Source organism: Pan paniscus, chromosome 6 (assembly GCF_029289425.2).
Source record: "Pan paniscus chromosome 6, NHGRI_mPanPan1-v2.0_pri, whole genome shotgun sequence".
Taxonomy (NCBI): Eukaryota; Metazoa; Chordata; class Mammalia; order Primates; family Hominidae; genus Pan; species Pan paniscus.
The window spans coordinates 115,650,321-115,776,233 of record NC_073255.2 but is presented as its reverse complement, the minus strand read 5'-3'; the positions used below and the strand labels follow the sequence as shown (position 1 = coordinate 115,776,233).

The 125,913-nt window shown below is 42.0% G+C and overlaps 1 protein-coding gene and 1 pseudogene across 3 annotated transcripts; both read left to right on the top strand.

Annotated features, from left to right (window-relative positions):
- The first annotated feature begins 4,403 nt into the window (after positions 1–4,403).
- Positions 4,404–79,026, top strand: ASNS (asparagine synthetase (glutamine-hydrolyzing)). Of its 3 annotated transcripts, XM_003809684.6 has the most exons (13): positions 55,116–58,841; positions 61,380–61,415; positions 62,014–62,285; positions 66,700–66,937; positions 71,755–71,940; positions 72,198–72,299; positions 72,749–72,876; positions 74,345–74,471; positions 75,702–75,808; positions 76,491–76,591; positions 77,789–77,870; positions 77,960–78,115; positions 78,685–79,026. In XM_003809684.6, the coding sequence occupies exons 3-13, from the start codon at positions 62,037–62,039 to the stop codon at positions 78,892–78,894; spliced, it is 1,686 nt and encodes a 561-aa protein (XP_003809732.2). In that variant the 5' UTR covers positions 55,116–58,841; positions 61,380–61,415; positions 62,014–62,036; the 3' UTR covers positions 78,895–79,026. The 3 variants fall into 3 exon arrangements, with proteins under 3 accessions (XP_054970704.1, XP_003809732.2, XP_008960224.2); XM_055114729.2 differs by lacking the exons at positions 55,116–58,841; positions 61,380–61,415 and adding an exon at positions 4,404–4,542; XM_008961976.5 differs by lacking the exon at positions 61,380–61,415.
- Positions 30,413–33,528, top strand: LOC129398181 (small ribosomal subunit protein eS1-like; annotated as a pseudogene).
- Positions 79,027–125,913: the final 46,887 nt, after the last annotated feature.

Genomic DNA, 125,913 nt, shown 5'->3' with positions numbered 1-125,913 from the left:
GGTGCCTCATGTCTCCTCCCATCTCTCTCTGTCTTTCTGTCTCTGTCTCTCTCTCTCTTTGTCTTTGCCTTATAGCTGCCCTGGGGACTAGACTCTGCCTTAGGCATCCCTCTGACTCTTGTTTACTTTTACACTGAGGCTGCTTTAAGTTGCACATTGATCTGAAGCCTTGGGCTTCTGTTCCTATTCCTTGCTTTTGTTGGAAGGGCCATGCAGCTTCTTGACAAATTGCAAAGGTGCCCACGAGTTTTCAAGTCCCCAAGAACCAAACCAGATGACAAACAAGATGCAGCCCACAGCTGGAGAGACAGATTTCATGTCCACACAGAGACTCCAAGATGCTGAACTGAAATCCACCCCGAAACCTGCTTTCTCTCTCATTTAAGTTCAATGTGAACTGGGGGCTTGCAGGGCAGGGCTGGTGACCATTCACAGGGCAAAGATGCTTTGAAATGGCAACTGAGAATGGTGTGGTTGTTGACAGATGGCACGTCAGAGCATAGATTAACATGGAAAGAGAAACTCACCCCTTGGGGGCAGTGTGTGAGGCTGGCAGCCACACAGAGGGCTTTTCCTGCGAGCTCTTGCATAGATGCAAACAGCCAGGAGGTTTTGCTTTCTGAGCCTTAGTGGAACCATGTTCCTCCCTGCACATTGCCGCTCTGCAGCAAATGTTTATTCCTGTTGCATTGATTAAAAGTACTTACCAGGCCGGGCGCGGTGGCTCACGCCTGTAATCCCAGCACTTTGGGAGGCTGAGGCAGGCAGATCACAAGGTCAGGAGATTGAGACCATCCTGGCTAACACGGTGAAACCCCGTCTGTACTAAAAATACAAAAAATTAGCCGGGCATGGTGGCAGGCACCTGTAGTCCCAGCTACTTGGGAGGCTGAGGAAGGAGAATGGCATGAACCCAGGAGGCGGGGCTTGCAGTGAGCCGAGATTGTGCCACTGCACTCCAGCCTGCATGACAGAGCAAGACTCCGTCTCAAAAAAACAAAGTGCTTACCGAAGGGGTTTGAGGGCAGTGGTGACAGTGTGAGTTATGGCTCTGCCGGCTGCCAGTGGAGCCAGCCGCTCTGCACAGCCGTGCAAGTGTGTTTTGAAAAGTGGCTCAGCCGGCCAGGAGTGACTGGCTGTAAATATTGCTGCCACAACATCTTGTAGCCTGATTGGGGCCGTGTTTGCAGAACCCCTAAACCACTACACTTGTTCAGGCTTAAAAATAAGCTTACTTTTGTTTGTTTGTTTTGTTTTATGAGATGGAGTCTTGTTCTGTCAACAGGTTGGAATGTAGTGGCATGATCTCGGCCCACTGCAACCTCTGCCTTCTGCGTTCAAGTGATTCTCCTGACTCAGGCTCCCAAGAAGCTGGGACTACAGGCGTGTGCCATCATGGCCAGCTAATTTTTGAATTTTTAGTACAGACGGGGCTTCACCATGTTGGCCAGGATGGTGCGATCTCTTGACCTCGTGATCTGCCCACCTTGGCTTCCCAAAGTGCTAGGATTACAGGCGTGAGCCACCGTGCCTGGTCAAACATAAACTTACTTTCTTACCTCTTCTGCTGAACTCTATTTGCTTCTTTTCTCAACTTCTGCTGAACTCTATTTTGCTTCTTTTTCCTGGATAAAGCTCTTCTTTATCCAGAAGAGCTTTTAGCAACAAAGTTACCCAATGCCCTTCCCTAGTCTCTCCTTGCAACTGGCTCTCGGGGGGTGGGGGGGGGTTGGGGGCGTGGGGGGGATGGGGGGTGAGGGGGGGTGGGTAGGAGGAAATCCTTGACAGAACCAATTTACATGACTGTTTGGAGGACTCTCGCTAGCCCCAGGAGGTGTTTGCATTTTTAAATTGGTTAGTAGTGTCAGAATGTTTCATGAGTAAGAGCACAGCCTCTAAGTTGGATACCATGAATTTAAATCTCAACATGGCCATTTTGTATATAACCAGAGGATGGATTTGGGGACCCAATGGATCTACCATGACATGAACTTGCACCAACATTCACCTGACCTCCAAAATGCCTATTCTGTCTGGTAGACCCTAGTCTCGCCCTAGTGCCAGTTCAGAGCCTGTGTCCAGTGATCCTGCACAGGTCCCATTAGTTCCTTTTCTCCTGTTCAGTCATCCAGGTAAAAGGCTGTGTATTCCCTTGGGGGCAGGCTGGGAGAAAGATTGACAGTATAAATTTTTGGCAGTGGAGCAGAGTCCTTTCTGGAGGGGACCTGGCTTCCCATTCAGACAAGGGACTCTGGGTCTGTGAACTGGCTTATGTCTGGGAATTGACTGGGGACTGTGACTCTGTTTTTATGATTCAGATTAGACTTCTGCTCACCTGACCTAGAACTCTTCTGCAAACACAGATCCAGTAAAAATGTGGCAGGCTTCTTATCTATTTCACTTCTGGGAATGCCACGATCAGCTGGCACCATAGGTCTCTGCGAGTCAGGCTATTCTGGTTGCAGCTTTGACTCTGCTGTCTTTTATGGTAACTGCATCCACCTTGCCTTTGGGGATTGAGTGCTCTGATCACTTGGCCCCAGCCCCTGTAGTGTGCCTATGTCACTTACCCTCTTTATACCTCAGTTTCCTCCTCTATAAAATGGGCATCCTCATTGCACCCACCCCAGGGCTGCTGTGGGGTATAGATGGATTAGCATATGGAAAGTAATAGAAGAGGGTCTCATAGCCCATGTGTCGTTATCAGAATTATTTCGTGACTGGGGAGAGCTGGAGGAGAGAGGAAGGTGCTGAGCAGACCCATGTGTTCTCCCACCAGTGTTTCCTGAGCACCTATTATGTGCTGCCCACTGTGAGAGCTGTTAGGGTTGAAATAGGGAGCACAGCAGGGTAGGGGCTGCCATCAGGAGCTTAATGGGGAGACCATTGTGCAACATGTTTCCAGCGCTTGGGGTGGAGAAGTTCAGGGAGTACAGGGACCTAGGATCCTGGGCAGAATCATGGAAAGGACACAGCCTCCCCAGCCTCTCCTGCCTCCTCTGCCTCCCTGGCCTCCTCTGCTTCCCTGGCCTCTCCTCCTTCCTGGCTTCCCCTTCCACCCCGGCCTCCCCAGTCTCCCTTGTCTCTCCTGCTTTTGAGGTGGGCCAGGAGCTGCTGGTGCTCACTTAGCCTGTCCTGGACTCTGGGTGTAGCACTTCGATGTCCAGAAAATACCCCCGGGTTCAGCTCATCACACAGCCAAGGCAGGAGCTCCACACTGACACTAAGGGTGCATCCTGGGCTCATTCATCAGGGCATGCCCCCAAAATATTTCTCCACATCTCCTCCCTTTGCCCACCTGCATTGTCTCTGTGCCTCAGCCCCAGCTGGGGGCCTGCAAGGATCCCCTATATCCTCTGCCCCTGCACGGCTGGGTCCCAGGCCATCTGTCCGCCCACCACACTTCTCTCACCTTGCCAACCACGCTCCAGCCCCACAGTCCTCTTTCTGCTTCTTTCCCAGCCTCTGGGCTTTTGCACACGCTGTTCCCTCTGCCTGAACACCCTCCACTGGGCTGAGAACAACTCTCTGAGACCTCTCTCAGCTGTTGCTTCCTTTGGAACAGCCGCTGCTGCTGTCACTCTCCCAGCTCCAAGACCTGCTGAGCCTCCTGTCTTTTTTAGTTCCCATGCCCCCAGCACTTCTCCTTGGCCTCCTTTGGCCCAATTGACAATGTCCATTCTCAATGCCTTCTCACCCAGCGCTGAGCCCCACTGGGTGAAGGCAACGCCTGTCATGTGCACCACAATATCCCCTCCCCCATCACCACGACTGGTCCACAGTGATGCTCAAAAAAGATCTGTTGGTAGGCAATGCGAAGGTGCATTCATGTCATCCTGAAGGCGGAATTCTCCACGAGTTTTGAGCAGCCTCGGTTTTCCCACCACCTCCAAATCATGCAAGACACAGGGTAAGAGCAAAGACAAGGTGGCTGTGGCCGATGTCCACCCTCTCGGGGCGTCCCTTCTCTTCTCTCCTCCTTGAGCAGGGAGACCATCGGGGTGCAACCTGGTTGGGGCGGGGAGGAGGTGCAGGGCCTGGCCAGAGCGGGCCTGGCCACGGGCAAGGGACAGCGACCTCCTGGGCCAGGACAGGTGAGAGCGGCGCAGGCCCGGGCCCGGCGTGGCGGAGGTGCGCGTGAGCGGCCAGCAGAGGGCGGCAGAGAGCCAGGAGCGGCCCGCAGAGGAGCCCGCGCCGGCCCCGGTGCCCAGCTCCGCGCCGCGCGGACCCACCGAGCCCGCGCTCAGACGCCCCAGCTCCGCCGAGAGGCCGCTTGCGCCGGGTCCTTCTTCTTCCCCAAGTTCAGACAGAGCCCCCGGGGCCATGGCCAGCCCTTCCGGCAGCTCCAAAGCCACTGGCAAGCCCCGAGGCAGGGACGGCCGGCCCAGGAGGGAGGAGGACGACGTCCCTCCCGAAGAGAAGAGGCTGCGGCTGTTGCTGGAGGCGGGAAGCGCGCAGCCCCAGGACTGCGAGGACGGCGAGGACGCGCCGCGACCGGGCAGGGAGGAGACCGGCACCCAGACAGGTGGCGACGGCAGAGGAGTAAGTGACACGGGCGCGGGGGTCCGGGGGTGCCGGGAGCGCGGGGGTGCTGGGGACGCGGGGTAGGGGCGGCGGGAGGCTCCGTGGCCTGCCCCAGGTTGAAGTTGGGAGGGCGGCCTTCATTCTGAACACATTTAGGCAGCACGGGCAGCCCTCCTCGCCGTGGGCTGCATCAGAGCCCCCCTGCCCAGTCTTGGGGTTGCTCCCGGATGCTGTCTGGGAGGCTTGCTCATGGTGACATCCTCATCTCCCCGTGCACGTTACTGCATTCAGAGCTTGGGTCACCTGGACACTGAACTCAGGTGAATTTTCTCTGAGATCCCGGGAGAAGGAGGACAGTTCTCTGGAAGGTTTTCCAGGGCCGATCACGGAAAGGATGAGAAGGGAGAGGTCCTGGTCGGGGACACAATTACGGTGGCAGTGTAACACCAGGAAACTTTATTGCGTGAAGTCCCTCTCACTCCCTCTACCTCCTTCTTTTACGTGGACTCTGCCAAAGACCAGGATACCAGAATGCACTGCAGTGACCAAACGTAGTGGGACCTTGGGAACGCGAGTCTGGAGCCAGGCGGCTGGGGTTTGCATCCTGGTTCTGCCCCTCCTTAGCTGGCTGACATGGCACAAGCCACTTACCCTCTCTGAGCCTTACTGTCTTCAGTGGCAAATGGATCTGTCAACAGGCCCCATTGTCTGGGGTTGTTACTGCTGAGATTAAGGGATGCTCGTCCATAGAAAGACTTAGCGTTGTGCCTGGCACATAGTGTATGGTGGATAAATCGGACTTAGGACTAAAACTCATGCCTTGGTGTGTTTTTGCAGTGATGTTTTGTTCTGGGGTGCATCACAAGAGACACGGTTCTTGGCTGGGCATGGTGGCTCAAGCCAATAATCCCAGCACTTTGAGAGGCCGAAGGGGGAGGATCGCTTGAGCCCAGGAGTTTAAGACCAGCCTGGGCAACATGGTGAAGCCTCATATCTACCAAAAAAAAAAAAAAAAAAAAAAAAAAAGCCAGGTATGGTGGTGTGTGCCTGTAGTCCCAAGTACTTGGGAGGCTGAGGTGGGAGGATTGCTAGAGCCTGGAAGGTTGGGCTGCAGTGAGCTGTGATCATGCCACTGCACTCCAGCCTGGGTGATAAAGTGAGACTCTGTTTCAAGGAAAAGAGAGAGAGACAGACAGACAGACCCACAAGAGTCTTAAGCCAGAATCTTCATGTTAAAATGCCTTCTGGAGGCTAAAAGGATGATATGTTGATAATGAAATATGTAAAAGGCAGAAACCCCACTGACTTGTTTGGTCCACAGAGGGAAATGGGAATCGCATGACCTGAAGGATGATGGAGGAACTGAACAGAAACCATCCTTGTTTCCTGAATCTGAACGTGGCACCCTCTTTTCACGGTGTCTGTATCTGCTCAGTCCGGCGGCCCCTCGAAAAGAGGGAATCTTGATTTTCAAACTTAAAATTTGGCCCAAAGCCCACTGCTGCCCACAATGCCCGCCAGACACATTCCTCTTCCGTTTTAGTTTCTATGGGAATGCTCTCTTTGAAGAACCCATGAAGCAGTGTCAGGCTGGTGTGAGGATCAGCAGTGATTTCTTTGAGGAGGAGAGCCCGTTTCTTCACTCACAGGCCATGTCTGAGTGGATCAAGAAGAACAGAGTGCCCTTTTATGAGATTTTGTCTGCGTAGACCATTAGCTTTGTAAAAATGTCAAAACCATCCTCGTTCTTTAATAGCAGATTATTTTGGACTTTTCTCTGCAAGAAGCAGCATGGGCATTCAGATGCTTTTAAGGATAAAATGTTCTTTCTCATCACCAGGCCTGGTGCTCTGGATGGCTGAGGTTTTAATGTGACTGGATGTCCCTTGGAGTGGCTCCCAGGCTGTGCTCTTGTGGTTGGGTGGCAAGGGGTTGCCTTATTCGGTGGTGGCTAGAGGAGATTTTAGCAGATAAATCGGGACCCCAGGAGCCCCTGAGTGCCAAGTCCTGCTGCAGGGCATGTGTTTATGGTGGGGAGGCGGGGGGGTGGAGGGTCGGGCACATTGATTTCCTGCCAATATCAGAAATTTCACGGGCTTCTTGTGTATCCATAAACACCCATCCCATTGAGAAGGCCTAGAAAACCTGGCCCTCCCCAAGCCTTTATTGACCGCTTGTGAATGATCCCAGTGTGTGTCTGACCAACAGCTCTTCCTGGAGGGAGAGAAGTCTCTCATAGGTATTTGGTTATCAACCTCAACCATTTGCTGAGCCTTCCCCAAGACCAGGCACCTCGGCAGAGATTTCTGGGTTGTCAGGCAGAACCGAGCATTCAAGGGTGATAACTCACTGGAGTCCCTGAAATCCCTGATGAACGCACCAGGTAAAAGCATCCGGGGTTGAAACCAGATCAAGAAGGTTATTGTCAGCCTGCGGCTCCTGTAGAGGTGCATCTACTTTGCAGGTATTTTCCTTCTTGCTGAGGAGAAACCTGGGTTTCTTAGCTTTGGCACAGTCACAACACTTGGGGTCAGACCATTCATGGTGGTGGTCGTGGGGCCGTCCCATGTATTGTAGGATGGTTAGCAGCATCTCTGGTCTCCATCCTCTAGGTACGATTCTACCCTCCCAGCTATGGCTACCCCAGATGTCTCCAGACGGTTTCAAATGCCATGGAGCAAGGGAGTGGTACGTGAGCAAAACCACCCCAGTTGAGAGCCATTGGTCTACACTTGTGGAAATGTTTGAGGGTGAGAGTGTCGAGCTTGGGTCCCTGCTGTACCCTTTATGAGCAATGCGGTCTTGGAAAATTAATACTACTCCAGGGGCCTCAGTTTTCTCATCTATAAAATGGAGATAAATGAGATACACTTCCATAGGAAGGTTATATGGGATTTACTGAGATAATAAGACAGTACATGGAAAATGCTGGGCATAGAATTTATTTATTTTTATGTTTTTTAAAGATGGAGTCTTACTCTGTTGCCCAGGCTGGAGTGCAGTGGCATGATCTCTGCTCACTGCAATCTCCACCTCCTGGGCTCAAGTGATTCTCCTGCCTCAGCCTCCCGAGTAGCTGGGATTACAGGTGCCCACCACCACACCTGGCTAATTTTTGTATTTTTAGTAGAGATGGGGTTTCACCATGTTGTCCAGGCTGGTCTCAAACTCCTGACCTAAGGTGATCCGCCTGCCTCGGCCTCCCAAGGTGCTGAGATCACAGGTGTGAGCCACCACGCTGGGCTGGGCATAGCATTGTAACACAGACAAAGCACAAAATACTTGGGCAATATCTTTTTACATTTGGCTTGTCTAGACTCCATCCTCCATCCCCTCATGCACTGGTGTGGTGCAGACCAGAATATCACCCACCTAGACTGCAGAGTGGATTTGGGTGGCATCTTGGCTTTCTGCACAAGACTTGCCTGTTCCCCACCACATCCCCCTGGTTCTCAGGGTCCAGGATTCCAGGAAGCAGAGATGTGGGCAGGCAGGGTAGGTGGCCCACCCAGTTCACTCCCACGCTGGGGACCTGCAGAGCTGGCTGTCCGAGACAGGGTGTTTGGACCAACATCTGGGTTTCTGGATTTCCATTTGAGCATAGCTGGACTACACAGGCTGAAGCTTTCTCTGCCGAGATATAGATATTTCCCTGGTGACGATCTTTCAAGCTGACATGAAGACATGGCCGCCCACTGGAACGTGGTGTGTCTGCCGTGGCGCTCTTGTAATTTGTGAGGCAGGCTCCTGAGGAATGCAGTGCGTAAGTGGGAAATGGTGGGAAGTTCTCGCATCCCCCCCGGCCGAAAGTGCTGCCTGCACAGGTTGGTGGACGGTCCTTTGAGCAGGAAGAAGACATGAAGCACATTCCTGTTAGCTACGACAGAGAGGGGCAGGGTACACACTGGACATTTCAAGCCCCTCCAGAGAAGCAAGTCTTACTGTGCTAGGAGTACTCGTGGAGTGCGGGCTGTGTTGCCCTGGGCTTTAATTATTTCAGGAACATTTAACTGCAGTGTTGGCAGGCCAGATCTTGATATGTGTTTCTCAGTTGGAAAGACTTTGGACCATAGGGAAATGTCTTCTCAATTCTTTTAATTGCATTAAGGTTGTCATTTTTCTTCTTGTGGCCTCTGGAATGTGACACAGAACTCAAGGGACAGAAAGGAGATGAGTTGGAGGCTGGGACAGGGGTCCCTGCCAGGGATGCTGGTGACTCACATGACGGTGTTGATGTGTGGAGTCCGGTGCCTGGTTTGGGGAATGTTCGTGGGATATGTTCCAAAGGACTGACGGACCTATCAGGTACTGGAGGTGAATGGTCAAGTCTGATCTCAGGGCTGACAGTGTCAGGCAAGGACAGGAAGTTGATGTTGGACTCATTGGCTGAGGTTGCTTGGGACCCAGGGGGCAACGTGTGCCAGGACAGATGGGTCTGGGGCTAGGAAGGCAGGTTTGGGCTGGAGACTTGGGCTTGGGAGGCATCCCAGGTAGACAGTGGTTGAGGCTGTGGAAATGACTGTGATTGCCTGGGATGAGAGTGGAGACGGACAAGATGGGGGTTTTGCTCTAAGCCTGGGGAACCCACCTCCCAGGTTCAAAGGATTGTCCTCCCTCAGCCTCCCAAGTAGCTGGGAATGCAGGTGCGCGCCACCATGCGTGACTAACTTTTGTATTTTTAGTGGAGTTGAGGTTTGGCCAGGCTGCTTTAAACTCCTGACCTCAAGTGATCGGCCCACCTTGGCTTCCCAAAGTGCTGGGATTACAGGCATGAGCCACCATGCCTGACCATTTTTAAATACTAATTTTTATGAAATATTTTCAAACACATTTTACTGTACGTTGGAAAAGTCAATCATGATTTGAAAACTTTATCAAAATCCAATCAAATGTCAATTAACCATTTAATTGTGGATGAGTAAGGAGACTATTTTGACCAAAACATGTTAGAACAATTACCACTTATAGAAATAATCTATGTTTTAATGTTTTAGTTGAATTAAACAATCTTTTATATTCTGTCCAGGTGCAGTGGCTCACACCTGTAATCCCAGTACTTTGGCAGGTTGAGGCTGGCAGATCACCTAAGGTCAGGAGTTTGAGACCAGCCTAGCCAACATGGCGGAACTGTCTCTACTAAAAATACAGAAATTAGCCAGGTGTGATGGCACACACCTGTAATCCCAGCTGCTTGGGAGGCTGAGGCAGGAGAATCATTTGAACCTGGGAGACAGAGGTTGCAGTCAGCTGAGATCGCACCACTGCACTTCAGCCAGCCTGGGTGACAGAGCGAGACTCTGTTTCAAAAATAAATAAATAAAATAGAATTCTGAATTTTATTTTTAATAATTATTTTGTAAAAAGAATGTCTTGTTTTTTGGAGTTGTTGAATTTATTGAATTGACAAAAATTATGTACAAGAGGGTACAACATGATGTGATTGAAGTATGTATACATTACAAAATGGCTAAATCAAGCTAAATAACATCACCTCCCAGACTTATTTTTTTATGGTGAGAACACTTAAAAAATCTACTCTCTTAGTGATTTCCAAGTGTATGATATGTTGTTATTAACTGTAGGTACCATGTTGTCCCATGGATATCCTGAACTTATTCTTCCTCTCTAAAAATGACATTCTGTGTCCTTTGGCATCTGCCCACTTCCCCACCCTGGCAACCATCATTCTACTCTGCTTCTGTGAATTCAACTTTTTTCTTTTCTTTTTCATCCTTTTTTTTTTTGAGACAATCTCATTCTATTGCCCAGGCTGTAGTGCAGGGGTGTGATCTTGGCTCACTGCAGCCTTGACTTCCCAAGCTCAATCAATCCTCCCACCTCTGCCTCCTGAGTATCTGGAAGTACAGGCATGCACCACCACGCTCCACTAATTTTTGTATTTTTTTGTAGAAATGGGGTCTTGCTATGTTATGCAGGCTGGTCTCGAACTCCTGGGCTCAAGCAATCTGCCGGCCTCAGCCTCCCAAAGTGCTGGGATTACAGGCATGAGCCACCATGCCTAGCTGAGTTCAACTTTTTTAGATTTCACATATAAGTGAGATCATGTGGTATTTGTCGTTTTGTGCCTGGCTTATTTCACTTAACATAATATCCTCCAGGCTCATCCATGTTGTCTTAAATGGCAGGATTTCCTTCTTTTTGAAGGCTGAATAGTATTCCATTGTGTACATACACTACATTGTTGCTGGAAGTGTAATGGAGGCCAGTTGGGGGAGGAGGGGGAAAAGATTCACTCTAAGTCTAGATGCTCCAGCACCCACCCAGGATGTGTGCAAGGAAGTGCAGGATGCTCCTGGTCTTGCAAACTGTGGTTTGTGGGACTCCAAAGCCCCTATCCTTCCACAGTGCTTTCTGTCTTGTTATCACATTTCCTTGGAGGAGAGCCCAGCCTTGGTGGAGAGGCCTGCTCTGGCTTTGTCCCTCAGCATGAGATGGCAAAGGATGGTGCTGCTGGGAGACCCTCACGTCTGCACACTGGGGGCTGCTTGCCTTCTCCATTCCTCCTTCAAGTATCTGAGCAGCTCCTGTGTGCCAGCTGCTGGTCTACAAGATGGATCGGTCCTTGGAGATCACGCTGTAGCAGAGGAGGCAGGCTGTAGCCCACACGCCACAACCAGCCCCCTGCCTGTTCACACAAATAAAGTTTTATTGGAATACAGCCACACCCATTTCAGTGCATATTGTCTGTGGCTGCTTTCCTGCTACAATGGAGAGTTGAATAGTTGGGACAGAGACCTATGGCCTGCAAAGCTGAACTATTTACCATCTGGCTCTCAAGAAAAGGGAAAAAAAAAGCTTATCTTTGTACCCCAACAGTCTTAGATTAAGAGTACTTTGTACCACCCTGACGTCCCAGGCGGCCATGAGTTCAGCCACTCCTGAAATGTACACAAGTCTGGGCTAGGGTTGCAGCAGGTGAGTCCCAATTTTGCAGGTCTTTGGCATCAGGGGCACAACCCAGGATTTTGAGTGGGGTTTCCTCACCACTGTGGCTGGGCACAGGGCTAGTGTGCTTTCTGATTTTTGTATGGGGAAGAGAAAGGAGGGAGGAAATGGCAACTTGTTGCCCTGTTCTAACATTTTCCTAAGATGGGTCTCCAGGCAAGGGCTTGGGATCTCACCTTGCACAGCTTACAAAACCCAGTGAGGCTGGCTGTCTTGGCGCTGCCACTCTGAGGGATGGAGCCCCCAAATTACTAGGAAGGGAGATAAAAGAATGGTTTCTGCAAGCACAAGAAGTGGCGTTATTGAAATTAACATTTCCCCCAAGTTTTATAATGTCTAGGCATGCATATTTAAGTGTCTGTCTCAAAAGCTCTTGCTAATAACAAGATGTTGCATTTAATTTCCTTTTTTTGTTCTCTGAGCAACATGCAGCTTCCTGCACAGCCCTCCTTGCAGGCAACTGCACTGAGGTGACAGTCCTCCTGACTGCCAGCACAGATCCCCAGGGCCTCTGAGAGCCCTGTATTCTGGGGGCAGCCTTTCCCCCTTCTATTTGGCCCCAGCTGGAAGGGGGCAGGTTACCCACAGCGCAGCACAGGGCTCCTGCCTTAGCTTAGCTTAGCTCCTGCCTAAGCACAGGGCTCCTGCCTTAGCTTCTCTAGGGAGTCTGGCTCCCTCTGACCCTCTAGACCTCACCAGCTGAGGATCAGAGCCCCGGGGCAGGAGCCCTGTGCTCTGATAGAGCCAGACTATGTTTCCAAAAAAAAAAAATTTATGTAGAAAACAAAAAACAAAACATCCTCTTGATTTGCTTTTCTTGATCTTGCTTCTCAGAGGTAACACTGGGAAGGGTTGGGGTGTACCTCTCCACACCTTTTTCTTTGATTTCTTTTTATTTTTTATTCTACGTTCTGAGATACATGTGCAGAATGTGCAGGTTTGTTACATAGGTATACATGTGCCATGGTGGTTTGCTGCACCTATCAACCCGTCATCTAGGTTTTAAGCCCCGCATGCATTAGGTATTTGTCCTAACGCTCTCCCACCCCTTGTCCCCCACCCCCGACGGGACCCGGTGTGTGATGTTCCCCTCCCTGTGTCCATGTGTTCTCATTTTTCAACTCCCACTTATGAGTGAGAACCCGCAGAGTTTGGTTTTCTGTTCCTGTCCACACCTTTTTCCTCTGTGCACACAAGCACATGTATTTGCATATAAGTGTTTATTGTAACCTTTTTTAAAAAGTAAAAATGGAATAATGCTATATTTATTCTTTGGAAAGCCTGCTTTTCAGGCAGCATGTCTTTGACATTGTCTCACGTTGGAACCTGGGTACCACCTTCTTCTCCCAGCAGTTATTCTGACGTGTGGATGCACCACGCTTCATTTAACCAGCCCTGCACCGATACGTCTTTGGATGGTTTCCACCTTTTCCCAGTCACAGATGGTGTTCTGATGGATTTCCTTACACACATCACTTGGTGCTCTGTGCCTGCATTTCTGTGAGATGTTCCTGGAGGTGGGCTCTCTAGGTCAGAGGGGGATCTGTGCTTAATTTGCATCCTGTGCAAAATTCCCTCCAGTCATCCGGCTCCCCAAGGGCTCACATGGTACTGTCCTCTGTAGACATCATCTTCTGCAGATGATGGCACGACTGCCTCTCTTTCTTTTACTCACACCAGTCTGCACCCTGGTGTCCTGGGGGGTCCAGCCCCTACCTGCTTGTCTGCCCCCACCCCACAGTCCCCCCAGCCCCTGCTAACAGGGACTCTGGCTTCTGAGCTCTGGCAGACTGCCTCACTCTGGAGAAGTTTGCTTTCTCAAACATTCCTGGCAATGTTACTGCAAATCTCGAGGCCTGCATTTGTCTTCTTCAGGTCTCAGTTTCCTCAAAAGTAAAATGGGGTTAATGTGATGCTACTGTCTGCATCCTAGAGCTGCCATGAGGGTTCAGTGAGATCACTGTTGAGAGCACGTTCACAGCGCCGGCCTTGTGCGCAGTCAGCACGTGTAGGGCAGGGCTGTTGCTGATACGTGGTTGACTGTCATTGCTAGACTGTGGCTTTACCGGGGGCATTGTCTTTAGTGCCAAGCCCAGAGCCACCCCTAGTACCTGCTGTGTTTATAGAGTGATTGAGTGTCAGGGTCAGAGACTAGGGCAATGGCAGCAGAAACAGAGGAAAGAAGTGGGGCTTCTAATAGGTCCTGAGCCAGTGGCCCTTGAGATGAAGACTTCTTGCCAAGGTCTGGGGCTGTGCTGTGTGTTCTAGGCCCGAGACTGGAAGCTAGGCCTGGCTGCAGCCCCGGCTGAGCTGGGGAAGTGCAGGTCAGCATCCTGCTTCATTAGGACACCTCCAAGCCCAGCTTAGACCTGGATGCCAGGTGACCCTCTGTTTACTCTGAGCCCAGACAGAGGACAGGGAAGTGTGCAAGTGTGGGAACCCTCATCACAGCCCTTGACTCTGTAAGGCATATGGGTTTGTGCACGTGTGTGAGCACGGCCATGGCTTCTCTGTGAGTTTCAAGCTCGAGGTTGTGTTTATGCAGGGTTAGGCTTGCCAGGTAAAATACAGGAAGTCCAATTAAACCTGAATTTCTCATTAACCTTTTTTTTTTTTTTTTTTTTTTTTGGTGCAAATATATCACATGCAATATTTGGGACCTGCTTACCCTAAAAAATGATTTGTTGTTTATCTGAAATTCAAGTTTAACTGGCATCCTGTCTTTTCACTTGCTACGTATGAGAGTTCCGTGTGGGGGTTATGAGTGTGCATTTGTGAGTTCCCATGTGAAGGACTCTCCAAGTGTCTGTAGGTGCCAGGATGGAGATGGACAGAGAAGATCCTCTCGGGCCGCTTTAGTGGCACCTAGAGACTGTGGGGTAGGACACTTCAGCCCCAGGGGCCTAGGCAGCACTGTCCAGCACCTGTGTGCTCCTGTCTTCTTCATGGGGTCTGACTTCCCTGCCATCTCTCTCCAAATACGGTGGCAGGAGCTATCCCATCCGCCCCCATCTGGAGCTCGGCTGCCCAGCCAGACAAGATGGCAAACAGTGTGCAGATGGCTGCAAAGCTTTCCCCAGCTCCTTCTGCAAGGGGACTGCAGATGAAATGGAAGCCCTCATCCTCACCGCCTCCCTCTTCCAGAAAACCCAGGCAACAGCCACCTCTGAATGCTGCTTGAGAAGCTTCTCCCTCCTGGTGATTAAACCACCCCAAATAAATAAAGCACTGCATTTCCACCATAGGCTTGTTCACATGCACGCAGCCTATTGTCTTGGATCCGCCTGTGTGCCTGATCCATCATGAGGGGTTCTCCTCTGAGGTGCTTGCAAAGAGCTGCTTGCAAAGAGTTGCTTAATTTTCATCTGAAAGACTCTCTGTAGAAACCAGGCCCAGCTTTGGAAGAAAGCCTTTTCTCCCCCTTTAGCAAATTCTGTGTCATTCTTTTTTTTTTCTTTCTTTTTTGAGACGGAGTTTCACTTTTGCTGCCCAGGCTGGAGTGCAATGGTGCAATCTCGGTTCACTGCAGTCTCTGCCTCCCAGGTTCAAGCGATTCTCCTGCCTCAGCCTCCTGAGTAGCTGGGACTACAGGCACCCACAACCATACCTGGCTAACTTTTTTGTATTTTTAGTAGAGAGGGAGTTTCACCATGTTGGCCAGGCTGTTCTGGAACTCCTGACCTCAGGTGATCCAACTCAGCCTCCCAAAGTGCTGGGATTACAGGTGTGAGCCACCATGCCTGGCTGGAATTCTGTGTCATTCTGGATACTTATCATGACTTCAAGCATCTAGGACTCTGTCCTGGGTATCCTGAGCCTGAGGGTTTATGTGTGTCCAGCTGGCTTGGAGGTTGTCTACAGGCAGGTTGAACTTGGCCTCTGAGTCCATGCAGCCTCACATGGGAAATACCACCAAGGAGCCTCATCGTGTGCTTTTAGGAGATAGTTTCTATTTAGTCATTGCTGAATCTGTTACAGACAGGGTCTCGATTTCTTGTAAGTCCTGTATGAGGTCGGTGCTGTGATTATCCACATGTTCACTTGTTCTCTCTGGCCTCTTTCAGGCTCTTGAACTTCCTTTGCTCTTTTCCTGCTACAGGGCCTTTGCATATCCTGCTCTTTCTTCCTGGAAAGATTTTCCCTCTCCCTGCCTCTTCACCTGGTCACGGTCTCATCTGACAGTGGAGTCACTACATCCTCAGGGACGCCTGGCCACACTGACTCAGTCACAGCAACCCCCTGTTACCTGCTTTCATGACACCAGGTGCCTCTCTGTGGTAGACACTAGCTCAGCTACGGCTTCCTGTTTCTGTGCGTGTCATCCTTCCCCTTCAAGACTGTGGTCACCGTGAGGGCCAGGGCCATGCCTGTTTCTGATTCTCATTTGTGTCTCTGGTGTTTAGTATATGCTTACCTAGAATTTGATTAATGAATGACGGCATACCCATTTTACAGATGAGAAAGTTGAGGCTCAGGAACATTGTGTAACTTGCTCGGTATTAGATAGTGATGGTTTGAAGCGATCTGGCTGGTCGCTGGGTGCACACTCTTAACCACTTCACTATGGTTCTTCTCTCATGGTAGCTCTCCAACAGCAGGAGTGACAGACAATTTTAGGACAGGTGTAACCAGAATCCCAAGGGTTATCCTAGAAGGTGGTGTCAGGAACATGCTTGCCTATGGGCCTTCTTACTGTATTGCATAAAATACTCAGTTTTTCTGACTCGCCTTTAGTAAAGACCTTAGCAATATTTGAAGCACAGTTGTCTGTAGGAAAGGGTGGGTGTTTATACTTTTTTAAAACGGAGTCTATATCATATTTATCTTGTGGTCTGCCATGCCCCCCGCTCTTCTTCAGCTTCAGTTATGCAAAATTCACACTTCTTCTCTTGAGTGCCTCTCTCTTACCTGTTCAGTTTCTTTTCTGTGTTCGAGATTGCTTAGAATTTTTCCCCATTACTACAGCCTGCTTCCCACCTGTATCCCCCAGCCAGCTTGTTCTGGATTTTGTCAACAACATTTCCAGCGTTTAGTGAGGGCTGGACTGAAGGAAAGCCTTGGAAAAGGCTGTGTGATGAAAGGTGAAGATACCTAATGTGCAGGCAGACATCAGGGTTAATTCAAAGGCTGGAAGAAGGGCTCACCTGGAGGACTGGAAATGTCTTTGAGCTGAAGGTCATGTGCAGGTGGAACAAAGAGGGTGAGCCTTTTGGGGTGAACTGCAAGTATTTGATAAGATCCCTGTCCCCATGATTGGGGAAGTCTTGATAAGCATCCTCGATGTGATGGAGGGATCAAAGAACCCATGGCTCTACCTGTCCAGCATGGCAGCAACATGACACAGCCAAGTTATTGATTATTGGTTGCCCAGCTGTCATCACTCAACATCTTCTGTTAGTTATAGCTGTAATTTGCACTAGTTGTCAATGCCAGTTTTGACTTTCCTAGTCAATAAAGTGTTCCGAGAGTGGCGACTAAGGCTGAGCACTACCCATAATCATGAGTATTACAGAGGCAAGCCCCCTTGCCCACCCACCTGCAGGTGATGACACACCCTAGGAAATCACTCAGTTCTTTGGAGGACCCTGAATAAATGCTCAAGTCCATCTGTTCATCTGTCCGTCCATCTATCCACCATTCCATCCATCCATCCATCCATCCATCCATCCATACATACATACATACATGCATACATCCATCCACCCACCTACCCATCTATCCACCCACCCACCCACCCATCTAGCCATCCAACCCACTCTCTTATGCACCCAGCTATCATCCACCTACCCACCCACCAACCCATCTATCCATCCACTCACCCATGCATCTATCCACCCATTCACTCATCTACCCATCTATCCACCCACCCGTGCATCCATTTATCTATCCCTCCACCCCCTCACCCACTCATCCATTTCTCCACCCACTCAGCCATCCCTTCACCGACTCAACCATCCATTCATTCATCCACCTGCCCACCCACCCATCTTTCCATCCACCCATCTATCCATCTGCCCACCCATGTATCCATCCACTGCTTGTCCTTCTGTTCATTTATTCCACAAAGACTCATTAACCACCTACTAGATTCTGGGGAGGTATCTGCTCTAGTAATTGAGAACATGGTTTCTGAAATCTGATTCCCTGGGCTCAAATTGAGCTGCCTCCTAGCTAGCTGCTTGGGTAAGTTATAGAAACTGTGCTTTGATTTTCTTATCTGAAAATTGGCTTTAATAGCTTATACTCTTGCAGATATAGTGAAGATTAAATAAGATGTCACATTAAAAGTGCATCATCGACACTTAATAGAGATTAGGTTTTACCATTCATTATTATTCTTGGCAGATGCTGCAGATAACGTGGAGAGCATACGAAAGGCACATGTTTTAACCAATAGTGACGTACAAGTGCTAAGTTCTGCAGTAGGGGAAGGGCAGAAAGCCATGGAGAGGGCCTGGCCCAATCCTGGAGCCTCAGAAAAAAGTTCCCCGTTGAATTGCTGTTTTAGCTGAGACTTCTGGGATGGGTAGTAGTTGGAGATCCCAGACAGGAGGTGACCGAGTTAGCAAGGGAAAAATTGGGTCCTGGCACCCATGGCAGAGTTGAGTGATCCAGTCTTTCTGTCTCCACTGGCTGGAAGTCCACCAGATCTGGGAATGTCCAGTTGGGGGAGGGGGCTGACAATGATCATGACCTTCACCTGTCCTCACATGTCCTCTGTGTATCTGCAAAGCCTCTGCCTCAGTCTCCTCTTCTGGAAAGTGGAATTGGAAACCACATCTGCTTCTCTCCCAGGACTGCTAGGAAGACAAGATTAGATGGCAGGTGAGAGCTCTTTGAAAATGAAAACATTCTGCTATTTGAATGCAAAGTGTTCTTCTTTGCCTGTGATGTTTCCTAATCTGTGAAATCATACTGGACCTCGAAGCTGTCTATTAAAAAAAAATATAGCAAATTGGCTGGGCAGGGTGGCTCATGCCTGTAGTCCTAGCACTTTGAGAGGCTTAGGGGGTTGGATCACTTGAGGCCAGGAGTTCGATACCAGCCTGGCCAATACGTGAAACCCCATCTCTACTAAAAATACAAAAATTAGCCAGGTGTGGTGGCGTCTGCCTGTAGTCCCAGCTACTCAGGAGGCTGAGGCACAAGAATCATTTGAGCTCAGGAGGCAGAGGTTGCAGTGAGCCGAGATGGCACCACTGCACTCCAGCCTGGGCGACAGAGCGAGGCTCTGTCTGAAAACAGAAAAAAAAAAAAAAAGCAAAGTTAACACTTCCTCCATCTCTCCCCTAGGGGAGGCAATTTGTCAAAGATTGTTGTTGGATTTTACACACAGGGAAATCCAAGGAATGTGTGGAAACCAGACCAGGACTCTCGTCTCCCTGTTTACAGGGTCTTAAATGGGGGAGCCACTTTGGGTTCTTTCCACAAGATTGCTTTGTAAAAAAAACAAGAAGCAAACAAACAAAAAACTCAAAAAAACAGCCCTGACCTAAATATTCACAAGGGACCTTAGGCAATATCTGCAAACAAAAGTGAGTGATGAGTGGAATCTGTCATCTTTACAACTAAGACAGCTCCAGAGTTGAAGCAAGTGGAAATATCTCTAGAGACAGAGACTTGGGCGGGTTTGCCAGTTACAAGCTAGGAGAACCTGGGCAGGTTTACCTCTCTGAGCTTCTGTGACCTTGTAAAATAGGCTGCATTGCGCTAAACTTGCAGGAGGAATCCCAGCTTCCTCCTGTGCACAAGGCTGGTTTCTTCCCATCCTTTTCCTTGTTCTGCCTCTCTCCTCTCTCCAAGAGATGAATGCATTTGGACCCAGTAGGGGCCTATGTTTGCAAAAGCTCTCAGGTGATTCTAATGCAGCCAGCCTGGCTCTGAGAGTGAGTTCTTGGACACTTCTGGAGGCACATTTACTAGTGAGGAAGGTCACTATGTGCTGAAGGCATGACTCATCTTCCATTCCTTTCTTCCATGAAGCAAGGTGCATGGGTCGACTGAGCTGGGAGAGTCCACGGTGTCAGCCTCCCCCACGCTTCCCTCCCTCCTTATTCCTTGTGTGCTGTACTTTCTTGATTTCCTGTACTCTGCACCAAGCCAGGAGATGGTAAGATCTCAAAAAAATCATTTTTTTGGGAAATGGGATCAAGAGGGTTTTTGTTTGCTTGTTTGTTTGTTTGAGACAGGGTCTGTTGCCCAGGCTGGAGTGCAGTGGCGTGACCTTGGCTCACTGCAGCCTTGACCTTCTGGGCTCAGGTGATCCTCCCACCTCAGCCTCCTGAGTAGCTGGGACTGCAGGTGCACACCACCATGCCTGACTAATTTGTCTATTTTTTGTAGAGATGAGGTTTCACCATGTTGCCTAGGCTGGTCTCAAACTCCTGGGCTCAAGCAGTCCTCCATCCATCTCGGCCTCCCAAAGTGCTGAGATTACAGGCATGAGCTGCTGTGCCTGGCCAAGGTTTTTTTTTATTATTATTATTATGAAAACTTTTCAATAAACATAAAAGTAGAGAGACTAGTTTAATGAGCTATCATATACCTATCACACAGATTGAAAAACTATTAACATTTGCAATATTTACTCCATTTGTTTTTCTGAAGTATTTACAAAATAGTTTACAGTAGTTATGTAATTGCATCCTGATATTCACCCCTACGTAATTTACTTTCCCTCTAAAAACATGAGGGCATTTTTTATATGATCATTGTCATACCTAATCAAATTACCAGTAATTCCTTAATATCCTCTAAGATCAAGTTTACATTCAGATGTCTTGTCCTCAAAATGTCAATTGTGATTATTTTTTTCTTTGAGCAAAGATAATAAGATCTCAAGATTTAATGACAGAGATTCCATGTTAGCCCTGATGTCTAAGTTCTGTGGTCCATTGTGGCTTTACTTGAAAGTCTAAGGCTAGGCATGGTGGCTCACAGCTGTAATCCCAGCACTTTGGGAGGCCAAGGTAGGTGGATCATGAGGTCAAGAGATCAAGACCATCCTGACCAAGATGGTGAAACCCTGTCTCTATTAAAAATACAAAAATTAGCCAGGTGTGGTGGCGGGTGCCTATAGTCCCAGCTACTCGGGAGGCTGAGGCAGGAGAATCACTTGAACCCGGGAGGCGGAAGTTGCAGTGAGCTGAGATTGCACCACTGGACGCCAGCCTGGGTGGCAAGAATGAGACTCTGGAAAAAAAAAAAAAGTCTTTCACTGTGGTCTCATAATAAAAGGACACTCCATTTCCCATCTGGCCCCTGCTCCTTAATGTTAGCCCCCTCCTGTGGGGAGGAGGGGGTGCCTTTCAGTGCAGGTTCAAACATTCCCAGGGCTGGCTCTCATCCCAATAAAGCCCATCGTCATGAATGAATGCTTCCCTTGCAGGTTATTCTAAGTATTGTAAATAGTGCACGTGGAGTGTCCTCATGATGCCTGGGATGTAGTGAATATTTATAGGTTTCTTTTAGTGCCTTTTTTTTTAGTGTTTTCTATAGTTCCATGTTTCTACAACCCTTAGGAACATCAGAATCATGTGTGTGGGGGTGCTTATTAAATAAACCAGTTCCTAGAGCTCACTCCCAGTGACTGCCAGTCTGATGATTAGGGGCTCAGCTAGGACCTAGGTTTGCAAAAGCTCCCAGCTGATCTCATGCAGCCAGCCTGGCTCTGGCTCTGGCTCTGGGAGCTGGGTTGGGAACTAGTCTTTGGTGCTATTCTGCTGAAACTTCAAGTTGGGCTCTTTGACTCCGTCTTGTATTGTCATCACTTGTATTCAGGTCTGTTCTTCCCCTGGATTGTAAACTCCTTGATGTCTGGGTCATCTCAGCTCATGAGCTGAGCTTTCAGTGGGTGCTCAGTGGAACAGGTGCTGAATGGAGTCAGGCTGTAGGGAGGCCAGCGTGTGTTGGTAAGTGAGAGACAAAAATCATTTTAAAAAGAATCTTTTTGCCCTTCAGTTGTGTTTGCCATGAGTTAATGTGATTTACTCTAGTGGAAGCCAGTGCAGCTTAAGTGGAGGTCTTGCCCTGAAATGGAGCCAGGTTATGGATCAGCAGAGCTGCCAAAAGCGTTTTGGGGGAAATGTTTCTGTGTCACCCTCAGTTGATTGAACTCAAGTTTTCACTCCCGTTTGACACCACGTGGGGGCCATTCTGACTTCTGCGGAGTGGGTATGATCAGATCTTCTGTAAAAGTGTAAGTGAGGGGGCTGGGCACGGTGGCTCACACCTGTAATCTTAGCACTTGGGAGGCTGAGGTGGGTGGATCACTTGAGGCCGAGAGTTTGAGACAAGCCTGGACGACATGATGAAACCTCATCTCTACTAAAAATACAAAAATTAGCCAGGCATGATGGTGCATGCCTGTAATGCCAGCTACTCAGGAGGCCGAGGCAGGAGAATCACTTGAACCTGGGAGGTGGAGGTTGCAGTGAGCTGAGGTTGCACCACTGCACAGCATTCCAGCCTGGGTGACAGAGCGAGACTCTGTCTCAAAAAAAAAAAAAAGTGTATGTGAGGAAACTGGAATTGAGTTTGGGGATGTTGGGGGATGGAGGTACTTCATTTACTGAACAACAAAAACCATAGGATACCAATGCTGGAGGAAGAAGCATCATCCTCAGTTTCTACTAACTCAACCACGCATGAGATGGGGACTTGGTGTCCGAGAGAAAAGCTTCTTTTTAGGTCTTCAACCTTGATCAAACCATTTCTGAATTCCTCACACACATATAATCAGGTGCTATGAGTGGTACTGATTGGATAATCTTTCTGTCGTTTCCTGTGCTAGGAAGGAAAATACATGTACAGCCAACTTCCTTGAGGGTTCGTTCTTTTGCATCAGGGTGTCTCAAACTGCTGCCCTTAAAACACCTGTAAGAGAATCATCCAGGCGGCTTGCTCGCTCTGCATGCAGGCCCTTTAGAATGAGAGTCAGAATCCCCGGGGCTGGAGCCACAAAATGAAATGACATTTCAACGAGTTTGTCATCATGTAAGAGAGAATAGGTGAGTATTTGGATACCTATAATACAAAGTAGATTCAAAAAGAATGACTTGATTATTTTAAATGTTGTGTTTTAAAAAATTTAATACAGAAAAGGCTGGGCGCGGTGACTCATGCCTGTAATCTTAGCACTTTGGGAGGCCAAGGCGGGTGGATCATTTGAGGTCAGGAGTTCAAGACCAGCCTGGCCAACAATATGAAACCCCATCTCTACTAAAAATATAAAAATTAGCCAGGCAGTAGTGGTGCGTGCCTGTAATCCCAGCTACGGGGGAGGCTGAGGCAGGAGAATTGCTTAAGCCTGGGAGGCAGAGATTTGGTGAGCTGAGATCGTACCACTGCACTCCAATGTGGGTGACGATTGTTTAACCACCACCAAAATGGGTTCTGAGTCCAACTATTAATATGAAGATGACATCCATTGTGGTCTTGTACATTTTGTTGCCTTTCCGGGGTGAAGGACATTGGTGACCATTTGTTTCCTCTGGAGCGGTCGATTGGTCATGAACTTCCTGGTCCAGGTAGTTACTGTGTCATTCATGATGGTGGTTGATCCTCAGGTAGTTAGGGAGGAAAATAAACAAGAAGTTATATATTTAAAATCACGTTTCAATTTTAGACCTGATTAATTGACTTAATAAAGGGCATTAGCACTTCTACTTCCTACAGTCCCTCCCTTTACCTCTGGAAACTAGTTATTTCTAGGTTGTTTTATGTTGTTAAGGTTGACCACCTTCTCTTTCTGTTCTGCAATCATAGTCCTATCACCAGCCTTTTGTCATGGTCATTCAATTCACAAGTTGCTTATTTTTTAATTTCTTGGCTGACTAAATTTTATTATGAAGACTTTTTTTTAAAGAGCTCAGAAATACTGTATTCTTTAAGTTCTTCAGCATGTGATAGTGTCTTTTGCCTATTTTAATTGGGCAATAATTTAGCTGGCTATAAAATTCTTGGATTATACTCTGTTTCCCTTAGAAATTATAGGCACCCATCCACTGACATTTCATTGTGCTTTCTTTTTCTTTTTTTTTTTTTGAGATGGAGTCTTGCTCTGTCACCCAGGCTTGAGTGCAGTGGTGCGATCTTGGCTCACTGCAAGCTCTGCCTCCCAGGTTCACACCATTCTCCTTCCTCAGCCTCCCGAGTAGCTGGGACTACAGGCGCCCGCCTCCATGCCTGGCTAACTTTTTTGTATTTTTAGTAGAGACGGGGTTTCACCGTGTTAGCCAGGATGGTCTCGATCTCCTGACCTCGTGATCCACCGGCCTTGGGCTCCCAAAGTGCCGGGATTACAGGTGTGAGCCACTGTATGAGCCCAGCCTCATTGTGCTTTGTACTAACCCCCTTTCCCTGGCCTCTTCCAGCTTGTCTTCTTCTCTCCCAGTAGTTTCTTCATGAAGAGGCCATGTGCTATATTCCATGAGATATTTCACACTCAAAGAAGACTTCTTTTATACTCTTTTGATAATTTGTCTGGGAATCACTGTCTTGATTTATAAGGGAGTTTGTAATAAATACAGTAAAAGAGAAACACAACATATTTTGAGACATCAGAGAAGGGAGACACCAATTCATTAATATTTGGGGTTAGCAGGGAAGGCTTAGTTAAGAGGTAACATCTGAACTAAGCCTTGAAATAAGGGAAGGATTTGGCCACGCAGTAATGGCGAGAGAGTAGAAGCAAGACATGATGGTTAGTGTTATGTATCAATTTGACTGGGTTGTGGGGTGCCCAGATATTTGGTTACACATTATTCTGGGTGTGTCTCTGAGGTATTCTGGATGAGGATAACCCTTAATTGGTAGACTGAATAAAGCAGATTGTCCTCCCCAATGTGGGTGAGCCTCATCCAATCCACTGAAGGCCTGAACAACACAAAAAGGTAGAGTCACAGAGAATTTGCTCTTTTTACCTGATTATATTTGAGCTGGGACATCAATCTTCTCCTGACTTTAGATGTGGACTCGAGTTGGAACTATATCATTGGCTGTCCTGGGTCTCCAGCTTGCTGGCTGCAGACTCCAGGACTCCTTAGCCTCCATAACCATGTGAGCCATCTCTTACAACAAATCTATCTGTCTCTCTCTATGTGTATAGCTCTACCTCTATCTCTCTGCTCTTTCTCTGGAGAACCTAGAATAATACACAAGGTTATATTAGAGAAGAGGATGACCCAAGGAAAAGCATGGAGGCAGAAAACTGCAAAGAGGGTTTGGGAAGACTGGGGTCCTGATGGGGAGTTTGGATTTCACTGTGTGTAGCATGGAGAATCCTTGAAAATATTGAAGAGGTGAAAATTGTATTTGTGGAAGAACACCAGGAGTATGTGAAAAGAAAACCACTCACTCCATTTTAGCTCCACTGAAGGGGGCATCAATGGGATGCACTGGGGACATGGGTTGGAGGGTAGTTGAGGCCATATCTGGAGGATCTTTACTTCTAGGCTGAGTCTGAAGTTATCTTTCTGGGGAGTGGGAGATTACAAATCTTTGAGCTCCACTCAAGAGATGGTTTTGCTAACAATGGCAGGGCGACGGTGGTGGTGGTGGCGGTGGTGGTGGGAAACTGGTAGCATGAATTCTAATTGGGCTTCTGTTATTCTAGCAGAGAAAATTGGGGAATGGACTTTCAGTAGAATAATACAGATCTGGGAATCAACTGCATGGAGGAGGTAGTTATAGGTGATGAGATGTCTCAGGGACAAAGTTTGGTAGAAGGAGAAAAGATGCTAGGCTAGTACAAAAATAATTGCTGTTTTTGCCATTACTTTTAATGGCAAAATCCGCAATTACTTTTGCACCAACCTAAGAGGATGCAAACTTCGGAGCCATCTGCATCAGAGGGATTGATGAAGATCAACAAAGTTTAGGAACACAGGAAAGGAGCGGGGAGGGTAATGACTTGAGGGCATAGCAGGGATAATCAAGGTTTTTCTTGTTAGCATGTGGAGACTTAAGCATGATTATATGTTAAACACCTGGCACATACACGGTGCAAAATATTTATGAGTGAAATGACAAGTGAAGGTGGTGAGTCATGGGAGTTCCAAGGGAACGGATGATAAAGGCAGGTCTCAAATGAGGCACAAGTGGAGAAGGTAGCTTGGAAAAGGAGAAGGATGCTTCTCCTTATAACATGGGAAAGGCAGAGGAAGGGGGTCAAGATACAGTGATCTAGGGGTGAGATGGAAGTGAGTTGAGAGAACTCAACTCTGGGCTCTGAAACCCCTAGGGATGGGTTTTGGAGGCTTTGAGATATGGAAGAGGTTTAAAGTCAATTGCTATAGCAAATATGGTTTGGAATTTATTTGTGATACTTAAAAATATTGCTGAACAGAAGTGAAGTCTACCCTAGAGTTGGATGGTGAGATTATTTAGTGGAACTACCAGATCCATGTTGTGATTCTTTCCAGTATCATTCAGCAGCCCTTGGGCAGTTGCGAGCCAAGTCATCAATGGGGTATGGAGATTTTCCAGGTGGGTGTGGTTGAAGAAAGGGAAGAACGAGTTTAGGAGCACATTACAAGAAGAAGGTGACTGTAAGGTCCAGGCTGAGCAGGAAGGTAAAGCAAGAAGGAAACATGAGGTTGTGAAGAGAAGTTTAGAGGGATGAGGAGGCAGGAGAGGTGAACAGTTGCATGATGTAGCTAGAGTGGCGATATTAGATCTTGGGGCCAGAGAGCTTTACAATGATTATGAAGATCAAAGGGCATTAGAATCAAGCTATAAAGAGCCACTGTTTGATGTTGGGATGTGAGGGTGCTGCAGGTGGATGTCTGGACATTGATGGTGAGAACATGGTCACCCTGGCCCTGCTGGGTCTTTGCTAAAGAGACTGTGCTCTGTTCTTGGGGCCGTTTTCATCACCTGATTAGAGCAGTGGTCCCCAAATGGTGTTCTTTGGACCGTCTGTATAAAATGTTCATAGGTTAAGGATAAAATGGAAAAACAGAGAAAATGTCACAGAAATGTGCCTATTGTTGAAAGACCACCAGCTGTCCTTTTTGGAGGATTGTTCTTTATTCTAAAAATGTATATATTCTATTCTATTAAAACATTTTTGTATTTGCGTTTTTTTCTCTTTTATGAAATGCCATGGGGTAGAAATTTGTAATGTATCCAATTCTCCTGTCTTCATGCATTGCCCTGTGGTGGGGGAGGGGATGTGGCTAGTACTGGCCAAGAGGCTGGGGGCAGAGGTGCAATGTTAGACTTCTAGCCTGGAGCATTTAATTCTTAGTACGAGACTCTCTAGCATTCTTCTCCCTCTGTTCCCTGCTTGGTGATACTTGAGGTATTGCAACCCCCATTAACCTTAGTCTTAGGGCAAGTTTGATGGGAAACAGAGCACCCCACACCTCCCTGCAGATGTAGCATGAGTGAGAAAAACAACTTCTGATGTTTGAAGTTACCAAGATTTAGGAGTTGTTTGTTATTGCAGCAAAACCTCACCTATTCTGACCAATCATGGTGGAATTTCTGTGTGTGTGTGTGTGTGTGTGTGTGTGTGTGTGTGTGTGAAACTGGTAGTTTAAAAAAGTTCCTTCTTACCCAAAAGAAAAAAAGATAGCAACCTTATGTTTGTTCTCAAATTAAAAAAATATTTTTACTCATTTATAAAATAGAAAAATCCGAGAATCTGTAGCTTAGAGAACTACAGTGTGGGATGTCTATAAAGACCAGGTTATTTTATCAGCTCCTAACACCCCTTAATAGAAGCTTAGCCAAGACTTGCACTATTTCAGTCTCTCCCATTCCACATTCCATGGACTCTTGAAGAGACATTGATTAAACGATGCAGCCATGAACCACCCTAACTCAATCCTAGTGGCAGAACCCCCCTTTTACTGCAGAATGAGCTTCTTGCTACAGTGATACTGCAACCCCTTAGATATATCCTGTACTAATTATATTAAAACACGACCAATGCTTTTGCTTTGTTGTCCCCCAAATTAAACACATTAATCATGAGAACCCAGAGAATTGGATTTAGTGTAACTGATTCCAAACTGTCAGTAAGAACATAATTAAGTTATATTTTTCTCCAATTCAAATAAAAGAAAATTGACAATAAAATGCTGATCAATATGTGTAGCTCAGGAGGTAGAGCCTGCTTTGAGATGCAGAAGTGTTTGTTTTTTTTAGATCTATATTCTTGAGTAAAGAAAAAATCCATCTCTCTTTCCTAGAGGGGAAGACTTTCAGAGCTGGGCTTGGCAACAACCTGACTATCAGAGGCTGAATTAAACAAATATGTACCTCCCTGGAGTGAATGGTGTGTTTCTCCTGTTCGGGGAACCGTGCTTTTATGGTGGAGTTTGCGTTCTGTCTTGGTCTCCGGATGTGTGTATCTGTGGGTGGATGTCTGCATGTAAATGGCAGTGTATACCTGTGTAGGTGTGTACAAAATTCCCATGTGAATCTCAGCTTTGTGGGGATCTCCGGTTCTTGAGCCCAGTAGATGCCATTTGAAGAAAAAATCACTTGAAAATGAGACAGAAAGAATGGAAACTAAATCCTAGCTCTAAAGGCACCAGGCTGATTAAAAAAAAAAAAACTCTGGATCTTCTTTGTTTTGGACTCTACCTACCTCTAAATGACATTTCTGTTTCCTATGAGATGATTAGAATGAAAAAGATCCTGAGCACGAAAGAGCAGATACTATGCGATAGTGTGTATGTCAGGGTGTCAGCTGTGACACTGCTGACATTTTGGCTCAGCAATTTCTCTGTTCTATGTGTGGGGGTTCCCTGTGCATTTTAGGATGTTGAGCGTCATCCCTGGATCCCTGGACTCACTGGATGCAGTAACACAACTCCCCCCAAGTAGACACAACCCCCAGTGTCTCCAGATATTGCCTAATGTCCCCAGGGGGCAAAATAGCCCCATCTGAGAACTGCTGCTTTCATAAAGTACAATGTCAGATGAAATAGGTGGAGGCTGTTTGTAGTCAGGGGTTAGTAGAGATGGAAGAGACCCCAGGAATATCCTGGAAGGGTCTGTAATATTTTGTTTCTTGAATTGGGTGTCAGTAATATGGAGATGTTCAGGTTTTTTTTGTTGTTGTTGTTGTTGTTGTTTTGAGGCAGAATCTTTCTCTGTCACCCAGGCTGGAGCACAGTGGCACCGTCATGGCTCACTGCAGCCTCTGCCTCCTGGGCTCCAGCAGTCCTCCCACCTCAGCCCTCCCGAGTAGCTGGGACTACAGGCATGTGCCACCACTGTTGCCAAATTTTTTATTTATTTATTTTTTGTAGAGAGGAGTGTCTCACTATGTTGCCCAGGCTGGTCTCAAGCTCCTGGGCTCAAGCAATCTGCTCATCTCGGCCTCCCAAAGTGCTGGGATGACAGGCATGAGCCACTGCGTCTGGCCAGTATGTTCAGTTTGTAAGAAAAGTACTGTGTTGACCTCTTCTATGTGCACATTTCTTTAAGTAATAATTCAATAAAGCATTTAGAAAAATTGGTCATAATAGGAGTGATTTGTAGAGTGATTGGCATGAAAGCTGATCACCTTAATTTGAACTACTCTGAAATGAGCACCAGGGGCCACCAAGAGGACCCTTTCAAGGTGTCATAGCCAAGGAGAGGAGTGCGTTGTGTACATCTCTGCATAAAGGATTTGCTGGTTACATGGAAGGATGAAGCCTCCTTCTGAGGACAGAGGCAGCAAAGCAAGTGGAAGCCCAAAGCATTGAGCTTTCCAAATGGACTTTGCTAAAATCTTGTGGATGACTCATGCTCTTAACATACACCCATGTACATATTGTCCATATACACATTAATTCTGTAACAAGGCCCACACTTAAGGGTTTTTTTTTTTTTCTTTTGAGACAGTCTTGCTTTATTGCCCAGGCTAGAGTACAGTGGCATAATAGTGACTCACTGCAACCTCCGCCTCCTGGGTTCAAGCAATGCTTGTGCCTCAGCCACCTGAGTAGCTGGGACTACAGGTGCACAACACCATGTCTGGCTAATTTTTGTATTTTTAGTAGAGACAGGGTTTCACCATGTTGGCCAGGCTGGTCTCAAACTCCTGGCCTCAAGTGATCTGCCCACCTCAGCCTCCTAAAGTGTTGGGATTACAGGTGTGAGCCACTGCGCCTGGGCCCACAGGTTTGAGTTGAGATAGAGAAACTCTGGCAGGACTGAGGAATTGGGCCACAGTCTCTGGGAAATATGCACAATTTCTGGAATCTTCTATAATTCCAGAGTTCCCACTTTCTGTCTCCTGTTTATTCAACAAACTTGTATGGAACCACAGTGTGTCTAGAACTTGCCAGGTGTGGAGGATAAAAAGATGACTGAGATCGGGCATGGTGGCTCATGCCTGTAATGCCAGCACTTTGGGAGGCCAAGGCAGGCGGATCACTTGAGGGCAGGAGTTTGAGCACAGCCTGGCCAACATGATGAAACGTCTCTACTAAAAATACAAAAATTAGCCAGGCATGGTGGCATGCACATGTACGTAGTCCCATCTACTTGGGAAGCTGAGGCAGGAGAATCGCTTGAACCCAGGAGGCAGATGTTGCAGTGAGCTGAGATCACATCGCTGCATTCCAGCCTGGGAGACAGAGCGAGATTCCATGTCAAAAAAAAAAGATGACTGAGATACAGACTCCCTCAGAGTTGACTCTAACACAAATTAGGTAAGAGCCCAAGGTCTGGCTGGGCCAGCACCTTGATCGGCCTCATCCTGCAGCGTCTACTAGAATGAAGAACACTTTTTTCTTTACCCATGAAAATGTTTTGTGCTTCATACCCACAAGTGCAATTTGTGTTAATTCTGCAAAATTTGCCATATAACTGTGCCTGTATTCTTAGCATTTTTCCTTTGAGAGATTTCTCAGCATATCATCTTTGGACTATGTGGAATTGGAAATTTACTTAGAGTCAACAACAAGTACAAGAAAGTCAGTTCTTAAGAGTTAGGTTTTCAAAGACAGTGGATAAAATAAAAAATCGAGTACAGTCAAGATTATACGTGCAAATCCCCTCATCATTCATAAAGTTTAGCAGTCAGTCTTACCGTGGCTCACCAGGTCCAATCCATACTTCTTCCTCCACGATTGGAGCAGAGGGTGATTTTTTTTCTGAGCAACTGATGAAGTCATTTAGAGACCATTTGCAGTAGGAGCCATGTGTACTAGAGACCAATCAATGTGCCCTCATGGCAGCATTTCTGCCTCTCTCCCTCTTTGTTCTTGCCAAGTACCCACAGTTCATTTTCCATAGATTGAAAGAGCCCAAGTTGGGCCTATATCTAGGAGTACAATTGCTGGGTCATTTGGCAACTCTATGTAGAATTGTTTGGGAAGTTGTTAAACTGTTTCTCACAGTGGCTACACCATTTTAATTCCTACCAGCAGTGTATGAAGGTTCTAATTTCTCTGCATCCTCACCAAAACTTGTTATTTTCTGTTTTGTTTTTTTTTTTTTTTTTTTTTTTTGAGACAAAGTCTTGCTCTGTCGCCCAGGCTGGAGTGCAATGGCACAATCTCAGCTCACTGCAACCTCTGCCTCCAGATTCAAGTTAATCTCCTGCCTCAGCCTCCCGAGTAGCTGGGATTATAGGCATCTGCCACCATCCCTGGCTAATTTTTGTATTTTTTTAGTACAGACAGGGTTTCACCATGTTGGCCAGGCTGGTCTCACACTCCTGGCCTCAGGTGATCCACCTGCCTCGGTCTCCCAAAGTGCTGGGATTACGGGCTTGAGCCACCGCACCAGGCCAATTTTCTCTATCTTCAATTCTAGCCATGCTTATGGGTATGAAGTGGTATCTCATTGTGGTTTTGATTTCTGTTTCCCTGATGATGAATTTCATTGAGCATCTTTTCATGTGCTTATTGGCCACTTGTATGTCTTCCTTGGAGATGCGCAATATTTTCATATTCAAAAATGAAAGCACAGGTCCACACAAAATTTTGTACATGAATAATTACAGTAGCATCACTCCTAAATAACCCAAAGAGTGAATTAATCCAAATGCCCATCACCAGATGAAGAGATACACCTATTGTTGTCTACCCACATGGTGGAATATTATTTGATCACAAAAAGGAGGAAAGTACATACGCTACAGCGTGGATGAACCTTCAAAACAGATGAAAGATCACATTCTACATGGAAAACATTTCCACATTCAGATGGAAATCTATGGAAATAGGAAGTCGATTAGTGGTTGCTTAGGGCTGGTAGGGGCATGGGAGGATGGGGTTGTTAGCTAAAGCGTATGAGGTTTCTTTTTGAGGTCATGAAATGTTCTAAAATTGACTGGTAATGTTTGTGTATATCTCTGAATATATTAAAAACCATTGAAATGTAAAAAATGCAAAGAAAAAACAGCCCAAGTTGCAATTTTATTCAACACTTGATTGGCTTTAAAAATAGATTCCAGGCTGGGCATGGTGGCTCACATCTGAAATCCCAGTGCTTTGGGAGGCTGTGGTGGGAGGATTTCTTGAGGCCAGGAGTTCCAGGCCAGCCTTGGCAACATGGCAAGACCCTGTCTGTACAAAAAAAGAAAAAATAAATAACAGCTGGGTGCAGTGGCTCACATCTGTAATCCCAGCACTTTGGGAGGCTGAGGTGGGCAGATCACCTGACATCAGGAGTTCAAGAGCAGCTTGGCCAACATTGTGAAATCCCGTCTCTACCAAAAATATAAAATTTAGCCTTTTGGTACTCCAAGCAGCACCATGGCAGTTGTTAAGAACAAGTGCCTTATGAAAGGTGGCAAAAAGGGAGTTAAGAAGAAAGTAGTTGGTCCATTCTCTAAGAAAGATCAGTATGATGTGAAAGCACCTCCTATGTTCAATATAAGAAATATTGGAAAGACTTGGTCGCCAGGACCCAAGGAACCCAAATTGCATCTGATGGTCTCAAGGGTCTTGTGTTTGAAGTGAGTCTTGCTGATTTGCAGAATGATGAAGTTGCATTTAGAAAATTCAAGCTGATTACTGAAGATGTTCAGGACAAAAACTGCCTGACTAACTTCTATGGCATGGATCTTACCTGTGACAAAATATGTTCCATGGTTGAAAAATGTTCAACAATGATTGAAGCTCATGTTGATGTCAAGACTACCGATGGTTACTTCTTTCATCTGTTTTGTGTTGGTTTTACTAAAAAACACAACAATCAGATACTGAAGACCTCTTATGCTCAGCACCATCAGTCTGCCAAATCCAGAAGAAGATGATGGAAATCATGACCTGAGAGATGCAGACAAATGACTTGAAAGAAGTGGTCAATAAATTGATTCCAGACAACATTGGAAAAGATATAGAAAAGGCTTGCCAATTTATCCTCTCCATGATGTCTTCATTAGAAAAGTAAAAATGCTGGAGAACCCTGGATTTGAAAGGCATGGAGCTTCGTGGTGAAGGCAGTAGTTCTGAAAAACCCACTAGGAACGAGACACATGCTAAAGTTGAATGAGCTGATGGATATGAACCACCAGTCCAAGAATCTGTTTAAAGTTCAGACTTAAAACAGTAGCAAATAAGAAGTCCTATTTGTGAAAAACAAACAAGAAACAACAATGAAAGAGCAAAATTAGCCTGGTGTGGTGGTGCATGCCTGTAATCCTAGCTACTCAGGAGGCTGAGGCATGAGAATCACTTGAACCCGGGAGACAGAGGTTGCAGTGAGCCAAGATTGCACCATTGCACTCCAGCCTGGGTAACAGAGTGAGACTCTCTCCAAAAAGAAGAAAAAAAAAACTATCCGCGCTTGGTGGCATGCGCCTGTAGTCTCAGCTACTCTGAAGGCTGAGATGGGAGGATGGATTGAGGCCAGGAGTAATTTGAGGCTGCAGTGAACTATGATTGTGACACTGCACTCCAGCCTGGACTGCAATGACAGCTGAAAATGACAGGATTTCATTCTTTTTTTATGGCTGAATACTATTCTATTGTGCGTATATTCCCATTTTCTTTATCCATTCATCCATTGATTGACACTTAGATTGATTCCATATCTTGGCTATTGTAAATAGTGCTGCAGTAAATATGGGGGTACAGATATCCCGTTGATACACTGATACGTTTTTTTGGATATATACCCAGGAGTGGGATTGCTGCATCATATGGTAGATCTGTTCTTAGTTTTTTGAGAAATCTCTGTACTTTTTTTCATAATGGCTGTACTAATTTACATTCCCACCAACAATATACAATAATTTTCTTTTCTTCACATGCTTGCCAGCATTTGTTGTGCTTTGTCTCTTTAATACCCATTCTAACAAGTGTGTGATGATATCTCATTGTGGTTTTGATTTGCATTTCCGTGATGATTAGTGATGTTGAATATTTTTTCATAAACTTGGTGATTTGTATATTTTCTTTTGAGAAATGTCTGTTTATTTTTTGATAGTTTCTTTTGCTGTGCAGAAGCTCTTTCATTTAATTAGATCCCATTTGTCAATTTTTGCTTTTGTGGCAATTGCGTTTGGCATCTTCACCATGAACTCTTTGCCCATCACTATGTACCGGATGGTATTGCCTAGGTTGTCTTCAGCGTTTTTATAGTTATGGGTTTTACATTTAAGTCTGTAGGCCATCTTGAGTTAATTTTTGTGTATGGTGTAAGGGAGGGGTGTTGTCTTTTCACTCTGTTGATTGTTTTCTTTGATATGCAGAAGGTATTTAGTTTAATATAATCCCATTTGTCTGTTTTTGTTGCTTGTACTTTTAAATGTTAGCGATACAATCTTTGTTCTCAAGCGTTTCTCCTGTGTTTATTTCTAGTAGTTTTATAGTTGTGGCTGTTACATTTAAGTCTTTAATTGATTTTGAGTTTATTTTTGTAAGTGATGAGAGATAAGGGTCTAGTTTTATTCTTCTCTGTTTGGATATCTAGTTTTCCTGGCACCATTTAATGAAGAGGGTGTCCTTTATTCAATGTATGTTCTTGACAGCTTTCTTGAAAATCAGTTAGCTGTAAATATGTGGATTCATTTCTGGATTCTTTAGTCTGTTTCCTTTGTTTTTGTGTCTGTTTTAATACCAATACACGCTGTTTTGGTTACTATAGCTTTGCAGTATATATATATATATATGTGTATATATATATATACACACACATATATACATATATATACACACACATATACATATATACGTATATATACACATATATATATGTATATGTGTATATATATATATATGTGTTTTTTTTTTCTTTTTGAGATGGAGTCTTGCTCTGTCGCCGAGGCTGGAGTGCAGTGGCGTGATCTCTGCTCACTGCAAGCTCTTCCTCCCGGTTTCATGCCATTCTCCTGCCTCAGCCTCCCGAGTAGCTGCTGGGACTACAGATGCCCGCCACCACGCCTGGCTAATTTTTTGTTTTTTTTTTTTAGTAGAGACAGGGTTTCACCGTGTTAGCCAGGATGGTCTCGATCTCCTGACCTTGTGATCCACCAGCCTTGGCCTCCCAAAGTGCTGGGATATAGGCTTGAGCCACCTCGCCCGGCCTCTTTGCAGTATATTTTTAAATCAGGTAGTGTGAGGCTTCTAGCTTTGTTCTTTTTGCTCAGTATTGCTCTGGCTATTTGGGGTCTTCTGTGGTTCCATATGAATTTCAGGGTTTTTTTTTCCTGTTTCTGTGAAGAATATAATTGATAGGGATTATACTGAATCTCTAGATTGCTTCGGGTAGTATGGTCATTTTAACAGTATTAGTTATTCCAACCCACGAGCATAAGATGCCTTTCCATTTGTTTGTGTCCTTCTCAATTTATTTTATCAGTGTTTTGTGGTTTTCATTGTAGAGGTTTTTTGGTTTTTTTTTTTTCCTCATCCTCGGTTAAGTTTATTCCTAGGTATTTTATTTTTGTAGCTATTGTAAATAGAATTTCTTCCTTGATTTCTATTTTAGCTAGTTTGTTACTGGTATATAGAAACATTACTGATTTTTGTATGTTGATTTTGTGTCCTGAAGCTTTACTGAATTATACATCTGTTTTTAAAAATGTTTTTTATTTTTTATTTTTTATTTTTTGAGAGAGTCTCACTCTGTTTTCTAGGCTGGAGTGCAGTAGTGCAATCTTGGCTCACTGCAACCTCCACCTCTCGGGTTCAAGCGATTCTCCTGCTTCAGCCTCCCAAGTAGCTGGGATTACAGGCACCTACCACCATGCCTGGCTAATTGTATTTTTGGTAGAGACAGGGTTTCACCATGTTGGCCACGCTGGTCTCAAACTCCCAACCTCAGGTGATCCGTCCACCTTGGCCTCCCAAAGTGCTGGGATTACAGGCATGAGCTACCATGCCCAGCCTAATTTATTTTAAGAGTTTTTTGGTAGAGTCTTTAGGTTTTTCTGTTTACAGGTATAAGATTATGTCATTTGCAAAGTGAGACAATTTGACTTCCTTTTGTCCATTTGGATGCCTTTTATTTCTTTATCTTGTCTGATCACTCTGGCTTGGATGTCCCATACTGTGTTGAATAAGAGTGGTGAAAGTGGACATCCTTGTCTTGTTCCAGTTCTTAGAGGAAAGGCTTTTCAATTTTTTCCCAGTAGTAGGATGTTAGCTGTAGATTTGTCATATATGCCTTTTCTTAGGTTGAAGTGTTCCTTGTATGCATAATTTGTTGAGAGTTTTCATCATGAAGGAATGGTAAGTTTTACTGAGTGATTTTTCTGCATCTGCTGAGATGATCAGATAGTTTTTGCCTTTCATCTTGTTGATGTGATGTATCACATGTATTGATTTGTGTGTGTTGAGCCATCTTTGCATTCCTGGGATAAATTCCACTTGATCATGGTATATTATCTTTTTCATTCATCATTAGATTTGGCTAGGTAATATTATGCTGAGAATTTTACCATCTATGTTCATTAGGAATATTGGCCTGCAGTTTTCTCCTTTTGTTGCGTCCTTGTCTTGATTGGATATCAGGGTAATGCTGGCCTTATACAATGAGTTAGGAAGAATTCCTTCCTCTTCAATTTTTGGGAATAGTTTGAGAAGAATTGGTGTTTGTTTTTCTTTATAAATTGGGTAGAAATCAGCATAAAAGCCTAGTCTAGGGCTTTTCTCTTTTGGGAGACTTTTTGTTACTGAGTCAAACCTGCTATTCATTTTGGGTCAGTTCAGGTTTTCTGTTTCTTCCTAGTTCAATCTTGGTAGGCTGTGTATGTCTGGGAATTTATCCCTTTCCTCTAGGTTTTCCAATTTGTTAGCATATGGTTGTTCATAATAGCCTCTAATGATCCTTTTTATTTCTTTGGTAACAGTTGTAATGTCTCCTTTTTCATTTCTGATTGTATTTATTTGGGTCTCTCTTTTTTTTTTTTGCTTAGCCTCACTAGTGGTTTATCAATTTTGTTTAACTTTTCAAAAAACCAACTTTTATCTTGTTGATTCTTTGCATTTCTTTTTTGTCTCTGTTGCATTTGGTTCTGCTATGTTATTTATATTTTTTCTTTCTACTAATTGTGTGTTTGATTTGTTCTTGCTTTTTGAGTTCCTTGAGGTGCATCATTAGGTCGTTTATTTGAAATCTTTCTACTTTTTTGGTGTAGGCATTTATTGCTATAAACTTTCCTCCTAGTACTGCTTTTGCTGTATCCCATAGGTTTTGCATGATGTGTTTCCATTTTCTGTTTAAAAAAATTTTTGATGTCCATCTTAATTTCTTCATTGACCCAATGATTATTCAATAGCATGTTTAAGGTCCATGTATTTGTACAGTTTCCAAATTTCTTCTTCTTATTGATTTCAAGTTTTATTCCATTGTGGTCTGAGAAGATACTTGATATGATTTTAATTTTTAAAATTTTATTGAGCCTTGTTCTGTGTCCTAACATATGGTCTATCCTGGAGAATGTTCCATGTGTTGATGAGATAATTGTATATTCTGCTGCTGCTGGATGAAATATTCTGAAAATATCTGTTAGGTCCATTTGGTCTAAAGTGCAGCTTAAATCAATGTTTCTTTGTTGATTTTATGTCTAGATGAACTTTCCAATGCTGAGAGTAGGATATTGAAGTTCTCAACTATCATTGTATTGGACTGTATCTCTCCATGTAGATTTAATAATATTTGCTCTATGTCTCTGGATGCGCTTGTGTTGGTTGCATGCATATTTGGAATTGTTATACTTTGTTGCTGAATTGATCCCTTTATTACCATATAATGACCTTCTTTGTCCTTTTTACAGTTTTTGACTTAAAGTCTGTTTTATCTGATGTAAGTTTAGCTACTCCTGATTATTTTTGATTTCTGTTTGTGTGGTATATCTTTTTCCATCCCTTCACTTTCAGTCTGTGTGTGTCTTTACAAGTGAAGTGAGTTTCTTGTAGACATTGTTGGGTCATTTTTTATCCATTAAGCCTGTCTCTATCTTTTAGGTAGGTAATTTAACCCATATTCGAAGTTATTATTGATAGGTGAGGACTTATTCTTGTCATTTTGTTCATTGTTTTCTGGTTATTTTGTATAGCCTTTTGATATGGTTTGGCTGTATCCCCACTCAGATCTCATCTTGAATTCCCATGTGTTGTGGGAGGGACCCAGTGGGAAGTAGTTGAATCATGGAGGCAGGTATCTCCCATGCTATTCTTTTAATAGTGAATAAGTCTCATGAGATCTGATGGTTTTAAAAGGAGGAGTTTCCCTGCTCAAGCTCTCTCTTTGCCTGCTGCCATCCCTGTAAGATGTGACTTGCCTCTCCTTGACTTCCGCAATGATTTTGAAGCCTCCCCAGCAATGTAGAACTGTAAGTCCATTAAACCTCTTTCTTTTGTAAATTTCCCAGTCTTGAATGTGTCTTTATAGGTTGTGTGAAAATGGACTAATACAGTAAATTAGTACCAGAAGTGGGGTGTTGCTAAAAGATACCTGAATATGTGGAAGTGACTTTGGAACTGGGAAACAGGCAGAGGCTGGAACAGTTTGGAGGGCTCAGAAGGAGACAGGAAAATGTGGGAAAATTTGGAAGAGATTTCCTAGAGACTTGCCCAAAATGCTGATGGTTATATGGACAATAAAGTCTAGGCTTAGGTTGTCTCAGATGGAAATGAGGAACTTGTTAGGAACTGGCACAATGGTGACTCCTGTTACGTTTTAGCAAAGAGACTGGTGGCTTTTTGCCCCTGCTGTAGAGATTTGTGGAATTTTGAACTTGAGAGATTTAGGGTATCTGATAGGGTATTTGAACTTGAGATTTAGGGTATCTGATAGAAGAAATTTCTAAGCAGCAAAGCATTCAAGAGATGACTTGGGTGCTGTTAAAGGCCTTCAGTTTTATAAGGGAAGCAGAGCATGAAAGTTTGGAAAATCTGCAGCCTGACAATGCAATAGAAAAGAAAATCCCATTTTCTCAAGAAAAATTCGATCTGGCTGCAGAAGTTTCTTTAAGTAACGAGGAGTCAAATGTGAATCCCCAAGACAATGGGGAAAATGTCTCCAGGGCATGTCACAGGTCTTCATGGCAGCCCCTCCCATCAAAGGTCCAGAGGCCTAGGAAGAAAAGATGGTTTTGTGGGCTGGACCCAGGGACCCCTGTTGTGAGCAGCCTAGGGTGCCTGAGTCCTAGCCACTCCAGCTGCAGCTAAAAGGAGCCAAGGTACAACGTGGGCTGTGGCTTCAGAGGGTGCAAGCCCCAAGCCTTAGCAGCTTCCACATAGTGTTGAGCCTGTGGGTGCACAGAAGTCAAAAATTGAGGTTTGGGAACTGCTGCCTAGATTTCAGAAGGTGTATGGAAATGCCTAGATATCCAGGCAGGAGTTTGCTGCAGGGGCAGGGCACTCATGGAGAACCTCTACTAGGGCAGTGCAGAAGGGAAATGTGGGGTTGGAGCCCCCACATAGAGTCCCTACTGCAGCGCCACCTAGTGGAGCTGTGAGAAGAGGGCCACCATCCTCCAGACCCCAGAATGGTGGATTCACTGACAGCTTGCACTGTGTGCTTGGAAAAGCTGCAGACACTCAATGCCAACCCGTGAAAGGAGCCAGGAGGGGGTTTAAACCATACAAAGCCACAGGAGTGGAGCCCACCTCTTACATCAGCATGACCTGCATGTGAGACATGGAGTCAAAGGAGATAATTTTGGAGCTTTGAGATTTGACTGCCCCACTGGATTTTGGGCTTGCATGGGTCCTGTAGCCCCTTTGTTTTGACAATTTTCTGCCATTTGGAATGACTGTGTTTACCCAATGCCTATACCCCCATTGTATCTAGGAAGTAACTAACTTGTTTTTGATTTTACATGCTCATAGGCAGAAGGGATTTGCCTTGTCTCACATGAGACTTTGGACTGTGGACTTTTGAGTTAATGCTGAACTTAGTTAAGACTTTGGGGGACTGTTGGGAAGGAATGATTGGTTTTGAAATGTGAGGATATGAGATTTGGGAAGGGCCAGGGGCAGAATGATATGGTTTGGTTGTGTCCCCACCCAAGTCTCATCTTGAATTCCCACATGTTGTGGGAGGGACCTGGTGGGAAGTAATTGATTCATGGGGGCAGGTCTTTCCCATGCTGTTCTCATGATAGTGAATACGTCTCACAAGGTGTGATGGTTTTGAAAAGGGTAGTTTCTCTGTAGAAGCTCTATCTTTGATTGCTGCCATCCATGTGAGACATGACTTGCTTCTTCTTGCCTTCCAACGTGATTCTTAGGCTTCCTCAGCTATGTGGAAGTGTAAGTCCATTAAACCTCTTTCTTTTGTAAATTGCCCAGTCTCAGTCAGGTATGTCTTTATCAACAGTGTGAAAACAGACTAATACACCTTTGTTCCTTTTTTCTCTCATTATTTATGGTTGCAGTTTGGTGGTTTTCTTTAGTGGTGATGTTTGAATCCTTTCTTCTTTGTGTGTCTGAACTACCAGTGAGTTTTATACTTTCATGTATTTTCATGATGGTAGATATTGTTCTTTTGCTTCCCAATGTAGGACTCCCTTAAACATTTCTTGTAGGAGCACAACAAACAAGACACAAACAAACAGTCTTTTGCTTATCTGGGAAATACTTTTTTATTATTACTATTTTTTTTTTAGCAATGAAGTCTCACTCTGCCACCCAGGCTGGAGTACAGTGTCATGATCATAGCTCACTGCAGCCTTGAACTCCTGGGATCAAATGGTCCTCCTGCCTCAGCCTTCTGAGTCTCTGGAATTGCAGATGTGAGCTACTGTGCCAGGCTCCTTCATTTGTGAAGGATAGCTTTGCTGGGTATAGTATTTTTGGCTTACATTTTTTAATTTTTATTTTACTTGTAGTATGCATCCCCTTTTCTCCTAGCCTGTAAGGTTTCTGCTGAGAAATCCCCTGTTAGCCTGATGGAGATTCTCTTATAAGTGACTTGATGCCTTTCTCTTGCTGTTTTTAGCATTTTCTCTTTGTCTTTTGACAATTTTACAATAATGTGCCTTGGAGAAGACCTTTTTGAGTTGTATTTATTTGGTAATCTTTGAGCTTCCTGCATTTGGAAGCATTCAGGAAGTTTTCAGTTATTATTTCATTAAATAGGTTTTCTATGCCTTTACCCATCTCATCTCCATCCAGAACTCCCAGAATTTCAGTTTTTGGTCACATATGTGTCCCATATGTCATGTAGTCTTGCTTCATTCTTTTTTCTTTCTTTTTGTCTGACTGGATTATTTTAAAAGACTAGTCTTCAGGTTCAGAAATTCTTTGTTTTGCTTGATCTAGTCTATTGTTAAAGCTGTCAATTATCTTTTGTATTTATTTCAATGATTTATTCTCTTCCAGGATTTGTGTTTGGTTCTTTGTTATGCTGTCTATCTCTGTTGAATTTGTCATTCAGATTCTGAATTGTTTTCCTGTTTTTTTTTTTTTTTGTATTCATTATCTGTGTTCTCTTGTATCTCCCTGAGTTTCTTTAATAACATTATTCTGAATTTTTTTCAGGCATTTCATAGATTTTCTTTTCATTGGATCTGTTGCTGGAGAATTATTGTGCTTCTTTGGAGATGTTATGTTTCCTTTTTCATATTTCTTGCATCCTTATGTGACTATCTGTGCCTCTGACATAACAGTCATTTCTTCCAATTTTATGGATTGGCTTTTATATGGGAAAGACCTTTTCTTATAGCTGTATCTACAGTGTTCATTGGATATCACACTTTGGCTTTGATTCTGGGTGGGTACAGTGGTATAGTCTGCATATGATTCCTTCAGCTGTAATTGGCATGAGTGGTGCCTGTGAGTCATTCAGTGGCTTAGACTGCAGTGTTTTTTTTTTTGTGGTTGTTGAGATGGAGTCTAGCTCTGTCACCAGGCTGGAGTGCAGTGGCACAATCTCAGCTCACTGCAACCTCTGCCTCCCGGGTTCAAGCAATTCTCCTGCCTCAGCCTCCTGAGTAGCTGGGACTATAGGCAAGTACAACCATGCGCAGCTAATTTTTGTATTTTTAGTAGAGATGGGGTTTCACTATCTTGGCCAGGCTGCTCTCGAACTCCTGACCTTGTGATCTACCCGTCTCGGCCTCTCAAAGTGCTGGGATTACAGGCAGAAGCCACCACACTTGGCCAGACTGTAGTTGTTATTGGAGGCTGTGGTGAGGCTTTGCTGAGGATGGGGATGCCAGGAAGTCTTGTCCTTCAGCATCAGTGGTAGTGGTGGTGGACCAGGTGTGTCAATACTAGGGACCGTGGGCAGCGTTTGTGGGCACTGATGATAGCCTGTCTGCGTGGGCCAATCCCTGGGCCTCCAGGTGGCTCCTTTGGTTGCTGGCAGTGGCAGCACTGGGCCAGGTGGGCAGGTGCACCACTGGGCTCCTGGGTGGTGTGCGTGGCAGGCTGATCTCTAGTTCTCCAGGTGACGTATGCAGGTTCTGGTGGTGGGTAGGCAGGCGTTTCCTCAGGCCTCTCAGTAGTAAGTGTGAGCACTAGCTCTGGAGGCAGGTGAGTCAATCTCCAGGCCCCCAGTTGGTACATTGAGGCACCAGCATATTCCTATGCATTTCTAGATAAAAGTATTTTTCAGAAAACCTGAGCATATGTCCTATTAATACAACTTACCCTCATCAGCTCTGCATGAGAAGAAGGGGGAATTCCCTCAGTAGAACAGTCAGAATGGAATCACAGACTTGTTTTTAGCCAGTCACTGGTACGGTGGGGTAGGCTAAAATGATAAGCTCAGAATCTAAACCTTAGACTAGGGAATGGCAAACTTTTTCCATAAAGAGGCAAACGGTAATATTTTAGGCTTTTGGTCTAGATAACCTCTGTTGTAGTGACACAGTGGTGCCATCGTAGCCTAAAAGCGTATGTAGACAATGGATAAATCAATGGACCTGGTTTTATTCCAGTAAAACTTAATTTATACAGTCAGAGGGCCAGATTTGGCCCTTGGTCTATAGTTGGCCAACCCTGTTTAGAGCAGTCAAAATTTATTCCCTGGGGCTGGGCCAACTTTTTCTTAAAAAAAAAAAAAAAGAAAGCAACCCACTGTCAGAATAAAATAAGGTTTCTATTTAAAAAGAAGAAGATGCTGGGTGTGGTGGCTCATGCCTATAATCCTAGCACTTTGGAAGGGTGAAGCAGGAGGACTGCTTGAGGCCAGGAGTTTGAAACCAACTTGGGCAATATAGTGAGACCCTCTCTCTGCAAAGAATAAAAAAATTAGCCAGGCATGGTGGCACATGTCTGTAGTCTTAGCTACATAGGAGGCTGAAGGGTAAGATCACTTGAGCCCAAGATTTTGAGGTTACAGTGAGCTCTGACTGTACCATTTGTACTCTAGCCTAGGCAAAGAGGGAGAACCCAAAAACAAACGAACAAAAAAAAGGTTGGTTGGGGCGGGTTGGAGAAGAAAGTATTTCTGAATTTCTGGGTAGGTTACTGGTAGTGTCAGGCCAAACTAGCTCTACAGTCATATTCATTATAAATAAAGGCAACTAGAAGATCTCCATCTAGCTATTAAAAATTGGTTAAAATCTACAGAGATAAAGGACGGTGACCCTTGTATCAGTTAGTTGTTGTCACAAAATGCTGCATAACAAGTCACTCCAAATCTCAGTGGCTTAATACAACAATCGTTTATTTTCATGGATCTATGGGTCAGCTGAGGATTGGTCAATCTAGCATGAGCATGTCTGGGAAGCTCGACTTTGCTCTTGGTGTCTCTTATCTTCTGCTGGAAGCAGCAGTCTGGCCTGGGCTTGTTCTCATGGTGATAGCAGGAGTGAGCGAGCACAAATGAATGCACACTTTCCAAGTTTTTGGTCATACAGATTAATATTCCAGTGGCCAAAGCGAGACACAATTCAAAACCCAACATTAGGGACTGGAGAAATATACTCCGATTCTTCAGTGGGAGGAACTGCAGAGACAAATAACAGAGTCTTGGATACAGGGAGGACATGGATCCATTAATGTACCTTAATCAATCGCAACCCTCTAACCACCAATACAATTAAATAAGTATTTGTTGAATGCACTTGTGCCTGAATGCTTCTGGCTGCAGCCCAGGCAATGGGGGCCTGACTGGGGAGGGACCATAGCAGGGACTCAATGTCCTGCAGGTCTGCATGTAATTGTGCACGGCCGACTCCACATTGGTCATGGATGACTTGCGTCCTCAAGGGGCAACGATTGGCTGATTATATTTCTGAACAATTTTGACAAAGTTGTTTTCAAGAGCCCAGGAAGCAAATCAGTTATAGATTTGAATTTTGCAGGGGGTCAGAATTGTTGAATATATATATAGTCTTTTACATGCTGATAATTATTTCCACATCACAAAGAAGGCCGGCTATTAGGAGGCTGCTGTTCAATTCCTTTGCCCCGTGAACTCATGAGCTGTGTCTATGTGGGGGGCACTCAGTTGTTAGAGCTGTTTTCCTTCATAATAACATCAGCCAACGTTCTAAATAAATTCAGGAAATTAAATAGTCTTCCCCAGACAGGTACTTTGCCCTTCTAAAGTGAATTACACATTCTAAAATAAAACATAGTCACATTAAAAAACCAAAAGGTCTTTGTGTCAGGTTGGTCTGGCTTCAGCAAAGATAATATTAGCCTCCAGAGTAGGAGATCCATGGAATCCACAGTATTGCACTTGGCAGCCCCACGTCTTGTTTTCTTTTCTTTTTTTTTGTTTTTAACTAAAGGAGTTGGCAATTTTATTTTCACATTTCCCTATACAAATGAAAACTGCATCTTTTTTGGCCCCACTTCTCCCCTCCAAAACTATTCTCTTTGATAGGGCAAGGGGGCAAGTCTTCCTTATGCTGTTAAGAAAACCCGATATCACAGCAGCATGATCTCCTGGTGAAGGGAGCAGGTAAATATAAAATTCATATAGGCCAGGCGCAGTGGCTCACACCTGTAATCCCAGCACTTTCGGAGGCTGAGGCGAGCGGGTCACGAGGTCAGGAGATTGAGACCGTCCTGGCCAACATGGTGAAACCCCGTTTCTACTAAAATAAAAAAAATTAGCCGGGCATGGTGCACACGCCTGTAGTCCCACACTACTCAGGAGGCTGAGGCAGGGGAATCGCTTGAACCCGGGAGGTGGAGGTTTCAGTGAGCTGAGATCATGCCACTGCCCTCCAGCCTGGGTGACAGAGGAAGACTCTGTCTCAAAAACAAAACAAAACATTACAAACAAAAAAAAAAACACAACAATAACAACAACAAAACAACACTGATGCAATGAGGCCTCCCCTCTATCCTTATCTGTCTGGTCGAGTCATTCTGGGCTGACTGGGCACCATCATGAGACGGGCAGGAGGTCTCATCATTGGGTACCCAGGCATCATGGGCATGTGGCCTCCCGTGGGCGGCCTCATTCCAGGAGCAGGTCCCACTGGCATCATCCCAGGAGGAGGAGAGCCCATCATTGGCATCATGGGCGGGCCCCCCATATGGGCTGCTGCCATCATTCTGAAATGTGTGAGAAGTGTCAAATACACATTAGATTGTGAAGACTTAATATAAAAAGAAAGCAAAGTATTTTGTTATTGTTAAAATATTTTATACATGTTGACCTGGTATTTTGGATAGGTTTAAATCTGTGATATTATTCCAATTACCTTCACTTCTTTTGTTTTACTTTTTAAAATGTGGTTACTACAAAATGCAAAAGTAAATATGTGGCTTGCATCATATTTCATCACATTTAGTGTGGACCCTGAGGATCTAGGGGAGTTATGAGCCTTAAGTTGAGGGTGACCCAGGTCAACGTGAATTGCTCTGAAAGAGAAGCAAAGGGCTTAAAGAGAATGTATAAATGGAGAGAGGGAGCTCAGTCTCACAGGGTGAGGAAAGGCTTTCTTTCTTACACAGTCTGGCACTTCTTCCAAAGATTAAACACAGAGTTCTATGACCCACCACTTCCACTCCAGTTTATGAAAGAAATGAAAATATATGTCCATCCAGAAACTTGTACACAAATGCTCATAGCAGCATTATTCATAATAGCGCCAAAGTGAAAACAACACAAATGCTTGTCTACTGATGAGTGGAGAAATAGAACATGGTTTGACTATGCAATGGAATATTATTCAGTCATCAAAAGGAATGAAGTACTAACACGTGCTACAACACGGATGAACTATGAGAATATTAAGCTAAGTGGAAGAAACCAGTCACAAAAGGTCACATATTCTAAGATGTCATTTATATGAAATGTCCAGAACACGCAAATCTATGAAGACAGAAACCCTGTCTCTACTAAAAATACAAAATTAGATGGGCATGGTGACACATCCCTGTAATCCCAGCTACTCGGGAGGCAGGAGAATTGCTTGAACCTGGGAGGTGGAGGTTGCAGTGAGCCGAGATTGTGCCACTGCACTCCAGCCTGTGACAGAGACTCTATCTCAAAAAAAGTAGATTGTCAGGGCTTAGTGGGAGGAGGAAATGGCAGGTACCTGCTCATGGATACAGGGTTTCTTTTTGGGGTGATGAAAATGTTTTAAAATTGATCATGATGGTGGTTGCCGAGCTCTGTGAGTGCACTGAAACCATTGATTTGTTCACTTTAAATGGGCAAATCATACGGTACCTGAATTATATTTTAATAGTTATATTAAAAAAGTAAAATCTTCCTTGAAGAGATGACACTTAAGGAGAGGCCTAAGGGGTGGGATGAGTTCACTATGTAGAGAAATGAGGAACAGCATTTCAGGGTGAGAAACAGCATAGTGAAGTCCCTGAGGTTGATAGGCATAGAGCAGATTTAAGGGACTTATTTTTTGAGACGGACTTTCACTCTTGACGCCCAGGCTTGGGTGGAGTGGTGCGACCTTGGCTCACGGCAACCTCTGCCTCCCGAGTTCAAGCGATTTTCCTGCCTCGGTCTCCCGAGTAGCTGGGATTACAGGTGCCATCCACCACACCTGGCTAATTTTGGGATATTTAGTAGAGATGGGGTTCCACCATATTGACCAGGCTGGTCTCGAACTCCTGATCTCAGGTGATCCAGCCGCCTCAGCTTCCCAAAGTGCTGAGATTACAGGCGTGAGCCACTGCGCTCAGCCAGATTTAAGGGACTTTCAAGAAGTTTGTGTGGCTGAAGCCTTCAGGGCAAGCGAGAGAATCAGGAAATGAGGCTGGAGAAAGAGAGGGGCTAGGTCACGGAGGGTCTCACATTAGTGTGTGGAAACTTCACACGAGTGGTCCCACCTTGGGCATTCCACCTAACTACTCTGTGTCCCAGCTTCCCAACTGGTGAAATAAAGGGCTGATGTAGGGATGGAATGAGATAGTGTGTGCTCAGTAAAGGTGACCTTTTATAATTTTTTTTTTTTTTTTTTTTTTTTTTTTTTTTTTTTTTTGAGATGGAGTCTCACTCTGTCGCCCAGGCCGGAGTGCAGTGGCGTGACCTCGGCTCACTGCAAACTCCACCTCCCGCGTTCACGCCATTCTCCTGCCTCAGTCTCCCAAGTAGCTGCGACTACAGGCGCCCGCCACCACGCCCGGCTAATTGTTTTGTATTTTTAATAGAGACGGGGTTTCAACGTGTTAGGGAGAATGGTCTGGATCTCCTAACGTCATGATCCGACCGCCTCGGCTTCCCAAAGTGCTGGCATTACAGGCGTGAGCCACCGCGCCCGGCCGAGCGTTTATCATTGTTAACCCACACAGCAGAGGGAGCCATTGAAAGCGAGTGATCGGTTTGGATGCACCTTCTGAAGTGATCGCTTTGGTCCCTGTGAGGAGTGCAGATTGTCACAGGGCCAGGGAAAGACAGAGGCCAGTGAGGAGGCATTTGCAGTCAAACAGCTGGAGGTGATGGTGGCTTGGTTTATGGTGGTGTCAGGAGAGTGGCTGAGCAGTGAACGGATCTGAAAAGATTTAGGAGGTAAAACCCACGTGACTTGGTCACTGAATGTGGGTTGGGTGGGCTGGAGGGAAGGTAAGAAAGAATGAGAAGAAAAACATACTCAAGTGGGCCCTCCAGCCTAAGGTTACTTGAGGTCCCTTTGTGAAGAGGAATGTTTGTGTTTATGATGAAGATGTCTAGACTTTCAAAGGCCATTTGCAGTATTTTTTTTTTAACAGCCAACAACTCCTCCTTCCCTATGCCCTAGACATATGAATTTTTTTTTTTGCCCTAATTTATCACAGAGGAATGGATGTTTATTTGCTTTAATGAGAAATGCGGAATGCCAATAAGAAAGCATATTAAATTAATCTAGATTGCTGTGAGGGAGTTAAATCTGTTTAGATGTGCACCAGTGTTACTATAATAGTTTGGCCTAAACCCATTTCTGGCCTGCGGCTGCAGGAGGTTGACTCCCAGCTTGCTTCCATTTGAAAGATCCCAGCAACAAGCACACTTGGCATTTCCAGCCAAACCCACTTTGTGCAGCGAAGGAAAAGTTGAGGAGTGCCTCTGTTGTTTTCCCCTAAATCATTTGGCAGAAATGTGGCTGGGAGCTTCATTGCTGATTTTTTCAGTTTTAATATTGCTATGGAAAGCCTGTACCAACACTCAGCCATGTTATTCATCCACAGCTCCAGTGTGGGCTGTGATTTGTTTTTCCTTTGAATGACACAACCTTATTTTCCATTAAGACTCAATGCAAATAGGCACTCATGCACCATCACCATCACTCCCCCTGCTTGGTGGAGGGAAGTCAATGGAGTGATTCTCGTTTGGTGTTCATATCGGTGGGATTTATTTATTTATTTATTTATTTATTTATTTAATCTCTCTCTGTCGCCAGGCTGGAGTACAGTGACGCGATCTCGGCTCACTGCAACCTCTGACTCCCTGGTTCAAGCGATTCTCCTGCCTCAGCCTCCCGAGTAGCTGGGCTTACAGGCATGTGCCACCATGCCCAGCTAATTTTTTGTATTTTTAGTAGACACGGGGTTTCACCATGTTGGCCAGGATGGTCTTGATCTCCTGACCTCGTGATCCATCCGCCTCGGCTTCCGAAAGTGCTAGGATTACAGGCGTGAGCCACTGCGCCTGGCCTGGAGTTGTTTTTAAAAGCACATTTCTCTCAAATTAACTCCGGGGTGTCCCACTGTGACTTGGGAAAAGGTTGGATTTTCTGGAGGGGGAAAGTCAAACTTCAAATAGAATTTGGAGGCTGCCACTGTGGCTCATGCCTGTAATCCCAGTACTTTGGGAGGCTGAGGTGGGTGGATCATGTAAGGCCAGAAGTTCAAGACGAACCTGGGCAACATGACGAGATCTTGTTTCTACTAAAAATATAAAAATTAGCCAGGCGTGGTGGTACATGCCTGTAATCCCAGCTACTTAAGAGGCTGAGGCAGGTGTTATATCGCTTGAACCTGGGAGGCAGAGGTGTCCTGTGTCCAAACCCCATGAGGCGTATCAGCTGGCTGAAGATAAAATCGGTCACGCTGTGTTGGGATTGGGGTTGCTGTTATCATACCTCATCCCCACCCCTGCTAGGCATCCACAAATAGTCATCTTCAATGAGACGTCCCTCCTGCCCCTGGCTGCCTTATTTCATCTGCACCCAATCGTATCCATTGCTCGTCAGTGGATCTCAACCTTGGCTGCACCTTGGAATCTCCTGGGGAGATGAGACAATACCAAGGCTCTCTCTCACTTAGCGTGATGTTTCCAAGGTCCATCCACATGTAGTAGGCACCAATATTTCCATTGTATGGATACAGCACATTTTGTTTGTTCATTCGTCAACCAAATGGCCATCTTGGTTGTTGCTACCTTTTGGTTATTATATATATTACATGATTCCATTTATGTGAAAGGCCCAGAATAGGCAAATCTATAGAGGCAGAAAGCAGGTAAGTGGTTGCCAGCAGCTGGGGGAAAGGGGAGGGGATGGAGAGTGCTTGATGGATACAGGGTTATTTTTTGGGGGGGCGGGGGGTGTTAATGAAAATGTTTTGGAACTAGACAGAGATGATGATTGCTTAACATTGTGAATGTATTTAATAGTACTGAAGTGTATGGTTTCATACAGGGACTTGTATGTTATGTGAATTTTGCCTCATTAAAAAAATACTGCTAGGAGCAATGGCTCATGCCTGTAATCCCAGCACTGTGTGAGGCCAAGGCGGGCAGATCACCTGAGGCTGGGAGTTCGAGACCTGCCTGGGCAGCATGGTGAAACCCTATCTCTATTAAAAATACAAAAGTTAGCCAGGCGTGGTGGTGCACACCTGTAATCCCAGCTACTTGGGAGGCTGAGGTAGGAAAATGGGTTGAACCCGGGAGACAGAGGTAGCAGTGAGCTGAGATCGCACCACTGCACTTCAGCCTGGGTGACAGAACAAGATTCCATCTCAAAAAACAAAACAAAACAAAACAAACACACACACACACACACAAACCAAAAATACTGATGCCCATGTTTCATCCCCAAGAGATTCTGTAATAATTGATCTGGGCTGCAGAGCCCGGGCACTGGGGTTTTAAAATCTCCCCAGGTGATTCTGATGTGCAGCTGTGTTTGAGAATCTCCTTCTGGAATGAACTTGTTCATGTTTTACTTCTGTTGTTTTCTAGCCTGCCAATGTCTTTCTGTTTCCCTTCACATCTTTGGGGGGTAATTTTTACAATGCAGTCTTAACAACCAGCTGCCTCAAAATGCACTGGGATCCCTCGTAACTAGGTAGCTCCCCATCTCCAACTCTGACCTGCCAAGTCAGAATCTTGTGCGTGGGGCCCAGGACTGTACATATTGAAACAGGCAGTGACCTGGGAACTATTTCTGAACACCCCTAGGTTTCCCTTGTGTTTGCCCTTTCCTTTCACATTTGGACCCCTTTGTATGCTGACCACTGGGCTGTTTCACATGGATATAACATAAAAAAGCCAGGCCAGGTGCATTGGCTCATGCCTGTGATCCCAGCACTTTGGGAAGCCGAGGTAGGCGAATCACTTGAGGCCAGGAGTTCAAGATCTGCCTGGCCAACATGAGTAAACCCCGTCTCTACCAAAAATATGAAATTAGCTAGGTGTGGTGATGCACACCTTTGATCTCAGCTACTCAGGAGGCTGAGGCTGGAGAATCCCTTGAGCCCAGGAGGCAGAGACTGCAGTGAGCCGAGATCGCACCACTACACTCCAGCCTGGGTGAGAGTGAGACTCTTAAAAAAAAAAAAAAAAAAAAAAGACAGAGATGATCCTTCCTTTATGGAGCTCTCAGTAAAACAAGAAAGCTCACGATGTCCTGGCATTTGTCAGAAATACATTTGGTATATGTAGCTGGGGTCACATGCTTGACATGCCTATTGAAAGCTTCTGGGTAGGAAGAGAACAATCATCACAGCATCACAGCCTGGCATAACTGTCTCCCAGGACAGGTCTCCCTGGGGAGACTGAGACCACAACTCTGAAATCAGAGCTTAAATCCAGGTTCTACATTTCGCTCAGTAATGTACATGATGTAGGACAGTTTTTATATTATCTATTGCTGTGCAACAATATTACTGCAAACTTTGTGGCTTGAGACAGCACACAGTTATCACTATGTGGTTTCTGTGGGTCAGGAATCCAGCGTGACTCAGCTGGGTTCAGTGCAAGGCTGCAACCAGAATGTCAGCCAGGGCTCAGTTCTCATCTGGAGGCTTGGCTGGTGATTGATCTGCTTCCCGTCTCATCTGGTTGTTGGCAGCATTCGGTTCCTTGCAGGCTGCTGGTCTCAGGGCCCCAGGTTCCTGCTGTCCTCAGCTTCCTGCCACATGGGCCTCTCCATCTGGCCACTCATGACATGGCAGCTCACATCTTCAAAGCCAGCAAGATAGCCTCCTAGCAAGACAACTTAACATCCTATCTAACATAATCACGACATCCCATCACCTCTGCCATATTCTCTTGGTTATAAGAAAGTCATAGGTCCCTTTGTCAGACGAGTAGATTGCAAAAATTTTCTCCCATTCTGTAGGTTACCTGTTCACTCTGATGGTAGTTTCTTTTGCTGTGCAGAAGCCCTTGAGTTTAATTAGATCCCATTTGTCAATTTTGGCTTTTGTTGCCATTGCTTTTGGTGTTTTAGATATGAAGTCCTTGCCCATGCCTATGTCCTGAATGGTATTGCCTAGGTTTTCTTCTAGGGTTTTTATGGTTTTAGGTCTAACATTTAAGTCTTTAATCCATCTTGAATTGATTTTTGTATAAGGTGTAAGGAAGGGATCCAGTTTCAGCTTTCTGCATATGGCTAGCCAGTTTTCCCAGCACCATTTATTAAATAGGGAACCCTTTCCCCATTGCTTGTTTTTGTCAGGTTTGTCAAAGATCAGATAGTTGTAGATAATGCGGCATTATTTCTGAGGGCTCTGTTCTGTTCCATTTATCTATATCTCTGTTTTGGTACCAGTACTATGCTGTTTTGGTTACTGTAGCCTTGTAGTATAGTTTGAAGTCAGGTAGCGTGATGCCTCCAGCTTTGTTCTTTTGGCTTAGGATTGACTTGGTAATGCCGGCTCTTTTTTGGTTCCATATGAACTTTAAAGTAGTTTTTTTCCAATTCTGTGAAGAAAGTCATTGGTAGCTTGATGGGGATGGCATTGAATCTATAAATTACCTTGGGCAGTATGGCCATTTTCATGATATTGATTCTTCCTACCCATGAGCATGGAATGTTCTTCCATTTGTTTGTATCCTCTTTTATTTCATTGAGCAGTGGTTTTTAGTTCTCCTTGAAGAGGTCCTTCACATCCCTTGTAAGTTGGATTCCTAGGTATTTTATTCTCTTTGAAGCAATTGTGAATGGGAGTTCACTCATGATTTGGCTCTCTGTTTATTATTGGTGTATACGAATGCTTGTGATGTTTGCACATTGATTTTTATCCTGAGACTTTGTTGAATTTTGCTATTTTTAGTAGAGATGGGGTTTGCTGAATGCAGCCCCCAGTCACATACTCCCTTCTTGGTCAATCGATCACGACTCTCTCATGATCACGACCCTCTCACGCAGACCCCCTTAGAGTTGTGAGCCCTTAAAAGGGACAGGAATTGCTCACTTGGGGAGCTGGGTTGTTAGAGACGTGTGCCACCACTCCCAGCTAATTTTTGTATTTTTAGTAGAGACGGGGTTTCCCCATGTTGGTTGGCCAGGATAGTCTCGATCTCTTGACCTCGTGATCCGCCCACCTCGGCCTCCCAAAGTGTTGGGATTACAGGTGTGAGCCACTCCACCCAGCCCAGAGAAGGCTTTTCATACTTGCTTGGCAGCCTCCTGCATCCTAGGCCAGCACCTGGCGCTCACAACCTGTGGGCTGCTCTCATCCGTGATCATCTCTCCCCAGGCCTGCTGTTCCTTGAGAAAGGAAGTTGTAATGGGCAGAATTCTAGGACAGCCCCCAAGAGAACCACTCCCTTATATCTGCTCCCTGTATCATCTCTTCTTGAGTGTGTGCAGAGCTTGTGATTTGGCCAAGGGGAAGGAATTTTGCAAATGTGATTATGGTCACACTTGCTTTGTTAAGCACATTTGCTCAGCTGACTTTGAGTTCATCCAAAGCAGGATGATCTTAGGTGGGCCAGACCTAATCAGGTGAGTCTTTTAAAGGTGAAGTTTCAGAGATTCAACCCTTAGCCTCCAAGGAGACACAAATGGCCATGCTGTGAACTGTCTTTGGAGGTGGCAGCTCTAGGAGCTGAGGGCCTTCGTTCAACAATTGCAAGAAATTGAATTCAGTCCACAAACTGAATAAGCTTGGAAGAGGACACTGAGCATCTGATGAGACCCCAGCTGACACTCTGGTTGCAGTATTGTGACCCTGAATAGAAGACCCAGTTAAACCCTGCCCAGACCCTTGGCTCATGGAAACAGATAATAACTGGATGGTGTTTTAAGCTGCTCAGTTTGCACTGGTAAATCCACCAACAGGCGAGTAATATAGAAGTTAAATGGGCCAGGCATGGTGGCTCATGCCTGTAATCCCAACACTTTGGGAGGCTAAGGTAGGTGGATCACAATGTCAGGAGATCGAGACCATCCTGGCCAACATGGTAAAACCCCGTCTCTACTAAAAATACAAAAATTAGCCAGGCGTGGTGGCACGCACCTGTAGTCCCAGCTACTCAGGAGGCTGAGGCAGGGGAATCACTTGAACCCAGGAGGTGGAGGTTGCAGTGACCCGGGACCATGCCACTGCACTCCAACCTGGGCAACAGAGAGAGACTCCATCTCAAAAAAAAAAAAAAAAAAAAGAAGTTAAATGAATACTTTTGACCATTGATGGAAGTTGCTTTCATTCCCTCTTACTTAATCATCTTTATCTTAGCCCTGAAAGAGGGATGCTTTAACCCCATTTGTAACAAGTGAGTCTGAGGCCCAGGAAAGTGATAGAATTTAGCAAAGTCCACCTTGCTACCTGGTGGCCCCAGCTAGAACTCAGCCCCAGGTCCATATACCTAAAGTCATTACAGCGTCCACTAAAATTTTGCCCCTCTCTCGATGCCTTCCTCTTTAGAAGCCTGTTCCTTCAGGGATAGATCCCAACTCAGTATTACAAGGTACTGAACTCTGATTTTCACAAAATATAGTAACTGCCCCCCCAAAATTAATAATAGTATTTTTGAGCTGGGCACGGTGGTTCATGCCTGTAATGCCAGCACTTTGGGAGGCTGAGGTGCTTGGATCATGAGGTCAAGAGATCGAGAGCATCCTGGACAACATGGTGAAACCCAGTCTCTACTAAAAATACAAAAATTAACTGGGAGTTGTAGCAGGTGCCTGTAATCCCAGCTACTCGGGAGGCTGAGGCAGGAGAATCGATTGAACCCAGGAGGCAGAGGTTGCAGTGAGCCGAGATTGCACCACTGCACTCCAGCCTGGCAACAGAGCAAGACTCCGTCTCAAAAAAAAACCAAAAAAACTATGTTTGAGTCCTTATGTGTCAACCACTGGGCTATCCCAACACCAATAGCTATTATGATTATGATTATTTTTTCCATTTTATTGATGAGGAAACCAACACATAGAAAGGTAAAGGAACTTGCCAAAGGTGACGGTCACACAGCCAAAGAGCTGTAGAAGCAGCACAGGAATACCAGCAAACTCACAGCCAAGCTCTGCTTTTCACCTTCACATCATACAGTCCTCAGACTAAAACCCTAACTCTGACCTTCCAAATCAAAAATCATACTCAAGGCCGGGCGCGGCGGCTCATGCCTGTCATCTCAGCACTTTGGGAGGCCGAGGCAGGTGGATCACCTGAGGTCAGGAGTTCCAGACCAACCAGGCCAACATGGTGAAACCCCATCTCTACTAAAAATACAAAACTTAGCCAGGCGTGGTGGTGGGTGTCTGTAATCCCAGCATTTTGGGAGGCTGATGCATGAAAATCACTTGAACCCAGGAGGCAGAAGTTGCAGCGATCCATGATCATGCCACTGCACTCCAGCCTGGGCAAGAGAGTAAGACTCTGTCTCAAAAAAAAAAAAAAAATTGCCTAATAATAGCTTGGAAGTGCACATATCTTCTGTGAAGGTTGATGGACTACAATTAGCTTCAAAACACAAATAAGTAACTGTGTTTAAATGAGGCCTTCTGTGTAATATCTAGGGAAAATCAATGTGGCTATTCAAATTTGTTTCCCCTTCCAGGCACAGAGAAGTTGCCCATGACTCTGTGATCCGTTTTGTCCAATGAACCATGAGCAGCAGCAGCAACTTGAGTCACCTCCAGGTGGAAGTGTTAAGAGGCTCTATGATCCACCACATTCCCTTTCCCCTGAAGGGTGATCAAGGACACATGCAGAGATGGGGCTTTTGTCAGCCTGGATCCCTGAGTGAACACAATGAACAGACCACCACACAATGCCCTAACACAGCCCAGACATGCAACGTGACCAAGAATAAGCCTCACTGTGGCCAGGCATGGTGGCTCATGCCTGTCATCCCAGAACTTTGGGAGGCCAAGGCGGGTGGATCATTTGAGGTCAGGAGTTCAAGACCAGCCTGGCTAACATGGTGAAATCCTGTCTCTACTAAGTACAAAAATTAGCCAGACAGTGGTGGCATGGGCCTGTAATCCCAGCTACTCAGGAGGCAGGAGAATCACTTGAGTCTGGGAGGCAGAGGTTGCAGTGAGCTGAGATTGCACCACTGCACTCTAGTCTGGGTGACAGAGTGAGACCCTGTCTCAAAAACAAACAAATACCTCACTGCATGAAGCCACTGAGATTTGGGGATTGTTGTTACTGCACCAGAACCCAAATCATCCTGACCGCTAGGGTGTCCTAACTAGGGTTTCTTCCCAAAAGCAAAGGCATTTTTAAAGTTCGTGACATTTAAACAAAAGAGCAAATACCAATATCTACCACTTTGTCAGGCTAACAAACCCAAACAAAGCCAACAGCCAGAAGTTAAAATAAACAGATCATTAGGTTGAAAATAGAACTGTAAAAACAGGCACAATTGACTTCATTTAGTGATTGCAAAGAACATCAGGCAAGACACAGGTGTGGTCATCATAACATTTATCACATGCTTATAATTGCACATGTTTGACTAAGAAAAACACAAAGTATTTAAGCTCATCTGTAGTTCAAAGTGCCTATCCGTGTATTTATCTATTCATCCTAATGTATTTATTGAGCAACTCTTTTGTGCCAGGCACTGTGCTGTGTTGCGGGAAGTCAGGGACCCCAAACGGAGGGACCAGCTGAAGCCATGACAGAAGAACGTGGATTATGAAGATTTTATGGACATTTATTAGTTCCCCAAATTAATACTTTTGTAATTTCTTATGCCTGCCTTTACCGCAATCTCTAAACATAAATTGTAAAGATTTCATGGACACTTACCACTTCCCCCAATCAATACCCTTGTGATTTCCTATGCCTGTCATTACTTTAATCTCTTAATCCTGTCAGCCGAGAAGGATGTATATCATCTCAGGACCTGTAATAATTGCGTTAAGTACACAAATTGTACAGCATGTGTGTTTGAGCAATATGAAATGTGGGCACCCTGAAAAAAGAACAGGATAACAGCAATTGTTCAGGGAATAAGAGAGATAACCTTAAACTCTGATCGCCGGTGAGCCGGGCAGAACAGAACCATATTTCTCTTCTTTCAAAAGCAAATGGGAGAAATATCGCTGAATTCCTTTTCTCAGCATGGAACGTCCCTGAGAAAGAGAATGCGCACCTAGGGGTAGGTCTCTGAACTGGCCCCCCGGGGCGTACCTGTCTCTTATGGTCGAGATTGCAGAGGTGAAATAAACTCCAGTCTCCCATAGCACTCCCAGGCTTATTAGGAAGAGAAAATTCCCACCTAATAAACTTTGGTCAGACCGGTTGATCTCAAAACCCTGTCTCCTGATAAGATGTTATCAATGACAATGGTGCCAAAACTTCATTAGCAATTTTAATTTCACCTTTTGCATCTCCTCGAAATGTCTGCCTTTGCACACTCTCCCTGAAAGAGGAGGGCAAGGGAGCCAGGATAGAAAGTGAGGTGGAGAAGGGTAGAGCTCTGGACGGACAAGCAGGAGATACGCAGCACAACGAAGCACACTAGGTAACACACCAAGCAGGGGAACCTGTCTTTCACTACATAGGCAAGATGCTACAGGAAATGGGCTCTGGGTTTACACAGATTATGACTCAATTCTCTACTGTTGTGAAGCTGTGTTTGGATAAATCCCTCAACTTTTCTGAGTCTTATTTTTTCATTTGTAAAATGTAGATAGAAGACCTACTTTCCCACATTGCTCTCAGGTTTAAAGTACGTCAATTAGGATACAGCAAAGTCTGTTTGATACTGAAAATTTTCCAGCAAGAATGAACCTTAGAACAAGTCATCTCTCATCTTTGCTCTTGCCTGTAACTACTAAGCGACTACTCCATCTTCTGTTCTTAGGGATTTTAAATTGTTGGCGTTTTTGATTTAGTCAGGAATGCGTTGTATGGGGATATCAAACCTGCATGCTCTCCAAGCATTGACTGTAGTCTGATCATAGTAGGTCGTGCACATATAATTTTACTATTTCTCAATTTATTTCGGTGCTGATGTAATTAGTAAAATACGATTTAAGAGTGTTATGATACTTTTTTTAAATCGTGATGTCTTTTCTTCATCAAAGAGATACTTAAAAGCACATAATTATCTTGTGGAGGCAAGTTGACAAAATCCTTTTTGAGATTCTAAAAGGAATCTTTGTACTTAAAATGTTTAAGGACCACTGATGTATTTTGGCTTCATGTATCAATTAGATTTAGATTTTATTGTTTTAGAGATGGGGGTCTCCCTTTGTCGCCCAGGCTGGAGTTGAGCTCACCTCAGCCTCAAACTCCTGGGCTCAAACTATCCTTCTGCCTCAGCCTCCTGAGTTGCTGGGACTACCATTGCGTGCCACCAATTTTTATAGAGATGTGATCTCGCTGTGTTTCCCAGGCTGGTCTTGAACTCCTGGTTTCAAGTGATCCTCTTGCCTTGGCTTCCCAAAGTGTTGGGATTATAGGCGTGAGCCACCGCTCCTGGCCCCGATTTATTAATAGATCTTATAAGGACATTTTAGGCCTCACGCATCAGTTTCTTAGGACAAGCTTTTCTCTGCACTGCATAATAAATCAGACGGTAGTGCAACAAAAAAACGGTGATGATTTCCCGAAGAACAAACCAAGTTCAGAAGCCTCCCTAATTGTCAGAACAGCAGGTAGCCTGGGCGGAGCTCTGAGGCTATCCTTAAACAGGCGCACTGAGACTCAAGGCGCTGGAAACAAAAGAGCTCCTCCTTGCGTCCTCCCGCCGCCCCACTTAGTCCTGCTCCGCCCCGGACACCCCGCGGCCCCGCCCCTGTGCGCGCTGGTTGGTCCTCGCAGGCATGATGAAACTTCCCGCACGCGTTACAGGAGCCAGGTTGGTATAAGCGCCAGCAGCCTCGCCGCCCGTCAAGCTGTCCACATCCCTGGCCTCGGCCCGCCACATCACCCTGACTTGCTTACGCCCAGGTGAGCCAGGTCCTGCGCCCCGTGCCCTGCGCCCCGCGCCAGCATTCTCCTCGCGTGCCCTGGGGCTGCTCCAGAAGGAAGGGGTGGAGGATGCGGTCTTCAGCCTGGCACCCGGCAGACGCGGTTCGGGGGCGCCTGCTGATGCTGCGGCTCCTGCGGTAGGGAGGGCGGGGCGGACGCCTAGCGATTGTTACGCACCTGGCAGCTAGCGGAAGGACCTTTCTGTCCTGGTTCCCTGAAGCATCGAGAGGGAACCGCGGCCGGCAGGCCGGACCGCTCCGGAGAGGAGGCAGCGGCGGTCTGAGCCCCTGTAAATGTTATATGTGTACTTTTTTTTACTATGTGGCGTCGAAGCCTGTGGACATTTTCGCGGTCCGGGTCCCTGCGGCGGACGGGTCAGATCGTGCTCGTGGCCAGGGCGCAGTCAGGTGTCGCGTGGTCCTGATCTAGGAAGAAGAGACTGCGGCCTTATCACCGTCTCGGTGTCTGCTTTCACCTTCAACTGCCCCCCTCCTCACCTGGACCGCTCACCCTCCTCCTCCCCTCTCACCCCGCCATCCCCACCAGTCCCCACCCGTCTCTGTAGACTGCAAGACTCAGCAAGTGACTTGCTGAGCAAACCCTGCCGAGAAGAGGTCTGTTTAGGGACACAGGCGACCAAGTACAGAAAAAGGCAAAAGAACTAGCATGCCTTTTTCAATGGCTGTCATTTTGCAGGGCTGGCTTCAGATGATTGTTATAGCTTTAAATAAAAAGGACAGTTTTCATCTCGGCCCGTGGCCTACATTATTTCTTTACTGTCCATTGCCCTGGGCGCTTGACTAATAATTTAACAGCAGTTTTTTTTTTTTAATTTTAAATCATGATTCATAGCATTGCTGTAAGAGTAATTAGAGGTAAAGTAGGGCTTGAACCTGTCTGTAGTTGGTTACTTACTGAGATCTTAATCTAAAAGTAAAGGGAGAGGGTGAAGTTGTAAGTAGCACTAAGTGGAATAGAAATTAAATGCACTGAAACTGCCATGTCCAGTTCGGTAGGCGCTAGCCACCTGTAACTGTTGAGCACTTGAGGTGCTGGCTAGTCCTAACTGAGATGTATTGTGTTAAATACACTGGATTTTGTCGTTGGAGTAGGAAGAACAGTGTAAAATATCTGCTGGATGATTTTTTATATTGATTACATATATGTTAAAATGTTACTATTTGGGACATACTGAGTTAAGTTTATTTAAAATTAATTTCACCTTTTTCTTTTAATGGGGCTACTAGTATATTTAAAATTACATATGTGGCTTACATACATATTTATTGGACAGCACTGCTCTAGAAGTTTAGGAAGAAATAAGAAAAATATTGAGAACAGGTAGCGGCAGTAGGAACTTTGCCCTCCTATAAGACTGATTCCAATAAAAATAATAGGTTATAGTTTTAATTGGCTTTTTCCTACTAGAAAAAATAAGTGTACTTTACATGCCTCTTTGTTCTCCCTTTTTCCCCTCCAGTTTAGTGGTTAGAATGTATTTATTATAGCAGGATTAATACAGGGATTCACTAAGCAGTGTTAAGAAGACTTAGGTAACTGATTCCCTGATGACCATACTTGATTTTCAAAGCACTTTCCTAACCCGTTTTAAATTGATATAGAGTCAAAGGCAGATGGCTTATTAGTAGTCATCTCATTTAAATCTTATGGAATTTTTCCAGTAAATCTCAAATAATTTGTTATAGGCTATTTGGGCTATTTGGTCAAGTGCATGGAAGAGACAGCATAGGACATGTGGTACTTCATTTCCAAATTGCTTGAGATGATTTTCATTCTAACCATATGTTATTTGGTTCTGGTTTTCCAGAAAAGCCAGCTAAACCTTTGGTTCTTTTAGATATAAATGAAATATCATCAAAGAATTGCTCAAAGTGACTTATGCAACTTGAATGTATATTTTTTCCTTAGGGTGTTTATCCCAAATTATTTGGGCATTTGCTGCAATTCGCAGTTTTTTTAAAAAAAAACACCAAAATAGTTATATTTCAAGTTAGAGATGTTTTAATTAAAACATCTTGTTTTTGGTGTATCCATTGACATTCTCAAAACGGAATGTATCTGGACCTCTGTGTACAATCTTCATAGCACTCAGACACTGAACAGAAAGGCAGTCATCACTGCCAAACAGGGCCCAAATGCCACACATGGTGCAATGTGTCATTTTGAGCTGGCAGCAGCCAAATAAAACAGCCCTTTATTTCACAGTTGAGAATTTGAAATTGGAAAGTAATTAACGTATGTAAGGGTGATTTATTTGCTTCCGGGCTTATAGGGATGAGCCAAGTTTTTTATTAGGGATGTTGTTGCTATATATGTCCCACCTACTTTGCTTCCTTACTGAACAATGCAACTTTGAGACAGAAATATTTGAGAACATTTTTGTCAGTTAGGACATTTTGATAGTGAATATTTTGTATCTTCTATTAACTTGAAATGTTTTGTTTGTTATAAAGCCAGGATATCTGATATCAAATTAAATTTTTTTTTTCCCTTTAGATTTTCTTCAATCACATCTGAATAAATCACTTGAAGGTAACCTAGATGTAATATAGTGAAATGCTTGAAAGAGCTGCGTATCTTTTACACTTACAGCAGTGTGATTTTCTGTTGTACCCATTATATGGTACCTGCAGCTAGTTCAGATAAAGAGGGCATTTAACTGTCAAGGGAACCTGAGAGGAGACTCTAGTAATCTGGAAAGTCTGTTGGATCTTTGAGGGATTTTGGGATGGTGAGAGTGGGGCTAGGATCTCTGGCTAGGTTGGAGCCAGCCTGCATTTGTATGTGTATCTTGGAAGCAAACTTAGAATGCAGAGACAGATGTGGCATGGATGCTGTCAGCTCTAGCCAACCACTAAATCCTAAGGTGGGAGAGATGCAGACTTTGGCTAGGTGCTAAGCTGCTGTAGCTGGTTGAATGTAGAGGTCACTATCTTTTCCGAATACCTGTAAGTAAATTAAATCATTCTCTACTCCCATGTGCCTGCCAACCTAATGGGAAATCGCGATAGAAAAGATGGTTTAAATTTTAGTCTTTGAAGTGGTTTATGCATGTTTCCGGAATCAAGATTTAATGCAGAGTTGGATTGGATATTGAATATTTTTGATTTGTCTGCTTTTCTCTCCATAGAAAGCTTATAGCTTCATTGCACCATGTGTGGCATTTGGGCGCTGTTTGGCAGTGATGACTGCCTTTCTGTTCAGTGTCTGAGTGCTATGAAGATTGCACACAGAGGTCCAGATGCATTCCGTTTTGAGAATGTCAATGGATACACCAACTGCTGCTTTGGATTTCACCGGCTGGCGGTAGTTGACCCACTGTTTGGAATGCAGCCAATTCGAGTGAAGAAATATCCGTATTTGTGGCTCTGTTACAATGGTGAAATCTACAACCATAAGAAGGTGAGGAGAAAGAAACCAGATGTCTGGATGCGATTAAACTTCAGAGTTTGTTGGTTACGATGATGTTACATATTCTGTATCATGCTTTTTCCTTTGCAAAGCACTCTATGTTCGTTATCTCATTTGCTCTAAGTACGTAAATAGGGAACTGATGAATAAAAAGGTGAGTGAAATGACTTGGTCACAAAAAAAGTGATAAAAATGGGGATTACAGTTCAGTTTCATTGACTCTTAGAATTTTTTCTCCTTCTCCCCAGCTTTTCATTTTGAAAAAATTCCTAACATACAGTAAAGAACAGAACAACGAGCACCTAGATTAAATAGTCATTAATGTTTTGCCATAGTTGCTTGATTTTTCTTTCTACACACACACACACACACACATTTTTTTGCTGAATCATTTGAGAGTACAGTGCAGATATTATGACACTCCTAAATATATAAGCATTTGTCTCCTAAGAATAAGGACATTCTTCTACATAACATCAATGCCATTATTAAACCTAAGAGTCCATAATACCACCTAATATCCAGTTAATACTTAAATGAAATTTCCCTAAGTGTCCCAAGAATATTTTTATTTATTTTTATTTATTTATTTATTTTGAGACAGAGTCTCACCCTGTCACCCAGGCTGGAGTGCAGTGGTGAGATCTTGGCTTACTGCAGCCTCTGCCTCCCAGGTTCAAGCAATTCTCCTGCCTCAGCCTCCCAAGTAGCTGGGACTACAGGCACCTGCCACCATGCCCGGCTAATTTTTTGTATTTTAGTAAAGACAGGGTTTCACCATGTTGCCCAGGGTGGTCTGGAACTCCTGAGCTCAGGTAATCTGCCCACCTTGACCTCTCAAAGTGCTACCAAGAATATCTTTATAGCTGATTTTTGTTTGTTTTGAGCCAGATTTCATTCAAGGTTCATGCATTTGGTTGGTATGTTTCTTGGTATTTTTTGAGACTTCTTGATAGATACCTGTCATGCATTGATAGAGATTTATATCCTAATCACATTTTGGACATTTTTATCTGTGAACAATAGCTTTTGTCATTGTTTGTTGCCTGCTCATAGGAAGACTCTTAATAATAGTCTTCTCATTTAAAAAGTTTTAAAATAGTTATTCAGGAAATTCCTTTTACGCATTTCTTTATTCCTTTATTAAGGGTCTACTATGCACCAGACATCATTTTTCTAGGTGATTAGAGATGAAATGGTGAAAAGGAAAGGCAAGAATGGAATTTCCTGCTAGTGGGAGGTAGAAGAAGAGAGTATTAAAAATTTTTTCTAAGTCAAATAATGTCATATACATGAGAACGCTAGGTGGTATTATGGCATTATCAGCTTGGCCTTCCCCTTAAATGAAATAGGAAGTGCCCTGTTTCACTTGAACAGTGTTGTTTCTTTTATTAAAAAGTTACAAGAAGTTAAATATTTTGAAAATAATTAATTTCTATTCTAAATTAGCCAGATGTTATATTTGTAAAAGTAGGGAAGTTTGTTCCATTGCTTCTACCAAGCATCTAAGTTTATGTAGTTGGGGCAGCTAGCAGTCTGTCTAATGAGCAGAATGTATACTTTAGGCTTATATAAAGTATTCAGAAATCCCCCCCACACCTCCTTTTTGGTAAAAATAAAGTTTACCACTACAATAAAATACAGCCAGAGGTGTACTGGGAGTAGAAGGAGACTGAATGAAAGAAAGGAGGAATGGGGTAAAGGCTGGGGCAAAGAGCAGGCCCTCTCCCTGCAGGGGAGTATCAGGGGCCTGCAGCCAAGTCAAATGACAGCATGACATCAGGAGGCAAGATTTGAGGGCTTTTATATAAGGTGCAGCATTGGAGTTTGGTTTTAGGAGAGTAGGAAGTAATACATCCGTTACCCAAAGGACCCTTCTCCTTTTTAAATAAATTACCTGCAAAGTTTAGGCCAAAGAGGTGGGCCAGGTAGATTTGGGAAGCTGTTGCTTACTAATATCACCAAATGCTTTATGGTCACTAACCCTTCAGGCAGTTCAGCCCAGAAGAGTCAGCAGAAGACTGTTTACAGGCCCCCACCTGCTAGTTACAGATCATCCCTGATAGAGCAGAGAGGGGTGACCAGGTAGTGACTTTGTAGCCACTGGAGGCAAAGCCCATTTTTGGACAGTTCAGTGAGGACTTATAGACAAAAGATTCACAAATTATGGAGTGAGCTGGATGGAGTGTGAAGCATATTTATGGGTCATGCACATACATAATAGGTTTACTTTTTGAAATTTGAAAGCATGTTTTAAGCTTATCTAGGATTTCCACCTGATTTAAACCTCTTCTTTAATGTCAGCCAAAAACCCGAGTACAAAGAAGAAAGAGGAATACATCAAGGACTTTTCATCCTCATAGTTTGCCATTAATGGCTCATAGTTTGCCGTCGATGGTGGAGAGTGTCAGAATTGGGGAGTAGCCTAATCAAACCTTCTTACTCTGCATGCAGTGGCAGACAGTCCCTTTGCTGTTCTTTTGGGGAATGCAGACTAATAAAGCGCCACCGTCATTTTATCTATCAGTAAGGAGTAGCTTTAATGCTACTGCAGTGGTGGAAGCATTGGGCATTGTCATCCACCCCTGGGGACCAGCAGCTTTGTTTTGGATCATGTATCTGTTATTGTGATGGAGCCATTTATTTTTCAGGGAATGATGCCAAATGATGTTTGTCCCTTTGCTTTACATTTTTATAGCTAGGACTTTGAAGCTGAATTGGAGGAACTTCTTAGCCAATACTATCTTCTCAAACCAAAAGTTTATAGTTGCAGAAGACACGTTTTTTAGTGTCATGGCAACCAGGCAACCTATTATCTTAACTTAAATTTAGAGGTTGAGCATCCCTAATCTGAAAATCTGAAATTTGAAATGCTCCAAAATCTGAAACTTTTTGAGCACTGACATGACATTACATGTGCATTTTGATGTCACAGTCAAAATGCAGATGTAAAACACGCAGTTTATTTGGCATTCCCGAGGGAAAAAAGACCCTCTCAGCCCGCTTCAGCTGCAGTATAACTTTTCTACACATGCCCAGATTTCCCCATGCAAGCACGCCCACAAAGGGTAATAGAATGGCACATGTTCAAGCTGGATATGCCATTGGCAGGATCCCCACAGATGGGACTTATGTGCATTATCCATTGTGTATTTTTGCTTATTTTCTGCTCTGTGGTGTTAAGATACTGAAAATGTCAAAAAGACCTGTAGATATTTCTATGAGCAGCAGTGATAAGGAAAAGTAGAAACACTTATAACACAGAAAGTCAAGCTGTAGGAGAAACTGGACTGTAGTATAAAGGTATAGATGACATGGTGAAAATGCGTGATAGAGATATTGAAGGACTAGAGCTACCTGCATTCATAACAGAACAAGAGGTCATGTCAGTTTATAAAATCAAAGAGAGCCTTCCAAGACAAAAGCCATTGTTAATGAAGCAGATGACTCTGGAGAAACATTTAAAAGTCATCTGGCTGAATGCCTCTTCAATCTCAGAGGACCCGCTTCCTAGTTGCTCAGCTGCTTCTGATATTTCTTCTCACCTGAAAAAGGAAAAAAAAATACAGTGTATAGTAACCTTTTAATCAAAACGCAGCATTGTAGGTGGAGTCTGAAAGCCTGCCATTGTTTGTACAGCTGTTTAACAGCTGATGCAGGTATTCTGGTGATTCTACTATGCTACTTATTACTTTCTTACTGTATTAATGGTATGTCATATTTTATAAGCATATGAAAATGATTGCTCATCAGCAGCATAATAAATTCAGAGTCAGGAATGATGGTCAATGATGTCAAACAGCCACAGATTTTCCACATGGTAGCTGAGATAGTGACCCCTTTGCTTTCTGATGGTTCCATGTATGCAAACTTTGTTTCATGCACAAAATTATTTGAAATATTATATAAAATTACCTTTAGGTTTTGTGTATAACATATATGAAACATAAATGAAGTTCATGTTTAGACTTGGGTCTCATGCCCAAGATATCTCACATATATGCAAATATTCCAAAGTCCAAAACACAAAACACTTCTGGTTCCAAACATTTCAGATAAGGGATACTCAATCTGTATATATATAAATATATGTATGTATTACATATATGGTATGTATATAATATACATTTCCATACCTCCACAGGTTACTGTTCTGGCACATTCCCATTATGTTCTGTTTATCAGACTGCAACTAAAATTTTCATGGGTTCAGCTTTATGTTGAACAGAATTTGCAGAATATGAGTTGAAGCGAACCCTAGTTTAATAATGCTGTGATTCTCCTAAATCACCAAAGTGCATGAAAGGATTATAGAGCTCAGAAATACTGAAGCATCTTTGCAATAAAAAATTATTAGTGAATGTACAAGGAGTCTAACATTTTGGTTTTGCTTTCGCTTCCTAAGATGCAACAGCATTTTGAATTTGAATACCAGACCAAAGTGGATGGTGAGATAATCCTTCATCTTTATGACAAAGGAGGAATTGAGCAAACAATTTGTATGTTGGATGGTGTGTTTGCATTTGTTTTACTGGATACTGCCAATAAGAAAGTGTTCCTGGGTAGAGATACATATGGAGTCAGACCTTTGTTTAAAGCAATGACAGAAGATGGATTTTTGGCTGTATGTTCAGAAGCTAAAGGTAATAATAAATTTTTTTATAGATTTTCATTATTGTCTTGGTTGTATGTTTTCTTTTAAATTGTATTTGAAAATCTCTTAGAGAGCAATCCAGAATTTTACAAGTGACTAAGTTATGAGTCTTTATCTTTTTTTAAAAAAACAGAGGAGTTGTACTCTCCTTTTCAGCACTTAAATTCTGTAATCCTTGAAGGATGATTCTTTAGTGCAGTCGTTTATTCTTTGCTGTGCTAATATGCTCTACATCTAGCTTGATCTTAAGTGCAGTTTTAAGTTTTCCTGTGTCATACTATAATCGTAGGGTTGACTCTGCAATTATTGCATTGTGGTACTTTGCTGCCGTTATAGCACAGCAAGTGTTAGGATTTCTGAAACAGCTTTATTGATAATTCACATACCATGTAATTCACCCACTTGAAGTATATAGTTCAGTGGTTTTTAGTATATTCACAGATGTTGGTAACCAACACTCCAATCAGTTTTAGGATTGTTTTTCCACCTCAAAAAAAACCAAATCAAATCCTATGCCCTTTACCTTAGTTTTTGCTGGCAGGATCAACTAGGTTTTTGTTTGTTTGTTTGTTTAAGAGATGGGGTCTTGCTCAGTCGCCCAGCCCAGGCTGGAGTGCGGTGGTTTGATCATAGCTTAGTGCAGCCTTGAACTCCTGGGCTCAAGTGATTCTCCCACCTCAGCCTCCCTAGTAGCTAGGAGTATAGGCATGCACCACAACACCCTGCCTCCTGTGCCCTTTAGCTTTGAATTCCATCTCTCCATATCCATCAGCTGCACCCCTGCAGTTGTAGCCCCGGCAATCACCAGTCTTTCTGCCTCTGGATTCCCTATTCTGTATGTTTCATATGAATGGGATTATATATCATATGGGCTTTTGTGACTGGATTCTTTCACTTGGTATAGTGCTTTCAAGATTTGTCTATGCTGTAGCATGTATCAGTACTTACTTCTTATGGCCAAATGATATTCCATTACATGGATACACTGCATTTTGTTTATTCGCTTGTCAGTTGATGGACATTTAGGACATTATTTACCCCTTTTGGCTATTATGAATAATACTGCTATAAACATTGGTGTACAAGTTTTTGTGTGGACATTTCTCTTGGGTGTATATCTAGGAGTAGAATTGCTGGGACACATGATAACTATGTTCAGTTGAAGAACTGCCAGACTAATTTTTGAAAAGGCTGCATCATTTTTTATTCACTCCAGCAGTGTATTAAAATTTCTGTTTCTCCACATCTTCACAAACAGTGTGTGACTTTAATTCTAGCCATTCTAGTGTATGTGAAGTGGTATCTCATTGTGATTTTGATTTGTATTTTCCTGTTGACAGTGATGTCCAGCATCTTATCTTATGCTTATTGGCCATTTGTATATCTTCTTTGGAGAAATATTTGTTCAGATCCTTTGCCATTTTTTTTTCCTTTTAGGGATCATTTTATTTTAAAAACATAATAGACTTCATTTTTTTTTGAGCAGTTTTAGAAAAAATTGAGAGGAAAGTGCAGAGAGTTCACATATGCTCCCCCTACAGTGCCCCTGCCCAGTTTTCCCCACTCTTAGCATCTTGCATTACTGTGCTACATTTATTAGATTTGATGAACTGATACTTCTATATTAACTGAAGTTCATAGTTTACATAAGGGTTCACTCTTTGTGTTTTATAGATTTTTCGATTTGACAAATGTTTAATGCCATGTACCCACCATTACAGTATTATGTAGAACAGTTTCATTGCCCTAAAAATCTCCTATGCTCCACTTATTCATTCCTCCCGTCCTCTTCCTCCTAACCCCCTAGTCATTACTGATCTTTTTGCTTTCTCTCTCACTTTGCCTTTCCCAGAATGTCGTATAATAGTTGTAATCATATAGTATGTAGCTTTTTCAGACTGGCTTCTTTCACCTAGCAGTATACATTTATAGTTCTTCTGTGTTTTTTCATGGCTTGATAGCTCATTTATTATTATTATTATTATTATACTTTAAGTTCTAGGGTACATGTGCATAACGTGCAGGTTTGTTACATATGTATACATGTGCCATGTTGGTGTGCTTGCTGAATAATATTCCATTTGTTTGCATGCAATGCAGTTTGTTTATCCATTCTTGAATTACCCATTTCTAATTGAGTTATTTTGTCTTTTTATTACTGAATTGTAATAGTTCCTTATGTATTCTAGATACAAATCCCTTCTGTTCATCAGGGTTGCAGGATACAAGATGAATATACAAAAATCAATGGTATTTGACACACTTTAACTGAATACTACATACTTAAAATGAGCAATCAAAATGAAATTAAGAAAGCAACTTCATTTATAATAGCATCAAAAAGAATAAAATACTTAGAAATAAATTTAAGAAGTGTAAAACTTGTACTCTGAAAACTATAAAACGTTGTTGAAAGAAATGAGAGGAGATCTAAATAAATGGAAAAGTATCCCATGATCATGATTTGAAGGCTTAACATTGTTAAGATGGCAGTCCTCCCTAAACTGATTTACAGATTTAACTTGATCCCTATCAGAATCCCAGATGAGTTCTTTGTGAAATCTACAAGCTGACTCTCAAATTCATATGGAATTGCAGGAGACTAAGAATAGCCAAAACAATCTTTTGAAAATGAGGAACAAAGTAGGAGACCTCATACTTAACTGATTTTAAAACTTACTACAAGACAATGGTAATAAGGACAATGTAATACTGACAGAAGGATAGATGTATAGACGAGTGGGATAGAATTGAGAGTCAGAAATGAACCCATACATATATAATCAACTTATTTTTGACAAGGGTGCCAAGATTATTCAGTGGGGAAAGAAGTTTGAAAACTGGCACAGGGGCAACCAGATATGTAACCATATGCAAAACCTGGAGTTGAATCTTTACCCAACATCGTATACAAAAATTATGGATACAGAAAAATGGATCAGGCCAGGCGCGATGGCTTATGCCTGTAATCCCAGCACTTTGGGAGGCCGAGGCGGGTGGATCACGAGGTCAGGAGATCGAGACCATCCTGGCTAACACAGTGAAACCGAGGCTGAGGCAGGAGAATGGCATGAACCCAGGAGACGGAGCTTGCGGTAAGCCGAGATCGCGCAACTGCACTCCAGCCTCAGTGACAGAGCGAGGCTCGTCTCAAAAAAAAAAAAAAAAAAAAAAAAAAAAGGATCAAATGAATCAGTTTTGAACTAATCCACTTAAATGTAAGGGCTAAAACTATAAAATCCTGAGAAGCAAACATAGAAGTAAATTGTCATGACCCTGGATTTGGCAAAGCTTTCTTAAATATGAGACCAGCAACAATAATAAAAATCAATGAATTGGACTTCATCAAAATTAAACATTTTTGCACATCAAAGGACACCATCAAGAAAGTGAAAAGACAGCCCACAAGTTGGAAGAAAATACTTGCAAATCATGTATAGCACTTTTTGATGGTAAACTTGAGGAAGACATTTATTTTTTATCCCTTACCTATACAGCAGTAACATCCTAATATCTCTCTCCCTGCCTCTTTTTGCCATTCTTTAAATTCTTTCTCACTTAATTTTCAGATTTAATATTGGCTGAAGCAGGGATAATGAGATCAATCAAAGGGGTCCTTAGGACACTAGTCACAGTGTTTGTACTAATACTGGAACTGGCTTATTTTCAGGCATTTCTAGTGTGATCAGATGGCAAAGAACAAGCATATATATACGTCAGTTGCCAGGACTGCTGGGAAAGCCTGGTAAAGAGAACACTGGGGAAAAGCAGCCTCCTGCTCCCCTGGGCCTTCTTTGAGCCTGATGATCACTTGATATGGAACTTACCCTCTGAAATTCCTTGATTGTTCTTTTCTATATCCTTGACACTGTCCTTTTCCAGACCAAATTATCTCATCTGGAATACTGCAACAATTTTCTTTTCTCACTGCTTTTAGAATAACCTGTCAAAAACTCATCTGATTATAGTATTGCCTGCTTAAAACCTTTTAATTACTCCCCATTCCCTATCCGGGTTGTGTAGCTCACTTGAGCTCTGCTGGCTGGTGAGGGAATCTGGGTCCTTTTTCTGGTATTTGAATTCAGTGCTACACAGGTTACTGGCTGGGTAGAATATCTCAAATTGTAAATCACGAGTATTCCAATGTAGATAGTCCGTTACGATCTACAATAAAACATTGATGTTTGTATCAAAGATCATGGTGATGTGAGGTTGGGTACTGTACTGTCTGTGAGAATTTATTGAGGAAATTTAAGTTATATGGTTTTATTCACATATAGTGTATAACAACTAGTTAAGGGATAGGTGTCTTCTTATCTGACTTTAAAGTAGCTAAAAGTGGATCATTGTACTTGTTAAAGGTCTGGGAACCATGGCTGTGTTCTGAAAATACCTCAGTGATGACAAATAAATGACTCCCAGCCTATCATAACATTAGGACTCCAGTTCATCCCTTTGCTTCATAAGTGTGTCTTTTCCTTTTGTGTATTTGCTTTAGTATAGAAAATAGGTTTTCTTGATTAGAAATCTAAGAAGAAGAAATTGAACACTGGAGATTTTTCTATTTCTTTGAATTACGAAAAGTTAGTGTAATTTGGCAGTATATCCCTGTGCCATTATTATCTGTCAGGTAAGTAGATGGTAGGGCTTAGGAAAATAGAAAAATTTTTTTCCTATTTTGCTTATTTAATGGGTATGTGTTTGTATTAAAAAGGGAAAATAGGAATGTAGATGATGTTAACTAATCGTGAAAGTTATTGGGAAGGGTTACCTAATTTGAATAAAGGTATCATTGTGAATTTCCAGGTCTTGTTACATTGAAGCACTCCGCGACTCCCTTTTTAAAAGTGGAGCCTTTTCTTCCTGGACACTATGAAGTTTTGGATTTAAAGCCAAATGGCAAAGTTGCATCCGTGGAAATGGTTAAATATCATCACTGTCGGGATGAACCCCTGCACGCCCTCTATGACAATGTGGAGAAACTCTTTCCAGGTAGCAGACACCCACCCACCTATTCCCCATCCTTCTCCAAGGGAAAAAAATTTTAAGTTGTATTCTCCCATCATTTGAATGATTTTAGTTTCAAGACCTACTTCCTATTTTGTTTGGAGGGAACACATTAAGATTTGGCACACTCCACCATTGAGTAAATACCATCATGATAGATGTTGATGATTGTGTATTTCATTTCAATAACTAATCCAGCCCAAGATTTTCTGGAGCTGTTTGATTTACTGCTGTGTTTATAGGTTTTGAGATAGAAACTGTGAAGAACAACCTCAGGATCCTTTTTAATAATGCTGTAAAGAAACGTTTGATGACAGACAGAAGGATTGGCTGCCTTTTATCAGGTGAAGTCAATTAAAAAAAACCTAATTATATTTCATGTGTGTTTAATTGAAATGATTTGTAGCCATCCCTTTGGTTTTTACTATAAAATATTTACTGTATGATTTCCTCTTTCCTTCATTATAGGATGGAAATGATTTTTTATAAGCTGTATTTAATAGTCATAGTCATACTCCAACTTGAATTACACTATAGCTATGTTATTGGTGTTAAGAGTGAGTCAGTGAATGTTCTTTAGAATTCTGTGTAGTGATTTTTAACCAATTCAAATACTACTATTATCACAGTTTATATATTTTTCTCTTGTTGAAGTTGATTTCAGTTTATAAAACTTGGCGGATTTTAAATAGTAAAACTATGATCTTGGTGTTTATCAGGAATATACATCTTCTGTCCCTGTCTTATGCAAGGCACATAACTAGGACACTTCCACTTCCTCTTTTGCATGTAGGGGGCTTGGACTCCAGCTTGGTTGCTGCCACTCTGTTGAAGCAGCTGAAAGAAGCCCAAGTACAGTATCCTCTCCAGACATTTGCAATTGGCATGGAAGACAGCCCCGATTTACTGGCTGCTAGAAAGGTAAGGTGCTGTCTCTGTCCCTTGTGTAGTGTAGTTAGAGTAGACTTGTTATTAGAATGAAAATGGAGTCAATAATGGGTGATTCTACTGCTGCTGTATTGACTGGGTCAATTGTTTTAAATTGATTGTATTAAAATAGAATGAAATGGCTGTTGGATATGCACTGTGTTGTACACTGTCCTCTGTGTACTTTTATCTGTTATGACCCATGCGATTCTCACAAAGACCCTATGATGATAAGTATGCTCTTTTGAAAGTAAAGGTGTCTGGGCATTGTGGCCTACACCTGTAATCCCAGCACTTTACGAGGCTGAGGGAGGTAGATTACCTGAGGTCAGGAGTTTGAAACCAGCCTGAGCAACATAATGAAACTCCATCTCTACAAAAAAATACAAAAACTAGCCAGGCTTGGTGACGCATGCCTGTAGTCTTAGCCTTATGGGAGCCTGGGTGACAGAGCGAGACCTTGTCTCAAAAAAAAAAGAAAGTAAAGGCATAAGTCAGGTGCAGTGGCACACACCTATAGTCCCAGATACTTGGGAGGCTGTGGTGGGAGGTCTGAGCTCAGGAGTTCAAGTCCAGGCTGGGCAACGTAGCAAGACCCCATCTTGAAAAATTAAAAAAACGGGTTTTTTGTTTGTTCGTTTTTTTTTTGTTTTTTTTTTTTTAAACGTAAAGGCATGGTATCATGGCTAAGACTGCAGACTTTGGAACCTGACTTGTGGTTTGAAATCCTGGCTCTACTCATTTATGTAACAAAAATAATAGTGTCTGCTATGGGGAAATTTTAAGGTGAAATGATATAATTCATGTAAAGTAAGTAGGGTAGAACTTAGCATGTAGTAAGTACTTAATGAGTGTTAGCTGTTATTATTATTTTTGAAATTACTGTATTTAGAATACTGTGGGCAGAGGGCAGCTTGTCTGTATTCAGTGAGCGGGAGACCTAGTTCCCACTATGGAGGACTTTCATAGCATGGATGAGAAAAAGCTAGAGAGCAGTCTCAGTGCAAGGTAGTCAATGCCGAGAGAATCCAAAATAGCCAAGGAAAGCAGAATGAGGGGAAGGGCCATTCTATATAAGAATAACATCCTGGATATAAAATTAGGCATTTAAGAAGGACCAAAAAAGACCAAGCTTAGCGTGGGACCATGTTGGACTAGAGAGAGATGAGGTGGGTTAGGTAAAATAGGTAGAGAGGGAGGTGCCAACTGGGAGAATGGTTGAAGCCTTGGCACCAGAGGAGCTGAGGGGAGACTTACTTCCTGGTGGTGGAGTTGAAGCAGGTGAGGAAACAGTGCTGGATGGGGCTTGTATGTGGTGGGCTGTAAAGTCATTTTTCTTTTTTTCCCTTGTTTAGTTTTCACCATTGTTAATTCATAAAGCTTTGTGAACTCCCATCATGTCTGATTTTCAAGGGAAGTTATTTTCTTTAACAAGTAAATGGGTATTTCTTTATATAATAAGGTGGCAGATCATATTGGAAGTGAACATTATGAAGTCCTTTTTAACTCTGAGGAAGGCATTCAGGCTCTGGATGAAGTCATATTTTCCTTGGAAACTTATGACATTACAACAGTTCGTGCTTCAGTAGGTAAGGTATTATGACATTATTAAATAAAAAGCTTTTTTTAATACTGAAAAAATTGTAAGGTTTAAAAAAATTATTTCAAGCCATAGTTTAAAAATGTTATTTAAGGATGAATGCAAATTAAATCCCTATGTTACTGATTATTTAAGACCACTTAAGAATTCTCTGAATCTCTTTTGGAGTGAAGGGAACAATAAATACGTAGTTCAATCTCCACATTGTTGGTGTCACTGTCGGTGTTTCCCCAGGGAGCAGATACATATTTTCTGCCCTCTACCTCCCATTTCTCTTATAGTTTCTTGGGCTACAGTCTATATACAGTGAGGAAATAGGTCTATTTGGTAATGCATTTTTGATAAGAAATAGTCATTTTAGATATATTCCATCACACAACTTAGCAGTCACTAGCTATCATTGCTCTGCAAACAATACTAATTTTATCTTGTAGATAATGTATCTACTGAGATTGGAAGTATCCCCCAAATCAGACTGATCCAGTGTTATTGAGCCTTTATATGCTACTGCCTCCCTTGAGAGACTTGCCTTGGAAGGCAAAAATATCTTAGGTATTACAATGGTTTATGGCCCTCCAAAACATCACAATAAATAAGCAGATAGACAGGATAGCTCTGGTATTGGAATTTCATGGGGCTGGGGTGAGGTTAGGAAAATAAGTGTCTAAAAAGGCTCTCTAGCTGAGGTGATAATAAAAACAAGGTTGAGAAGAAACACTGGTTTAGAGAGATGTGGTGCAGGACCAAGGAGGCAAGTTTAATAACTTATATAGTCTCCCCAGCTTTACGTGAAATCTGGTAAATGGGGAGTGGCAGGGGGAAAATACCCATCAAAATGAACACTAAACCACCAAAACGGTTATTCTTATTTTTGTGTCATAATACCACTATGAAAGGCATGATTTTTAGGTATTTGAGTCATTGTTCAGCTTAGCAAAGTTTTGAGGTGGACATTCTTGGTCTCAAAACATTAGAATTTTAAAAGCTGTTTAGAAAATGACAGAATGGTTCCAGGTTATTTTATTTTACAGTAGTACTTTTGGATTAAGTACATATAAATGGCTTATAAATACAAGGTCATTATTGTGGAAACTACTTTATATTAATATGAAGTCCAGTATAGTAGTAAAGCTTTCAATTATTTCCAAAAATCAAATCAAAGGCATTTTTGGTGGAAGGTTATGTTGACATTAAAGTTAATTTCTCTCTCTCATTTAAGGTATGTATTTAATTTCCAAGTATATTCGGAAGAACACAGATAGCGTGGTGATCTTCTCTGGAGAAGGATCAGATGAACTTACGCAGGGTTACATATATTTTCACAAGGTAACCACTCTGAAGTGGAGGGATATTCATGCTATATTAAGAAAAGTATGAATTGTTTGACTATTTTCTATCATCTTTCAGTATGACAGTGATATTTTTGAGTATCTTGTGAGGTTACAAAAGGGAATCTGATAGTGTTTGCTTTCTATCTCTTGGGGAAGAAAGAAATTTTAATGTGTCAGATAATTTTTATTCTTTAAAACTAGTTACAGCTGGGTATGAGGGCTCATGCTCATACCCCCAGCTGCCGAGGAGGCTGAGGTGGGAGGATCACCTGAACCCAGGAGATTGAGGCTGCAGTGAGCTGTGATTGCACCACTGCACTCCTGTCTGGTTGACAGAGTAAGACCCTGTCTCTAAAAAAAAAAAAAAAAAAAAAAAAAAGTTAAAAATAAATAAATAAAACTACTTACGCTTGAGAATCCCCTTTCTGCCATTTCTTAGCATCCTATAGAATTATGACTGTTGCCCAGTGTGTTCATTTTATTCTAATATTAGCAGTTTGGTAGGAAGGAAGGCATGTTTTGTGAAGCATTGCTTACTACCCCCGTTCAGTTATTTACTCCCTTCCCTAAATTTGTTTAACTTTTTGTCTTATCCACCTTTAGGATTGGAGAGGGAGAAAGAAAAACTGCTTTGTGTGCCAAAAGCAAAACTCTTGGTGTTTTTGTTTGTGAAATAGGCTCCTTCTCCTGAAAAAGCCGAGGAGGAGAGTGAGAGGCTTCTGAGGGAACTCTATTTGTTTGATGTTCTCCGCGCAGATCGAACTACTGCTGCCCATGGGTAATATTTTTAGAGGCTATTGTAAAACAAAAACAAAAAAACACCAAAAACAAAACAAAACAAAACAAAAAGCTCAATACCCTGAGAAAATAAAAATCAATAGCTGATTGGCTATATGTTACATATAGTTGGCTATATGTTACAAAGTGTGACTTTTATAGAGAAAATGAAGCTGTTTCTTAACTTTGTCCCAAAAGGATTAGGCCACATTTCAAAGTGGTGTTGTGGTATATGGAGAGAAGTCTTCTTCCATAGGTTGTTTGAGGTGGAGTTTTCACCTTTAAAGGGTAACAACATTCTGCTCACATCTGAACAACCAAGATGGAAGAGGCAAGGCTGCTACAGCAGCTACTGTTAAGTGTTTTAAAGAGAAGTAAAGATCGTAAACATCATGTGACAAGTAGTGAGTGCCCACCATGCCCATGTGGTGCTGTAGTGACCCTGAGGGAATAGAGTAGTGAAGATACAAGGGGTTTGATTACATTATAAAGAACCAGGTTTCTTTGGTTATCATTCTAATTGTCTAAAGATATGTTGAAGAACTGAAGACTTTTACTGTACAGGATAAACAACTGACATAAAATGTCTTAGTTGCCTCAGCTGAATCACACCTAGATCAGGATATAATTAAATATGGGTTTGAGGAATGAACTGAATCTGGTCATTATCCTCTCTGCTTGTCCTAACTAGAGTCAGTAGGCTTCAGGAAACCGGTGATATGGAATTTGATGTAATATAGTGGGACACTGGTTTATATCGCATATTGTATGTGAATTGTTAATCAGTGGCAAAAAAATACTGTGTTGTCATCACAATTGTTAGAAGAGATGGTCTCACCTAGAAAACACTGAGTTAGGTCTAGGCAAGGTATTTTCTTAATGATTGGGTCACTCATGTTTTGTAACTTTTTCTGCTTTTTGAAATATGCATTTAACTATTCCTAGAAGGGAAAGTAAAAGTAATAGTCTCAGTTAGTTTTACTCCCTAGATGACATGATATATGTATTATTTTAAATGAAGATTTATTTTTTGTATCTATTCATTAGCGTAGGGCAGTCATTAGGAGGCTTGTATGTGACTGTATGACCTTAACATTTCTTAAGATCTGGTTGAATTGATGGGAAACTGAATCAGAACCTAACCTGGCAGGCACTAAATACCCATTTTAATTTAGATTTTCTTCTTTTCTCCTTTAAGTCTTGAACTGAGAGTCCCATTTCTAGATCATCGATTTTCTTCCTATTACTTGTCTCTGCCACCAGAAATGAGAATTCCAAAGGTAGGTAAATCAACTCAAGGTAAAACTGTCCATTGCCATCAGATTATATTTGTAATTTTTACCTGATGCTCCTTTTTTTGTCACGTCAGAATGGGATAGAAAAACATCTCCTGAGAGAGACGTTTGAGGATTCCAATCTGATACCCAAAGATATTCTCTGGCGACCAAAAGAAGCCTTCAGTGATGGAATAACTTCAGTTAAGAATTCCTGGTTTAAGATTTTACAGGAATACGTTGAACATCAGGTATAATGTCTTTAAAAACATTTTCAGGAATAAGACAGTTTGGATGCAGAGCTGTCATTGCTGTTCATTTTGTATTTAGTTTGAATGATACATGTATTTGGTTTGAATGATACATACATCAGATATCTCTCTGATAGGATGTCCCTATCAGAGAGATTCAGAGTCTCTGTAAACAATTATCTCTTTTGTAAGAATTACGTAAGAATTAAGTAGCATGAAGGATTATAAAGTGGCATCTAGAATCGAAAGAGAGAGGAGACTTACTACTAATCATCACTGATCTTCATTTATCAGATTTTTGGGCACCTGCTGGGTGCCAGATCTTGTTAGGCACAAATGACTAAAACAGAGCCACCAAGTATTAAAAATATGCATATGAGTGTTCTTTAAAAGGCACTGCAGCTATCCATATTATGAATACTTTAGCATTTTCTAAGTGATGGGTGATTCAAAGGGTCTCATACAAGTTACAGTCACATCTTAACATTTTCTGTTTCATGAAATGAGACTAAACACAAGTATTTCCTGCCATTTTAAACCGTTTTGCTCTTATATGCTTATTCTTACAGGTTGATGATGCAATGATGGCAAATGCAGCCCAGAAATTTCCCTTCAATACTCCTAAAACCAAAGAAGGATATTACTACCGTCAAGTCTTTGAACGCCATTACCCAGGCCGGGCTGACTGGCTGAGCCATTACTGGATGCCCAAGTGGATCAATGCCACTGACCCTTCTGCCCGCACACTGACCCACTACAAGTCAGCTGTCAAAGCTTAGGTGGTCTTTATGCTGTAATGTGAAAGCAAATATTTCTTCCTGTTGTATGGGGACTATGGGTAGATAGGGGAACAATGAGAGTCAACTCAGGCTAACTTGGGTGTGAAAAAAATAAAAGTCCTAAATCTAAAACATTGCTGTAGTCATTTATGTTCATACAGTCTCTTCATAAGAGGTAACTAGAAATGTTTTGCTGTATCACAGTAAAGTGGAGGGTAAGCTAGGAAAAGGGAAAATTATCAGATGTCTGCAAGAACTCACAGCCCTCTCCTGGCAGAGCTGCTTTAGATGACATTTGCATCTTGTGCCCGTGTGGCTTCCTTCCAGTCCTTGCCTCATCTTAGGGACGTCATCAAAGGACTACACTATTTTTGTTCTGCCTACATTCCTAACAGCTGCCTAGGCAGACTCAGACTTGAATCTTCTGTAGGAGTTCATCACAGCTCTATTTTGCAAGATAGTAGTTCATTTTTTTCTCTTTTATGTTGAGCCAAAGCCACTTCTGGAGACTTGTCCTAGAGCAGGGGTCAGGCTTTTAAAAAATTTTTTATTTGTTTTTAATAAAGAGCCAGATAGTAAATATTTTAGGCTTTGTGGACCTCTTTTGGAACTGTTCAGCTCTGCCATTATAGTGCAAAAGCAGTTACATAGACAATATGTAAACAAACGAGCGTGGCCATGTTCTATTAAAAGTTACTTATGAAAGCAGATGGTGGGCCAGATACGGCCTGTGGGCCATAGTTAGTTGATTGCTGTTCTAGAGGAACAACTAAGCTAACTAAGCATTTCTGATGAAAGTCTAAACCTTTGTCAGATGAGTAGATTGCAAAAATTCTCTCCCATTCTGTCGGTTGCCTGTTCACTCTGATGGTAGTTTCTTTTGCTGTGCAGAAGCTCTTTAGTTGAATTAGATCCCATTTGTCAATTTTGGCTTTTGTTGCCATTGCTTTTGGTGTTTTAGACATGAAGTCCTTGCCCATGCCTATGTCCTGAATGGTAATGCCTAGGTTTTCTTCTAGGGTTTTTATGGTTTTAGGTCTAACATTTAAGTCTTTAATCCATCTTGAATTAATTTTTATATAAGGTGTAAGGAAGGGATCCAGTTTCAGCTTTCTACATATGGCTAGCCAGTTTTCCCAGCACCATTTATTAAATAGGGAATCCTTTCCCCATTTTGGAATCTATTCATCTGTCAAAGGGCTAATATCCAGAATCTACAAAGAACTCAAACAAATTTACAAGAAAAAAACACCCCATCAAAAAGTGGGCAAAGGATATGAACAGACACTTCTCAACGGAAGACATTTATGCAGCCAACAGACACATCAAAAAATACTCATCATCACTGGCCATCAGAGAAATGCAAATCAAAACCACAATGAGATACCGTCGCACACCAGTTAGAATGGCGATCATTAAAAAGTCAGGAAACAACAGGTGCTGGAGAGGATGTGGAGAAATAGGAACACTTTTACACTGTTGGTGGGACTGTAAACTAGTTCAACCGTTGTGGAAGACAGTGTGGCGATTCCTCAAAGATCTACAACTAGAAATACCATTTGACCCAGTGATCCCATTACTGGGTATATACCCAAAGGATTATCAATCATGCTGCTATAAAGACACATGCACACGTATGTTTATTGTGGCACTATTCACAATAGCAAAGACTTGGAACCAACCAAAATGTCCAACAATGATAGACTGGATTAAGAAAATGTGGCATATATACACCACGGAATACTATGCAGCCATAAAAAAGGATGAGTTCATGTCCTTTTTAGGGACATGGATGAAGCTGGAAACCATCATTCTCAGCAAACTATCACAAGGACAAAAACCCACATGCTGCATGTTCTTAGTCATAGGTGGGAATTGAACAATGAGAACACATGGACACAGGAAGGGGAACATCACACACCAGGGCCTGTTGTGGGCTACAGGGAGGGGGGAGGGATAGCATTAGGAGATATACCTAATGTAAATGTCAAGTTAATGGGTGCAGCACACCAACATGGCACATGTATACATATGTAACAAACCTGTACATTGTGCCCATGTACCCTAGAACTTAAAGTATAATTTTAAAAAAAAGTGAGTACCATAAAAAAAAGTCTAAACCTACTTGAAAGAGAAAGTACAATAATGCATTCAAAGAACAGGTAGAAGATTTTCATTTGAATGCTCATTGGTTGTTTAGGGACAACATTTTGAAATACATTATAAAGGTGAATTTAGTTCTTAGAAACTTTTGAAAAGGGAATTGCTGGTGTACAGATAAATACAAGGATGCTTAATAGAGGAGTGAGTAGGCAGAAAATTATCTGGTAAGTTGGAAGAAGGGTGTATTTTAGGCTACCCATAAGCCTGTATGATATAAGAATATCGCTAAGAAAGTGAGGAAAGTCATTCATCTTAGATGACTTTTGTTTGTTTGTTTTTGTTTTGTTTTAGACAGTCTTGCTCTGTCACCCAGGCTGGAGTGCAATGGCTTGATCTCAGCTCACCGTAACCTCCACCTCCTGGGATCAAGCAATTCTTGTGCCTCAGCCCCCCAAGTAGCTGGGATTACAGGCAGGTACCACTGTGCCGGCCAATTATTGTGTATTTAGTAGAGATGGGGTTTCACCATGTTGGCCAGGCCAGTCTCAAACTCCTGGCCTCAAGTGATCTACCCACCTTGGCCTCCCAAATTGCTGGGACTACAGGTGTTAGCCACTGCACCCGGGCCTAGTAGATGACTCTTAATGATAATCTTGTGTTGGTAGGTGCTTAAGTTGCCTAAACCTAGAATGATTTGATTCTAGGCATATTTACTCCTGGTAAAGCCTCAGACAGCCAAGCTAAATGACATCGAAAATACTTGGGAAACTTGGTTGAGAATGATTACACAGTGTACATGACAAGATTAATGTATGACATAAACCCCAAATTGCCAGTTTTCCAGGGAGTGGGGTCTGGCTCTAGATTTTTAACTTTAGTGACTGAGATTTGGCATATTTAGTTACCACCCAGAAGTTTGATAGTAAAGATACTTAGTTAAGCCAATTTCATAGCAGCAAACTATAGGTCAATTATAATGGCAGCACCTTTCTGGATTTCAAACTACACACAAGGCTTATAGAAGGTTCTTGGCACAAAGAATAAAGCTAGCTTTTTCTCTTCTTTTGCAATTTAAATTATAGAAGATTTGAAGAAACGGCCCTTGAATTGTTGTACACATGACTTAATAGCTCACTTATTGGCTAAGCCTGTTTTCCTGGATATTGGTAATTTAGTGCCAAGGAGGCACTAATCTACACAGCATCTCTAACAACCAATAGTCCAGTTCCTTTGAGCATAAATTAAAAGATTATTAGCTGATGTCATTCTGCCATTTCAGTCTGATGTGAGCACTGTCGTGAATGACCCACCCTTTACAGGTTTATTTCACTTTCTCTTAAAATCTGCTAAAAGGTACCGTATAGTTTGACAGAATGATACACTTCTATTTTTAAAAAAAAAGAAAAGTAAAATCCACCTAAAATCTACTTTTAAAGTTTTAACATTTTCTTGAAGATCTTTTGCTACAAAGGGACAATTGTATATGTGTGGTAGGTTATCTTGGTTGACATAAGGCCTGAAAGCTTCTTAAGTCCTTCACAAGTAAAAATATAAAAAGGAACTAACCTTAAGCCTATGATAGCCCAGTCTCCAGAGGATTATACTTTGTGGGAAATTTGCTTGTATTAGACTGTGATATGAACATCTTGAGGCCACAGAGTCAGAGCATGCTCCTGAATGCCTCCTGTCTTGGAATTGCCTTAGTTTGGTCTAGAATCTTTGATAAAGGATCATTGGACTAGGTCCCTAAGAAGGGAAAGTCTGGCCACGAAGAAGCAAAGTGGAAGCTGGGCAGGGAGGCAGTTATGTGTGGTTCTAGACTGTGCAGTGGAAAAATCAATACCAAGCATGTACTTTGCAGCTTTTCTAAGTACTTTTATTGTGTTAGCTCATTCCAATCTTAGGAAGTGTGGCAGATTTTATTTTCTAAAAGTGGCCATAGCAGTGTTCCTGGTCCCGTGTACTCTTCCAGAGCCTGGCTGCCCCCCTGAAGAAGCAGCCTATTTCTTCTCTCCTTGAGCCTGGGCAAGATTTTGCAATTGCCTAGTAGTAGAATACAGTGGAAGCGATGCTGCGTGACTTCTGAAACCAGGTCACAAAAAATGATGTAGCTTCTGCTTTCTCTCTTTTGATGTATAAGGAAGCCCAGGCCACGTGGAGAGGCTGTATGTGAGTTTGGGCTGACTGCCCTAGCAAAGGGCTTAGTCGACAGCCAACAGCAGCCACCAACTGCCAGCTGTGTCAGGGAGTGAGGCTCCAGATGGTTCCAGCTGCTAATCTTTGAGTCTTCTACCTGGAGCCCATGCATGGGAAGGAGAGATGAGCCATCCCTGTTGTGTGCTCTGTCCAAGTTCTTCATTCACAAATCTGTGAGCATAATAAAAAAGCTTGTTTGACACCATTAAGTTTTGTGGTTTCTTACACAGGCATAGTAACTGAAACAGATAAACACTGTCACCCCATTTTACACATATTAAATATGTTGCTCAGTCATTTGGCTAATTAGTAAGTGGTGGAACCTCAAATTAGCTAGGTAGGTTGACTGCAGAGCCTTTGAGTTGTTCTTTTCTAAATATTGTCTTGCAATGTCAGCCTGAAACTATATCCTGGGTCTCTGGTGTGAGTTGGGAGACTAAGGGAAAGGGCTTTTATTGGGAGCAAGAACAGGGATTGCAGGGAATCTCCCAGGGATTGCAGTGAGGCTAATTGTTTTCTGTAATGGCATGAGCTAGGTGATACTGAAAAAACAATTCCAAAATTTCAGTGCATTGTCACAAAAGGTTTTTTTTTTTTTTTTTCTCAAACTATGTGTCCATCTTAGCCTATGGGGGGCTCTGCACATTGTTGAGGGGGTTATAAGCACTCTGGAACCGAGGCTGATGGAGGCACGACCTTGACATAATTCCACCATCAGCAAGGCAGGGGATGGAGAAAGTGGTGAATTATTTACTGAAACTTAAAGCTTCCACTCTGAAGTGACACATCACTTTTGTTCACATTACATGTAAGTCACGTGGCCACACCTAACTTCAAAGGAGCATGTACCAGAAAGGAAAATAAAATATCTGGAGAATAGCACTAGTGACTCCCCAAATCTGCTCTTCAGTAACAAAATACTGAATTCACTCTCCTATGCAAGAAATATATTCACCCCCTTTGGAAGGTTACAACTGAGGAATTCCATTGTGCAAGGATTCCAAGCCCAGAGTTTAGGATCTCTGGGTGATGTACTTATGTGGAAATCTATTTCAGGGCTGGAGACGGCACTTCATGAACTAAGAAAAAAGTGATCTGCTCCCCATCTGTCCACTATATAATTCAGCAGGAATAGAATAACTGCGGCAACAACAAAACATATTCAAAAAGAATAAAACAGAAGAAATATAGCAAGCCCTACTTAGGAGCAATTTTGACATCCTGTGGTCAGTCACTTGAGGGCCTCCAACTCCAGCAGAAAATTACCCTTCAGGGCTCATCAGCCGCCAAGTCATCAATGTGTTGGCAGAAGGAGGCAGATTGAAAGAACTGGGAGAATCAGTATCTGAGCACAGGTGAGAAAGGGAACAGTTTGAAGGGAAAGGGTTGATTTCGAGCAATAAAGCCAATTTGGCTCATACCATTATAATTGTGGTTATACAGAGTAAGTGTTAACATTAATTGGTTACCCTTCCTGAGTGCCAAGGACTGCTCTAAAAGGTATAATCAGTCTTCACAACAGTTTGTGAAGTTTGTTCCTTTGAGCTCATCCATGTTTTGTGGATAAGGAAAGCAACATACAGAGGTGTTACATTGCATGCCTGAGGTCACATAGCTAACACCTAATAGAAGTGGGATATTGGATCCCAGGTTTCAGGGTTTTAGAGACCTTATGCTTAACCCCTACTCTGTGTTACTTTTCAAAGGGAGAGACTATAGAATATAATTACATACGTGGAAAAATTATAATTCCATATTTTTTCTCTACTTCTGTCTTGTTAATGGGAGTATATGGCCTATTTTATGGGTAGCTCATAAGTTATTTAGGATATCTATAAATTTAAGCATAAGACACTATTTTAATTTTTAAAATTTGCCATGAGCATGTATATGTATGCATCAGTGGAGTAATTTAGATCTTCTGTGACTTAGATGTGATTTTGATCTTTGTGAGTTTTTACCTGATTTCAGGACCTACCTAGTCAATAAATTGACACCGATAAATTAATTCATAGTCCTCTTTGCAACTTGGTGAATTTTTAATAATACTAAGAAGAAAGCCATACCTAGAAATTGCCAGTATATTTTACAAATTGCTTGTGGCAGTATAAAATATTTATTTACTATCTGAGGGCTACAATATAAAACAAAACCACAGGGTGGCAGCAACAACACATATTTTTCTCTGGAGGCAATTTTATGCCTTTTCTGAAAGGTAGTGGTGTGGGGAAACTTTTATGCTAAATTGAAGAGATGACATCTTTATTTCATAAAATCACCCACGCACAGAAGCTCTGTAATTTGCTATAAGTAATTAGTGAGCAGTTTTAATAATTAGCTATAAGTAATTAGTGAGCAGTTTAACTATAATTTGCTATAAGTAATTAGTGAGCAGTTTTAACTTGTAGACATCATATGACTGTTGTACAGGCCACTATGAACTTGTATATGTATTGTTTTTGTGAACCTTTTATCTCCCTCTTCTTTGATCCACTAGCCTAAACATACCTGCACGATGTGTATTCTTACATAAGTGAGATCCTTTATACTCTGGAAGGTAAGAAAAGATGTGAACAACCTCAAATCTGCTATTGCTTTTTGAATGTAGCAAAAATCTACATAAACTCATTTTCATAATTACCCACTCTACTAAACCCTGGCTTGTCTCAGTTTATGCAAATGTAGCTAAAAGACAAAATGTGTATTGAGCACTTAGTTTACACATAATACCAGCTAATGTGTACTGATGACTTACTGTGCACCTAACACTGGTGTACGACCATACTCAGTCTCTATGACAATTCTGGGAGGCACCCACTGTTGGTACCATCCCCATTTTATGGCTGAAGAAACAATGTACAAGCAGCCCAAACACTGAACAAGAAGATGGTCAATTTGTGGCCAATAGACTCGTCTGTCAATTATAATGGATACCACAGAAAAGAGCTCCATATTACAAGGCAATTTTCATATGTAGACAGATGATTCATAGAACTTGGTGAGCCCCCATTACGATGACCTTCTTTCTATGTAAGAAGTGCCTTTAGTTCCTACCAGCAAAGCTGTATCCTCTATCTATTAACTTTATGCTTCACAGAATTGAACTCACAGGTAGTGGATTTAGTGGAAATGTTGGAAGTTATGGAGCAGCAGGTTTGAAAGTGGAGGGGCAGGTAAGAACCCAGCATGTGTGTTGGTCCATTTCAGGGAGTGAGAAGAAAACACAGTGAAAAAGAATGATTTAGGCCGGGCGCGGTGGCTCACGCCTGCAATCCCAGCACTTTGGGAGGCTGAGGCGGGCGGATCAACTGAGGCTGGGAGTTGGCGACCAGCCTGACCAACATGGAGAAACCCCATCTCTACTAAAAATACAAAATTAGCCGGGCCTGGTGGTGCATGCCTGTAATCCCAGCTACTCGGGAGGCTGAGGCAGGAGAATCACTTGAACCCAGGAGGCGGAGGTTGTGGTGAGCCAAGATCGCGCCACTGCACTCCAGCCTGGACAACAAGAGTGAAACTCCATCTCAGAAAAAAAAAAAAAAAGAATGATTCATTATTGCATAAAGTGGCTGGGTTTCTAGCGCTCTGTACCAACTGACCAGATCAAATTCAATGAACTGCTAGCTTGGGAGCTTTGCTAAACACACTGAAGGCAACCTTATAGCAATCCTATTACATTATTCTGTGACCAAGGATAATGTAAGACATTATCTGTTTTATTTGGCACAGGAGTTATATAGGTTGTATGCTCATAAATGACCACACGGTGGGGTAGGATGATCCTCAACTGACTGTTCAACAAACGGGAATTTTTCTATTGGTTTTAACATCTGAATCTTGTGCAACTGTTAATTTGTAGTTTAGCTCTTTTTGTGTCATAGATTAAAACCAAAACCCCAGCTAATGACCTTGTACACATCTTTGTCATATTGTGCCATGTGATACGTAATGTCACAGACCTTGGATTGCATTGCAAAGCCACCTTTCTTCCATCTTCCTGACATTGAAATACACTATTTCCCGTGCTCCACCCTGACTCTGATTCACTTTGGCTAGTGGTGGGGGAGGTCGTCTCCCTAGCAGAAATAGTGAATACAGGAGAAAGCAAGGGTTGGGAAGGGCCACTGGGAAAGGGGGGGAAATGTGAGTTCTTCTTTGGGCAGTAATACGGTTTAGATGTTTGTCCCTTCCAAAATTATGTTGAAATGTGACCTCCAATGTTGGAGGTGGGCCTAGTGGGATGTATTTGGGTCATGGGGTCAGCTCTCTTATGAATGAATGGCTTAGTGCCATCCCCTTGTTGATGAGTGAGTTCTTGCTCAGTTAGTTCACATGAAATCTGGTTGTTTAAAAGAATCTAGACTCTCCCCCCACCCCTGCCCCCACTCTTTGCTCCCTCTCTGGCCATGTGACCTGCCTGCTTTTCCTTTGTCTTCTGCTGTGAGCAAAAGTTCCCTGAGGTCTCCCCAGAAGCCTAGCAGATGCTGGTGCCATGCTTGTACAGCCTGCAGAACTGTCAGCCAAATAAACCTCTTTTCTTTATCAGTTACCTAGTGTCAGGTATTCCTTTGTAGCAATGCGAAAGTGAGAGGTGACAATGTGCTAGCAGCCTTCGCTCGCTCTCAGCCTCCGCATCCACTCTGGCCGCGCTTGAGGAGCCCTTCAGCCTGCTGCTGCACTGTGGGAGCCCCTCTCTGGGCTGGCCAAAGCAGGGGCCGGCTCCCTCTGCTTGCCGGTTGGTGTGGAGGGAGAGGCGCCGGCGGGAACCAGGGCTGCACGTGGTGCTCGCAGGCCAGCGCGAGTTCCAGGTGGGCGCAGGCTCGGTGGGCCCGCACTCTGAGCAGCCGGCTGGCGCCGCTGGCCCCGGGCAGTGAGGGGCTTAGCACCCGGGCCAGCAGCTGCGGAGGGTGCACTGGGTCCCCCAGCACTGCCCACCCGCCCGCGCTGTGCTCGAATTCTCGCTGGTCCTCAGCCACCTCCCTGCGGGGCAGGGCTCTGGACCTGCAGCCCACCATGCCCGAGGGGCCCCCCCCCACCCACCACGGATGGCCAAGCCTCCCCTAGAGGGGAGCCGCCCCCTGCTCCCCAGCGCCTGGTCCCATCGACTGCCCAAGGGCTGAGGAGTGTGGGCACGTGGCACAGGACTGGTGGGCAGCTCCACCCAAAGCCCCCCACACCTGATCCACTAGGTGAAGCCAGCTGGGCTCCTGAGTTGGGTGGGGACTGGGAGAACTTTCATGTCTAGCTGGAAGATTGTATATGCACCAATCAGCACTCTGTGTCTAGCTCCGGGTTTGTGGATGCACCAGTCAGCACTCTGTATCTAGCTAATCTGGTCAGGACTTGGAGAACTTTTATGTCTAGCTAGAGGATTGTAAATGCACCAATCAGCACTCTGTGTCTAGCTCACGGTTTGTAAACACACCAATCAGTGCTCTGTGTCTAGCTAATTTAGTGGGGACTTGGAGAACTTTTGTGTCTAGCTACAGGATTGTAAATGCACCAATCAGCACTCTGTGTCTAGCTCAAGGTTTGTAAATGCACCAATCAGCACCCTGTCAAAACGGACCAATCAGCTCTCTGTAAAATGGGCCAATGAGCTCTCTGTAAAATGGGCCAATCAGCAGGATGTGGGTGGGGTCAGATAAGGGAATAAAAGCAGGCTGCTAGGCTCTCTTTCCATGCTGTGGAAGTTTTGTTCTTTAGCTCTTGGCAGTGAATCTTACTGTTGCTTGCTTTTTGGGTCTGTATTGTCTTTATGAGCCGTAACACTCATGTCAAAGGTCTGCAGTTTGGCTCCTGAAGCCAGAAAGACCACAAACCAGATGGGAGGAAGGAACAACTCCAGATGTGCTGCCTTTAAGAGCTGTAACACTCACCGAGAGGGTCCGCGGCCTGATTCTTGAAGTCAGGGAAACCAAGGACCCACCAATTTCGGACACAAAAGGACTAAGAACAGGCAGAAAAGTTTGTGATGATGGCAGTGGACATATGGACCATGTGATATGTAATATACGTTATCACCCAACCAGAAATTACACACTGACATGCTGCAAGGAGCCAGGCAGGTGAACATGTGAAGCCTCTTGGGCAGGGATGGGGAGCTGTGGCCAATGGCAAGGAAAGCCCAGGAACAGTTTGCTCCTCAGATCCAGCCTTTTCATGCCGTGTGGCAACACTGGTGGTCTTTTATTGTGAGAGAATCCAGAAATCCACATTTTTGTGGAAAAAAATTCCTGATTTTAAAATATCAATTAAAATGGTTATTTTTATTTATTCATTTTTTTGAGACGGAGTTTTGCTCCTATTGCCTAGGCTGGAGTGCAATGATGCGATCTCTGCTCACCGCAATCTCTGCTTCCCATGTTCAAGCGATTCTCCTGCCTCAGCCTCCTGAGTAGCTGGGATTACAGGCATGTGCCACGACGCCTGGCTAATATTGTATTTTTAGTAGAGATGGGGTTTCCCCATGTTGGTCAGGCTGGTTTTGAACTCCTGACCTCAGGTGATCTGCCCACCTCAGCCTCCCAAAAAATATTGGTTAAAATGTTTAAGAATTTTCAGGTTAAATAAACCATGTCCTGTGTGCTGAAATTAATCTAGATAAATTAATCTACACATACTCCGTACAACTCACACAATCAGTAGCTCTCCCTTGACACTTCTTCTTAATAGAAAGACCATAACATTACTAAACACCAGAAGGAATTTTGTGCAGTTTTATTTCACCTGTGCCTTGTGGCATTCCTTCAATAAGCCTGTGTTGAGCGTCTTCTTCTCAGGCGTTACTCTACTCCGTGGAGAATAAGGACTGTACGTGTAGGGAAGGAAAATATCTTTTCCTCACCCATCCTAGGTTCATGGCTGAGGCTCCTATAACAAAATACAGATTAACAAGAAAAAGGCATACATATCTATTTATTTGTTTATTTATTTAGGAGGCAGAGTCTTGCTCTGTCACCCAGGCTGGAGTGCAGTGGCGCAATCTTGGCTCGCTGGAACCTCCACCTCCCAGATCCAAGCGATTCTCCTGCCTCACCCTCCCAGGTAGCTGAGACTACAGGCACACGCCACTGTGTCCAGCTAATTTTTTTTTTGTATTTTGGTAGAAATGGGTTTCACCATGTTGCCCAGGCTGGTCTTGGACTCCTGAGCTCAGGCAATCTGCCCACCTCGGCCTCCCAAAGTGCTAGGATTACAGGTGTGAGCCACTGTGCCCAGCCAAATTTATTTAATGTTTTATGTGACATGAGAAACTTCATAAGAAATGAAGACCCAAAGAAATGGTTAAGCCAGTATATTTTTATGTTAGGTTTGATGAACAATGGACAGTTGAGAAATGTGATAAGACAAAGAGGGCATGATCTGATGGCAACAAACAGGGAAACTTAAAAGACTGTTTGCTCAGATTCCTTTGTGATCCTTCAGCTTTAGAGATAAGGACACTCCTTTTCTCTGGGTGTAGAGGACACCTCTTCCATAAGGGTCTTATGTCCTACTTTAGGGAAAGGTGAAAAAAGAAATTCTTCCTAGGTTTTATGATCTACTCCAGGGAAGAAGGGGGCAGAAGAAACTCAGAGACTTCCCTGTTTCTGCCAGTTTTCAGTGTGCCAAAGTGTTATATTTTGGAATAGCATGTCCTGAACCCCATCCTGTGTTATCTGCCCTGTCATATATAGGTGTCTTGATTCTCTTGTCTCTGACAAAATTTTTAATTCCCAGTGGTCACGAACCATAGTGCTTTAGTTTTAAATATAGTATGGAGCTTAATTTGGAATCATGAGAGTAAAAGGCTCTGAATAAAGATGTTAATTGATTTATGTACCATTTGTGCTTATTCAAAAGACATCTCTGTCTCTATTTTGCAGAAAGAGACATAAAGATGTTTTTATTACATGGAACAACTGGTAGAGCAATAGAAATACAGTCAATCTCATTCTCCCATCTGTTCTTATTTGCCCCTAGAACTAAAACTTCATCAGATGGTTTGGTGTTAAATGTGACAAAAATGTCAGCACTTTAGACTCATATCTGGCTTCCTGTTGGGCACATCCACATGTCCTCTGCTGTTATCACAAATTTTGCTGCTCAACTCAGATCTCACATTCCCACACCCCAATTTCTTTTATATTCCCTATCTCAGCTGGGAGACTACCTTCCCCACCATCAGCCAGGTGAGTCACAGATCAGGAAGGAGCACTGGGCATGGCATACTTTAATGTCAGGAGCATGGAAGAAAGCTGGAATTGCAGTGCAACCCAGGGTCTGAGAAAGACACGAACAGTGCAGCCTTGGACCATACTGACTTCCAGTCACATACAAATCACTCATATTTTTCAATTTTGACATTAGGATGAAGTATTTGTCAAGGTGGTAGGATGGGACATATTTTATTGAGCAGTTGTGTTTGCTTATTTATAACTTTTGCTCATTTAGATATGTGATATGTGGTATTCCATTTGTACTCTTGTACCAGTACCCACAACTGTTAGTAAGGTCAAAGTGATGCTGGTGGTGGAGGTGACAATTTCTTACCTGGACCCAGTGGCACTATGGATGGGAGATTCCTGCTTGTTGTGAGAGATGTCTGAGGCTTCCTTTGCCAGATTCTAAGAGATAACCACAGAAAAAAGAAGACCAGAATAGGAGTAGGGTTACCTGCCGGCCCTCCTCTGCTTCCCCTGAGGTTAAAAGGCTTCCTACATGCCTCTGCCTAGTGGCAGTGAGCAAGGATGGCTGGCATGGATTCACAAATGGAACAGGAGACTGTGAAAATGTATCCCAAGAGATATTTTGGGACTTGCTTACTTCTAAGAGAATAGTTGCAGTCTAGCAAAATGGGGGCACTGGGAGTGGGGACTAGACATGAAAGACTTGGAGATAGTGGGGAGAAAGGAGTAACATGGAGCAGAGAAGACAGGTACAAACAGGATAGTTTTCAATGACCTCAGAAATGTTCTGTTGTCCCACCCAGAAGGTGTAGTGAGATCAATGCCTTCTTAAGGTATAGAGAATGAAAAAGCCAGTGAGGGAGAGACTGATTTATTACTGGGTGCAGGGGGCACCTGATATTCAATCCCATCTCTTACATCTGTATTATTTAGGTTTTTTCACTAAAAACCCTGGTAAAGAACTGCTTGAAGTGTGTGTGTGTGTGTGTGTGTGTGTGTTTCTTAGGCAAGATGCCCATCAACAGAGGAAATAGATTACCTGAAATCTCTACTCTGTCTCTCCACAAGAGCAGGCATTAGAGACCCATCCTAGCAAAAAAAATGCAGATCCATACTATTGGTTTAAAGACAAGAAGCCTAATGGGATCATAGGTCTGGAATAAAGAGCTGACCAACCTTTCTCTCTGCCCCTATGGTCCCCACAGTGGTGCATGTCACCTAAGGCAGGGTGCAAGGTAATCTGTTGAAATACAGGGGAAGCTGAACTTCTATTTTTCATTTTTTCCTTTAAAATTTCTATTTTTGTACATCATTTACAAAATGTATGACATGTCAGTATATTAATAATTAAATATATATCATGCTCTAAATTTTTTACTGATGGTGTGGACAAATGTTGGAAGATCATAGTACTCATAGATAGAGTTCACACTCCCTTCATACAGCTTACAAGAAGTCCTTACATTATTAGGCTAAATGCCTATCTCTCCAGCTCATAACTCACCATGCTTTGTTTGCATGCTCAGGCAATTCCAGACTGTCTGCAGTTTCTGCCACATCAAGAAGTGAGGAAAGCAGGCCGGTTGCGGTGGCTCATGCCTGTAATCCCAGCACTTTGGGAGGCCGAGGCGGGCAGATCACCTGAGGTCAGGAGTTCGAGACCAGTCTGGCCAACATGGCAAAACCCCGTCTCTAATAAAAATACAAAAAAATTAGCCGGGTGTGGTGGTGCATGCCTGTAATCCCAGCTACTTGGAGAGGCTGAGGCATAAGAATCACTTGAACCTGGGAGGCAGAGGTTGCAGTGAGCCGAGACTGCGCCACTGCACTTCAGCCTGGGCGACAGAGGGAGACTCCATCTCAAAAAAACCAAAAGACCAAAAGAACAAAAAAAGAAGTGAGGAAAGCAGAAAATAGGACAGAGGAAAAGTTAAGCAAAGATGAGGTTTCTGCTGTAGTTCAGCCTTAGCCTGCTCCCACCGAGTTTGAATGGCATACCAAAGTTGGCATCACCTTAGGATGAGGGGGCCAGGTTTTGCAGGCCTGTATGTCAGCCCTCACCTGTGAATGCCTTTGGAGGAAGTCAGAGTCTTCCAGAAACTTCCAGGTGAATAGCAATTCTTCAGAGAAGGCTGCAGTTGTGAGCCATTAGTGGCTATCATTCACAGCAGCTGGCAAACTTGGTGTACCTATCTGGTAAGGGTTTGGGGTGGAAGAAGCACCAACAGCATTACTGCATTTTGCCAGACTGATTTCTACAAATGTGTAATGAGCTTTACAGGAATGGTAATCATGCAAGAAAACTGTTGTTTTATTCTTCATCAACATGCTAATTGTAAGTCTGGCAACTTTTTTAGTCTTGTGTGTTTTCCCCTTTAAATACAGTTTTATTTTTGGTTATCCAGCCCTTCTAAAACCTAACTTATTTTCTAAATACCTTAGTTTCTGAATCTTTCTTTGCACCTAGATAATTTCTGTTAATCTGTGAGACTTACCTTAGATGTCGGTTTTTCTGGGAAGCCTCCTTCAATCATCTACAGCTGGGATACTTTCCTGCCACTCAGCTCTCATAAAATCTGATGTAGTCTGATTTTCATGACACTATAGCAATGTTGTAGAATTATCTAGCTATATGAATTATCTAGCTACGTGTCTGAGTCAGTCAGGATTGGTCAGGAAAACAGAAGGCACTCCGTGTTTTGGGGGCAGAAAGGGTTTGTTATTAGGAATTAGGGGCTTGCTTGACTATTGGAAAGGCCGGGGAGTAGTGAAGACCAGGCAAGCCAGCGGGAAGGAAGCGGACACTGGAGATCTTATCCTGAGGCAACAGGGCAGCGGGTTCTCAGGAACTTAACAGCAAGCTGCTGCAAGTCTTAGGAATCTTTAAGAGGTCCCCCAGCGTCTCACGGTGCAGCAGCAACACAGATGGGTTCTCAAGAGCTCACCAGGGAGCCACTCTGAGCCTCTCATTTTCTTCAGTCAGGATGCAGTTGCCTCTAGAGAATAAAACTTCTCTATTTCTTCTGTCTTCCAAATCTTGAGTGACTTCTATGGGAAACTCCATGTCCTAGGTAAATGGATTGTGGGAGAAGACCTTAAAAGGGATGATGGTGATGCGCAGTTGACAATAGATGATTCAGCATAGTATCTCATGATAAATGTCAAGAGACAAAATTGCAACAAGTTTAGTTAAATGATCAAATTGGCTTTTATTTGTGATTCATGAGTCAGGTAGCATCTCATCTAAGAAACAGAGTGGTGCTCTGTTGGGCGTGATGGAAGAGTCAGTTTTTAAAAGCTTGAGCAGGAACAAGGAAACAGCATAATACAAAAAGCAGATTGGTTAACAGCAGGTTACCTTCCTTGTAAGGGTTAAAGCAGAGGGGACTTTCTGATCATATTGGCTAAAACTGGCCTGTTTGGGGTTTGGCTATTATTTCTTTTTCTCTCTTAATTTCTCAGAAGGTCAGATTAACAACTTAGTTTCAATTTGGTGATATGGAACTTTAGCATGGGTTACACCATTTTGGTTTGATCTGTTGGGGCCTAGTGCAGGGAGCTTAGTTCAAACCAATGGCCTTCTAGAAATTTTACTTAACAGAGTGTATGAGCTTTTCACCAGCTGGAGAATGTATCTTTCTCATGTTTATGTTCCCAAAGTCTAGTGCAGTTCCTGGAAAATAAAGGTGTGCAATAAATGTTCATTAAATAACAGAATAAGTGATGAGGAGAGGACAATAGCTCCCCAAAGTCAGATAATTTTGGTTATGTTATAAACGATGTTATCAGAGATCAGTAGTTCATCTCCAGAAGAGCCTCGTGTTTAGTAATTTACGGTAGAGATAACGGCAATTCAGGTTGATATTTTTTCTATGCTGACCAAAACTGTCACATTTCTGAAAGCTAAAATCCTAGGTAGAAGGAAACCTTTGCAATTCAGGGCACTGAAGCTGTTGAGGCATGTTAGGCCAATCTCTGCAATATTATTACCTCTTTTCAACTTTTTCTTAAATTTCTTCCAGTGCTCAGGAACCATGTGTATATTAAGTGAGCTGCCACGAGGTGGCACTCTTGCTTATTTGTTGTAGTAGGCCACTGCCTTCTACACAAGGGATGTGATGGAGCCAGAAATGTTAGTCTTAAAGCGACTAAACTGCCCCTCAAATTAAAACATTGTCGTTAGTTGAAGTAAGATACACACATTGCTTTAAATAAGAATTAAAGCAAACGCGAAAATGAAAGAGAAAATGAGAGCCTAATGTCGTTGTCTATAATGCTTTCACCATCTGAGTCACTTGTCAGTTGGCACTAGAATCTTGTTCTCCAAGGTGTCCCCAGGGGCTCTTCTTCCCAGTTACTCTGTCCCTGCTTCGTGTGTAAGGTGGGATGATTCAGAAGTTTATTGTCTTATCTTACTTCTGAAGTCTATGGGGGACTCAATTTTCTTCTTTTTTGTTTGTTTTTGAGACAGTACCTCCCTCTGTCATCCAGGCTGGAGTGCAGTGGTGTGATCACGGCTCACTGCAGCCTCGACCTCCATCCAGGGCTCCAGCGATTCTCCCACCTCAGCCTCCTGAGTAGCTGGGACCACAGACATGCACCACCGTGCCTGGCTAATTATCTTATTTTTTTTTTATATAGAGACAGGGTTCCCCTATGTTCCCCAGGCTTGTCTTGAACCCCTGGGCTCAAGCTATCCTCCTGCTTTGGCCTCCCAAAATGCTGGGATTACAGGCATGAGCCACCACAGGTGGCCTGGAATCACTTCTCTATGGGAGAAAAACCCCAGCAGGTGAGTAGGCTTTTAAATTAGCTCAAATTATGGCTAAGAAAGTGTTGCTCATGACCAATAGAGGCACACTTGCTGTAGCATGACTGAAATCCTTCCCTGTAAGATCCGCAAATTTCCTTCCAACCAAATTAAAGCTTTCCGTGGGACTTACACTTTTTTTTGAAATCACAGAAGTAATCCATGCTCATTGTATAAAACCCCCGAAATAAATATAAACAAAGAGAAGAAAGAAAAACATAATTAATCTCAGCCTCAATAACCAATAGCATTTTAGGGAATGTCCTTTATTACCAATTTATTTATACATGTGATTGACTTGGTATACTCTTAGTACATACTCTGTTCCAGGCACCATGCCAGGTTTTGAGTTTGCAAAGAAGAACAAGATTTTCTCTACAAGACAAATATAGCCCCCTCTCTCTGATTATATAAACACATGCATATATAAGTTTTATAAAAAGGTCATATTTTACAAACAGTGGGCCCTCTGTGTCTGCCATTCTGCATTCATGAGTTCAACCAACCACAGATCAAAAATGTTTGGAAAAAAATTTTTACAGTACAATAGAAAGTAATACAAATAAAAACCAGTGTAGTATAACAACTACTTACATAGCGATTGCAATGTATTAGGTATTATGAGTAATTTAGAGAAGATCTGATGTATCTGAGAGATTGCGTGTAGGTTAGATGCAAATACTATGCTAGTTTATATCCGGGACTTGAGCAACCTTGAATTTTGATATCCACTGGGATCCTGGGACCAATCTCCATGGGTGTGGAGCCTTGCGTTTCCCCATTAATGATATACTAAGATCATTTTTCCATGTCCCTAAATACTTTTCAAAGGCATTATTTTAAATTCATAATATTTTATTTTCTAGATATACCATAGTTTATTCATTAAATTTTCCTATTCTTGAAAATATACGTGTATCTACTCTTTTACTACAAAAAATAATGATTCATGACTATGAACATATAGTCAGAATGAATAAGATCTAGTATTTAATAGCACAACAGGGTGACTACAGTCAAAAATAACCTATTGTACATTTCAAATTAACTAAGAGTATAACTGGATTGTTTATAACAGAAAGAAAGGATACATGCTTGAGATGATGGACACTTCCATTTATCCTGATTTAGTTATGCATCATATGCCTGTATCAAAATATCTTATATACTCCATAAATACATACACCTACTATGTACCCACAAAATAAGAAAAAGAGATTCAGTGAACAATATTGTAGCCAATTTTTTGCCTGCAACCACAATTACATTCCTAGTCTAAATTGCCAAAGTTGGGGTTGATGGATTAAATGACTTGTAAAATTTTAAGGCTTTGCTAGCTATGTCTAAATTTCCTTCATAAGGGCAACATCAATTTTGTCCCTATTCTTGTACTTCTGTGAATCCTCACCAATACTGAGTGTTTTCATTTAAATATATTTTCACTGTAGGTAAAACATATAAATATATTTATATTTAATTGTTGTTTAAATGTATATTGTTTATACCTGATTACTAATGAGGTCGAATATGGTTTTTTATGTTATTAGCCATTTGTCTTATTGTTTGCTTGCTAATTCCTCAGTTCAGTTTTTTATTGGACATTAGTTTTTTCTCATTGCTATGTAGGGATTTTTTGTATATTTATTAACCCCTGCAATTATGTTTCTAGTTTCATATTTGTATTTTATTTTGTATTCTGTTTTTGTCATACAGAACTTAACACTTCATAAGTATTTTTTATTTTATCTTATTTTTTGATAGTCATTTTTCCTTTAAAGTTTGTAATTTTAGATTAGAAAATCATTTAGGCATCATTTAGAAAGAAGAGTAGAAGCAAGGATGAACATTTTTATTTGCTCATTGGAAATTATCCTCTAGAATTAGCTCTCTTTTCTTTGATTTAGAATTTCTCTAAAGAATACTTGACCCTGCAATAGGGAAGTTACTAAATCCTTCAGCTTCTTTTGGGAAGCCTTCCCAAAGATTGTTAACTGGGAGAGAGGGCAGCATTGTTTCCTTGGGGGCCATTCTGAAACATATGGGAGCGTTTCCGGTTCCCATACATATATGACTGGGACAATCTACTGGCAGTTAGTGGGTAGGATCCAGGAATGCTAAACATCCTGTAATGTACAGAACAATGAAGAATTGTTACTCCTGACTAAGAATAGCAGCTCCCATTGAGACAAACTGTTAGACTATCCAAAGACATCTTTAAAAAATACTGTTTCTTGAAAACATTGTATCAAAACACATTTCCAGCGGAGACGTGGTAGTATTTTTTTCCACAATGTATTTATATATGTACACGTAATGGATTGGATGAAATACATCAAACCTTTGCTTTAATAAGGTTTAAATTGCTTTATCCAATCTGTCAAGATAACATAGGCTTGAGTTGAGTAAGGTCACTAGACAGGTGACTGGTTATTAATTTGACTTATCAGGTAAGTTAAATTACTGATTTGCTCAGAAAGAGTTGCAGAGGGGTTGGAATTAATTAATTGGACTTGTAAACTGAGAGTAGTTATAATCTTAGTGATGCTAAAAAAAACGCTAGTGGGGATACCTCTCTTTCCCATTTCATCATGCTCTCATTCTGTATTCTTTAGTAAAGATTGTGACCTCATGGTTGCCAATGCAACTGCTTTTGCTCAATATTATTTTTCTGATTGCTCTGGGTGCTGTTTGCACCAATGCAAATGTAGAGGGCAGGAAATAGACAAGTGTATTTTTATCTGTTAGTGCATCGTTCCTGGAAATATAATTATTTTGTTCACCTGAAACTGCCTTTGATCAAACAAGTTGGTATAAACCAGAGGGGTTTTTTTTGTTGCCAGCCGATGGCAGTGATTATTAACTTGTCATTCCAAATACAAGGTGTTGGTTTTACCCAGGAGTCTAAAGTGCTATATTAATTGCAGGGTTCATTGTGTTCTAGTAAAAATTAGTAAGAGTCACACACTGCCTTTGGGGGAGAGGACTGAATTTACATGCTTGATATAATGTCATTTAAAATATTAGTTAACAAGACATGGAACACAGAAGAGTTATAAAATTAACTTTACTTTTATGCAAAATATTGAATAGTGACAAGGATTTAACAACAAAATTTGATTATTGTGACCAAATCAAGTAACATGTCTTGGAAAATTAGATTCTAAAATATACTTAGAATATGATAAACTTGTTCTCTAAGTTTTAGCTCCAGAGCAGGATGTAGCAGTAATGGTTGATTGTTCTTTGCAGGCACTGGCAAGATACATTCTGGAATACAGACAACAAATGATGCAGTCCAAATGGAAGGAATCATCAAAAAGGTAATGGAAATCAAACTACAAACACCACCTTCCCGTTACGTAAGTTCTTGGATAGTGTATGCAAATCTGAGGAAGATATAGTGGAGCTGTAGAAGTCTAGGAAGAGTCCACTAAAATGGTCAAAAGAAATGAACAGGAACCATGTTAAGGTGGACTCAAAGGATGAGTCTTCACCAAACAATAAAGGGGAAATGGGAATGTGATCAGAATGATTTTTTTCCATGGTCATTGGGCATTGGTTTACCTTCTAAAGGGGTTAATATATGCTTTCAGATTTGTACATTCATGCAATTTGCATATCAAGAGTGTGTAGAAGATAAAATTGCAAACGTTGAAGGCAATGCATCTAAATAAGGTGTTTTCTAGTAAGTTTAAAAAGGGAGAAAATGAAAGTTTTGGAGATACATCCCATCTTCTGAGGTTGAAGTAACTGAGTGAAGATAGCTTTGCCTTTCTACAAATGACTGTGGGTTATGGAGACAGGTCACTTGAGCTAGAAGAACTCAAACCCAGTGCCAGAGATTATGTTTATATTTTTATCAGAATTACAATTCAGTTTGGAAAGGTAAATGCAAATCATTGTACTACCATGAGTCTAGAAAATTAATAGATTGAATTGACTCTTCAATTCACATATTGAATAGTCTTATTGGAGGTGTTCAGAGGAAGCTGGACAGATCTTATTGGAGATGCTAGAGAAGACTTATGCATTTGATGTGACCAGATTACATTTGTGATTCTATGACTTACTCTTTTGAAAGGACTGTTAAGAGAGGAAAATGAAGATCAATCTTATGAGTAGTATGAACCTAAATATAAAATGTTTTGATTTAGGGCCAGGCGCAGTAGCTCACGCCTGTAATCCCAGCACTTTGGGAGGCCGAGGCAGGTGGATCACAAGGTCAGGAGATCAAGACCATCCTGGCTAACACAGTGAAACCCCGTCTCTACTAAAAATACAAAACAATTAGCCAGGCGCGGTGGCAGGCGCCTGTAGTCCCAGCTACTCGGGAGGCTGAGGCAGGAGAATAGCGTGAACCTGGGAGGCGGAGCTGGCAGTGAGCCGAGATGGCACCACTGCACTCCAGCCTGGGCGACAGAGCGAGACTCTGTCTCAAAAAAAAAAAAAAGTTTTGATTTAGCAATAGACAATGGAGCTGCAAGTTCTCTTTATTTCTTTTATTTCCCTGTCTCCAAATTGAAATTACCTGATTTATTTATTCAGTAGATATTTGTAAAGCTCCTACTCTGAGCCAGCACTATAGGCCCACAGTAGTTTCTCAATACGTGTTAACTTAATGGACAAATTATAACTAGTAAGAGGACAGGGAAGATCAAACCATAGTTTCCCTCCTCACATGGGCAGAAAGAAAATAATGAGGAAGAGAGGAACACAGTTGAAGAAATGGGCTATAGATCTACTGAGGAAATAACCATAACGTGAAGTGCTAAAAGTTTCCCTAAGTAATTCTTTGACACTATCCCGTAAATTTTGAAATGTATTTTTATTGTCACCTGTTCAAAATACTTCCCAATTTCCCTAATGATTTCTTCTTTGACCTGTGGGTTTCTTAGAAGTATGTGATTTAGTTTTCAAGTATTTGGGGAATTTTCCAGCATTACTTTATTTGTTGATTTCCTATTTTATTTCTATTATGGTCAGAAAGCATTGTTTGTGTGATTTGAATTACTAAAAAATAATTAAGTTTTTAAAACTTTTATTTTAAGTTCAGGGGTACATGTGCATGTTTGCTATATAGGTAAACCCATGTCATGAGGGTTGTTTTGTCATCCAGGTATTAAGCCTAATACCAAATAGTTATTTTTTCAGATCTTCTCCCTCCTCCCATCCTCCACCCTTTGATAGGCCAGAGTGTGTGTTGTTTCTATGTGTCCATGTGTTCTCATCATTTAGCTCTCACTTATAAGTGAAAACATATGGTATTTGGTTTTCTGTTCCTGCATTAGTTTGCTAAGGATAATGGCTTCCAGCGCCATCCATGTTGCTTCAAATAACATGATCTCATTCTTTTTTATGGCTGCATAGTATTCGATGTTGTATATGTACAACATTTTCTTTATTCAGTCTACCCTTGATGGGCATTTAGGTTGATTCCATGTCTTTACTATTGTGAACAGTGCTGCAATGAACATGCATGTACATGTATCTTTATGATAGAAGGATTTATATTCCTCTGGGCATATACCCAGTAATGGGATTGCTGGGTCAAATGGTAGTTCTGTTTTTAGCTCTTTGAGGATTCGCCAAACTGCTTTTCACAGTGACTGAACTAATTTACCTTCCCACTAACTATGCATTTTCTTTTCTGTGTAGCCTCACCAGCATCTGTCGTTTTTTGGCTTTTTAGTAATAGCCATTGTGACTGGTGTGAGATGGCACCTCATTGTGGTTTTGATTTACATTTCTCTAATGATCAGTGATGTTGAACTTTTTGTCATGTGCTTGTTGGCCACATGTATGTCTTCTTTTGAAAAGTGTCTGTTCATGTCCTTTGCCCACTTTTTAATGGAGTTATTTATTTTTGCTTGTTGAATTTTTAAGTTTCTTACAGATTGTGGATATTAGACCTTTGTCAGATGCATAGTTTGCAAAAATTTTCTCCCATTTTGTAGGTTGTCTGTTTATTGACAGTTTCTTTTGCTGTGCTGAAGCTCTTTAGTTTAATTAGATCCCATTTGTCAGTTTTGCCTTTGTTACAATTACTTTTGGCATCTTTGTCATGAAATCTTTGCCATTCCTATGTCTAGAATGATACTGTCTAGGTTGCCTTCCAGGTTTTTATAGTTTTGGGTTTTACATTTAAGTCTTCAATCCATCTTGAGTTGATTTTTGTATATGGTGTAAGGAAGGGATCCAGTTTCAATCTTCTGCCTATGGCTAGCCAGTTATCCCAACATCACTTATTGAATAGGAAGTCCTTTCCCCATTGTTTGTTTCGTCAGCTTTGTCAAAGATCAGATGGTTGTAGGTGTGTGGCCTTGTTTCTGGGTTCTCTATTCTGACCCATTTGTCTATGTGTCTGTTGTTGTACCAGCAGTACCATGCTATTTTGGTTACTGTAGCCCTGTAGTATGGTTTAAATTTAGGTAATGTGATGCCTCCAGCTTTATTCTTTTGCTTAGGATTGCCTTGGCTATTCAGGCTCTTTTTTGGTTCCATATGAATTTTAAAATAATTTTTTCTTTTCTTTTGAGTGACTGTACAGAATGGGACTTTTGGATTTGGGTAGTCACTTAGTATATTGCCAGCTGAAGTAAAACTAGCTGCTAGCGCTGCTGTAATAAACAACCCACAGATCTCAGGGCTTAACATAATAAGTGTTTTTATATTTTTCATAGCCTAAATAGTAAGGGGCAGCTGTTTCTTTAATGATTGAGGTACTCAGTCTCCTTCATCTAGTGGCTTTATCATCCTATAAGTTCTTTTCAAATTTCTGCACTGGAACCTCTGCATTCAGTTGCCTAATGAGCAAAGAGAAAGAATATGAAGATGATATAAGAAGTTACAGGAGTCAATTTTGAAAGTGTTTTATAATACTTCTGCTCACTTTCCACTAATTGGACTCCAGTCACATGGCCCAACATAGTAAGGTGGGCAGAAGATGTTGTTTAGGGGAGTTCTCAGGAAGAAGATAAACAACATGGATAATGAGGAGTGCTAGTGTTCTCAGCTGTAATAAGTTTACAATTATGAACTAGGCTATTAGATAAAGGCATATATTCCTTGAATATTTATACTTTCTGAAGTTATTGGTTACTTTCATCTCTAAACAGAACATCTTAAGCTTTCTTTCTGTAAAACTGCAGAAAATTTCAATAAAGTCCTTATAGGATTGCTGCTTGTCACGTCTCACCCAATAGCTGTTCCTGGCTTTTGATGTTTCATCTCTGCTACTGCAGGCTGACCCAATTTGCTATAAATATGAGCACAGCTCCCTTTCTTCATTCTCTAAGACCACACCAATGCAAGCTAGACAATAGGTAGTAGTGATTATCAGCAAAGCTTTATTGAAGGCCTAGATGTACAATCAAGGGGGCATTCCAACATGGAAAAGAAAGAAATTCAATTTGCTGTTTCAAAGCTCCAGCAACCAAACCCTACCATGGAAGTTTCTCTGCAGATCTTAGGATCTGACCTATTGGCATGAATCTAGAGGCCATTCAAAGGCTGTCTCCCAATTTCTTCTTTCTCTTATCCCAAAGTCCTTCCGTAAACAAACAAACCAAACAAATAAACAACCTTTTCTCAGCTGCCAGAAGAAATCAGCAAAATGCTTACTTAAGAATACCATACCTATTGGCTAAGCAACCAATCAAGCAACAACAAAAGCTATGGGAAATAGCTTTTCTGCCAAAAGGAATCATCTTTTACCTCATTATGCTGGAAAATTCCAACCACTTTAAGACTCATTATTTCCCATACAAAGTAGTCTTTTGTTCTTGCTTTGTCCATCTAAAAAGGCTTATTTATTTATTTATTTATTCATTTATTTTGAGATGGAGGCTTGCTCTGTTGCCCAGACTGGGGTATAGTGGCATGATCTCGGCTCACTGCAGCCTCCACCTCCAGAGTTCAATCAATTCTCCTGCCTCAGCTTCCCGAGTAGTTGGGACCACAGTCGTGCACCACCATGCCCAGCTAATATTTTTTTGTATTTTTAGTGGAGACTGGCCAGGCTAGTCTCGAACTCCTGACCTCAGGTGATCCGCTCGCCTCAGCCTCCCAAAGTGCTGGGATTATAGGTGTGAGCCACCACTCCCCACCACAAAAAGCCTTTAAATAATTTCCCCAAATAACAATTTTCTCCCTCAAGTGCTCTCCTACTTCCTAGAAAAATGATTCCTCATACCCCCTTGCTTTGTTTTTCTGTTTGATTCCCTCTGACATTATTTCTCCTTATACCAGTGGTATATTCCAATAAGGCTTTTATTATAACTTTAGGAAATGTTTAAAAAGCTAAAGGAAATCTGAACTTTCAGACAATCTTTAGGAAAATGGTGCAGACATTCTCAACCTTGTCTGCACATTAGAATCACTGGGGGAGCTACTAAAAATCTTGATCCTCAAACCACACTCCAGAACAATTAGATTAGAAAGAGGGAGGAGACGAGAGTTAGATATCTATTACTATACTTTTGAAATTTCTTCATGAGATTCCAATGTGCTGTCAAGATTGAAAGCTACTGGATTAGAGAGACCCATCAGCAATTTAAAGGAGTTTACTTTCAGATGATGGTTAAATTACAACCAGGTATATGTGTTTTCAGAAGTAGAGAGCTAGGTATACCTTTAGAGTGATTTCTCTTGACAAATAGCCCACAATTCCCTTGGATTATCACTGTTTGAAGATGCTGACAGTAGAATATGATGTATTGGCTTCCATGTGGATTTAGATTGCTGTTTTTTTCCACAAGCAATAGCATCAACCATGATAATAACTTGGCTGTCAAATATGCACATTTCAAACCTGGGAATGATTCCCATTATCAGTTAAATTTTATCATGTAGGGGTAATTAAGACATTTTACAATAAGTATAATTTAAAGTAAAGGAAATCGTATTAAATTTCCCATGGCTAAGATTATTAGACAACTAGTAAAGCTTTTAGAAGCAATGACATGAAGGAAACGCAAGAACAATTAAATAACTTTACAGATATTCTAAATTCTCAGCTAGTATATAGCTCTATGTGGTATTAACATTAATAATTAATGTTATTAAATTATTAATAAAAAAATTAACATTAATTTTCTGTGCCCAGGATTATCTTCCCAAAATAATGAAAATTGTCTGAATTCCACCTTTTCTACAATTAAATAGCTGTTTACGAAGTATATTAGCCCATTTTCATACTGCTATGAAGAAATACCCAAGACTGGGTAATTTATAAAGAAAAAGAGGTTTAATGGACTCACAGTTTCACGTGGCTGGGGAGGCCTCACAATCATGGCAGAAGGTGAAGGAGGAGCAAAGCACATCTTACATGGCGTCAGGCAAGAGAGCATGTGCAGGGGAGCTGAACTTTGTAAAACCATCAGATCTTATTCGCTAACCATGAGACTTATTCACTAACATTGAGAACAGTATGGGAAAACCTGCCCCCATGATTCAATTACCTCCCACCAGGTCCCTACTATAACATGTGGCGATTATAGGAGCTACAATTCAAGATGAGATTTGGGTGGGGACACAGCTAAACCATATCACAAAGGAATTGGAGAATTTTGTATGTATATATTCTATGTATTGCTTTCAAGATTTTTATTCATTTATTTTTTTAAGATGGGGCCTCACTCTGTTGCCCAGGCACTATAGTCTCCAACTCCTAGGTTCAAGCAATTCTCCCACCTTAGTGTCTGTTTGGGCTCCTGACTAGCTGGGACTACAGGCAAGTGCCACCATGGCTGGCTATAAGATGTCTTCCTTACCCTAAAAGTACATTCAACTCTTACTTATCAGGGACTGATTAAATGGCTGCCTTGCTTCTGTTGTTCCCATTCTTATCATTCCACTTCTGTCTGGGATATCAATACATTTTAGTCTTCCAAATCAGAAACTTTCAAGTCATCTTTGACTTTTTATTCTGCTCCCTTCCCAAACTCCAGGGCCATTAAAATAAATTATTTCTCCCTTTGGAATATCTTTCAGATGTTGTGCATCATCTACATTTCAGCTGCCCCTTTGGAGAATAGGCTTTTATTACTGAGCTTCGTAGCTGGTCTCCCAGTCTTCATCAGTCTCTCTCTTTTGAATTAACCCTGCTTTTCTATGAATTTTACCTTCATAGTGATCCCTTTCAGCAAAGCCACAAATTCTAAATCCCTTAGCCTGCTTCTTAAGGCCTTTCATAAGGAGATTTTTCCCTGAGTCTCCAACCTATTTCCTGCTATTCCAACACCCATCTGGGCTGACAATGTAGATTTTCCATAGGAAAGTCTAAAAGATTTTTTTAAAGGGGAGATGATGCTTACAGATAATTATTAGGTAGTTTAAAAGTTGTTTTCAATGCTGCACAATTCCCTGAAGATGCAGTCTAGTTGATATACAAAATACAATTTATTTATTTCCTCTAGAACCAATTGCTCTGTTCCTTGGGTAAATCACTTGGCCACTTGCCTTGATTATGAAGAAATGATAGTTAACCCCTGATCCCCATTTATTTCTTGTAACAATGAGCAATCAAAGGAGATGGTAGGCAAATAGATGTGGGACTCATGAGAAGTTTATGAGTCAAAAAGATGTTATTGTTGGTTTTGAAATGCATGCGAAGCTCATCCATTAAAGAATCAGCTCCTCCCACTCTCAGGAAGATAGCACTAGAGGTGCTGATTAGTGTGCCTGCTCCCCTCTGCTTCTTTAACTCTATGGAATTGCCGTAGTCTTCAATCCTTGCTGAAGAAACAGGATCAGGGGATCAAGTTTTTTACTTTGTAACCTACTTTTCCCAGTTTTTTGGACCCGGGGTGAGTGGGCAATGTATGTTGGGCTCCTATAACAAAGTACCATAGACCGAGTAGCTTATAAACAACAGAAATTTATTTCTTACATTTCTGGAGGCTGGAGGTTCAAGATCAAGGTGCTGGTAGATTCAGTGTCTAGAGAGGGTCGGCTTCCTGGTTTGTAGACCTTCTAGCTGTGTCCTCACATGGTAGAAGAGGATAACTGTGGTCTCTGTAGCCCCTAATACGGGTACTAATCCCATTTTTCTTCAGGGTTCCACCCTTATGATCTAATTACCTGCCAAAGGCCCTAACGCCTAATACCATTACATTAGGGATTAGATTTCAACATGCGAATTTCGGAGGATGCAAACATTCAGTCCATAGCTGACAGTAAACCTAAAGATAGCTCAATCACAGACCCCAGCCAGTGGCCTATGGCTTAGCTGACTTAATTATATTTACTCTTCAGGGAGTTTGAACTAAGTAACATCAAGAGGCTTGGAAAGTTAATGGTGGTAGCTGAAGGATGCAAAAAAAAATAGTATTTTTAACAACAATTTCATCAACATTTTGCTCATTTTATTTCATTTACCACCTCCACTTTCTTCTCTTAGATTTTAAAAGCAAATCCCAGATACCATGTTATTTCATCTCTAAATACTAAATAAATTTTTTAAAAAAATGTTTTTACAGAATAGTAATTTTTAAACATTGTCTGATACCCAGTCCACATTCAGATTTCTCCAGTTGTCTCAATTATGTCTTTTTACAGTTAGTTTGAGTTAAAATCCAAATCAAAATCAAACGTTCATATTACATTTGGTTATTCTGTGACAGCTCCCTCTGGTTGTTTGGTCCTATAGAATTTCTCACATTCTGAATTAGGCTGATTGCTTCTTTAACCTTTTAAAAGTTAAATGTTTCCTTCTATCCATTATATTGCCTAGAAACTGAGAGTTGGAGGCTTGATTAGACATTCAAGTGAAATTTTTAAGGCAAAATCACTTTATAGCTACTGTTGTATAACTTTTTAGTAAGCCCCGTTATGAAGCACATCATGTCTGGTTGTCCTCTTTTAGAAAAGCTGGCCACATATATTGTTTGTCACACTTCCCGTAGAGAGTTGGAGTCTCTTTCTCCTCCCTTCAGTCTGGGCTAAATCTTGTGGCCTCCTTGGCCTGCAGAATGCTCACAGCCAGTTACAGGCCCAGACTCCAGGAAAGCTGGCCAAATGCACATCTAGGGAAGCTTCTGTCCTTGGCTCCTTCATCCTACTTTCTCCCTCCCACTATAGTGAAGCATTTTTTAAAAGTTAGTTTTTGGTTTATCCTTTCATTATTTCTTTATGAAAATATAAATAAATATGTTTATTTATATATTTTTATTCTTTTTTTTACACAAAAAGTAAAATACTGGAAGTAGGATACTATACATGGCTTTTTTCCCTTTACAATGTAACCTAAAGATCATTACATATCAGTATATATTGTTCTCATTACTTTTTATAGTTACACAGTTTTCCATCATTGCATGTATAATAGTCTACTTAATCCGTCACCTTTTGATGGAAGTTGGGTTGTTTTCAGCTTTATGCTTATGCAAATGATGTTACAATGAGTAGCTTTGTGTAGATATCATTTGGTTTTTTTTGCCAACATGTCAGAGCTAGATTTCCAGGAGTGAGGTTGATGGGTGAAAGGGCCCACGTATAACTTTGCTGGGTAAGGTCAGCTGAAATTGAAGATAGCAAAGGGAATCTATTGGGAGAGGTGAGAAGGCAGTAGAAGCACTGAGGAAAGTGGAGACCCAGAGAGAGCAATGAGGTGGTCCCTTAGCCGGCCACTGGGAGAGCAGGCAGTTCCTAGAGCCACCTGAATGTCCTTTGAGTGTGGGATTCCAATTTTAGGTCTGATTCACCTGTATCTTTAAAAAATATTTTCTTAAGGTAACCTGAGTGGGACTCTGATCTTTGGAAACAAAAGAGTTTAACTAGAACAGTGAGTGAAACTATATTGAAAAGTTTCTATCATTAGTATTTTTATAAATTTCATTTAATCTCTGATATTTTATTATGAAAATCTTCAAGCACACAGAAAAGTTGAAAGAACAGTACAATGGTCATCTCTATAGCCACCATCCAAATATGACAATTATTAATATTTTTCATGTATACTTTTATTCTGTAGGATAATTTAGACTAAGTTTCAGATATCATCACACTTCAGTTCCTAAATACTTCAGTATGGATTTCCTAAGAATAAGGACATTCTCCTAAATAACTACAACACTGTTATCAAAACTAAGAAAATTAGCAATGTTTTCCTAGCGTCATCTAATATTTCACACATATTTAAATTTCCACGTAATTTCTAGAATGATTTTATAAATTCCTTTTTTTCAAGGCATATCCAACCAGGATACATGTACTACATTTGAAATATATATGTAAACATAAATTCATGTTAAGGAAATATGCTTTATTTTATAGTTTATTAAGTTTTATTAGAAGAGTTTTATACTTGTGTTGAATAAATTTTAGCATCTATGGGGAAGATCAAGTAATTTTTTCCCCTGACCTCTTAATATGATGAATTTTATATTAATGGATTTTTCAATATTAATTTTCTCTTTAATTTCTTCAGTAAACCCCACTTGGTCATGATATATTTTTAGAAGGCTGCTGTTGGATTTTGCTTGCTAATATTCTATTTAAGATTTTTGCATTGCTGTAAGTGCCAGTGGTCCATGATTTTCTTCTGTGTGTGTGCAAAGCAATAATGTTTATTAGGTTTGGTTGTCAGTGTTATGCTCACTTCAAACTCTTGGAGTTTTCTTTTTCTTCTTTATGCTTTAGAACATTTAAAATAGATTGGTATGATCCATTCTTTGAAGGTTGGTATAGTTCCCTTAGTATAGTTTGTAGGCCTTGTGCTTTCATGGGGCTAGGGATAGGTTTTCTATTTTTTCTATTTCTTCTGTAAAATGTGATATATTTAAACAACTTGAAAATAATATTTGTTGGGTTAGTTTTGGTATATTAAGTTTTCTTAGAAAATTATTTGTGACAGAGGTTTTCAATGTGTTTGTTAGTTTTTTGGTATACATGCAAGTAACCTGTTATAATTTTTAATATTCTGTATTTGATGGTAACTTCCTCATTGCAACTTTTTATCTTGGGTATATGTGCTTGGAGTCTTTTTTCTTTTCCGATGAGATGAGCTAATGCTTTTCTATTTTTTTTTATCCTTACACATAACCTTCTTTCACTGAAAAGTATTTATACTAATATTGTTATGCTTTTAACAATTTATTCCTTCTGGTTTTTTGAGGTAGTTGCTTTCTTGTTTTTTTTCTAACTTTTTGAGTCGGATATCTAATTAATTTTTATTTCATTTAATTGACTTAATTGGTATTTAATGTTATTAATTTTCCTTTGATTACAGTTTTAATTATATTCCATAGATTCTGAGACGTAGTATTTGTATAAATATTTTTAGAAATTCTGAAATTTCAGTTTGTTTCTACTTTGACCCAAGAATTATGTAATACTAAGTTTTAAAATTTCTAGATAGAGGGGTGTTTTAAAATTTTATTGTGAATTTCTGGTTTATTACATTGTGATTAGATAACATTTTTGATTATCCTTACTTTGATGAGACTTATGAAACTTTTATTTGTTTGTTTGTTTGTTTTGAGATGGCATCTCACTCTGTCCCACAGGCTGGAGTGCAGTGGCATAATCTCGGCTCACTGGAACCTCTGCCTCCTGGGTTCGGGTGATTCTCCTGCCTCAGCCTCTCGAGTAGCTGGGATTACAGGCACATGCCACCATGCCCAGCTAATTTTTTTCATATTTTTAATAGAGACAGGGTTTCACCATGTTGGCCAGGGTGGTCTAGAACTCCTGACCTCAGGTGATCCACCTGCCTCGGCCTCCCAAAGTGCTGGAATTACAGGCGTGAGCCACCATGCCTGGCCTCAGGTTTTCTTTATGAGTTAATACATGGTTAATTTTTATTAATGTGCCATGTTTACTTGGAGAATAAAATGATATTACCTAAGTTTTTGTCTATTCTTGCTTCTCCTGTAGCTTCTGAGTTTTGAATTTATTTCTATGTCATTTGGGTGCATAAGATATTATGGCTTTTTGTAAATTGTAGCCTTTAGCATTAAAACTAGTCCTTTTTTATCTTATTTAATGTTTTCTGGTCTAAATTCTACATTACCAGATATCCCAATCTCCAGTTTTTGTTTGCATTTTCCTAGTATACCTTTGCTGTCTCTTTATATTCAGCCTTTCTGAATAACTTTAAGTATGTCTTGATTCTGCAATTATGTTTTGATTTTTTGTGAGTCAGTCTGATCATTTAAAAAAATCTTTTTGATTATAAAAGTAATATGTGCCTACTGTAAAATAACTGGGAACTGTAGAGATACAGAAAAAGAAAAAAACAAGCACTTCTAACCTTCTACTCCAAGGACAACTACCAGCATTAGGTCACATTTCATTTAGTTGTTTTTATCTTCTTTATAAAATATTTGTTATAAAATATTTCTACTATATTTGTTGCCTCTTTTGAAAGGAACATTATTCTTCAGGACATGAATTTCATTTTTATGTGCTCCCATTTCAAGTTTTCAGAATAACCCCTCGTGTATATATACTAAAGTTCATGTAGTTTTTTTTTTTTTTAAAGAACTGTCATTAGATTTCTTGTAAAAATTTTGAGTGTCTTACATTTTGTGATTATGTAGAATATACTCTCTACTCTCTGGTCTTCAAGAGTGGATCAATGAGAGTTGAATGACCATGTAATTTGTTCTCTGAACTGGGACTTTTTCAAACTGAAGGGGGTGCTATTGATATTTAGCTCAAAATAACTGGCATTGGAAGTTGATGCTTTGATTATCAGTGTTGCCTTATGGTTGAAGGATGTGAAGCACAGAGAGGTTAAATAACTTGTTCAAGGTCACACAGCTCATATATTAAAAAAATTGTTTTAAAGATAGAGTCTTGCTCTGTCATGTGGGCTGAGAATACAGTGGTATGATGATAAGTCACTGAAACCTCTGACTCCTGGCCTCAAGCAATCCTCCTTCCTTAGCTTCCCAAAGGGCTGAGATTACAAGCATGAGCCACTGTGCCCAGCCTCACACAGCTCATAAATGGCAGAACTGGGATTTGAACCTAGGCAGTGTGGGTCAAGCATCTGCATCACTAACTGCTATGTGACCTAGTCTCCTGTAATCATTTTTTAAGTTTACAATTCAGTGGCATTTATTATATTCATAATGTGCAACCATCACTACTATCTGGTTCCGCACCTATTTTCCCCACAGTGTAATTTTTTACTTTATTTCTTACTGATAAATAATATATGCACATATTTATAAGGTATATGTGATATTTTGATACATACATACAATGTGTAATGATCAAATCAGGGTATTTAGGATATTTGTCACCTTAAACATTTATCATTTCTTTGTGTTGGGAATGTTTCAAATATTCTCTTTTAGCTATTTTGAAATATACAATATATTATCGTTAACTACAGTCACCCTGCTGTGCTATTGAACACTAGAACTTATTCCTTCTATCTAACTGTTGATTTTTTAATTTTTTTTCATTTTTAGGGAGATTTATTCAACAATTAATATAACAAGACCTTCCCCTAGAAAGCTTCTTAGGGATACACAGCACTTTTCAGACCCATAAAATAGTTGTGTAAAAGTGATCAAATTTCACATTGTGAAACGAGACACAATGCAGCTTTTTAAAATGCTGACGAGGCATGAGCAACCTGGTGGCTTTCTTTTGCTTTTTGACCACAGTATGATCTGAGCATGTTTTGAAGTGGAGGAGAAAAGTGAACAGAAATCAGTGAACTCCATCAGAGAACCATGGTAGGTTTATTCATAAGCTGCTATGAGCCACCACGTCCTAGGTTTCTTTGTTTTGCAGCAACAGTAGCTGGAACACAAACATTGAGCTCATGATCCACCGACATTTCCTCATTGGCTTCTGCCATTTAGCATTGCAGGCCCAGCCCAGTTTGATATTTTTATTCCTTTACAATTAAAATGTTTTGGTTTTTGATGTTGTTGTTGTTGTTTCTGCTTGAATACTTCTGGAATTTTGTCTCTATCCCTGCAATTTAAATATTCCCTGGAATATGGCTAAATATAGATCTGATGTTATTAATCTTGCCTAAAGTGAAGTGAGCCTTTCAGTCTATACACTGAAGTGTTCTGCTTTGTGGCTTTTCCAGTGGTTCCATTTATTTGTTTGTTTTCCAGGAATATTGTTAGGAACATTCCCAAGCTGAGGAGCTGGTACCCACTGATAATCTGGAACTTTGAGTTCAAGCTGTTCCCTTCTACTGCCCAGCTGCCCTGTCATTGCTGTCCTCGGTCTAAGGGCCAGCAACGGAAAAGAGTAGAGTGGCCTCCTAAGTATGCATAGACTATGGGCTCAGTTTACTGTAGGTTGCAGTGAACACTAGCAATGGACATGTCTCGAGTTAATGCTTTGACCTCGGGATTTTAGGACCTAAGGCTCAACATTTGCCTTTTATAACGTCCATGCAACCCACCCCTGCCTGTTATGTGACACATTCCCCCTCTCAGGCCTAAGTTTATAGCTCTCTGGCTATAAATTTCTAAGCATGGGGTCTACCCCAAATGCTGGCACCAATAAAAACAAGTGAGACAAGAAAACCCACCCTTTACTTCCACCTCCTGAGGCTCCTCAGTAAGGAGATATTGAAGCTTCTAGAGTAAACGCACAGGCAGCATGGAGGAAGAGTCATGCAGGTCCCCATGAAAAGATATCTGACTTGAGATCACTCCCATTTGATAGGAGTAGCATTTGCTATTGAGAAAGCATCCAAAAGTATTCCCATCCCCCACACTAACTATAACTTTATTGTTGAATCTCTGTTTCTCTGTTCTGTATCTTACACACCTATAACTTTCCCTTTCAACATTTTTTATCTCTTTCTGGTAAAACGGCTTAAATTCACCTTTGTCATTACCAGTCCATGTCTGCATTGTGAATTCTGCTCTTTGCTGCTTTCAAACCAGATTTAATTTGGCTTTTGTGCTTGGCATCCTCTTCTTGTCTCTATGATTCTTCAATTTTCCTTTTGTTCCTTTTTACCTCTTGTATCTTTTGTTTAAAAAGGTAAAAATTCTTCAATTTTACCGCTTATCTTGATGTGTTTTTTTCCTCTCTGTCTTACGGATTTGGGCTCCTATTTCATTAAATTCTTGACGTACATCCTAATTAATACACCAAGGAAATTTCTTCTGGTTCTTATGCTAGTTATTTTGCAGTGCAGTGCTTTTCCCTGAGTCTTCAGCAGGATGTTCCCCTCCCCTATTCCTAGCATTTTTCATTCCAACTCTCCTATGTGGGTTTCTTTTTTCTGGCTTACTTATTATTATTATTTTTTATTATACTTTGAGTTCTAGGGTACGTGTGTAAAACGTGCAGGTTTGTTACATATGCATACATGTGCCATGTTGGTTTGCTGCATGCATTAATTCATCATTTACATTAAGTATTTCTCCCAGTGCTATCCCCCCCCCCCCATCCCTCCATCCCATGACAGGCCCTGGTGTGTGATGTTCCCCATCCTGTGTCCAAGTGTTCTCATTGCTCAATTCCCACCTATGTGTGAGAACATGCAGTGTTTGGTTTTCTGTCCTTGCTATAGTTTGCTCAGAATGATGGTTTCTAGCTTCATCCATGTCCCTACAAAGGACATGGATTCATCCTTTTTATGGCTACATAGTATTCCATGGTGTATATGTGCCATATTTTCTTAATCCAATCTATTACTGATGGACATTTGGGTTGGTTCCAAGTCTTTGCTATTGTGAATAGTGCCGCAATAAACATACGTGTGCATGTGTCTTTATAGTAGCATGATTTATAATCATTTGGGTATATACCCAGTAATGGGATCACTGGGTCAAATGGTATTTCTAGTTGTAGATCCTTGAGGAAACACCATACTGTCTTCCGCAATGGTTGAACTAGTTTACAGTCCCACCAACAGTGTAAAAGTGTTCCTATTTCTCCACATCCTCTCCAGCACCTGTTGTTTCCTGACTTTTTAATGATTGCCATTCTAACTGGTGTGCGATGGTATCTCATTGTGGTTTTGATTTGCATTTCTCTGATGGCCAGTGATGATGAGCATTTTTTCATGTGTCTGTTGGCTGCATAAATGTCTTCCTTTGAGAAGTGTCTGCTCATATCCTTTGCCCACTTTTTGATGGGGTTGTTTGATTTTTTCTTGTAAATTTGTTTGAGTTCTTTGTAGATTCTGGATATTAGCCCTTTGTCAGATGGGTAGATTGCAAAAATTTTCTCCCATTCTGTAGGTTGCCTGTTCACTCTGATGGTAGTTTCTTTTGCTGTGCAGAAGCTCTTTGGTTTAATTAGATCCCATTTGTCAATTTTGGCTTTTGTTGCCATTGCTTTTGGTGTTTTAGACATGAAGTCCTTGCCCATGCCTATGTCCTGAATGGTGTTGCCTAGGTTTTCTTCTAGGGATTTTATGGTTTCAGGTCTAACATTTAAGTCTTTAATCCATCTCAAATTAATTTTTGTATAAGGTGTAAGGAAGGGATCCAGTTTAAGCTTTCTACATATGGCTAGCCAGTTTTCCCAGCACCATTTATTAAATAGAGAATCCTTTCCCCATTTCTTGTTTTTGTCAGGTTTGTCAAAGATCAGATGGTTGTAGATGTGTGGTGTTATTTCTGAGGGCTCTGTTCTGTTCCATTGGTGTATATCTCTGTTTTGGTACCAGTACCATGCTGTTTTGGTTACTGTAGCCTTGTAGTATAGTTTGAAGTCAGGTAGCGTGATGCCTCCAGCTTTGTTCTTTTGGCTTAGGATTGTCTTGGCAATGCCGGCTCTTTTTTGTTTCCATATGAACTTTAAAGTAGTTTTTTCCAATTCTGTGAAGAAAGTCATTGGTAGCTTGATGGGGATGGCATTGAATCTATAAATTACCTTGGGCAGTATGGCCATTTTCACAATACTGATTTTTCCTATCCATGAGCATGGAATATTCTTCCATTTGTTTCTGTCCTCTTTTATTTCGTTGAGTAGTGGTTTGCAGTTCTCCTTGAAGAGGTCCTTCACATCCCTTGTAAGTTGGACTCCTAGGTATTTTATTGTCTTTGTAGCAATTGTGAATGGGAGTTCACTCATGATTTGATTCTCTGTTTGTCTGTTATCGGTGTATAGGAATGCTTGTGATTTTTGCACGTTGGTTTTGAATCCTGAGACTTTGCTGAAGTTGCTTATCCGCTTAAGGAGATTTTGGGCTGAGATGATGGGGTTTTCTAGATATACAATCATGTCATCTGCAAACAGAGACAATTTGACTTCCTCTTTTCCTAATTGAATACCCTTTATTTCCTTCTCCTGCCTAATTGCCCTGGCCAGAACTTCCAACACTATGTTGAATAGGAGTGGTGAGAGAGGGCATCCCTGTCTTGTGCCAGTTTTCAAAGGGAATGCTTCCAGTTTTTGCCCATTCAGTATGATATTGGCTGTGGGTTTGTCATAGATAGCTCTTATTATTTTGAGATATGTCCCATCAATACCTAATTTATTGAGAGTTTTTAGCGTGAAGCGCTGTTGAATTTTATCAAAGGCCTTTTCTGCATCTATTGAGATAATCATGTGGCTTTTGTCTTGGTTCTGTTTATGTGATGGATTACGTTTATTGATTTTCATATGTTGAACCAGCCTTGCATCCCAGGGATGAAGCCAACTTGATCATGGTGGACAAGCTTTTTGATATGCTGCTGGATTCATTTGCCAGTATTTTATTGAGGATTTTCGCATCGATGTTCATCAGGGATATTAGTCTAAAATTCTCTTTTTTTGTTGTGTGTCTGCCACGCTTTGGTATCAGGATGATGCTGGCCTCATAAAATGAGTTAGGGAGGATTTCCTCTTTTTCTATTGATTGGAATAGTTTCAGAAGGAATGGTAGAAGCTCCTCTTTGTACCTCTGGTAGAATTCGGCTGTGAATCCATCTGGTCCTGGACTTTTTTTGGTTGGTAAGCTATTAATTATTGCCTCAATTTCAGAGCCTGTTATTGGTCTTTTCAGAGATTCAACATCTTCCTGGTTTAGTCTTGGGAGGGTGTATGTGTCGAGGAATTTATCCATTTCTTCTAGATTTTCTAGTTTATTTGCATAGAGGTGTTTATAGTATTCTCTGATAGTAGGTTGTATTTCTGTGGGATTGATGGTGATATCCCCTTTATCATTTTTTATTGCATCTATTTGATTCTTCTCTCTTTTCTTCTTTATTAGTCTTGTTAGTGCTCTATGTATTTTGTTGATGTTTTCAAAAAACCAGATCCTGGATTCATTGATTTTTTGAAGGGTTTTTTGTGTCTCTATCTCCTTCTGTTCTGCTCTAATCTTAGTTATTTCTTGCCTTCTGTTAGCTTTTGAATTAGTTTACTCTTGCTTCTCTAGTTCTTTTAATTGTGATGTTAGTGTGTTGATTTTAGATCTTTCCTCCTTTCTCTTGTGGGCATTTACTGCTATAAATTTCCCTCTACACACTGCTTTAAATGTGTCCCAGAGATTCTGGTATGTTGTATCTTTGTTCTCATTGGTTTCAAACAACATCTTTATTTCTGCCTTCATTTCGTTATTTACCCAGTAGTCACTTCAGGAGCAGGTTTTTCAGTTTCCATGTAGTTGTGCGGTTTTGAGTGAGTTTCTTAATCCTGAGGTCTAATTTGATTTCACGGTGGTCTGAGAGACAGTTTGTTGTGATTTCTGTTCTTTTACATTTTCTGAGGAGTGCTGTACTTCCAACTATGTGGTCAGTTTTGGAGTATGTGAGATGTGGTGCCAAGAAGAATGTATATTCTGTTGATTTGGAGTGGAGAGTTCTGTAGATGTCTATTAGTTCTGCTTGGTGCAGAGCTGAGTTCAAGTCCTGGATATCTTTGTTAACCTTCTGTCTCATTGATCTGTCTAATATTGACAGTGGGGTGTTAAAGTCTCCCATTATTATTGTGTGGGAGTCTAAGTCTCTTTGTAGGTCTCTAAGGACTTGCTTTATGAATCTGGGTGCTCCTGTATTGGGTGCATAAGTATTTAGGATAGTTAGGTCTTCTTGTTGAATTGATCCATTTACTATTATGCAATGGCCTTCTTTGTCTCTTTTGATCTGTGTTAGTTTAAAGCCTGTTTTATCAGAGACTAGGATTGCAACCCCTGCTTTTTTTTTGCTTTCCACTTGCTTGTTAGATCTTCCTCCATCCCTTTATTTTGAGCCTATGGGTGTATCTGCCCATGAGATGGGTTTCCTGAATACAGCATGCTGATGGGTCTTGACTCTCTATCCAATTTGCCAGTCTGTGTATTTTAATTGGGGCATTTAGCCCATTTACATTTAAGGTTAATATTGTTATGTGTGAATTTGATCCTGTCATTATGATGTTAGCTGGTTATTTTGCCTGTTAGTTGATGCAGTTTCTTCCTAGCCTCGATGGTCTTTACAATTTGGTATGTTTTTGCAGTGGCTGGTACCGGTTGTTTCTTTCCATGCTTAGTGCTTCCTTCAGAAGCTCTTGTAAGGCAGGCCTGGTGGTGACAAAATCTCTCAGCATTTGCTTGTCTGTAGAGGATTTTATTTCTCCTTCACTTATGAGGCTTAGTTTGGCTGGATATGAAATCCTGGGTTGAAAATTCTTTTCTTTAAGAATGTTGAATATTGGCCCCCACTGTCTTCTGGCTTGTAGAGTTTCTGCTGAGTGATCTGCTGTTAGTCTGATGAGCTTCCCTTTGTGGGTAACCCGACCTTTCTCTCTGGCTGCCCTTAACTTTTTTCCTACATCTCAACCTTGGTGAATGTGACAATTATGTGTCTTGGGGTTGCCCTTCTCTAGAGGTATTTTTGTGGTGGTCTCTGTGTTTCTTGAATTTGAATGTTGGCCTGTCTTGCTAGGTTGGGGAGGTTTTCCTGGATAATATACTGAAGAGTGTTTTCCAGCTTGGTGCCATTCTCCCCATCACTTTCAGGTACACCAATCAAATGTAGATTTGGTCTTTTCAAGTAGTCCCATATTTCTTGGAGGCTTTGTTTGTTTCTTTTTACTCTTTTTTCTCTAAACTTCTCTTCTTACTTCATTTGATTAATTTGATCTTCAATCACTGATACCCTTTCTTCCACTTGATCGAATCGGCTACTGAAGCTTGTGCATGCGTCATGTAGTTATTGTGCCACGGTTTTCAGCTCCATCAGGTCATTTAAGGTCTTCTCTACGCTGTTTATTCTAGTTAGCCATTTGTCTAATCGTTTTTCAAGGTTTTTAGTTCCTTGTGATGGATTTGAACATCCTCCTTTAGCTTGGGGAAGTTTGTTACTACTGACCTTCTGAAGCCTACTTCTGTCAAGTCATTGAAGTCATTCTCCATCCAGCTTTGTTCCATTGCTGGTGAGGAGCTGTGATCCTTTGGAGGAGAAGAGGCACTCTGGTTTTTAGAATTTTCAGCTTTTCTGCTCTGTTTTCTCCCCATCTTTGTGGTTTTATCTACCTTTGGTCTTTGATGATGGTGACCTACAGATGGGGTTTTGGTGTGGATGTCCTTTTTGTTGATGTTGATGCTATTCCTTTCTGTTAGTTTTCCTTCTAACAGTCAGGTCCCTCAGTTGCAGGTGTGTTGGAGTTCACTGGAGGTCCAGTCCAGACCCTGTTTGCTGGGTATCACCAGCAGAGGCTGCAGAGCAGCACATACTGCAGAACAGCAAATACTGCTCCCTGATCCTTCCTCTGGAAGCTTCATCTCAGAGGGTCACCCAGCTGTATGAGGTGTCAGTCGGCCTCTACTGGGAGGTGTCTCCCAGGTAGGCTACATGGGATTCAGGGACCCACTTGAGGATGCAGTCTGTCCATTCTCAGAGCTCAAACACCATGCTGGGAGAAGCACTGCTCTCTTCAGAGCTTTCAGACAGGGGAGTTTAGGTCTGCAGAAGTTTCTGCTGCCTTTGGAGTATACAGAGGCAGGCAGGCCTCATTGAGTTGCAGTGGGCTCCACCCAGTTCAAGCTTCCTGGCCGCTTTGTTTTCCTACTCAAGCCTCAGCAATGGCGGATGCCCCTCCCCCAGCCAGGCTGCCGCCTGGCAGTTCCATCTTGGACTGCTGCGCTAGCAGTGAGCAAGGCTCCGTGGGCATGGGACCTGCTGAGCCATGTATGGGATATAATCTCCTGGTGTACCATTTGCTAAGAGCATTGGAAAAGTGCAGTATTAAGGCGGGAGTGTCCTGATTTTCCTGGTATAGTCTTTCACAGCTTCCCTTGACTAGGAAAGGGAAAACCCCTGACCCCTTGCGCTTCCTGGGTGAGGCGATGCCCCACCCTGCTTTGGCTCACCCTCAGTGGGCTGCACCCACTGTCCAACCAGTCCCAATGAGATGCACCAGGTACCTTGGAAATGCAGAAATCACCCGTCTTCTACATCAGTCACGCTGGGAACTGCAGACCGGAGCTGTTCCTATTTGGCCATCTTGGACAGAAGCTGTTTATTTTTATCCATTAACTAACTTCTCTCCCTATTCTCCTCCCCCATACACCCTTCTCAGCTCCTGTTAGCTATCATTCTATTCTTTACCTTCATGAGATCAACTTTTTTTAGTTCCCATGTGTCATTGAGAACATGTGATATTTTTGTCTTTCTGTGCCTGGCTTACTTCTCTTAACATGGTGACCTCCAGTTCCACCCACGTTGCTGCAAATGACAGGATTTTATTCTTTTTTGTGGCTAAATAGCATTCTATTGTGAACATATTGTGCTACATTTTCTTTATCCATTTATTCATTGATGGATACTTAAGTTTAGTTCATATCTTGGTTATTGTGAGTTGTGTTGATATATTAATTTCTTTTCCTTTGGATAAATAATCAGCAGTGAAATTACTGGATTATATGGTAATTTTATTTTATTTATTCATTTTTTTTTTGAGGTGGAGTCTCACTCTGTCGCCGGGCTGGAGTGCAATGGCACAATCTCGGCTCACTGCAACCTCTGCCACCCAGGTTCAAGCGATTCTCCTGCCTCAGCCTCCCAAGTAACTGGGATTACAGGCGCATGCCACCATGCCCAGCTAATTTTTTGTATTTTTAGTAGAGACGGGGTTTCACCATGTTGGCCACAATGGTCTCTGTCTCTTGATCTTGTGATCCACCCACCTTGGCTTCCCAAAGTGCTGGGATTACAGGCATGAGCCACTGCGTCCAGATGGTAATTCTATTTTTAACTTTTTGAGGAACCTCTATACTATTTTTCATAATGGCTATAGTAATTTACATCTCCACCAGCAGTGTATAAGAGTTTCCTTTTCTCTGCATCCTCCACAGCATTTTTTTTTTTTTTTTTTTTTTTGGTAATAGCTATTCCAACTGGGGTAAGAAAATATCTCACTGTGATTTTGATGTGTGTTAGTGCTGTTAAGTATTTTTTCATTACCAGTTGGCTTTTTGTATGTCTTCTTTGGAAAATATCTTTTTACTCTGTTGATTGTTTCCTTTGCTGTGCAGAATCTTTTTAGTTTAATATCATCTCATTCATCTATTTTTGTTTTAGTTGCCTGTGTTTTTGAGGTCTTACCATAAAATTTTTGCCTAAATGAATGTCCTGAAGTGTTTTACCCTATGGTTTCTTCTAGAAGTTTTATAGTCTTGGGTCTCTTGTTTAAGTCCTTAATCCATTTGAGTTGATTTTTGTATTTTGTATATGGGAAGAAACAGGTATCCAGTTTTATTCTTCTGCATATGAATATCCAGTTTACCCAGCACCATTTATTGAGGAGATTGTTCTTTTCCCAATATATGTTTTTGACACCTTTGTCAAAAATCTGTTGGCTGTAATGATTTTCTGTTAGATCTAATACCGTATGATTTATATATCTGGTTCCTTTGGTGTTGGGTGTATATATATTCAAAATTATTATATCTTCTTGCTGAATCGACCCCTTTATCATTATATAATGACCTTATTTGTCTCTTCTTACTATTTTTGACTAAAAAGCCTGTTTTATCTGATATACATTAGATACTTCTGCATGATTTTGATTTCCATTTGCATGGAATATCTTGTTCCATCCCTTCACTTTCAGTTTACATGTGTCTTTACAGGTGAAGCAACTTTCTTGTAGGCAGCAGCATATAGTTGGTTTATTTTATTTTTATTTTTTTGAGATGGAGTCTTGCTCAGCCACCCAGGCTGGAGTGCAGTGGCATGATCTTGGCTCACTGCAGCCTCCGCCTCCCAGGTTCAAGTGATTCTCCTGCCTCAGCCTCCCAGGTAGCTGGGACTACAGGCATGTGCCACCAAGTATTTTTAGTAGAGACAGGGTTTCACTATGTTGGTCAGGCTGATCTTGAACTCCTGGCCTCAAGTGATCTTCCCATCTTGGCCTCCCAAAGTGCTGGGATTCCAGACATGAGCCATCATGTCTGGCCTCAGTTGGGCTATATTAAATTTATTTAGCCAGTATATATCTTTTAATTGGGTAATTTAATCCACTTACATTCAAATTTATTATTGACGTATGAAGTTTTGTTTTCATCATATCGTTCATTGTTTTCTGGTTGCTTTGTATTTCCTTTATTCCATTCTTTCTGTCTTATTGTTTGTCATAGCAGTTTGCTGGTTTTCTGTAGTGGTAAAATTTTAGTCCCATCTCTTTCTCATTTGTGTGTCTGCTCTACCAGTGAGTTTTGTACTTTTTTGTGTTTTCATGATGTTAGATATCATCCATTCACTTTCAAATGTAGGACTCCCATAAACATTTCTCGTAGGGCTGCTTTACCGGTAATAAATTTCCTCAGTTTTTGCTTGTCTGGAAAGATTTTATTTCTCCATTTTGAAGGATGGATTTACTGGGTATAGTTTTCTTGGTTCTCAGTCTTTTTTTTCCTTCAGTACTTTGAATATATCATCTCATTTTCTTCTGGCCTGTAAGACTTCTGCTGAGAAATCCAATGTTAGTCTGGTAGGGTTCCCTTCTAAGTGACTATATGCTTTTCTCTCACTGTTTTAGAATTCTGTCTTTATTACTGACTTTTGACAGTTTGGCTATCATGTACCTCAGAGAAGACCTTTTTGCTTGATTCTATTTGGGGTATATTTGAGCTTTCTGTATCTGGATATCTATTTCTCTTGTAAGACATGGAGACATGGGAAGTTTTCCGCTATTACTTCATTAAATAGCTTTTCTATGTCTTTGCTCATCTCTTCTCCTTCTGGAAAACCCAAAATTTGAATATTTGGTCACTTGATTGTATCCCACATGTTCATTCTTTTTTATTCTTTTTTTTTTGGTGGGGGAGGGTGGGGTTATTTAAAAGACCTGCCTTTAAGTTTAGAAATTATTTCTTCTGCTACATCTAGTCTATTGTTAAAGTTCTTGATTGCATTCATTGATTTCTTCAGTTCCAGGATTTCAGTGTGGTTCTTTCTTAATGATATTTATCTCTTTACTGAATTTCTCATTCAGATCATGAATTCCTAATTTCTAATTTTATGTTTTTCTAACTTATTTGTATTGTTTATCTGTGTTTCCTTGTATCTCACTGAGCTTCTTTAATGCCATTATTTTGAATTATTTTTCTGGCATTTTACAGGTTTTATCCCTCCCATTAGAATCTATTGCTGAAGAATTATTGTGATCCTTTGGAGATATCATGTTCCTTGCTTTTTCATATTTCTTGTGTCTTTGTGTTGATATCTGCACTTCTGGTGTAACAGTCACTTCTTCCATTTTTTTTGGATTGGTTTTTATGGGGAAGGACTTTTTCTGTACATATATCTATAGTGTTAGTTGTATAGGTGCTTTAGCTTTGATTCTGGGTATGTATTGCAGTATAGTCTTTGAATGATTTCTTTGGCTACAGTCAGCATCAGTGGTGCCTGTGATTTTCTCAGTGGCTTAGGTTGCCCTTGTTAGTGGAGGCTGTGGTTAGGCTTTGCTGGGAATGGCTAGGCAAGGCAGGCAAGTCTTCAGGCCCCCATGGTGGTAACGGTGGGCTAAGCATACCTATCCTTGGGTCCCTGGGCAACATATGCAGGCACTGGTGTTAGTGAGTCCAAATAGGCCAATTCTTGGGTTTCCAGGCAGCTTGTTCAGGTGTCAACTGTGGCAGCAGTAGAATTTGTGGTTTGGTGGGGTGTCCTTGGGCTTCTAGGCAGCATTTGTGGCATCAGCCATGGTGGTAGCTATGGTGGGTCAACTCTTGTAACCCAAGGTTACGTGTGTTGGTGCCAGCAATGACTGTAATAGTTTGGTAAGGCCAGTCTCCAGGCCTCCAGGTGGTATGGGCAGGTGGGTCTCACTGGTGTTGGTGGCAGCAGGCTGTGAGGATCCATCCTCAGGCTCCTGGGAGGAGTGCATGGATACTGGCAGTAGTGGGTGTGGTGGTCTCCAGGCCCCTGAATGTCGTGCTCAGGAGCCAGAAGCAGGTGAGCTAGGCCTTCGTGTTAAGCCTCCTGATGGTGTGCATTTTTAACATAAGTGTCAGACAGGGCCGGTTATCCTCAGGCCTCCAGACAGTACTCAGATAGATTTCTTGTTTTCATTAATGTCTTTATTAATTTGCTCTTGACTTTGACATTCATATGGTTGACATTTGGTTAAGGAAGTTTTGTTTGTTTTTGTTTTTGTTTTTGTTTGTTTTTTGAGATGGAGTCTTGCTCTGTCACCCAGGCTGGAGTGCACTGGCATGATCTCAGCTCACTGCAAACCTCTGCCTCCCGGGTTCAAGGGATTCTCCTACCTCAGCCTCCCGAGTAGTTGAGATTATAGGTGCCCACCACCATGCTCAGCTAAATTTTGTATTTTTAGAAGAGACGGGGTTTCACCATGTTGGCCAAGCTTGTCTCAAACCCCTGACCTCAAGTAATCTGCCTGCCTCGGCCTCCCAAAGTGCTGGGATTACAGGCATGAGCTACCATGCCCAGCTGGGTTAAGGAAGTTTTATCCACCCAAAAAATGTCCTTAGTTGAAAACTAGACATCAAGGATACCATCTTCACAAGTGAGGATGGATACATCAAAAATGCTGCTTTCTGTGTCAAAGATCAACACATTTTGTTTGACAGCAACCATCCTGATCAAGCCTTAAGCAGTACCAGTGGCATTTGGGTAACTGGCAATACAGAGACCAGTAACATTTATAGCATTGTTTGCACCTTGGCACTGAGAGTCATTAAAGCTCTGGTACTGTGGTGATGTCCCAACTTGCCAAAGTGAGCTCCTATAATTTTGTTCATTTCGTTCAAACCAAAATTTTAATATATATATATATATATATATATATATATTTTTTTTGAGACAGAATTTTGCTCTTTTTGCCCAGGTTGGAGGGCAATGGTGCGATCTCAGCTCACTGCAACCTCCGCCTCCCGGGTTCAAGCGATTCTCCTGTCTCAGCCTCCCAAGTAGTTGGAATTACAGGCATGGACCACCACACCAAGCTACTTTTGTACTTTTAATAGCAACAGGGTTTCACCATGTTGGCCAGGCTGGTCTCAAATTCCTGACCTCAAGTGATCTGCCCACTTAAGTGCTGGGATTACAGGCATGAGCCACAACACCTGGCCAGAAATTTTTTTTTCTTTTCTTTTCTTTCTCTTTCTCTCTCTGTCTTTTTTTTTTTTTTTTTTTTTTTTTTTTTTTTTTTTTTTTGGAGTCTCGCTCTGTCACCCAGGCTGCAGTGCAGTGGTGCAATCTTAGCTCACTGCAACCTCCACCTCCCAGGTTCAAATGATTCTTGTGCCTCAGCCTCCCTAGTATCTGGGATTACAGGTGCGTTCCACCACACTCTGCTAATTTTTGTATTTTTAGTAGAGGCAGGGTTTCACCATGTTGACTAGGCTGATCCCAAACTCCTGACCTC

Coding starts and splice junctions, on each gene's coding strand:
- ASNS (XM_055114729.2), top strand. CDS start 62,037: ATGTGTGGCATTTGGGCGCTGTTTGGCAGTGATGACTGCCTTTCTGTT. Junction 62,286..66,699: donor AAATCTACAACCATAAGAAG/GTGAGGAGAAAG, acceptor TCGCTTCCTAAG/ATGCAACAGCATTTTGAATT. Junction 72,877..74,344: donor ATTTACTGGCTGCTAGAAAG/GTAAGGTGCTGT, acceptor TTATATAATAAG/GTGGCAGATCATATTGGAAG.